Below are 123,438 nucleotides of genomic sequence, written 5' to 3' on the forward strand. Positions count from 1 at the left end.
TATTCACTTCGCCTTCTATTACCTATCATTAGTGCTCTCTGAAAGCTTTCACATCTCTGACAAAGGCCTTTCCGTGATATTTTCCATATGTTCAAGTACATCAGTTCCATTTCTTCTTCCGGGAGCCCCTCAGGAGTCCTCCTTCCTCCTGCATTTGAAGCTGGCTGGGCTCTGACCTAATGCTCCCCTATGGCCGGGACCTCTCTTCACACCTTCCTGTGTTGGGTACCTAGCCCCTGTTTTAGGGATCCCATTTCCTGCTCTCTTTCTGCCCCCCTTTTTAAATTTAATTTATTTTCTTTAAGATTTTATTCATTTATTTGACAGAAATCACAACTAGGCAGAGAGGCAGGCAGAGAGAGAGGAGGAAGCAGGCTCCCAGCTGAGCAGAGAGCCCGATGCGGGGCTCGATCCCAGGACCCTGAGATCATGACCTGAGCCGAAGACAGAGTCTTTAACCCACTGAGCCACCCAGGCACCCCTAATTTAATTTTTTTAAAGTCATCTTTACACCCAATGTGGTGCTCGAACTCATGACCCTGAGATCAAGGGTCACACACTCTAGCAACCACACCAGCCAGACACCCCTCCTCCTCCCTTTTTAATTTCACTCCCTCCTTTTGCTGGCGTGCATTCTCTAGTAGTATCCCAATAAAAATCACCTGGGGGTGTACTTGGGAAATCTGCTTCTGTGACAGACTCTGTATTGTTTAGAGCACATCCTTTGGAGTTACATGATTTTGATAGTATGGGCGCTCCGTGCCTTTCACTGCCTTTGAGCTATTTTACAACTCTGGAAATTGTAGATAACTGATGGTGCCCCCCAAATAATTCTTTTTTTTTTTTAAGTTTTTTTTTTTTTTTTTTTTGGACAGACAGAGATCACAAGTAGGCAGAGAGGCAGGCAGAGAGAGAGAGAGAAGGAAGCAGACTCCCTGCTGAGCAGAGAGCCCGATGTGGGGCTCGATCCCAGGACCCTGAGACCATGACCTGAGAGGAAGGCAGAGGCTTTAACCCACTGAGCCACCCAAGCGCCCCCCCCCAAATAATTCTTATCTATACATATCCAAAGAAATAATCCATGTCCCTCTCCCCACCCCATACAAAAGGGCAGTTTCATATCTGTTTGTAAATTCATTTGAAAATGCCTTTATTCCGGAAGAAAGAAAGAAGAAAAGAAAAGAAAGGAGGGAGGAAGGGAGGGAGAAAGGGAAGGAGGGAAAGAAGGAAAGAAGGAGGGAGAGGGAGGAAGGGAAGGAAGGAAGGAAGAAAGACAAAAAGAAATTCCTTTATTCCCTATAAATTTGTGCTTCTTTGGCGTCTTTCAACTGGTTATAACATCTTACTGGTTCCCTCAGTAATAAGGAGTTAGGTACGATATTTAAAACATGTTCACTTTATATTTGTGAGAGTCATGATTTTACCTTTAAAAAAAAAAATCAGGGACGCCTGGGTGGCTCAGTTGGTTAAGCGGCTGCCTTCGGCTCAGGTCATGATCCCAGCGTTCTGGGATCGAGTCCCACATCGGGCTCCTTGCTCAGCGGGGAGCCTGCTTCTCCCTCTGCCTCTGCCTGCCACTCTGTCTGCCTGTGCTCGCTCACTCTCTCTCTCTAACAAACAAATAAAAAAAAAAAAAAATCATCCTGAGGCGCCTGGGTGGCTCAGTGGGTTAAGCCTGTGCCTTTGGCTCAGGTCATGATCTCAGGGTCCTGGGATCAAGTCCCGCATTGGGTTCTCTGCTTAGCGGGGAGCCTGCTTCTTCCTCTCCCACTCCCCCTGCTTGTGTTCTCTCTCTCGCTGTGTCTCTGTCAAATAAATTAGTAAAATCTGTAAATGAATAAATAAATATCTAGTGCCATTTTGACTCCTGTTTCTTTTATTTAACTAGTTTCCAACATTTCCCCAACTTTGTTTATTTTTTCTTTACCTATGAGATTCAGAAATGTCATGATAATATAGTTTGGTGATGCTCTTCTGCATTCATTTTGCCATGCACTTCAGCAGACCTTCGTATCTAGAGACGGCTGCCCTTCAGGCCTGGACATATTTTTACATTATTTCTTTGGTGATTTGCTCCTCTTCTCTGCCTCTCTCTCTTGCTGGAATTCGTTTTATTGGGAATGCCTACTTTTGATCTACTTCTCTCCTCTTCCCCACTCCCATTCTCACTGTTGCATTAATTTTTTCCCTCTTTATTAATGAGGTTAAGTAACTTTCCATATTTAATTGGCCACTTAGCTTCTCAATATTCCTTTTCTATTAAACAGAATTTTGTTGTAAAACAACTGAATATAAACCAATGACTTACCACTATATCATTGCATTTAAAAGGATGCCAACTTAGAGCTAGATTTATATTACCTGGGTAAAAATGCTGCCTCACTTGTCTTGCTAGCCACAGAATTCCCAACATTTTACACATGCTCAGGCACATAATAGTTGCTAAATATACCTCTGTTGAATAAATCTTTAATTTCTAGATTACGCCTAAATCTTAATCTAGTTCTTCCTCCAGCGTTACATAGTAAATGATCTTCTTTAACTTTTTATCCTGAAAAAAAAAAAAATTTTACTGACTACTTCCACTTACTCTTTGTCCTGGTCTAAAAATAACCTCCTCAGGTGTGGCACTTAATTTCATCCTTACAACAACCCAGTGAGATAGGTACTATTCTTATCTGCATTTTGCAGGTCAGGAAACTTAATCTGAAAGTTTAAGTGACTGAACTGAGATTTGGCTCCAAAGACAACAGTTTTAACCACTGGACTAGGTGCCTCTGTAGTTGGCTCAGCTCACAGGCCAATTCTGATCTATTTATAGTAGCTGTCAGGCACAGACTGTTGAGAAGAATTCTGGGGCAGAATCTCTGTTCCGTGGGGGTGGGAATCTGCCGTGATTGATTAATGATGCCTGCTACGGGCCCAGGAGTGGACAGGAGGGGTTACTTTTTTTTAATACTCTGCTTAATAATTCCTTGGAGAAAAAGATTATCTTTGGGGTTATACATAGCTCTAGTGCCTTTGAAATTAGGGCATGTTGACATCCAAAATGTTTAAAGGCTGCTTTGTGTCTTTGCTGTAGCAAGAGAATTCTTTAACTGCCTGTTTATAATTTATCTGAGAAAAGCGCTGGTAATTAAGCCTCTGAGCACTCCTGATTCCCTCCCTTCTTCCTTTTCCTGTGGCAAAAACAGAAAGTCAGAAAAAATAATCACATTGCATCATGACACCAGTGGGCCTTATAAAGAGCCCCGTGATGTTATTTTTCCGATCACTGGTTTCCTCACAGCCAGCATTTAAGCCATTCCAAGTACCCTTCCCATCAGATCGTTAGAAATGACCGTACAATTGGTCTCTTTCCTAACCTTTCTACATCCCAAACAGTTTTACAACTTGGCTGCAGCCGCAGGGCAGCCCAGCTCTTCCCAGAATATCCATTAAACAGAACTTAGCAGAGCTTTAAGAGGGGTATAAAGTGATTTTCTCCCCTCTCTCCCCACTTTCCAAAGTGCACTTCTGTCGTACACTCCGAGCCAGCGTCCATCCGTTTAGGATGGTTCCATAAGGTACTCGATATTCGCTTTTGAATCCTTTAAAAACATTCTTTTCAGCTAAAATGATACACATTTATTGAGAATTCCTGGGATGGCTATTATCTCCTCTAACTACAAGGTTGGGAACCAAGCAGAGAGGAAAAATCACATAGTCCCGATACCACTGGTGGAGGAAATGGAGGAGGAAAGTTGCCCGGAAGGTGAGCTTCACAAAGTCAACGGGGTTTTGAAGGGATTGAAGGAAGCACGTGGAGAGGAAGCCCCATGACCCCAGGGGCGGGTGGGGCTGTGCTCACCTACCACTGGCCGCTGTGTCTGGCTCAGGGGGAGCTCCTTCCCGCCTCCAGGAGGCCCTCCTCCTAGAAGGCCCACGGGGGCAGCAACAGAGAGCCAGGTGTGCCCGGTGTTGTAATGAACATCTTGGAGATGGTGGGGCTACTCAGACCTTCGCTACTCCAAGGGACACAGGGCTCTCGCTTCGCGATTCCCCAAACATCGCCCGTCAGGGCATAGCAAGAAGGCCTCCGGCTGCACACCACACAGGTGCTGCAGGCTAGCCACGTCCCAACGGAGCTCTCTGAGGGACACGTGCACACCCCGCCCCACAGACGGCCCTTCCACTTCAGCGTCTGGTCTAGGGCCCTCCCCGTGAGGGGGCATGGCTTGCTGCACCCGAGAAGGAGGGCATCGTCTCCTCCCGTTGCCATTGCCCCTGCTGGGATGGGGTCTGGTCCATGATCACAAGAAGCTCTTGCTTGTAATACACAAACCTCCACAGCCCCTTGGCCATTATCTATGACATTCAAGTTCAACTACAGAATGTCCCCTCCCACACATGCCCCACAGACCTGCCTCTATCTTGGCATACGCAGCAAACCCACAGCCGAATGTGCCCAACCTGAATGCATCTTCAAAGCCCAGATACTCCTTAGATGTTCCTTTTGCTGTTTTTTTATTTTTTATTTTGTTATTGAAATCATATATGTATATATAACTTACATGTACAGTTTCAAAACAATAATAAAGAAACTCCCGTGTACCTTTAACCCAGGTCAAGAAATATAACATTAGTAAAGCTCTGGGGTTTGTATTGGTTTCCTGAGGCTGCTATAACAAATTATCACAAACTGGGTGATTTAAAGCAACAGAAAGTTATTCTCCCCCAGTTCCAGGGGCTAGAAGTCTGAAGTCATGGGGTCTGCAGGAGTGAACCAGGGGAAGGGGCTTCAGGACAGAGGCCCCGGGAGGATAAAGCCTTAAAGGGAGGTTAGGAGCATTAGCTCTTAGGGGGTGAGTGGAGCCATGGTGGGGGGAGCCCACCCGGGAACAGTGTACAAGCAGATATGGGCCAGAGACTGGGTGGGGAGGAAGGCGGTACGTGCGAGCAGAGCCCAGGCAGGAGCAGACCCCCCAGAAGAAGACAGAGAAGCGGCCACAGAAGTGACAGGGTGGTGTCTGCATTGGTGACCGTCATAAAGGTTTCCAGAGGTCTGGGCTTTCAAAAGCCGGAAACCAGCCCTGTGTGACTTCACTTAGAAGAGGTATTTAGAGTGGTCAGACTTATAGCAACGGACAGAATGATGTCTACCAGGAGCTGGAAGGGGGGGAAGTAGGAGCTGTTGATGACTGTAGGGTTCAGTGTTGCAAGGTGAAGACGTTATAGAGATTGGTCACACCACGATGTGGATATACTTAACACTACTGGACACTTAGAAGGAGTTAAGATGGCAAATTTTATGTTGTGCATTTTTCCCACAGGAAAAAAGAATTTTATTAACACAGAAACCAGAGCCTGTTTCTAGGCTTCAAATGTTCCTTGTTACCCTTTGGTGATTAGCTGGACTCAGGGGACCAGCATTCCCAAATAGAGACAAAGCTACAATGTCAGCTCATCACGACTGCAACGTCAGACACTTTGCCTCCCACCTCGCCCCCTCCTTATCCCTAAGCACCCCCAAACACCGCATGCTGGAGATAAGAAAAACTCAAGCCAGCTCTCTTAGCGACCTCCAACCGCACTGCCCACTTCATGCCTAGCACATCTTATAGAGAAAGCCTGTCACCCTCCCCAGCTAGTCAGCCAGGGCTGCCACGGTGTGGCCGCTGCTGAAGCCGGCCAACGGCGAAGCCTTCTGTTTTATCTCCAAAGGTGCCAATCCCTATTTTGAGTCCCCTGGTCCAGGCTCTGGAAATTCAAATGGACTCTCGCTAAACTCTATCACGAAATGAATATTGCACGCTTCTCGGCTCTCTGAGTAACTGATCCAGGCAGGGGGCGTAATGGGTGATCGGGACAGCAAGGACAGCTGGGAGGGGAAAATGACCTGAGAGGCCCAATGGATGCAGGACCTCGGGATTGGGTCCAGCTACAGGGCGTGGCTCTGGAGAGCAGCACGGAAAGGTCCAGAGCGTCACGCAAGGAGTCCCAGAGTCTGGGAGAGTAAAGTAACTAGAGTCGATGCTTAGCAGCTGCTGTGTCCCAGGCATCTTTCTAAACCCTTTACCTGTGGGATCTCAGGAAATACTCACGGCAAGCCTGTGGCATCAGTAGTGTAGACACCCCACTTTATAGATGCAGAGACAAAAGCATGGCAAAGGGGGTCTCTGCCGCATCTACCGTGGGCATAAAGACCTTCTCAGCACCCTGATTGCTGACATTCTAGAAAGTGTAGACTTCACTGCGAAGGGATGCACACGTGTTACAAAGGGCCCCAGAGGGACTTCAGTCGCATCAGCGCAGAACTGTCTCCTTGGAAAGAAAAAGAAGAGGCCCTGGGTGGACAAATGGTGTAGAAATAGTAAGGAACGGCCTACAGGTTGCACCGGCTGGTGGTGTGTATAGAACATGATGGAAGGTGTTATTCTGGCTTCTGTGACCAGACGAGGTCTGTGTGCTCACTTCTCATCCCCACTGTCCTTCTGGAGGATGGGGCTCTTGTTGAAATCTAGATTTCCCTGGTGAGAAATACATCAACAGTGTTTGAATGAAGACGGGCATGGCTCGTTCACAATTTCAAGCCCAGGAAGAGGAGTTAATGCTTAAAGGGAAAGACCCTGGACTTGCATAAAATCAGGTTGCTACATCGATTCTGCAAGCCACAGAAGTTAAAAACAAATATACCAGGATATTTTGGGATGGTGTCCAAGTCTCTGAAAAAAGGAACAGTTTAGCAGGCTGATGAAGAAGATCTAAGAGCTGTCCAGCTATGGAAATAACAAAATGACAGCTCATTCTTAAGACCTATTTATAATCTCTTAAAGAGGCAGTGAAAGCCCTCTATTGAAGAAGAAAAGCACGTGGAGATTAAACCACTTGTCCAAGGTAACACCATGAGTGTGTGGCAGAGTCAGAGCCAAACCCAGGCAGGCAGGCTTCCGAGTCGGTACCCTAACCATGCAACTAGTCTCCCTGCGGCCGGTCGTTAGATGCAACCAACCAACCAACCAACCAACCAGATGGCCCCACAGTGGGGAGGTTAGGAGAGTTTAGATTCAGGCTGGGGTTGTCATGGTTCCAGATAATCAAGGGTGTGAGGCAGGGCTCAGCCAGCTAGTGGGTTGGGTGGTGGGCTAAGAGTTCAGACCCCCAGAAGGGGCCTGGTCGGAAGTGGGCAAGGGATAGGACAGGGTAGGCTGAAGTCCCAGCCAAGGGGCACCTAAGCCCCCCTGGCTCTGAGCCATCATTTTATGTCTGGGCTGGGGTCCTGATCTGCTGACCTAAAAAGAGAAGTGCTGTGCCACCAGCACGATGACACAAGTACCCAGGGCTTGCTCTGGGACGCCCAACCCTAAGTCACACTGCAGCAAACACAGCAACGTGGGTGGCCTGACTGGCAGGCACCAGGCTTCCGGAGAGAGAACAGCGACTTCCTGACAAGGCCTCATGGGCTGGTGGAGACCGAGAAGCAAAGGGCACCAGGGGGCTCAGGGTGAGGGTGGGGCAGGAGAAGGCGGGCAGCATGGGGCAGGCTCGGACAGAGTCATCAACAAGGGCTCCCTGCCCACTGAAAATCCTTCAGGCGCCTGTGCACTGTTCCATCCTGGGGGTAAGACGCTGCACGTATCTCCCCCATGGAGTCTTCCAAGTGCGGATTCCATGGCTGCCTTCCTCACTATGCCACACATGTTCCTGCCTCGGGGCCTCTGTACCTGCCACGCTTGGCCTGGAACACTCTTCCCCAGATACCCACATGGCTCATTTCCTCACTCCCCTCAGGCCCGTGCTTAAAAGTCACCTTAGCAGAGAGGACTTCGCCACAAAGGACACCTCTCTCTCCTGCTTGCCCCCCACGTAACAAGACCCAGATGGCACCAACTGTGTTTTCCAAAAGTGTGCGGCAATCAGGCCCACCCCACGGGTTCTTTCACTAATCCCTTGAAAATGGGGGACCCTGCAGCGGCTGACTTAACCAACAGAATACGGTAGAAGTGACTGTGATTTTCACGGCCCAGCAGCCTCTGCTTCCTGCTGCTTGGAACACTTGCTCTTGGAGAGTTTCTTCCAGAACTGAGCCACTAAACTGAGATGCCCAGGCCACTTGGAGAGTCTACAAGTGGGCACTCTGGTCATCAGCGCAGGTGAGCCCCCAGCTGGCAGTCAGGGTTAATGAGTGCCAAGTGAGTGAGCCCTCAGCATCCCACCCAACCAGTCCTTCAGATGACCCATGACCTGCCAACAGGCGGCTGCACTCAACGTGAGATTCCAGCAAGAACCACCCTGATGGGCCCAGCCCACCAAAGGACCGTGAGCAATAACACTCAACTGTTGTTGGTCACTCGGCTTCCCGGTGGTCTGGTTCACGGCAATTGTTATCCGGAACGCTCACCCTGCTTAATTCACGCTCTGGAACATTCACCCTGCTTAAGTAATGTTCACAGCACCTATCACTACCTGACAGTACGTCGTCAGTGGTTTGTTTATTATCTCTTTCTCCCTCTTGGGTTCTGTTTACTTCGTACTCTTACCGCCGAGAGCCGCACCTGGTGTGTAGTAGGCTCTTGTAAATACTCTCCAAACGGTTGAATGCCTCCAGGAACATTTTCCCAAAAAATCATAGAGCAGTCATCAATGTGATTTCATTAGTTCTCAGCAGGCCTGACACTAGGTCATTCCTGAGCACGTGGGAGGCATTAGGTTTAGATTCATTCTGTTTATTGAGCTTCTACTATGTGCGAGGCCCTAGGGATAAATCAGCGAACCAAAGGAAGGATCCCTGCCCTTGTTTCATGTGGGGAGAGATAGGCAATACACAAAATGAATTTAACAATGATAGGATACATCAGGAGCGGATAGGTCTCAAAGAAGAAAATAAAGCAAGGACAAGGGACAGAGTGCTAGGGGCTGGTCGGGATGTTAAATAAGGTGACCGGGTGTATTGGTTTGCTCAGGAGGCCATCACAGAGTACCACAAAGTGGGTGGCTTGGGCAACAGAAATGTTTTGTTTCACATTTCTGGAGGCTAGAACCCAAATAAGAGAGACAGACTCTATACATGTGTTTTACATTTTAGAACAATGTAATATGGATTTAATTTAATAAAACAAAAACTTTGGGTGCCTGGAAAGCTTAGTTAAGCATCCAACTCTTGATCTCAGCTCAGGGCTTGGCCTCAGGGTCATGGGTTTAAGCCCTGTGTTGGACTTCACACTGAGAGTGGAACCTACTTAAAGAATAATAATAATAATAGTAATAATAAAACAAAAACTTAAAAATGAGATAATGAGAGAATGAATGAAAAAGGAGGCTGCAGAGCTCAGGAAATAAACTGAAAACCAAAATTCCATGATTACAGATATAATAAATAAATCAGAAAATAATAACATAATCATGGCTAAAAATCAAATTAACACCATCATGAAGGAGGGACAAATGAAGGAGGAGGTTGAGGGAAAAAGAGCCGGAAGCAGTTAGAATGTGACAAGTACAGAAGTCAGAACTGCTCTATCAGTTAGGGCCAATCAGTGTCCCTTCTGCACAGAGCTCAGCAAAAGGAACTCAAAATTACGCAGAGATATGATATAGGAAATTTCTCTGACCTGAATGAAAAGTTCAATCCAGAGACTGAAGAGATAGTGCCTAGGCCAGGAAAACGGTTTTAGTAAAACCAACACAGATATACCGGTTTAAGATTCTGAGCTTCAGAGGTTTAAAGAAAAAAAAAAAAAGAATCATTCAGATACAGAGGTGGAAGGAAAATAAGAACAGATCACTTTTTTCTTTAAGATTTATTTATTTATTTGAGAGAGAGGGTGCATGAGCAGGGGGAGAGGCCGAGGGAGAGGGAGAATCCCAAAGTGACTCCACGCCTAGTGCAGAGCCCAACGCGGGCTTGATCCCAAGACCCTGAGATCAGGACCTGAGCCAAAACCACGAGTCTGATGCTCAACTGACTGAGCCACCCAGACACCCCAACAGATCACTTTTAAATGAGGGCAGGGAATCAAGCTGGTCTCAGACTCCCCTTACACCAACGTTCAATGCCAGAAGACACAGAGTTCATCAAGAAAGGTCTAAGGAGGGGGAAACTGTGACCTAAGAATGTCACACCAGGTCAAGCCAACATTGAAGCAACAGACAGACAGACAGACACTCTCACACGTGAAATAATTCAGAAACTATGGTCACCATGAGCCCTTCCTTCAAAAAAAGAAAAAAATAGGTGATGAAATCTAGCCGCGCGACAAATCAAAATAAAGAACTCTAGGATGGACGGGCTGCAAAGGGGAATACATGGGAGGCTTTGCATCCGGTTAAACAGAGAGTTAGGACAACAGGAAACAGCGCCCGCAAAACTGGGAGTGGGGAGAGGGGAGAAGGAAGGCACAGAGCAGTAGCGGCCGTGCTCTGTGTCTTACAGTTTGGAGCAAATCAGCTCCGTCTACAACTGAAGTGTGATTTCAAAAACTGTAATGAATTCAACCTCTGATGCTTTTCATAATTCATAATCCTTTTATTTTAGACTTGGAGTATTTTAGGAACTAACATCTCTTGTGGTGGAGAAACATTTTTCTTAAGTTCAGCAATTTCTTCAGTTTTACTTTCTTCTGTTAGGTTCGGATAAAATTAAATAGGCTTTAGATTTAAATCCGCGCCTGTGGTAGGGGGCATTTGTTTTCCTAATTCTTCAACCTTCCCTGCACCCATGCCCTGTATCTTGTCACTACAGAATTCTTCTCATAAGAGGCAGAATATTTTCTTTTCCCCTATCCCCTACCCCCTTGATGTTGGGTTGGCCATTGCTATGTTCTGCCTTTCAGATCTCATATAAATTCCGCTTTGGGCAAGCTCTACGGAGAAGAGGATTCTGGGAAGTGTAGTTCTGACTCAGCCTATTTGACACAATACAACCCACCACGGTCCACCCCTTATCATCCATACGTACTTCTCTGAATCGCATTTAACTCCCACAAAAAACCAACCAAACAAAAACACAGCAAAACTATGCATTCACCTAACACGATACAATTACTCTTTATATAGCCAAAACACACGAACCCTCTTTCCAAAAGAGAATAGGAAGCCATGCAGTCTCTTTCCCCATCTTAGGGTAACGTTCATTCCTCTTTAGCTCATTCCCTCTTTCATATCCTGTAACTTGAATAATGAAATATCAAGCTAACTTATTAGCACATCTAATTTAGATGATATTTAGATGACAGAGGTTGAATCATTGACGCAGATCCATTAGGATGTGTGTGTGTGTGTGTGTGTTCGTTTGTAGAGATTTGACCTCAGTCATCATGGGAGCTGGTTAACAATCATGTGTGCATTTTGTCTTCACATACATGAGGTCAGATGCTGCAGCCTGAAGTCTGAGAGGCAGGCAGTTAGGAGGGAAATAAACGTAAAACAGAAGGCAGCGAGGACAGACAGGCTCTAACCCACAAGCACAAGCTGGAACCCACAAGAATGGACTGAAACCTGTGTCAGTTCTCACTGCCCCAACCTTGAGGGTCTGGGTGTCCTGCAGAAGGAGCCACTACCCTTTGCCAGGGAGCTAACTGTGCGTCTGGCCCAGGAGCTGGGGGAGCTGAAGGCGGACGGGGAAGGTGAGAAGTTGTAGGCCCGACTGCTGCCCTGGGCTCATGGGCGTGAGCCAGCAGGTAAATGAAAACAGGTAAGCTACGAAATGGCCCTAGCTGAAAACATTCAGGGAAGGGATTCTGGGAAATAGAGTTCAGCCCACCAGACTGACACGGCGCCCTCTTCTCCAGCTGGTGCCTCTTTAAACCGTATTTCAGCGACGGATAAAGACAATAATAAAATAATGACGCCCCCTCCCCGACCTGAGTCAGCTGTCCCACACGGCATCAAAAACACACTAGCCCTTCCCTAGAAGAGAAACTGAGCCCTTTTTTGTCTTTAGGTGGTATTCCCTCTGGTTCACACTCCTGCTTTGTGATCCTGCAACTAAAATACTGAACCATAACTTTAATATGTCTTATGTTAGACGTTAAGAGCATAGGAGAGGGGAAGAAAACAGAACGATCTGGTTAATTTATATGTAACTATAATGGTTCCAGCCTTCTTTCCACCACTGGTCATGTGGTCATAGTTGGCATATTTTTTTAAGATTTATTTACTTATTTGAGAGAGAGTGAGTGAGCACACGGGCAAGGGGAGGGGCGGAGGGAGAGGAAGTCAACAGACTCCCTGCTGAGCGTGGAGCCTGATGCGGGCTCCATCCCAGGAACCCTGACATCGTGACGTGAGCCAAAACCAAGAGTCACAACCAAGGCTCCACCGGCTGAGCCGTGCGGGAGCCCTACGCATAGCTAGCATTTTTCATTGCCTTCCACTATTTATTCCATATACCCCTCAGCAGGTAGTGGTTTCCTGTCCGGCAGGGCAACCCAAACCTTTATTCTGAAAGGGTCTGGACCAATGGCAGTCTTGCCCGAATTGGGTTGTTGTAGTTTTCCATCCACTTCCTTCACAGGACACAGGGCCCCGAGACATCCACAAGGGACCATCTCTACTCCAGGCACAGACACTTCTTACCCACATGGTGTAGTAGCAGCCCAGCTTCCTCTGATGGTCAGGATCGGTTACCTTAGGCGGGACCCTAACTCCCTCCCTGGGCCTGCTGATACACTGGCCTGAGGTAGTCCCTGCAACCAGGTTATTTGCCGATTCACAGTTCAATGGAATCACAGGTGTGTCCCTGGGGAAGCATTTCTTTCTTAGGAACTGAGACCTCTAAACTAGCATAGCCTTGTCGAGCACTAAGGGGGAGAGTGGACGGGACTAGTCCCTCTCCCACCCCCTCAGTCCTGGAGCAGTGAATCCTGGCTACAGGGGAAAGAGCGGCCTATATCAGATGCTGATTTAGAGCGCGGAGCACATCCTGGAGGACACTGCCTCAAACCAAAAACGTGTTGCCACCTAGCTTTTGGAAGTCATGGAAAGGCCATTCCACACCTCTATCAAATGAGCTCCTCTGGATAACAGGGAATATGCTAAGACCAATGAATTCCATGAGCACAGACCAACTGTCTCCCTTTGTTTGCAGTGAAGCGAGTTTCTCATCAGAAGTGATGCTTTGTGCAGTATCTTGATGGTGGATAAGGTGCTTAGGGAGTGCACAGATGACAGGTTGGGCAGAAGCATTGTGGGCAGGGAAGGCAAATCCACACTCAGAGCAAGTATGTGTTCCAGTAAGAACAAAACACTAGCCCTTGGTGGAAGTGCTCAGGGTAATCAGCCTGTCACCAGGTAGCTGGCTGAGCAGCCTGGGAAGTAATGCTCTATCAGGGCCTTGGCGTGGACCCCTGATGCCGGCAGAGTGGGCACTCTACAACGGCCATAGCCAGACTGGCCTCGGTGAGCGGAAGTCCATGGTTCTGAGCCCATGCATAACCTTTACCCCTGACATTGGCAATGGCTAGAGTGGCCGGGGAAGGAGGCTGACTGACGTCTGTTCAATGGTTCTATCTCCCTGACTAGTAAAACCCTCCGCCGCTGAGACCACCCCTTCATTTCCATTCACGGAAATCTACCCGCCCACCTGTCCCCGGACCATCAGTTCTGCGGTCACGGTCCTTCCAAGTCCCTGACCATGCAGCCAAACCATTAACCACAATCCACAAGTGAACCCATACCTCGAGCTGTCTCTCCTCGGCAAAACAAGCAACCAGGTGATCTGCTGAAGTTCTGCCCATGGGGAAGATTTTTCTCCAAACACTGTCCTTAATGCTCCGGCCCGAAGAGGGAGTCTAGTACTGCAGCCGTCCGCTCCCCGTGGATGGGGTTATCAGTCAGGGTGTTTTTGCCTGCAAGGAACAAAATACCCAATTACACGGGGCTTATACAGTAAGGGGCACATTCCAAGAATGACATCTGGAGGGCGCCTGGGTGGCTCAGTTGGTTGAGCAACGGCCTTTGACTCAGGTCATGATCCCGGAGTCCTGGGATTGAGTCCCACATCAGGCTCCCAGCTCTGTGGGGAGCTGGCTTCTCCCTCTGACCTTCTCCCCTCTCATGCTCTCTCTCACTCTCAAATAAATAAATAAAATCTTTTTAAAAAAATGACATCGGGAGGCAAAAAATGCACTATTGCAAAACTGTTTTTTAGAGCAAAAAGAATTTTTACTCTGTTTTCCCAAAGCAGAGCCCCTTCCCTGAGCACATACCAATGTCAGTGAAGCACTCACACAGGGCACAGCTAAAAGATCAATAAATGCCGGTTATCCTAATAGTTGTTCTATTACCTCTAAGTCCTCTTCCAATTCTCAGATCCTGTGAACACTGCTATTTGGTGGCGGAATACTTACAGCTTCAGTGTTGGGGAAAATAAAGTTCCAACACAGTGGCACTTGCTGATATCCTACTAAATGCAGCACAGAATGACTGTTTCCCCCACTCCATTTTTTTCAAGACCACGAGAAAGATTACCGAACGAATGCACAGTGTATCTGAGAATGTGAAAAGCTCTTGGAAAAAAATTTTAGAAGATTCTACCTATCCTTTTCATCATCTCCAGGCATTACTCTGCCACACAGAACCCCTTTTCCTTTTTTTCTTTTTTTTTTCCTGCAAATCCTTAGAGCTCAATACTAAGGCAACGTCTTCGTTTCCCACAGAAATGTCATCTACACCTGGCAGTTCCCAGTCTTTTGAATGTCACAGACTGGTTAACTTGCGGGGGGCCGGGGGGGAGAAAAGGTGGGGGTGGGGAATTGTTACTTAACCTGTAAAGGAGCTTTTTGTTTTTAAATCCCAGATATAATGTTGCTATCACCAACACTTCATTAAAATGCCATCAAAGGAAAGGGCAGTTTAACACCAAAAAAGTAAGGCGAGGGCAGAATCTCAAAATAACATGTCCTTTCAAAAAATCAGAGTTGCCAGCTTTCTCCAATATATTTTTTAAAATATTAAATCATAGAATATACTTTTAAAAATCACGCACAAAGGGGCATCCAGGTGGCTCAGTCAGTTAAGCTTCCGGAAACTCTTGGTTTCTGCTCAGGTTGTGATCTTAGGGTCATGAGATTGAGCCCCACAGGGAGCTCTGCATCGGGCGCTTAGTGAGGAGTCTGCTCCTCTCCCCCTCCCTCACCCCTTCCCCTGCTTGTGTGTGTGCTCTCTATATATAATAAATAAATAAATCTTTAAAAAAATAAAGCACAAAGAAATCCCAACATAAAATGTTGCCTTAAGATATTATATTATATTTTTGTCTTTAGACTATGAGCCCTGCATAAAAGTAAAGGAGTACATACAATGTGTTTATATATAGTTTAAGGAATAATGACAAAATACACAGCTGTGTACCTACCACCTAGCATAAAATACAGAGCATTCCTGATACTTCCCTGTGCCCCTTCCCGCTGCCCTCTCCTGCTCCCAGAGACCACCTCCTACAGTACGTAGTATCTGTTTCCTGTCTTGTCTCTGTCCCTGAACAAGGCATTGACTAATTTTGTCTGGTTTTACTACTTCCATGAAAGGAACCATATTGTATGTGACTTCCCTTTTTTCACTCAAAAAATAATGGTGTTTCTTGATACGGGATTGGTGTGCAGAAATCTATATCCTACTGAGGTTTATTACAAAGAGGAACCGGGTGGTCTACTTCCTTTATGCAGCAGTCATGGTGGAAAATCCAGGTTCGACCCATGCCCGTGGAGAAAGGGAGCAAGGCTCAGGATGCCCACATCATGCTTTTTGGAGTAATACCCTCTCGGCCTCCTGTGGCTTCTATGGGGCAGACAGGCCAGATGCCCTAATGTGGGCTACAAGGGCTGGTCACCAGCTGGTCACTTCACTGGGGCAGCACAGCTCTTGGCCCCGATTGCGACCCACCTGTGTGCGAAGGTGGCGTGAGCAGACGGATCTCCCAGACCCATCCCAAGTAACCCCACTGTTGGCCAACACCTTACTAGGTTCACATTCTGACATGTGTCTCCTTCACCATGTGTAGGAATGAGCCCAGAAAATTCTCATCGGACCCTGGATCTCTCCTGAAAAAGATCCTGGCTGGGGCTCCTGGGTGGCTCAGTTGGTTAAGTGTCTACCTCGGGCTCGAGTATGTATCCTTTTGTATCTGGCTTCTTTTGGTAGCATGTTTGCAAGACTACATCCCTCACTAGGAACCCCATCTTTCCACTGTTTACTTGCACACTGCATCCTGGTCTCCCTCTGGTTTCCTGCATCTCCCTTCCCCAAAAAACTACAATGATGTTAAATAAAGCCCCTTTATTCAAATAAGTAAGTACTCATGGAACACGTAGACTGTGCCAGGGACGGCCAGACCCCAAAGTGTGCTGCCAAATTGTGACTTCCCTTTCAGCGGGGCATCTTGCCTAAGGAAGGTTTCAGGGATGTGGAAGATTGACGTGGGTATGTGAATTCAAACCCTGAAAGGAATATATTACCTGCCCTCTAACACCCCCAAACCGCAGCTTAGCGCATGGCTACCAAGCAGCAGCAGGGTTCCCCACTTACGTCTCTTGAACACATCATAACATCCAGGGCCAGTAAGTTTCTGGCTTGATTATTTCTACTGCTCTTCAAACGTTCTTTGGTTAGATACTGAGTTGCTCCCAGCTACAGGTTCTAACTCTCTCCAAAAGCTCTGCCCGGGTGCTTCTCGGGGCCAGCAGGAATCCTACAGGCAGGGAGCCGCGCCCCTGGCTTCCCCGTGCACCCCCGTGGTACTTACATCCTCTGGTCTAACTTAGTCATCATGAGCATTGCTAAGCGACCAACGGTCAGTCAGCTTCTCTCAGGGCCTCAATTTTCTCATCTATAAAAAGAAATAAGTGTACTACATCAGAGGTCCTTAACCTGGCATCTGTGGGTTCGTTAGGAAACCCATTAATCCCTGGAAATTACATGCAACACAGTGAATGGGTGCGTTTTGGTGGAAGAGAATTCGGAGTATGATGATCCCCCCGAAAATGAAACACGGTTTGTTAAGTGACCCCCAGGAGCTCTTTCAGTACTTAGTATTCGACAATCAGATGGCTCCTTGTGTCACTGGGAAGGCTTGGTTTTTGCTTAGGGTCTCCCTGCTGTTGAATCTTTAAAAGAAAAGACAGCCTTGCCTTGTTCCTTCTGCAGATGTCTCTGCCCGAACAGAAAGGATGCTGGAACACCGCAGCATGACGCAGGAACGTTCCTCTCATCTCTGCAGGTAAAATAACATCAGGGGTCATTTCATTCCAAATAGCACAGCCCTGGAGAAAGTCCCCGAGTTATAACATGACCTCCCTCCGGGTCCTATTCTATTTCGCTGGCTTGTTTTGTAATCCTGTATCTATTGTAACCTTCAGAACAAACTGGCAGTTCTGGTTCTCATAACCAAACAGACGTGACCATACCGATATACTCTGAACAAGTCAACAATCCAGGTTTCTGTCCCCCAGACAAAGGGGCTCGGAAGCAGCCCCAGGTCGGGGAGAAACGCGCCTAGGTTTGCCTGACCACACCAGGGCGCTAGCTTGCTCCCTGAGCGAGGGAGAGAAACCAAAGCCCCGGGTCGGAGCTCATTATTTCACACACAATAATATTAGGTTACACACTCCCTGTGTGGGGCTGGTTCCCCTGGCAGCGCCCGGGCAACAATTGGAGCCAAAAGTTTTCATTACAAACCACCTTGGTCGGTATCAGGAACTATCTCGTATTCCTTCCATAGAATGAGACATGCCGGACTTGTAAACAGTGTTCTTAATAATTATATTGGTTTCACTGCAGATGAAAGAGGTGGTTTCAGAACTCCTCCTCTTCCTATAAATACCCTTCTCTGTTCCTGGTTATCTAAAGCAGAGCCCCACCTCCAACCCTTGCTACTCCCAGGGCGTGGGCCACTAACCGGCAGCCGCATCTGGGAGCTTGTTAGAAAGGTAAAAATCTCAGACCCACCCCAGACCTACAGGTCCAGGATCTGCATTTTAACCAGATCTCCAGGTGATTCCAATGAAAAATGGAGAAGCACTCCCGAGAGGTCACCCAAAGCCTCACTAGCAGCCAACGCCTCACTTAAGTCTGTGACCTTCCAGCAAATAATTACTGGTCAATAAATGTGAGCTTCCTTCCTTCTTCCTCTTAAAACCCAGAGGACCACCAGAGATGCCTTGAGGAAGGGAGGGGAGGAGGAAGAAGCCCAGAAGAGGGGCGTCTTGGAGACGGGAGAGAGGCAGTGATGAAGAAGGAAAATGAGGACCAGCAGAGCAGGGGTGAGGCAGGGAAGGCTGGCAGAGCGAGGGCCCAGGGTCTCCACACCCTCTCCAGCAGGGGCTCCCACCTGAGGCAGGTGGGTCCCACCTTCACAGGTCTCTCCATGGCTACCGGCTGTCTCCTCTCTTTACCTATTGCGTAGTTTTCAAAAGTTGACTCTTGGGTGGATGATTTTATCTTTTTTCTAATACATGTGAAAACAGAATCATGCTATGGTTAACACTTCGTTAAATGTTGTTTGCAAGCCGTCCCTGGTGGTGAAGGCCACACCCGGGACACCTGCCCAGGAGGAACGATGGTCCAAGCGGTGCCGCAGGTCCCTTACAGCTGGCCCAGAACATGTGCGGCCGGTTCTATTTCCTTGCGTCTTTAAACTGCATCGCAGGACACAAGGCAGGCTCTGATCGTTGTTATTCAGGCTAACGCAGTGGTTAATGGCAGATCAAACTCTTGGTAGGGCCACTCATCTAGAATCTGCTTAATTTTTAAGGGTACTGGCAAGGACTTGGGATAAAGATCATAAAGTAACAAGCCGAGGTTCACTCAGAATGCCAGGTTACTTGGGGATGTTATGTTTCCTGAACTTGCACACCGTGGGCTCAGAACGTGGACCTGAAATCAGCGAGAAGCACCCATCTGGATGCCCCTCGGCCTGAAGAAGGCTGGGGATTTCCGATGGCCTGCAGGTTAACACTACGACTTCCCTTGCCTCCGGCTCCACAGTCTTCAGCAATCTGCCGAACCATCACTTACTTCCCCTGTGTCTTTTAAGAAAAAGGAGATACGAACCAAGCTCAAGGCCTTAGAATGTGAACACACGGAGATGCAACTTTTAAAAAGAAACTCGGAGAAACCAAATACTCTAATAGAAAACAGAAAATAAATGGGAGGTCAGAAACACACACTGGGAGAGAAGGTGGCAATTATTTAAATGTGCCAGTTAGTGGCAGCTCTCGGGAATTTAACAGGTACAGATACACTGGAAGGTGACGGTGTCTTTCCCATCTCCGCTGAGAACATGACATAAAAGGAACAGGCTTGAATCATAGCAAGAGCGCGAAGGAACTTTGACTCGTCAGGGTTTTAGACTCTGATCCAAACTCACAAAGGAAATAATGGGCTCGCCTCAGAAGATCTTTTTTAATGGATAGCTTTAAAAAAAATCACCCTGGCTCTATTGTGGGTGAGGTACGGTTCTGACTGGATGTCAGGGGTGAGTCTGTGGATCTTTTCAGTGCAGTTATAAAAAGCTCCTAGGACCTCAGTCCCAGTCCTTTCTAGTAGTACAATTAATTCTATTGCATTAAATATTGCTCGAGATAAGTGAGCTATCAACGCACTCCAAGTCTTTCTGTTATTTGTGTTTCTGTGCTTTCAAGAAAAGGAATCTTCTAAGAGAGCCCTTTGTAAACAGACTTTCTACAAATTGTATACAGTACGTTAATTGCGCCATAGGAAGAGGGAGAAATGAGCTTTACTGTAAAACTGAGAGCCTTTTGTAAATCTGGATTTTGAAAAGCGACATGGAAGAGCCCACCCAAGGTAAAGAATGAATTACTCTCATACACAGGACAGAAATTGAGGGCAGTTGGCAGATACCCAATGCATGTAACACTGTTAGCACAGTGCCTAGCCCGTAGGATGCAGGCAGTACACGGAAGCTGTTAAAATATCACTAGCAGTCTTGTTTGGATATGGCGATGCACTGAACCTCCACTTGTACACAGGGATGGGGGAACCAAGGGTCAGTACCGCATCTTGTGCTCATCGATCTTTATCTCTGCCCGGGAACCACAGTGGTCCATATCCAAGCTCCCCAGACCAGCACTCAAGTTCACTCCGGCCCTCAACTCCCTGCACTTGGATCAGACCAGCCTCTCCTCCTCCTCCACAAAGCATCAGCTTCTTCCTGCTCAGGCCCTTCCCAGTCTCCTGGAAGAGGGGAGAGGAAATACATGGGTTGATAATCCCTCCCCCTGACTGGAACTAAAATACAGGTTAAGGATAGCTGTGGAGGGGCGCTTGGGTGGCTCGTTCAGTTAAGCATCCAACTCTTGATTTCAGCTCAGGTCATGATCTCAGATGTGTGGGATCAAGCCCCACATGGGACACTGCACTGTCCCGCTCCTGCTTGTCCTTCTTCTGCCCCTCGTCCTGCCTGTGCACTCTCTCTTTCTCTCTCTCAAATAAATAAATTAATACTAAAATCTTTTAAAAAAAAAATAAAGGTGGTTATGGAGGAAGGGCATGAGTCCCTTCTCCAGCATCTTCCAGAAAGTAACCAACAGTCTGCCGCCCACACAGGTCACCAAGTGTGGAGGAGTTCACACTTCCTCCATGAAACTCTTGAGATGACTATCTGAGAGGACACGGCCATTATCAGATATTGCATTTACTATAATAAAATTATATATATTTTAAGTACCAGTTAACATAGAGGTCCAATTCTATTGCTTTTGGTCAAAGGCCAGAGTAAGATTACAGAGCAAGAAACAGCACAATGTAATCCTTGGTTAAAGAGTCAGAGCGAGTAACGTTTCAGAGGAAGTTTCAAAAGAGGAATGATTTCTGGGTCAATTTAACTGTAAAGTCTAAAATAACTTCAGCAGCCAGCTCAAAAGATAAACTCTAAAAGTGATGTACATGTCTCTGTCAAAGAGTAAGGAACTGACCTTTCCTGAAACAGATCTTAAGTGAATCCTGGTTAGAATCATCCCCAAGAACATTCTGGTGAAAGGAGGTGACAGAATGCAAGAGTCTAGGGGATCACTCATCAGTCAAGGCTGCCAAATGGGAATTGGGTCCCAGAAAAGGCTTTTCTCGGTTTGGGAAAGATAAAGTTGGCCAGGGACTGAAGCGTTTTGGGTAACTGCAGCCATCGCGGGCACAGTGTCCGCCATCGCCCGCCTGCTAGAGAGCGGAGTCACGGCAGAAACATGCCCTGCTGAGCACCTGGCTGCCCTGCTGTCCACTCTGTCCTGTCCTTTCACGAGTTCAGGGATGTGCCTCCCCCCACAAACGATATGTTGAAGTCCTAACCTCCCCCTAACACCCCGACCTGTGACCGTGACCCTATTTGGAAACAGGGTCTTTGCAGACATCATCAAGTTATGATGAGGTCATCATACTCAATCAGGATGGGCCCTCACACAGGATGGGTGCTGTCCTGTTTGGCAGAGAAACCAGAGTCAGAGATAAGTCTCTCACAGAGGGAAGACGATGCAAAGAGACACAAGGGAAACCCCATATGACAATGGGGGCGGACTGGAGAGCGGCCTCTGGAAGCCAGGCACTCCCAGGACTGCCACCACCTCCAAAAGCTACAAGAGGCACGAAAGGATCCTCCCCAAAAGCCTAAGAGAGAGCCGGGACTCACCGACCCCTAAGCCGCTGGAACTGCGAGAAAAGAGATTTCTGTGGTTTTAAACCCCCTCTGCCCACCCAGTTTGTAGTACTTCGAACAACAGCCATAGAAAATGGGCACATCCCCCAAAGGGCTCTGGCCTGTCCTTCAGGAGTCCCCAGTCATGGCAAATGCTTTGGCTGTCCTTTTTTTTTTTTTTTTACCTTTATTATGAATAAATTTTTAACAATCACAAAAATGGAGCAGTAAAAGAAACTCTTATGTGCCTGCTCCAAAGCCCCAAAAATTACCAGCATTTTGCCCATTTTATCTGTTTTCCCCACCAAGTTTATTCTGCATGGAGGGGTGCCTGGGACAAGCCTTGAGTTTTAAAGCAAACTCAACACACCATTCCAAGTCATCTGTAAGTGCTTTAGTCCCAACCAATTCAGACATGTTTTCTTTTGTCATCCTTGAGTTCTGTGTATTTTAGTAGTTATGTAAAAGGAATGAAGAGCATTTGATGTCTGAGTCCTCTGTTTCTTTTCCTTTTTTTCTTTCTTTTTTACAGTTCAGTGTTTTGGGGTTTTTTGAAGATTTTATTTATTTGACAGAGAGAGAGATCACAAGTAGGCAGAGAGGCAGGCAGAGAGACAAGGGGAAACAGGCTCCCCGCTGAGCAGAGAGCCCGATTCAGGGCTCAATCCCAGGACCCTAAGATCATGACCTGAGCCAAAGGCAGAGGCTTAACCCACTAAGCCACCTAGGCGTCCCCAGTTTGGTGGTTTTTAATATATTCAGAATTGTGTAACTATCTCTCAGTCTAATTTCATTAACCCCCAAAGAAACCCTGTACCCATCAGCAGTTATGCTCCATTCCCTGCCCCTCTTTCCAGCCCTAAATGCTCATCCACTATCTATCTCTATAGACTGGCCCACTGTGAGCATTTCATATATGTGGAATCCTACAGTCTGCGGTCTCTTGTGTCTGACTTCTTTCACTTAGCACAATATTTATAAGATGCACTGATGTTAGGGCATGTAGCAAAATCTCATTCCTATTCACGGTTGAATAATATTCCATGACATGCATGTACCAGTTTCATTTATCCATTCATTAGTTGATGGAAATTCATGTGGTTTCCAATCTTGTGGCTATTCTGAATAATGCTGCAATGAATCCTTACGTGGACATACGTTTTCATCCTCTTGTGTCTACACCTAAGAGTGGGATTGCTGGGTTATCTGGTAACTCCATGTTTAACGTTTTTTCTCCATGATTAACATTTTGAGGAAACACCAGGCTACTCTTCAAAGCGGCTATCCCATTTACAATCCTACCAGCAATGTAGGAGGTTTCCAAGGTTTCCATAAATTCTGTACCACTTGTTATTGTGTTTTTTTTATTACAAACATCCTAATGGTTATAAAGCCGTATCTCATTGTGATTTTGATTTGCGTTTTCCTCATGACTAAGGATGTTGAGCTTTTTCCATGTGCTTATCGGCTCCTGGTATAACATCTTTGGAGAAATGGTTCTACAAATCCTTTGTCTAATTTTAAATTGGGTTATTTTTCTTTTTATTGTTGATTTGTAAGAGCTCCTTATATATTCTGGATATAAGTTCCTTATCAGAAGTATGATTTGCAAATATTTTTCCCATTCTGTGAGTTTTTACACTTTCTGGATTGTATCCTTTGAAAAACAAAAGTTTTCAATTTGATGAAGTCCAATTTATTTTTCTTTTGTTGCTTATACTTTTGGTGTGTATCTAAGAAACCACTGCCTGCATCAGCATCACAAAGATTTACTCCTCTGTTTCTTTTTAAGAGTTTATAGTTTTGGGGCACCTGGTTGGCTCATTCAGTTAAGCACCTGCCTTCAGCTCAGGTCATCATCCCCGGGTTCTGGGATCAAGCCCCACATCAGGTTCAGTTCCCTGCTCAGCGGGGAGTCTGCTTCTCCCTCTGCCTCTCCCCCACACCCAGCTTGTGTTCTCTCACTCATCCCCCACACAAATAAACAAATAAAATCTTTTTTTAAAAAATAAAGTTTTAGTTTTAGCAACTACATTTAGGTGGTGACCCATTCTGTGTTACTTTTTTATAGGACGTGAGGTAGTGATTTGGTTTTTCTTGCATGTCAATATAGACATGACATCTTAATTCTCTTTTGTATTAACTTGTTCTATGACAATGTATGTCAGTTTTCCATAAATTGTCTTTTAGATGATTTTCATCAGATACAGCCTACAGTGATTAAAAAAAAAAGAAAACCTTATGAAGAAATACTTTAAATGAGGAAGTGGTTAGCTCTTCCCTCATTGCCTGTCATCTGTAATTCATTTCCCCAATTTTAGACTTTTTCCCCTTTTCTTATAACATTCCACAGTGCAATACAGCACTTATTTGACTTGTTAGTCATAACTATATAAATTAGATCTTCTCTAAAACTCCGATATTCCACTTTAAAATGTAATATAACTAAGACTTTGGGTACCAACAGTGTGCCCATTGATCCTGACAAATCTGAGATAAAAACATAAAAGGGGCACCTGGGTGGCTCAGTGGGTTGAGCCTCTGCCTTCGGCTCAGGTCATGATCTCAGGGCCCTGGGATCGAGCCCCGCATCAGGCTCTCTGCTCAGAAGGGAGCCTGCTTCCCCCACTCTCTCTGCCTACCTCTCCGCCTACTTGTGATCTCTCTGTCAAATAAATAAATAAAATCTTAAAAAAAAAAAAAGACAGGTACTCTGCCTTAAAGATAAATACAGCCTAGAAAAGGAAAGGAACAGTATGTACTCAAAGGACATGGAGTGAATATGAACACAGAAAGGAAAAAGTGTTTGTATGGTAAGGCCTGGGAAGACATAATGAAGGGACGGAACCAGAACAAAGGCTTAGACTGGGCCCAGGCAGGGAATGCCCATGTCTGATGCTTCCCCAGGGAGGGCCTTGTTGAGCTGGAGACCAGATACCATATCTGCAGGGAGTGGTCCCACTTATCCTCAGCAGATTATATCCCTGCAGAGGTGGGCCTGGTAGACCCAGAAGGGCTAGACTTCTTTTTATCCTTTTCCCCAAGAGAAGTTGAAAAAAACAAAAAAATCTAATCTAATGTAATCCTTCATTCTTTAAAGTTGCTATGTACTTTAAATTTTAAATACTCTGGAGTGGATTCCTCAAAAAATTTAACATAGAGGGGCGCCTGGGTGGCTCAGTGGGTTAAAGCCGCTGCCTTCGGCTCAGATCATGATCCCAGTGTCCTGGGATCGAGCCCCGCATCGGGCTCTCTGCTCAGCAGGGAGCCTGCTTCCTCCTCTCTCTCTCTGCCTGCCTGTCTGCCTATTTGTGATCTGTCTGTCAAATAAATAAATAAAATCTTTAAAAAAAAAAAAATTTAACATAGAATTACCATCCGGCCTAGCAATTTCACCCCCAGGTATATACCCAAAAGAATTTAAAAATGGGGGACGCCTGGGTGGCTCAGTTGGTTAAGAATTTAAAAATGGGACTCAAACAGTAATTTGTTATGCTAGTGCTTATTGTAGCATTATTCACAAGAGCCAAAAGGTGGGAACAACCCAAATGTCCATCAAGAGATGAATGGATAAACAAAATGTGGTCTATCTACACCATAGAAGGGATATTATTCAGCCATAAAAGGGAATGAAGTATTGCTGCATGCTACATAATGGGTGAGCCCTGAAAACATTACGCTAGGGGTGCCTGGGTGGCTCAGTGGGTTGAAGCCTCTGCCTTTGACTCAGGTCATGATCCCAAGGTCCTGGGATAGAGCCCTGCATCGGGTTCTCTGCTCAGCAGGGAGCCTGCTTCCTCCTCTGTCTCTCTGCCTACTTGTGATCTCTGTCTGTCTAATGAATAAATAAATCTTAAAAAAAAAAAAAAAAACCATTACGCTAAGTAGAATAAACCCAACACAGAAGCATAGATATTGTACGATTCCACCATATGCAATATCTAGAAGAGGCAAATTCATAGAAAGTAGATAGGAGGTTAACAGGGGCTAGGGAATTCTTGCTTAAAGTTATAGAGTTTCTGTTTGGGGTGATGAAAATCTTGTAGAAACAGATGGTGGTGGTGGTTGCACAACACCAAGTGCAATTAATGCCACTGCACTGCGTACCTAAAGATGGCTAAAATGGCAAATTTTATATTTTACATAATTTACTACCACCAAACAAAACAAAACGAAACTCTACAGCACAAAACGCATCAGGGATTACTGTGTAAGCTGTGGGCCACTAGTTTGAGACCTTGGGCTCAGACTGGACATCTGGTGTGCGCTGAGCAAGCACTCAGCAATAATGTGAAGCTCTACACTAGACACTGGGCTGAGACGGTAGATAAAATTAAAAATATATAATCTTTATCCTCAAGGAGATCAATGGCCAGAAATGGACCAAATAGTAGTACTATGACAGCGCTTTCAGGAAGTTCCAAGAGATTCAGAGAAGAGATCACAACTGGTTGTGGGGAATCACTAAAAAATTTGTAGAGGTGAGGGAACTTGAGCCGAACGGTGAAGGACAGATAAGAAAGCGAGGCTGCTCCAGAAGAGAAGCATGAATCAAGGTCAAGAGGAGGAACAGAGGGTACATTTCAGTACAGAGTCCATTTTGGATGAAGGATCCAAGTAGAGACGTAGCTGCAAAGGTAAGGGAAGACCAGGACCAGGGTGCCATGATTGCCAAAGTGGGGATTTTCCACTTAATTTGGAGCGGCATGAAGTTCTCAAAGCTGTCCCTGAGACTGATTAGCTAGGCATCAATGCATGAAACAGATTGGAAAAAGTGGCAGAGGCTTCTGGACAGCTAGGTGAGAGGTAAGGAAGGTCTGGCCTGGAACAGTAGCCATGGGATGGGAATGAAGAGGAAGAGGGCGCCAGGGAGCAGCTCTTTGGAGGAGTAGGAGAAGCTGTCGGCTGTAAGGGGGAGAGGGAGTGTCAGAATGGGGTGGAGGGTGGTGGCTATATTATCTAGGATGTGGATGATTTTTAATTCATTTAACAATGAAGGTGAAGAGAAGGGTGGGGTTTGTTTGTTTGTTTGTTTTTGCATCATTTTAATTCATTTTACCTATTTTTAGGTTAGGAGAGACTGGAGTAGAAGAACCACTAGCACAGAGGAGACTAGAGACTAGAAAGAGAAAGAAGAGTGAACCGATGCAGCCGCAGAAGATGCCAGGGGTAGAGTGGAGAGACCTGGCGAAGGGTCCGGAAAATGCAGTCAGAAGTGAAGGAGGCAAGGTAGGAGGAAGTCAAGAGAGCACTTATTGATGAGCTCAATAAGATCAGAAGGGAGACTCCCTGATGGCTCAGTGATGGCCTTTCTGCTGCCAAATGTGACACAGGGAGCCAACAGAGGCAGAATTCCATGACTGTTGAGTGTCAAGCCATGCTATGGCCCGGCCATGAACGCTTGGCACTTGAAGTGGAGGAGAGAAGAAAAAGCTTAGGGGAGGAGCTGGCTTGTAAGTATGCTTAGGATGTGTGTAACAGAAGTCCAAGAGTGAGGCATTCTTGGGCCATCAAAGGCACATCTTTGAAGTGGTCAGCCATGGGATTTTCTGAGCTCCATGAAGCAGTAAGAGGAGGCAGTCCGGGGTGACTGGCAGAATGAGAGGTCTAGGGCTTGGAGGTCAGGATAAGTGTAGGTAGGAAGGACAGAAAGAGGTGGCGGTCTGAAAAGGTTTTGAAAATAGTTTTAACTCCTTAGGCCAAATACGGTAAGATGTAGTGGCACTAGTGTTTTCATTTTGAGGACCTTCGAATCTGTGTCCAGACTCAGTTTGACTAAGTGTTGTGGTCATTGATTAGTGATGTCTGGCAAGGGCAAGGAGAGGAAAGCCAGGATCATAGCCTGTCAATCCCGTGAAATGTGGTTAGAGAGATTTTGAACCGAAAAGTGTTCCCACTTGATTAGGAAGTCCAGTGAGCCTAACTGCCCCCATGCTGGCTGCAGTGTCCTGTAAATGCAGGTACTAAACTGAAGGTCTAGAAAACTAGAAGGGTGGGATGTGTGGATGGTTACAGATATTCAATTCCTTGGCAGCAATGGTAAGAAAGAGGGTGGGATGCTCAGTCCAGCACTGAACTCATTACAGGAAGAGGGAGGGCTTACTTGAAGTCGCTAGATGGACATGATGATGATAAGCAGTGTAACTAGAGAACCCAACACACAGCAGACGTTCAAAACGTACTTACAGAATGAAGGGAAGCCCAGAGAGCAAGTAGTGTCCCGTCCCCTTCCCCTGCCCCCACAGGCCAGGGAGCTGGTAAGATAAGGAGCCAATTAGATGGGAAGTAGCACGGTCAGGAGAAAGTCAAGTAGATGCTAGCGGGAGTGGGTCTGGGAAGGTGCAGACACAGACAGAGGAGTTGAGTCTTGAGGGCGTGTGGAAAGGGAGCCTGTTCTCAGGACTTGGTATAAACTCCAGATGCCATATGCACCACTGTTGGGAAAAGTGTGTGGATAATTCCAAGAAACACATTATGGCTTTAATAAAACCACTCAGAGCACAGGTCCTTCTGGGGATGGACTGGTCTCATCTGTGAAAGAAGTTTCCCAAAATTGGGGCGCCTGGGTGGCTCAGTGGGTTAAAGCCTCTGCCTTCGGCTCAGGTCATGATCCCAGGGTCCTGGGATCGAGCCCCACATCAGGCTCTCTGCTCAGCAGGGAGCCTGCTTCCCCCTCTCTCTCTGCCTGCCTCTCTGCCTACTTGTGATCTCTGTCTGTCAAATAAATAAATAAAATATTAAAAAAAAAAGAAGTTTCCCGAAAAAAGAACAGTGTGATAGAAATCAAACACAGATGAAAGGGTCTAATCTCAATTGTGCTATCCAAGTCTGTGTTCTTTAGAATAAACGCTGAATGGCCTCATTCGTTCATTCATTCATTCATTCATTCATTTCCCTTTGCCTCAGGGTCCTCACTTCACAGTGGGCCTAAATCTCTGTCCTATTTCTCTGCATTTCTCTGTAAATCTCTGTACCTATTTCATGGTAGTGCTCTAATGATAAAAATGAAAGCTACTTCAAAACACTTCACCCTGAAGCACCCCCAAATTATCCCATCACAGCGAATTTGAGATAACTATGCCTTGTACTTTAAAATATTGTGTAATGTATCTGGAGTATGTGGGTCATCCAGCAGCGCTTAGAATTAACTTTGGTCCTGAGACCAGGTCATATTTATGACAGGTGTTGAGACCCTGTGCAAAAGTGAAGTATTACACCCAACCTCCTCCTGTTTCCCATCTTCACTCGTGGTGGAATCGACACAGCCCCCCATGCTTTATCTCGTGTAGCTCTTTTTGGAAATAAATGCACTTGGATGTTTTGCTGGTAAAGCTGCCTCCTCCTCAGAGCATGGGGGCCACGCAGCCACCAGGAAGGGAAAACAGAAAACCTCTAAAGCAGTAAATCATCACTCTCATTCAGACGGCGCTCTGTCACTTTAGACAAGTCACCCAACCTAGCTGTGCCCGGATTTCTCTAATGCATCCTGAAACGATTCGGGTGACAGACACACACAGGGCTAGAAGGCAAGGAGCTCCCGCTATGAAGGAGGAACATGGACTCGTCACAGTTTGAACTTGAGTGTTTCCTGATTCAAGAAAATCAGTGCTGGGAAAGTGGCAAGAGAGGAAAAACAACGCCTTGCTACAAGCAGAAAGTGGGATGCACAGCAAGAGCTGCGCAGTGATGAGGGAATGGGAAGCTTGGCTAAAGGAGACCTGTGGTCTGTCTCGGGTTGACCAGATCAAGAAGGACCCATTTTTAAGCCAACTATGGCATCGGAATGATTTTTGAACCAGGGATTCTGCTGCAGGTCAAAGGGGACAAATGCGGTGAACTCCGGGTCTGGACCCACAGTAGGGGGGTTTAATGCTGAGAACACCAGGATTGGTGTTGAGATAATTTGGGTTTGGTAATACCCTCTGAGTTAGGGCTAGTGACGGGGGAGGACCAGCAAAGAGATGAGACATACCTGGTTGAAAAGCTATCCTGAAAAGGAAAAATCCAACAGCTGTGATTTCATACATAAATCCAATTCTTGCGAGCGAGGGGAGAGAGAAAAGAATTAAGAGAGAAGAATTAAGACAGAAGAGAATGCAGATCAGATTTAAGAGGGGCAAAATATAACACTGAGGGATATCACAGAGATCAATGTAGAAGCCTGTCCAGAGAATGGGGCTAAGCAGCCCCCTAATTGGGGCGCCTGCGTGGCTAGATCGGTTGGGCGATGGCCTTTCGGGGAGGTCGTGGTCCCAGGGTCCCAGGATGGAGCCCCGCATCAGGCTCCCTGCTCTGTTGGGAGTCTTCTCTCTCTTTCCCTCAAACAGATAAATAAAATCTTAACAAAAAAAAAAAAAATTAGGCCCCAAATTTAGATAGGTCTCTAAAAGACCACTACCTTCCAAATATCAGGATTCCTCTTCTCCTTATTTCCCTAGGGCTTAGTGCGGACAGGAGCAGGAAGCCCTTCAAACAGGAATGGATGGGAGCCGTACCTCTCCTGGCCGGCAGCGCCGCCTGCCTCATCGGCCTCCCCTCTGTTCCGCAGCCGAGCAAGCCCGGGAAGGGCACAGAATTTAAGGCAGGAAAGGAAGCTGCTGGAGGCCTGACTCACGCTGTCCTCAGCGGCTCAGATCATGGGTGGGCAGGCCTGCGCACGATGAATCACTGAGAGCTGTGAATGCTATTCTGAGCGCTGCCAAGGACTCGGATGCTCTATTGGCACCCTGGCACCCTTCACAGTTTCTCTCCCTCCTTGTCTGGCTGCCAGGAGGCTGTGCTGGAGGAACTGAGGACTGAGGTTTTTGAGCCCAAGACAGAAACTACCTAACTCTTTCTGTCCCTGCTTCCCTTCTTGGTTCCTGGAAATCACTCATCGGAAACTGGGACTGAGAGCTACCTCCTTCCAAATCTGGCAGAGGCAGCCTTAGGGAGAAGCCTCCAGGGAAGGGCAGGGGAAGGCGGGGCATACGGTCGAGTAATTTCCCAAATGAATCACTTGGCTATTTACTTTGACTGAAAGTACCTAAGAAGTACGTCAGTGTAAGTTCTAGATTCTACAAGGAAAAGCCAGACTGGTACGTACAGCTCCGCAGAATGGCACAGCACTTGGGTCCGTTTCCCAGTCTCTCGAACTCCCATATGGTCAATGATGACACGACCAAAGCAAGCCACATGAAGAATTAAATGTTACATGGACTATATCAAACCCACCAAACGCTGCTAGACTTCATTACTGAGAATTTAAGTAAGAATGTCTTTGTAATATCCTCATACTCCTCAGTATTAAATTCCAAGAAGATCCACAGGGGAAAGTCTGCTCCCCTTCATCTTCTTACTGCCTGTGTCACAGACCCTTGGGGACAGGCATTTGGAAAAGCAAAGCTCATGCTTCAGGAAGATGAGAATGTAGTACATTCTATAACAAATATCTACTGAATATGAGAAAGGCATTCTGGGGGTTATAGAGATGAAGGTGGCACCATGGAAGAGATTAAATCTAGTAGAAGAGATAAGACAAGTACATAAATCATTTTAAAGAAGCACAAAGTCCTACAGGGTAGGAGGAAGGAGAATTATCTGGTTTGATGAGAGTCAGGCAGGATCCATGAGCTGTGACTTGGAGAACAAGTACACGTTCCACAAGGGAAGAGACAGAGATGATACTTAAGATACAGAAGACTCTCTCATTTTTCTGCAAGGATGTGGGGATATAAAACTGGAGAAGCACACGGGGTTTGGACATGCAGTGCCTTAAGCAACAACCCAGTGGGTGTGGGGAACTCAATGAAGACATTCAACTGAACGTCATGATCAAGACAGTTCCTAGAAGCTCAGCCTGGCAGCTGCCTGCGGGGTGGACCAAAAGGGGGAGAAGCCAGGGGTAGAGAATGACTGTTTTAGTTCAGATGAGACTAATAATGGAAGCCTGAAGGAAGGCAGTACTATGGGGGTAGAAAAGGAAACGGGTGTATACAGTGTTATGGAGGGCATTAAACAGAGCCTGAATTTCACCGAATGTGAGGAGATGAGGGAAGAGAAAGACATCAAAATGACTCTGGAAAACTAGAAACCACAAGAGATAAATGTGTTTTTCAACCAGAAAAAATGATTTGAAGTTGGAATGACAGAAAATGATAGCAGCATTCATAGGCTTATGGACATAAGGAGGAAGAAGAGATCTGGGGGATGGTTCTCTTTGTGAAAATTAAGAGGCCATGCAGATGCCCAGAACACAGTTGAAAATACTTAGGAGAGAGTTGAAGGTGGAGAGAGAGATGTGGGAGTAACCCACACGTGGGTACCAGTGGGGACTATGGTATACAGCAAAGAAAAGCACTCTGAAGGCAGAACTAACCTAACAAAGGCCTACATTTAAAAAACAGAAGAAACAAAAACAATGGGGGGAGCAAAAAGAAAGAGCATTTCTTGAGTTTCAACCGTGTGCTTGTGTTGAGATTCCCATATACTGTTATCAGGGAAGTACTTTGCCCATTTTATAGATGAGAAAACTAAATTTCAGCTTAGTTCATCAAACAACCCAGAATCCCACATCAGAAACCCGAGAATCATTCTCTTCAAGTCCATTTTCTTCACCTCTCACAGTCAAGTGCAATATACCTTGCTACCTCCACCTCTGAATCTTCCTTGACTCTCTTCCCTTCTTCCATCTTTACTTTGGGCCCCTGATTATTCCCGGCTTAGAAACAACGTCCTATCTCCAGATCTTTCCATTCATGGCCTCACTCACCACCAATTCACCTCCTCCCCTACCACCATCCAGTTCTTACAAAGCCTTCAGAAGCTTGCAAGACCCCAATTAACTCTCTAGAATCACCTTAATTAAGCCCCTCACTTGCAAGCACCCCACACTCAAGCCTCACTGACCAACCTGTGGTTCAAAGATTCCAGCTACCATCCCATCTCTGCACATGTTTCCTCTCTTCCAAGACTATCTCCAACTGTTCAAGAGCAATTAGGCATCATATCTTCAAGTCAATCTTCCCCAGGGCCTGTTTTCTGTACTCCTCACAGCCCTGGCTATACCCCCATCACACCACTTAGCACACTGAAATGTTTTATCCATATGACAGTCTCTCACACTGTATTAAGAGTAGTTTAGGAGCAGGGATTTTCTTCTATACACTGGTGTCTAATACTCAACATCTCCTGGTAGAATTAATAAGACAAGCAATTCAAATCCAAATCTGATTTTGAGGTCCACATTCCTTCCACCATACCATAAATTCAGAGAGCAGACAGAAACAAGATAGTGTAGGATGACAAAAAGGTAAGAGGCCACCTATGAAAGGCCCACAGCTAACATCAAACTTCATGGTGAAAGACTGGATGTTTTCCTCCTAAGATTAGGAGCAGGACAAGGATGGCCACTGTTGCCACGTCTATTCAACACTACACTGGAAGTTCTAACCTGGGAAATTAGGTAAGAAAAAGAAGTAACAGTCATCTAAATTGGAAAGGAAAAAAGTAAAACTATTTCTATTCCCAGATGATGTGATCTTGCATACAAAAAAAGTCCTAAGAGGGATGCCTGGTGGCTCAGTGGGTTAAGTGTCTACCTTCAGCTCAGGTCATGATCCCAGGGTCCTTCTGCCTGCCACTCCCCTGTTCGTTCTCCCTCTCTCTTTAGAACATAAAACAAGTTCAACTAGGGGATAGGACACAGGATCAATATAAAAAAATCAGCTGTATCTCCACATACTAGCAGTGAACAATATGAAATGAAATTAAGCGAACAGGGCACCTGGGTGGCTCAGTCAGTTAAGCCTCTGCCTTTGACTCTGCTCATGATCCCAGGGTCCTGGGATCCAGTCCCACATCGGGATCCAGTCCAGCATCAGGCTCCCTGCTCAGGGAGGGGTTGGCTTCTCCCTCTGCCCCTCCCCACTGCTTGTGCTCTCTCTCAAATAAATAAATAAAATCTAAAAAATAGAAAAAAAGAAATTAAGCAAACAATCCCATTTACAATATCATCAAAAAGAAAAATTACTTAGGAATAAATGAAACAAAAGAAGTATAAGACTTGTACACTGAAAACTACAAAACATCATTGAATGAAATTAAAGAAGATCTAAATAAATGGAAAGATATCCCATATTCAAGGACTGGAAGATTTAATACTGTTAAGATGGCAATGCTCCCCCAAATTGATCTATAGGGTCAACACAATCCCTTTCCAAATTCCAGCTGCCTTTGTTTTTTTTTTTTTTTTTTGCATAAATTGACAAACTTTAAATTTCACATGGAAATATAAGGGCCCCAGAATCACCAAACCAATTCTGACAAAGAAGAACAAAGTAGGAAGACCCACTCTTCCTGCTCTCAAAACTTACTACAAAACTTCAATAATCAAGACTGGTGGTACTGACGTATGGACAGACAAAGAGATCATTTAGATGTGTAGGTCAATGGCACAGAATTGAGAATCCAGAAATAAACCCTTACATTAATGATCAATGGATCTTTTTTTAAAAAATATTTTTATTTATTTAGTTATTTGACAGAGAGAGAGAGATCACAAGTAGGCAGAGAGGCAGGCAGAGAGAGAGAGAGAGGAGGAAGTAGGCTCTCCGCTGAGCAGAGAGCCCGATGCGGGGTTCGATCCCAGGACCCTGGGATCATGACCTGAGCCAAAGGCAGAGGCCTCAACCCACTGAGCCACCCAGGCGCCCCTGATCAATGGATCTTTGACAAGCGTGCCAGAACAAGTCAATGAGGAAAGAACAGTCTTTTCAACAAATGTTGCTGGAACAACTGGATATCCACACGCAAAAGAATGAACCTGTCCTTATGCCATATACAAAAATTAACTCAATGTATATGGCCTTATACCATACATAAAAATTAACTCAAAATAGATCATACACCCAAAGGTAAGAGCTAAAACAATAAAACTCTTAGGAGAAAACTTAGGACTAAATCTCCATGGCCTTGGATTAGGCAAAGATATCTTACATATGACACCAAAATCAAAAGAGGGAAAAGAAAAAATACGTAAGCTGATTTTATCAAAAAAATTTTTTTAATTGCATTTCAAAAGACACCAGCAAGAAAATGAAAAGACAATCCACACTTTAAGAGAAAATACTTTCAAATCATATATGTAATAAGGGACTTGTATCCAGAATACATAAAGAACTCCTACAACTCAACAATAAGAAGACAAAATAACTTAATTTTAAAATGGGCAAAGGAGGGTGCCTGGGTGGCTCAGTGGGTTGAAGCCTCTGCCTTCCACTCAGGTCATGGTCTCAGGGTCCTGGGGTCGAGCCCGCATCCGGCTCTCTGCTCAGCGGGGAGTCTGCTTCCCCTCCTTTCTTTCTCTGCCTGCCTTTCTGCCTACTTGTGATCTCTGTCTGTCAAATAAATAAATAAAATCTTTAAAAAACAAAAGAAAATAAAATGGGCAAAGGAAACATTTTTCCAGGAAGACATACAAACAGCCAATAAACACATGAAAAGTTGCTTAACATCATTAGTTAATAGAGAACTGCAAATTAAAACCACAGTAAGACCACACTTCAAATCTATGAAGATGACCAAATTTAAAAAGTCACACAATAACAAGTAGAGATGAAGATGTGGAGAAATTGGAACTTCCACCAGTTGCTGGTGGGATTGTAGAGTGATGTAGCCCCCTTAGAAGATAGTTTGGCTGTTCTGTATGTTACATATAGTTACCATATGACTCAACAATTCCACACCTAGGAATACACCCAAGAGACCTGAAAACATATCCACACGAAACTGGTACACAAATCTCATGGCAGCATTTTGCACAATAGCCAGAAGTGGGTGTAACCCAAATGTCCATCAGCTGAAGAATGAAGAACGTGGTGTATGCATACAATCCGGTTAAAAAAAATGGAATTAAAAACTGACAGATGGAACATAAAGGAGCCTTTGCCTCAATTTTACCTGCTGAATTATACTTCATGGAGGTTATTGAGTGATGACACAGAGAGGTCGATGCCATTGGAAGAAGATCTTTATTACTCACAATTCCCAAGAGGAGGGCACACCGTGCCACATGGGGCCACAAGGGGAAACTCCAGTTTGGGTCCGGAGGCAGGAGGAGGAGGAGAAAACCGGAAGCAGAGCCTTTATTAGGTTTTCTGCAGGAAAAGCGAGGCAGGACAGGGTAAACAGTTTAGGACTGCCTTGTCTGAACAATTCCGACAGGCTTTGGGAAATAGGGGCTGTCCCTAGTTGTCTGGTACCTGGCCCTGGGGTGATTTCATGCAAAAAATATTAGTGTGGTGTGTGAGTGGTAGATAAAGTAGGTGGTTGGTTCAGGGTGTAGGCTCCGGCATTGGTTCGTTTGCATATGAAAACTGTGCTCCGGGGGAGTTCTTTGCTATCTCTAAGAATTGGCTAACCCTGGGAGGGGCAGGCAGTCGCTGCCCAGTCAGAGAGGCCACAAATATCAGAGCATCAAGAATATGGAACATAAGGGGCACCTGGATGGCTCAGTGAGTTTGAGCCTCTGCCTTCAGCTCAGGTCATGATCTCAGGGTCCTGGGATCGAGCCCCGCATCGGGCTCTCTGCTCGGCAGGGAGCCTGCCTCCCCCTCTCTCTCTCTGCCTGCCTCTCTGCCTACTTGTGATCTCTGTCAAATAAATAATAAAATATTAAAAAAAAAAAGAATACGGAACATAAGAAAGTACAGTTGATACAGTTGGCTCTCTGCTGAATGAATGCCAAGCAAATACAGAATCTAAAAAAACCCAGTTTGAACAGCCTGGAAAACATTATGCTAAGAAGGCAATCACAAAAGATTGCATATTATTATATGATCCCATTTATATGAAATGTCCAAAATAGACAAATAGATACAGAATGTAAATTAGAGGGCACCTGGGTGGCTCAGTCAGTTGAGGGTAGATTCTTGGCTTCGTCTCAGGGTTTTGAGATACAGCCCAGGTAGGCTGTGAGCTCAGCACGGAGTCTGCTGGAGATTATCTCCCTCTCCCTTTGTTCCTCCCCCTACTTGCCCTGGTGCTCTTTCTCTAAAATAAATAAATAAAATCTTAAAAAAAAAACACACACACACAAAATGTAAACCAGTAGTTGCCAGGAGCTGGGGAGAAAGGAGAAGGAGTGACTGCCAATGAATCGGAGGTTTCTTCCTGGGGTGATGAACACGTTCTAAAATTAACAGTAGCGATGGACATACAACTCTGTGAATGTGCCTAAAACCACTGTCCACTTTAAGTGGGTGACTTGTACAGTATGTGTAAATTATATCTCAGTAAAGTTGTTATTTAAAAAAAAAAAAAAAAAGAAGACAAGGGAAGAGAGGTGTTCAACCCTGTAACAAACAAGAGGCCAATGGAAGAGAAGTGTCCCCCATGCTTGCTCTAAGAGCTCCCGTCCCCCAGACTTTCTCTCTGGAGGTGAGGAGTCATACAAGATCTCAAAATTAATCCAGTGAAGGTAGACACTTTTGATTCCTGACCAGGAGAATAGCACCACAAAAACACTGCTAAAGACTATTCAAAGCTTGAGTGTGGGGCAGACTGGAGAAGGACAAGACAAAAATAAGTCAGGGAACACCAAAAATAAGGCTGCTGTGAATAATTCAGGTAGAGGAAGGTGGCTTAGAAATCAACACGAACAATGAATGAGAAAAGCAAGGAAGGGTCAGCAAACCTGGATACCGACCGCATGGAGAGAGGAAAAGCTGTGCCAAAAATGATCCTCAAGGCTGTGAACCTGGGGGCCTGCAGGATGGTATAGCCATTGACAGTTAAAGAGAAACCAGAAAGTATGAGGATCATGGCACAGTTGAGGACTCATGGTCTAGGAAAAGAGACTGCTACTTAATGACAAAGAATCAAGGTCATTCAAAAATTTCCAAGCAGCTTTTTTTTTTTTTAAGATTTTTTAAAATTTATTTGACAGACGGAGATCACAAGCAGGCAGAGAGACAGGCAGAGAGACAGGCAGAGAGAGAGGGGGAAGCACGCTCCCCACTGAGCAGAGAGCCTGACGTGGGGCTCGATCCCAGGACCCTGAGATCATGACCAGAGCCGAAGGCAGAGGCTTAAACCACTGAGCCACCCAGGCACCCTCCAAGTAATTTATTATACAAAGACCAATAGGAAGGTTATATGAGTAGTGGATTTGCAGAAACTGGGTGGAGAAAACGAGCTATCTTAAATCAGGCTGCCAACAGGACATCCTAGTGAGCTCAGGCAGTTTAAGATTAAAAAATGAGTAATAAATTGGGGCTAGAGATAAATACTCCGTAGTCATCTGTAGGTTTTAGAAAAATATGAAAAAGGAAGCTTTCTAAAGGAAAGAACCAGAAAAGAGAAAATTAAAAATTCACTAAGTTTTACCTTCCACTCACCAGGAGACTTTTCTAAATGATTAAAGGTGATCCTGTCTTTCCAGGGTTGCGTAGACTGATAAAGACAAGGCTGGGAACAGGGTGTGTGAACAAGAGCCTCTGGCGCACAGAAGACGAAACAATTGTGTCCAGAGAGTGTTCTCGAGACTGAAGATTAGGAGAGGGGAAATCAAATCAGCGAGAGAAGGGGAGCTCAAAGAAGACAGTTGAGGACTTCACAGGTAAAGAGCTGCACTGGTAGATTTGCTCAGAAATCAATAGCTGTGGAATAGTTTCTATACAAAATTTTTTTTTTAAGATTTTATTTATCCATTTGACAGGCAGAGATCACAAGTAGGCAGAGAGGCAGGCGGAGAGAGAGGAAGGGAAGCGGGCTCCCCGCTGAGCAGAGAGTCCGATGCAGGGCTCGATCCCAGGACCCCGGGATCATGACCCGAGCCGAAAGCAGAGGCTCCAACCCACTGAGCCACCCAGGCGCCCCTATACAAATGTTTTTTTTTAAGATTTTTATTTATTTATTTGACAGACAGAGATCACAGTAGGCAGAGAGGCAGACAGAGTGGGGGCAAAGCAGGCTCCCTGACGAGCAGAGAGCCCGATGCGGGGTTCGATCCCAGGACCCTGGGAACATGACCTGAGCCAAAGGCAGAGGCTTTAACCCACTGAGCCACCCAGGTGCCCAGTTTCTATACAAATTTAAGATGGGAAGCCCAAAAAGCTGAAAGAGAGAGGGAAGCTGTTCTCAAATATTCCAAGAGTATAAAAATACATCCATGTTGCTTTGGAAGAAGAAATCACAAGGAAAGGAGAACGAATTTTCTAACAATTCAAGCTACAGGACAATGGAATGGCCTCACGAGGGAGAGTGCGTTCGGTTACCCCAAGAGAATGTTCCCAAGTTGGGTACCAGATAGCTGTCAGCAGACGATGCGAAGGAGTTTACTCCTGGGAAGTAGGGGGTAGACTAACCTTTAGCTCTCACCTCAATAATTCAAAGCCGGTGTCCAGGTTAGAGAAGGAATGGTTGGGGCAGGGAGAGAAGAGAGCGGGAGAGAGAGCGAGCGAGGTTTGCAAGGGTAGCCCATCCGCTGGGATTTGAACTTGGACTCCCTCCTCATGGTAGAAGGGATGGCAGCAGCACGGTGTGGAGGGGATGGCTGAGGATCTCAACCGAGAGGCTCGCGGAGGTTAATGACTGGAAACGAATGGTGAAGGGAAGCTACTCGAAAGCCATGGGATTTACAGGGAAGCTAAGGCATCACTTCCTCTGGGAGACAGAACCGTCCAAGGAGAGAAACTGCAGAGAATCTCCATCTCTCTGTAGAACAGGCTGGGCGGCATCAGAGGTGGTAGGAGGCTGAGGGAGGGCCCGGCGGCGTGGAACGGGAACTCCACACGTGCAGTCATCGCGAAAGAAAGAGGATTTCAAAACACGTATACATCAATAATGAAATAAAGAACATGTGGCACCTTCCAGTGTTGGAAAGTGCAGCAGGCAGGGTCTCTGGGACTCTGTCTCCCCCTGCTGAGTCAAGAAATAGGTGGCCTGAGCCGGGGAAGGAACTCGACTGTGAAAAGATCGGCTCCTTTTGGGGAGGGTAGAGAGAGGAAAATGTGACTGTGGGTAGGAAAGCTCCTTCCAGATGAGAACCACTACAGTCCCGCAGCCCGACATACACTCTGGCGGAAAGCAGCCGTGCTCAGCCTCAGCCCAACAGGAGGGGGTGCGGGAAGGGGGACTGCTCTGGGTCATTTCTACATGCCACCCCTGAGAGGCTTTTCTCCAGAAGAGTCTTGTCTTAACTAACCCATCCCTTTATCCAGAGGCTGTTTCCATAGCCTAAGTGATTGCAGAGACCAGGGGTGGGGCGTTGGGGGTAGGGAGGCTTTGGTGTTATTTTAATTAGGAACCTTTCCTCTAATGGTGACACAGGCTCTTTTCTCAAAAGCGCTGCTAAAAGGGGGCGCCTGGGTGGCTCACTGGCTTAAAGCCTCTGCCTTCAGCTCAGGTCATGGTCTCAGGGTCCTGGGATGGAGCCCCGCATCGGGCTCTCTGCTCTGTGGGGAGCCTCCTTCCCTCTCTCTCTCTCTCTGCCTGCCTCTCTGCCTACTTGGGATCTCTATCAAATAAATAAATAAAATCCTTAAAAAAAAAAAAAAGTGCTGCTAAAAGGACCAATCTGGGTGATAATGCAGCACCTACATTCCCCACAAGAGCTCATTCATAGGATCATCTTCCCCATGAACCCAACTAGTAGGGCCAACAATGGTGAAACCTGTTCCACGGCTCTGGGGACATAGGGGCACAGTCTCGGTGGGCGGACTAGACTCTACCCACAGCTGCTTCCCCTCCCAGCCGCACCCAACTGCCTCCAGTCCTTTCATAAGCCTACTAACATTTTCATCCCACAAAACAAAGGCACCTCATGTATGCTACTCTTTAGGTTGTCATTTTCATGGAAACCAGCTGTGTTACTGTTAGATTTCCGAAACTTGTCTATGGTGAGGCTAAGAAAACAAACAAAACGCTAAATAAAGAAGCAACTGCACACACACACACAGAGAATCAGAGAGAGTCTAGGACTGTGGCATCTTGATGTCCCTCTTTAGGGTGTGATAGTAACTATTAAGCAAGGTGGAGGCCTTTGAAGTCCTCAGATGAAGGGTTTCATCTAAATACAATCATCCCATTAAAATCCCCAACATTCTGGTCAAACAGGGCAGCACTTTTACCAACATTCCACCGTGATAAAGGGGATTCGAAACAGTCCCAAATGATTTTGCTACTTCTTGAATTCCTGGAAGGCGAAAAGAAAAAAACAGTTATTCCTTCAATAGGAGGGCAATAGCAGGCCTGAAAAAGCAGGCTCCCGGCATCTCCAGAGCAAGTCCCTCATTCACAGGTAACGAAGCCTTCATTAGAAACAAGGGTACGGGGCAGGGACCGCGATCAAGAGCAAAGAGGCAGACCTGGCAAAAGTGAGCATGTGACATCATCACACCTGCGGCAACTATCCAGGGCCCCGGAAGGGGGGAGGAAACGACAATGCGAGAGTCTGTCAGGTGGCAGAATCCCCGAGCCTCAGGGAGAAGGACCGAGAAAAAGAGGCAAGAGGTGCTTGCCTTTACAAAGGCAAACCTGGGGTGGGAGGCAGCTGCAGAGGGAAGGAGTGGGCTGGCACAAGGGCAGCAGCTCTGAGGGGCCTGACAGGGCAGGGGGGGGGGCACCCCGCCAAGCAGCAGGTGCAGGACTCGAGGTCTGCTCAGGCCCCGGGACTATGGGCCTCGGAAAAGATGAGAGCAGTTGCACAACGTGTATACCCCGCAAGTAAGGCTAGGATAAGATTAAATGAGAAGAGGCCACAGTGGGTAATGGCAAAGATGCTGGGGTTAAGGCAAAAGGCCTGGGGTTTTATTCAGTTCTGCTTCTGTCCTTTACTAGCTCTGTGACCACCGGATGTCTCTGAGCCTCAGCTCTCCCATCTGAGGAACAGAACCACGCGACCTGCCTACCGTAGTCACAATGATGTGGTGGGCGTGAGAGAGAGTAGTGAGGGGTGGGCACTTTTGAAAGGCGTGTATGCATGTGAACTATTACGTGAGGATGATAGAAAGACCATACCACTGGGTACTCAGGTACATAATTTCTTTCAAGTATTAGACTTTACACATATGTATATATGTATGCTATGTATGTGTGTATATGCAACATATGTATTTACATAAAACATATATACTGTTACCTATGCTGTAACACATGCATATAACATTTCAGTGATCCATATTGTCTTATCTATGTTCACATACATAAATATCATTATCTCCTCTCTAATTTTATTCCGATAGATGCTGAGACAAACTTGGCCACCAGAAACAATCAGGGCATGGAAGGAAAAAGCAAAAGGAAGAGGACCCTGAATCTAAAAGTACAAGAGGCCACGTGGGAAGGTGAACCAGCTATCTTGATTCAATGGCAGGTACACCCTTGGACATGGAGCTGACTCTTTGAGGCTCACAATTTAATTGAGGAAATGACAACCAGAAACAACCAGAGCAAAACAGAGCAGTAAAATCCATCAGACTGTGTGATCTAGGAATAACAGCTATAGAAGTTTAAAGACGAGAGAGAGCATGAGGAACAGCGTCCTCAGGAAAGCTCCTCGGAGGCAGGACGCCAAGGGCTGAGACGGATGAACAGCATTGGGACAGCAGTGGAAGGAGGACGGTTCAGGTAAAATCACGCAGCGGCTTGAACAGCATGGGATCTGCCTTGGAACAAAAAAGCTCACTGTTGGGGGGCATGGGTGGCTCAGTGGGTTGGACGGCTGCCTTCGGCTCAGGTTGTGATCTCAGGGTCCAGGAATCGAGTCCCGCATCAGGCTCCCCACTCAGCAGGGAATCTGCTTCTCCCCCCTCTGCCTGCTGCTCCCCTTGCTTGTGCTCTGTCAAATAAATAAAATCTTAAAAAAAAAAAAAAAGGTGGGGGGGGCGCCTGGGTGGCTCAGTGGGTTAAGCCTCTGCCTTCAGCTCAGGTCATGATCTCAGGGTCCTGAGATCGAGTCCCACATTGGGCTCTCTGCTCAGCAGGGAGCCTGCTTCCCCCTCTCTTTCTGCCTGCCTCTCTGCCTGCCTCTCTGCCTGCTTGTGATCTCTGTCTGTCAAATAAATAAATAAAATCTTGAAGAGAGGGGAAAAAAAAAGAAAAGCTCACTGTTCACCATTGCTTAGCCTCTGGGAGAGCTAATGGGTCTCCCAAAGAGCCTGAGGAGAGGGTAATGCACCCTAGGCCAGCCAGCCTCCTAACCCCGCCGCCACTGCAGGAGGTGGTACTGCATATAAAGCAAGGGGAAGGGCCATTGGCAGGATCAGGGCCCCGCACCCCGCTTTGCCTACCCTCCACTCTCTCCTTTTCCTTCCACCTTTTCCAACATGATCAACATTTACTCAGCACCAACCAGGCAGGAAATTGGAGAAAAGGAGCAACAATCTCCTTGGGGAGTTAGCTGTGAAAAATAGCTAAGACAGAAAGAGCTAAGCACCAAGCAAGTCATATTGCTATTCGTAGCCAAGGAAGGAGAGACAGTGAGTGCTAGTCAGGCTGGTCGGGAAAGGTTTCTTGGACTCACTGGTGCTGGCCAAGCCTTGGAAGAAAGTTGAGATTCAGAAGGCTGAGAGTTAAAAAGGGGTATTACAGATGAGAAGGTATACATGACAATGGGAATACTCCTAACACTACTGAACTATATGGTTTAAATGGTTAAAGTGGTAAATGTTACCTGTATTTTAATTAGTTTCAAAAAAACTTTAAAAAAATTTAAATACAGGTGCTTACTTAAAAAAGATAAAAAGATAGGAGAACACAACTGCCATTTGTAGCACGTGAGAAGCCAGCCTGACTGGTTTTGTAGACGGTTCATGTAGCGTGGCTACATCAGTAAAGAACCCAGTCAGCTCGAAACCAGACTGTGGAAAACCTCACGCCAGGTGGCACTTGGTTCTCTGCACCAGGGTTTCTAACTTTGTGGTCCAAGGATAGGCTTTAAGTTTTGGCCCATGAACACCCTGTAACACATTTGAATGTTCACTCCTATGTGTGTTTTGATCTAGGGAGAGGGTAAATATCTTTCAGATTCTCAAGAGGGCCTATGACTCAGAAACCTTGGAAACCGTTCATGTAGGCAACTGGCAGACTGGTCTGTGTAGGGTTGGGGCAAAGGGGTTGACTGGTCTTTGTAGGGACGGGGCAAAGGGGTTGAGGTTATAGGACTTGAGTCCATTTCCCTTGAGACTTTCTCTTCACTATACACCAGAGACAGTATTTAATGAACGGACGCCAGACCTCTCTTCGGTGGTTTCTTACTCACTAGTATTTACCAGAGCTACTGGTAGATGAGAAGAACTGCTCATCAGAGAAAGGTGCTGACACTTACTGTAGAAAAGAAACTACCAGGGACACCTGGATGCTTCAATTGGTTGGGTGTCTGCCTTCCAATTGGGTCATGATCTCGGGGTCCTGGGACCACGTCCCACATCGGGCTCCTTGCTCGGCAGGGAGCCTGCTTCCCCCCTTGCCTGCCGCTCCCCCTGCTTGTGCGCTCATTCCCTCTCAGATAAATAAATAAAATCCTTAAAAAAAAAAAAAAAGAAAAGAAAAGAAAAGAAAACTACCAGAGGGTGAACAGAGGAGAGAACCCAGTATAGGGGATAGGAGGTTAGGAGAAAGAAGCCAAGAGGGGAAAGTCCTGGGGAGGATGGAGAGGTTACCAGTGTCCAATACAAGGGAATAAGAAGGATAAGGAATGAAAGAAAAAGATTTCCAAATTCAGTGGTCTTCAGATGTGTGGCTTCTGTAGGGTGAGGAAAGAAGAGATCAGAGGGTAAGGATATGGTATCCAAAGCCGGGCGCGTGTAGAGAAGGGAGGTGTTACTGATAACTCTGTCAGAACAACAGGAATCAAAGCCAGGGCTGTCCCGGGCAAGCAGATACACAGTTGGTGACCTCACTGAGAGAGGAAGTTAGTAGGCCACCCGGAAAGGCAGCAGAGGCCATCCATGAACCAAAGGATTTGGCTGTGCAAAGAAAAACAGGATAGGAGTCAGCAGAACTAGTAGGGCTAAGAAAAGGCCTTATCAGTTACTTATGGGGGAGGCAGAGAAGGTTCTGGAGGTTTTAAAGAGGGCAGGGAGGAAACACACGAGAGCACTGTGCATTCTCCAACGACTTCACGATGCATTCTTGTGTGAATGTTGACTACGGGACTTCGGTCTTCTAGGAAGCAGGAAGGAAATGAACACGCAGGAGCGGGGAGAGGCCTTTCTTCCTTTGAAACTACACAGAAGGAGAGAAGAAAACACAGCATGACCAGAAAGGGCAGGCCAGAGTGACTTTCTTCAACCTAGTGAACATCTGAGACGTAGCTGCCAGAGAAGCCGTCATCTCCAAATTAGCTTCCCCTTTGGCCTTTTCTTCAAGGGCCAAGAAATTAATACAAAAGTGAAGTTAGGAGTTCTTTAAAGCTGATTCCTACGTAGCCCGCCAGAACGAGAACAATTAGGAAATATATCCATCATGCAAAATACCCTTTCATTCAGGGCAGAGCATTTATCTATTTAAAATTTCATTTTAGATACTGCTTGGGGGCTACAGAGAGGTCAGGGGAACACTCACCCAGCTAAGTGTAAACAGGGTGAAAAATAAAAATAAAAAAATAAACAGGATAAGAAAACAATGTTGGTGTCAGGATACAAAGATGCTACCATACTGATGATGTGGGCAGAGAGGAAACTGTCAGCCAAATGTCAGAGGGAGGTTAAATAATAAAAAATAGCATTCAAGCATTCATCTATAGGCAATTCTTAAATTACAACCAGGCAAGTCATCCAAACTTAGCACACTCTCACACAAAGAGGAAGGGATGGTGTTCACAGAACAGAATAGAGATGGGGCCATCAGGAAGAAACTAGCTGTACTATGTGGCAGTACCACAGGGTCAGTAAATGACCAACCGCAGGAAATTAGAAGGCATGAATCATACCCTAGAATGAGAAAGTCAGAGTATGTATTTAAATAATCAGATGGACAGGTTATTTACTATAAAAGTCAGTTTATTTTCCCTTCCTGTGTTCCGTATTTTCCCTTTTTTGTCAGTAACGAGGCATTAACTGATTGGAAATCTCCTTGATTAAATAACATTACCAAGTTCATAAATTCACACACCACATTTTTGAGTATAAAGCAAGAAGTTGAAAAATATTCCCTAACCCAACACCAATTAGGCAGCCCTCAAAATTGCACATTTTCCCCCTAGTTCGTGTCCATAAATTTAAAATACATATACAGAATGACCTAAAAATATTGATAATTAGTAGAGAATTTACAGCCTTGAAGACATATACACTACAAACTTCTAAAGAATAGATACCTAGTCCCCAGGCCCTAGTAACCCGTTGATGTGATTCAAGGTCACATACTTAACGCTTACTAGGACAAAAGGTCTTTCCTTTGTCTCTAATTCTAGTCTTCTGCTGAGGTAATTCAAGGAACCCGGTAGTGAGAAAGCTCAATTCTCTGAAAACAGGCCTAAGCCGATTAGTGTCCTAGTGGATCCTAACGTTCCCAGAGAGCACATCTGGGGTTGAGGACTTCAGTTGTGAGCTATACCTTGGAATGTTCATGACAACAGATGATGTACCTTATGGTCCTTGAAAGGAAGACTGAGTACTTCCAGGAGTCAAAGTGACTTGTGAATGAAGACAGAAGAAAACAAGATGACAATAATTTGAAGGTATTTCTGCTTCTGGAGCTGACTAACTTTAGATCAGATACAGAGGGACTGAGCCCGTCACCACGTAGTGTGATTTTCCCACCACTGTTAACAAAGGGGTTCTTTGTCCAAGGCAGGCTTGTGCTTGATGCAGCTTGCGCACTCTACCAGGACTGGAGGCTTCAAAGCTGAACCGTTCTCTGCAGGCTCATTATCAAAGCAGAATCCAGCGATCCTCCCCTACTCATGGAGCCCATCATTGATGCAAACCACGTGCAACTGTCTCGTGGCCACTGAACTTTCCAGGCTGGAGAATTAGGGTCCGAGTCCAAGACAGTAATTCGGGTTACAAGGATAATCTCAACAGGCCAAATAAAGAGGCTGGCAGCTTCACAGGCCATTCAGTACGTTTGCAAAGCGACAATGAAAATCACCCACAGTAACTCATGTAGTGCAGAAAAACAGCCCAGCCTTCCCCACTGGTCAGCAGCTCAAGTGGCTGACACTGCTGAAAAAGGCTTGACTATCTGAGGTCTTGCTGGAGCTCCTAAGACAACCCCCAATAGCGTGAATTAAAAGAAATAATAGTCGCGATGCTTCTCCCATTGTTCTTCTCTTCCGTGGGCAACACTCACTCACTCAGTACATGAGCTTGTCGTCTTTGCATGAGATAGCTGATTTCCCTCACTATTAATGGCGAGATAAATAAAATTGTACAACTTGTCTGTGAAGAGAAAAAAGCATTAAATATGCAGTGACAATTTAATTAACCCTGTTAGAGCACCATGAACGTAATAATGAATGTGGACAATTGCATTAATTTCGACTCTGTACAAAGATAACTCAATCTTTTCTAATGAATTAGAAAAAAATTTTGAAAATCGAGGTTAATATGTTTTTAAAAACTTCATGTTACATACTCTCCAGGAAAAGAACTAAGGCACAGAAAATTAAATAATGTGCCACAGGCAGAGCAAAAAATTGGTACTGGATCTCGCTTTATTTTTTTATTTTTTATTTATTTAAGTAACCTCTGCACCCAGTGTGGGGCTCAAACTCCTGACCCCAGGATCAAGAGTTGCACGCTGTGCAGACTGAGCCAGCCAGGCGCCCCTGGAGCTCACTTTAAGAACAGTGCTTCTCATAAGAGATCCAGTTTTCTTTCTAGTACAATTTCTTGTATGATCACACAGCAGGTTCATCAGGAGACATTTCCCTCTTTAGCACAGATGTCAGAAGTAGAACACAGAGACATATGGCCCAGTCTTTAGAAGGCGGAAGGCAGTTAGGCGGAAGAAGCATCCTCTGTGACAGCAGAGTACATAGCCTTAAGGCAGCTCCAGGGAACTTGGAAGCTGAACTACCCCTGGACTCCTTGAACAATGCTAGAGGACCATGGCTGGACGTGGGCCCCTTGAGGCTGTCTCCAATTAGGATGCACTAGATTCAGGGCTGGGATACAAACACATCCCCTCGTGGATGAAGCGATCGCCGAAGCCTCTCAGGGAGATCTGTCTCGAGCACTACCTCACCAATAAAGCAGGAGGGTAGGTCACATACTCACTCAACAAGAGAGCAACATTTTAAAAGTATAAGGCCTTGTTCTGAATTGGCTATTTCCCAGAAAGTACACAATTCCAGCCAAGAATGTTTAAGGTACGACAAATATTTTCTCAAGAGACTCTCTTCATTTTAGAACCTACATACCACAGTGTTAATTATAGTAACGCTTTTTTTTTTTTTTTTGAGCCCCGTGTTGCTTGGTGTATCCTGTAATTTCCTTCAGAATTCCCAAACTACTCTATCTAGCAGATAGAGAGTACCCCAGAAGAGTACACCGATTAATACTTTCAGTAAATCTCTCACCACTTATTCTGGAAGTATAAACGACAATATTCATTAGGCTCAGGACAAGGGCAAATGAGAAGACCTAGCCCCACCCTGAAAAAAGACTTTGTCGTTTAGATTCATGAAATGTTACTCTTCACAAGAGGCTCACCAAGAGCAATCAGCAATTGTGCTCATTTAAGAAGCGATCAGAGTACATGCTTTGAACTAAATTTGTAAAAAAACCACGAGTTAAAAAAGGCACACACTCACTTACCATGAGAATGAAAAAGTAGAACACCCACATCCATCCCAGGTTGTCCTGGATCAAAGACACTAAATACTACAAGGGAGAAAAAGAAATTACAATATAATCCTTTGTAAATTAATCAAACGAGTAGCTGAAAGGGTAGGTTAAACACAGCTCTTCCAGAAAATACGAAGGGAGTTAGGATTTGCAGAATGGTTTCCGGTTCGCAAAGCTTTCCCGTGCACGTTCCTACTTAAAGACACCTGGCCTTCACCTTGTAAGCCGGCAGAGTCTAGCACAAACACAGCAGAAGAGACAACACGACTATAAAGTTTATTTTTGTTCACTTTGCCAATAAGAGGAAGATGAACATCCTCAAGCCACTTCTGTTTAATTGTTCTTTCTCCCAATGAGAGGCACTTTAATTGATGCTTTTAAAAATAGTTTGACTTTTAAACATGTTGCCCATTTTTCCACGGTGTTATTTAGACTCAGGGGATTTCTATACGGCTTTAACATTCTACAGCAAATTCTTTTACTTTATTACAATCACTGAAAAGAATCTAATAGGATTTGGCCCATTTTCTTTTTCTATTATGACAAAATATATATGATAAAAGTGGCCATTTTAACCATTTTTAAGTGTACAATTCAGAGGCGTTATGTACATTCACAGCGTTGTACCACCATCCCCACTAACTATTCCCCAAATTTTTCATCACCCTAAACACCAAGTCTGCACCTATTAAGCAGTAATTCCCCACCAGCCCCTCTTCCCTGGTAACCTCTGAGAATTTGCCTGTTCTAGAGATTTCATGTTCGGCGGAGTCACACGGTGTTTGTCCTTCCAGGTCTGGCTTATCTCAGCGTACTGTCTCCAAGGCTGCGGCACATGTTGGAAGAGCGTCCCTTTTTATGGCTGGATAATAGTCCACACTGCGGACATGCCCCCTTTCGTCTGTCCTGTCATCAGCTGATGAACGTTCGGTTTGTTTCCACCTTGCGGTTATTATGAATAACGCTGCCATGAACACGGGTACACAGGTCTGAGTCCTGTTTTCAGTTCTTTAATTCCCAGGAGTGGAACTGCTAGGTCACACAGTAATTCCACGGTTAACTTTGTGAGGCACCCACCGAGGCATTTTGCACAGCAGCTGCACCATTTTACATTCCCGCCAGCAACGTAAGAGATCCAGTTCCTCCACATCCTCGGAACTACTTGTTCTCTTCTATCGTTGTTCTTAAAATGACAGCCATCCTAACAGGTGTGCAGTGGTATCTCACTGAGGTGTTTGTTTTGTTTTCTTTTGCTCACTGAGGTTCTGATTCGCATTTCCCTAAAAACTAAGGATGCTGAGAACCTTTACAGGTGCTTAATTGCCCATTTGTACATAATTGTCATGAAGATTTGTCCCTACAATTTCTTCTAGGAGGTTTTATAGTTTTCGTTCTTAAGGTTAGGTACTGATCTGTTTTGTGTCAGTTTTTGTCCCCGCTGTAAGGCAAGGGCTCCCCACCTTCAACCTGCATGTGTGTATCCAGCTTCCCCAGCACCATTTGGTGAGGAAACCATTCTTTCCCCATAGAATGGTCTTGGCACCCTTGTCAAAAATCAACTGACCAGGGTGCCTGGGTGGCTCAGTTGGTTAACCGTCTGCCTTTGGCTGAGGTCGTGATCCCAGAGTCCTGGGACTGAGCCCTGTGTTGGGCTCTCTGCTCAGCGGGGAGCCTGCTTCTCCCTCTTCCTCTGCCTGCCACTCCCCCTGCTGTGCTCTCTCTCCCTCTGTCAAGCAAATAAATAAAATCTTAAAAAAACAAAAAATCAACTGACCACAGGTGTTGAGTTTTACCCATGTTCTTCCATCACACACTACCAGTGAAATTTATGAAGCAGGAAAAATCGAAAGCAAAACAAGCGAGTGATGTAGCCTAGATTACATAACGGAAAGCAAAAAAGCAGAGGTCTAGTCGCCTGTTAAAGGGCTCACAGCAGCGCTCCCAAGTCTTTCTGCCACTTTATCTTTCTTTTAAACATCTTCATTGACATATTCACCCATTTAAAGTATACAACTCAATGGTTTTTGGTATATTTACAGAATTGTGCAACTATTACCATAATCTAATTTTAGGTCATGTCTATCACCAGTCCCCCCAAAAAATGCTGTGCCCATCAACAGTCACTCCACAGAACCACCTGACCCCAGGCAACCACTAATTTAATTTCTTTCCCTATAGACGGGCCCATTTCGGATAGCTCATATGAATGAAATCATTCAAGTACACGGTCTTTTGTAACTGGCTTCTTTCACCGAGCCTACTATTTCTCGGGTGCATCTATGTAACATCTCTCCATTTCCACTCTTAAGGGCCAGATACCGTCTTCAACTGCCAAATACTACTCCATCGTATGAACACACACATGCTGCTTCTCCATTCCTCAGATGATGGACATTGGGTTTCCTACTTCTTAGCTATGAGGAGTAACCCAGCTACGAACACACATGTGTTCAGGTGTTTATGGGACATCTGTTGTCATGTTTTCTTGGACAGATGCCACGATTTAATCTTACTGAGCCCCTATGTGTTAAAAACATACGAAGTCACCGGGATCACAACAATGAAGGAAACAGTTCCTGTTCTCAAGGACATGCAGAGGCTGGCACGGATAAACCAGTAAACGTGATCCACCGTGACAAGCCCTCTCCTCTGGTAGAATTAGGCACCAACCTCTATGGAAACCAAGAGACAAACTCATTCTTGTGAAGTTAAGGGAAGGTGGGGATAAAGCTGTTCAGGGTAAATTAGGAGAGCTGGGACAAAGCTCATCAAGTTTCTTTTCTTTTCTTTTTTTTTTAAAGATTTTATGTATTTGTTTGACAGACAGAGATCACAAGTAGGCAGAGAGACAGGCAGAGAGGAGAAAGCAGGCTCCCCATGGAGAAGAGAGCCCGATGTGGGGCTTGATCCCAGGACCCTGGGATCATGACTTGAGCCAAAGGCAGAGGCTTTAACCCACTGAGCCACCCAGGCGCCCCGCTCATCAAGTTTCTAATATTAAGTCATAGAGTCTGGAATCTCATGCCCCACGCAATGGGAAATTATTCAAAAATCAATATGGAGGAGGAATGAATAAAGCCTAACTACCAATGATTTACTCCGGATCTTATTTTCCCAACCACCAAAGTGAGCCTAAGGTTGACCCAAGTTCATAGTTAGGGATCCGAATACTGGCAGGTGAGACATTCTTAATACAAATAAACTCCTAGAGGAGCGCCTGGGTGGCTCAGTCGGTTAAACAACTGCCTTCAACTCAGGTCATGATCCCCTAGTCTCAGGATTGAGTCCCGCATCACGCTCGCTGCTCAGCGAGAAGTCTGCTTCTCCCTCTGACCCTACCCCCTTCTCGTGCTCTCTCTCTCTCTCTTAAAGAAATAAAAATCTTAAAAAAAAAAACAACTCCTTGAAATTCTCATTATACAACCCGCCTGTTTGAATAATGAAGAAAACATCAGGGAGAAAGGATAACCGAAAATACAAAAATATCAGAAAAGGATATCCAGTACAATCACCCCTTACCTTTATATAAAGACCTCTGAACTGGAAGCCAGTATCATTTTTGGTTCCTACTCCAGCACACAATAAAGTAAGCACATTTCTCCTACTTTTGCTAGGTTTTTTTTCTCTCCCTTCAGTCTCATATCAAGTACACTAAGCACATCAATCCTATCAATCATTCATTCTATAGTCATTCAACAGATGTGGACACTTCTACTGTGTGCCAGACACCCCCGCTAGGTACTGGGGATACCGTGCAACACAGTAACAAAGAAATTCGTAACATATGGCTGGGTAGTGATGAGCATTAGGATGGCTTATTTTCCTCAATACTTGCTCTCTCATTAACCACCAGCAATCAGACGTTGCTGCTCTATCCTCACAGAGCAAGCAAAACAGCAATATTCAAGGCCGGTAATGACCTGAGTGTCAAAACTAAGAGACTTCTTCCTCCCATTCTCCTTCTCTGGCCCCTTTACACCTCTGATCTCACTGACTAACACCTCCCCTTGCCTAACGGCACTGCTGACTTCCTATGTCTTTGACCACTGGGCAACCCCTGAAGTTTTGCCTGTATTTTCTTTGCCCATTAGACATCTCATTAACTTCCAAAGTTTCATCTATTTTATCTAATGCAGATGATTCTCTGACGCTTATTTTTGCAAAATCCGCCCTCAATGTCCTGGAAAGGTATACCCTAGGAGAGGCATGAGTCACGACTGTCCTGAGGAAGACAAGGCTGAATTTAAGCCTTTGAGTAGTTCTGACCACTTACTGTAGGCCAGTCAGCCTAGACAATCAATTCAAGTCTAGCATGCATGAGAATCACCAGGAAGGCTTGCCGAAACACCGATCTCCAGGTTCTAATTCAGCAAGCCTGTAGTAAGCTGTGTTCCGTACTTTAAATAAATAACCCAGATGATTCTGACACAAGACATTTATGAACCTCCCTTTGAGGCACAGTCATTGGAAGCAGAGAAAGTGACTGAGAGCAGCTGCCGAGTCCATGGCAATTTCTAGTAGGGATCCATGGGAGTACATGTGTGTCTGGTACAGGAAAGGAAGTAGAGTGTGCATGCCACGTGGGGGATAACAAGAAGCACTTGTCTCGTGGCCCCTCGGAGGGCCAAGTTCAGGCTGGAAAGAAGGGAGTAGCAAACTGGGACTGAGGTTCTGTCTTATGAGGTGTCAGCTTATTTCCAGACAGGAAGAATCTGGAAATAAAAGTGAAAAGAAGAAACTGAAAAATGAAACGGGACCTTCCACATTACATCCCGTCAGCTGACCCCAGAGAAGATTAGGAACCTAAGGCGGACAGAAAAGCATACCGTGCGGCACAAGAGTGCCACCTGCTGTGGCGCAGCGCGCAGGTGTAAATTCTTCCACCGAGGAGAGACGACTCACCACTCAATTTCAAGCCCTCGCTTGTTCCCTCACCTGGCCCACAGCAGCTCCGATGCTTCCAGTTCCGTCAACAATTCCTGTGACGGTCGCCAAAGCCTCACTGCTCCCTTGGATCAGCTCCTGGCGACCCAGGTCCGCAGAAATAGCAGAACTAATCATGTTAGAAGGTCCGCCAATAAAAAATCCTGAGGTCATAAACAAAACAGGTTCTCATTAAAACACTATTCATCGCACCGCTAGAAATCCACTGGACAAGACAACTCTTATCCCAACAGTTTAATCAGTACATCGGACAGAAACAGTAAAAGGGGGAAGAGGAAAAAAGTACAAATGAAAATTCTTCCAGATCAAGTCATCTTCAAACTAGTTAGCATCCACTTTCCTGAAAGCCTTACTTGAATTATACGATACTCTGGTATCTTTTATAAAAACAAAAGATGAAGGAAATACAGTAAATATACAGCCTTTCTAATCCTGTCAAGGCTGCATTCAGTAATAACTAATTACACTCGCTTGCCAGCTTCTACTACGCTAGAGTTGTTCTCAACTGAGTATCTGACTACCCAAATTCAACCACACATACTGGAAAAAAAAAAAAGAAAAAAGGCTCTGTAAGCAGTGCAGATGGTTCTAGCAGCCACTGTTCTCCAAGAGGCTGTCCAAGGACTGGGCAGGAGTCAGCCCACGTGACTCGGTCCACATGGTAGGAATGAGTTCCATGCGCCTCACGTACCATGAGCCGCCCTCACTATCCTGAGTAGGAGCTAAAGTTTGAAAATCGTCTTTATATACCATGGTCCCTAATTACACTCAACTGCTTCATCTGGTGCTTACATGGAGAAATACTGACCAATTCCAACACAGGAGGAAAAACTTCTGGAAAGCTGGGGAATTGGTTTCCAATGCGGCGTCTTCCTAAACTACCTCCCGAAGTACTATGGGAAGCGGGGGCAGCCATCAAACATTTCAGAACATCTCTGTCAAAGGGGACTGCTCCTGTAGCAACAGGACTGGGGAGGTCACATAACAGGAGAGAAACAATCTGAATCTGAAGTAGGAAGCTCTCCTTTATGAGGAAGGCTTCAGTATTACTCAAACTGAGGGAGCACACGGTTTCCCTTTCTTCCTTTTTATTTACAGAGGAGCAGGAACAGTATAGTGAAACAGAGCCACACCACATACCTGTAACTGCCATCAGAAGTGCATTAATGGACTTATCGTTTGGAGAACCTACGAGAAAAGACGCAGAAACAGCATGCTGACTTTAAAAGCAGATTACACAGGCCCCCACTGAACAGCACAGAAAGATCTGGATCTCAGTGACCTCACGGATCACTCCCAGAGACAACAAAGGGACACGACTCTTTCACGGCCTACTCCAACTTTTATTTGTAATGTCTGCCTCTTGCTGGTGCTCGAGCTAATGAGACTTCTAAAAGCTAAAGAAAAACTCTACTCCCAACTCGGCAGCATCTTCAGGGACATATACCAAACCTACTAATTACCATCTTTCCTCTTTTGAAACCCTTTCCCTTTTATTGTTTTATTGGCTCCAATGCTGGCCCTCTGGAGCCTACCCTCAAACAAAGCATATACACTCCCAAGCAAGCTTTTAAACAAACCAACAAAGCAGAAGAGATGCCAGTTTCCTCCCCAACACAAATAAAACTACGTGATGATACTTTTACCAGGCATTTACAGGACAATACAAAGGTCTCCTATCAGCCTTTGTAGCTGGTCTCAAGCATCTCCCCAGGGTTGATAGCTGACTCATGGCAAATGCCTTAGTCCTGAGAGATCAGAAAAATAATTTAATTGCAAGGGAATACTCACGGCTATATCCAACGAGGGACCCAACGGCCAGAAGCAAGCTGAGAGCTAAAACCGGTGCTCTCTTCTGTAATATGTCAGAGATGAAACCTTGCAAAGTCCCACCTGCAAGTACCAAGAGCGCATCACAACCAAAATCGTTTATGATTTAGCTCCGTCATCCGAAGCTTGTTCCCCATGTACCCTCTCCCTGCTCTCAGGATCCTGACACTGGTCTATCCAAAAAGATGGCTCACTCTCCCAAAATAGCTGCCTCCACAGCTTCCTTTAAGGAAGATTACCTGGCCGTTAACTGCCTTGATGGCTGACAGGGACAGGACACCATGAATCAGACAGGAAAATAAGGAAAAAAGAAAGAGTCATCAAAACCCCCCACTGTTCCTTGCTGTTCTCCCTTCTCAAATCAGCTATGAAAGCTTTTCCTGATCTTTCTGCTTTTTATTTTAATTTTTTTCTTTTCTTTTCTTTTTTAAGAGAGAAAGCGCCCATGCATGTGTGGGAGCAGACAGAGGGAATTTTTTTTTAAAGATTTTATTTATTTGAAAGACAGAGAGAGTACAAGCAGGGGAGCAGCAGAGGGAGAGGGAGAAGCAGGCTCCCCGCCAAGCAGGGAGCCCAATGCGAGGACTCGACCCCAGGACCTTGAGATCACAACCGGAGGAGAAGGCAGACTTTCAAATGACTGAGCCACCCACGCACCCCCGAGGGGCAGAATCTTCAGCAGACTCCATTTTCTGCGCAGGGCCCAATACAGAGCTCGGTCTCACCCCCCGAAGATCATGAGCTGAGCCAAAATCAAGAGATGAACACCTAACCGACTAAACCGCCCAGGCGCCCCTCTGCTTTTTATTTTACTTTATTTTATGATTGTTTGTTTATTAAACATTTAATTTATTTAGTTGACAGCGAAAGAGAGATCACAAGTAGGCAGGCGGGGGGGTGGGGGGAGCAGGCTCTCTGCTGAGTGGAGAACTCGACGCGGGGCTCCATCCCAGGACCCTGGGCTCATGACCTAAGCTGAAGGCTGACACTCAACAACTGAGCCACCCAGGTGCCCACTGCTTTTTATTTTACAACATGACTCATTAGGGGCACCTGGGTGGCTCAGTGGGTTAAGCCTCTCTGGGTCCTCTAATCTCAGGGTCCTGGGATTGAGCCCCACATCGGGTTCACTGCTCAACAGGGAGCCTGCTTCCCCCTCTCTCTCTGCCTGCCTCTCTGCCTACTTGTGATCTCTGTCTGTGTCAAATAAATTTTAAAAATCTTAAAAAAAAAAATGACTCATTAAAGACCATGCCTCATGGGCTATTAGTAGCAGCCAATGAATATCCACTAAAACTAAATGCAGTGACTATGACTTGGTGATAATGAATAAGTCAGGATCTTTAGAAAGAGGTAATGTGAATCCTCTAAGCAACAAGGTCACATTTAGCTATAGCCCCATTTAGAGCAATAGGGGCTATGGGACATCTGGTACATCCTCAATGGACAGCAAGACCCAGAACTAAGTTCAGGTCTAAAGTTAGCAGCCTCACCTTTAGCTCTGTAACTAAGAATAAGTGCAAACAAGTTCAAGTACAGTAACAGTGTATCACCTGAGGACTCCCTGCTGTCATGTGCTTAGGGCAGCTTAGCCTTACCACAATTCTAAATCCAAACATGACAGAAAAATGTTACGATTTTGCCATAGCCATACAAGCAACACCCACTAAAATTCATTCTGTACAACTGTCTTAAAGTTTAAGTACCTGTTTATGCTTCCAGCCATAGCAAAAAGTTACTATTAAAATCTGCTGTGTGCAATGGAGCAGTTGCAAAATACTCACAGAAATCCATCCCCACTATTATTCCCACCTCTATGATCTGACAAAATCTACACACTAAGCTAATATTTTCCCTTCTTTAGCTATGGGTGGTGGGAAAGGTGGGAAGTAGATAACATGAGCACATTCACATTTTAACTTGGATCTCTAGTATACAATCAGCTTTAGACCTAAGATATCACTGAAAGTGTGCGAAAGGGTTACATTTAAAGAGATCACAGAGGGAAACATCCCTGTGCTTCCCAACACAAAAGAACTGATCCATAAACAAAGAACCGAGAAAAAAAGAGCCCTATAAATCACAGGGCTGCCGTGGGCTGGCTCTTCTTTTCTATGGATTCTTTTTTTTTTTAAGAGTTTAGCTATTTACTGGTAGGACGGTTTAGGAAAAAATGGTTGTGGATTAAGTAATAAAACTTAAGATGATGTCAGATTTCATAACCCAGTAAAATATTACTAGAAAAAAAAATATTACTAGTGACTAACTCTCATTACAGAAAAAGATGCATCTGGCATTACCTATAATTCCTCCAACATCGTACCAAATGGACAACTTGTCAGCTTCAGCCTCCTTCCATCCAAAGTTGTTACTCAGATAAAAGGGCAACCAGAAGAAGAAGGAGTAATTTACTAACTTCAGGCAGGCATAGGCCAGTGAGTACTACAAGAAAAACATTCGACTTTCGATAAGGAACAAACGACAGCACAGCAGGACACAATTCTTAATTAAAAAGCAAAACCATACACAGAAGTTTGGGAAAAAGAGTACGTGATTTTAAAATTACACACATCTATAAATTCCCATTTGCCTGGCTTTACCTAGTTTCCCTCTTCTCTTTATCCACATTAGCTTCCAGAAAGGCATGTGCGGCAGGCCTCTGGAATAAAAATACATATGACTATTTCTTAATTGTCTCCAGTTTCTTCTCCTTTCAGTCCCCCAGTAGAAGCAAACCAGTGTTTTGAACCTCAAAGGCAGAGCACACACTCATATTTCTTTACTTAGACAAAGAGAAAAGGTATTCGTACCTATAACTATGATTAACCATAAACAAAGAAAGCCAGTAAACGTCACAGCTTTTATTCCAAGCAGCCCCACTTTTTCGGTTCTTCTACTTCCTGCAAAGTTAACATTATGAACAGTGGAGAGCAATGTGACAAAACTGTAGTTTCGAGGTCTAAGAAAAGATCCGACATTATAACTACTTTCACATTATGGTTTCCAAAAGCCTGGTATTCCAACATCCAGTGAAAAAGCAAGAAGCGTCTTTGGTGAGTCAGAAATGAAAGAACACGACCGTCCCGTGCCTTGCGACTCTACTTTGAGGAATGAAAGTTGCAGCTGTCTTAGGAAGGCAGCAGCGCTAAGACTCCTATATTCAACACATTATTAGCAGGAAATCCTGACATTCAGCATCAAAGGAAAAAGGGGGAGGAACAGAGAGGCTGACTTCAAAGGGTGTCTGGCTAGTATATTCTCTTCCCTGGAGCGGCCTATACTCCCCAGGTATCACTTGTTTTAAAACAGCTTCCCCTAGAGAGCCAAATCCCAATCATGAGGGCGTTTTGTCCAGACAGCCTGCTACAAAGACAAAGGAATTAAGTGAACTCGATTTCCTCTGCGTCCCTGCCCGTGTCAGGGAACAATTGCTTGAGAAATACAAAGTACTGTAGCAAGAGTTTCATATTTAGTCACAACAGATGTAAGCTCTGTCCCAGAAAGTAAACTATTACCAGCAGAAAATTTTAACAACTACTTAAAAACTACTAATCTTTAGCATAAGAACAGGCCTCGAGAAACTTGGCATTTCGCTTGTATAATACATTGTCCTTCGGTTACAGAACTGTGGAAACTTACATTCTAACTCACACTTCACTACTGTTTGCAAACGTCAGTCCTGGAAGCCTGGGGGCACAGGCAGAGGGAACTAATAAGTATGAAGGACAACAACCTGCAGACTCTGAATCTAGCCGAGGGGTGATATTTGTAAAGCACCACTAGACAATAACATAAACAAAACCAGGTGCTTATTCACAATACAGTGACCCAATGTTATAGACCCCGGGGTAGACCGGTTTACTTTCTGCTCCGTGGGAAGGGGAACTGAAGACACAAGGGTGGGCTGAGTGACTTACCCCAGGCCTCACAGAGAGTTAGTGGGTAAGCTGGAAATATAACCTAGGCCTCTTAACTTCCACTCTCGTGCCTGCGCGCCCGAAACATCAAGACAGAAAAACTGCAGCAGAAGGGATTTAGTTCAGATGTTAGACAGTTTTCCTGACTGTAAAGGTTTTAGAAACACTGGAATGCATTACCAAGAAATACTGTGGAGTACTGTGTTCTGCACCTTTGAATAAAAGGGTAATTTTCTTTTCTAGAATGAAAGGAATACAGGCAAATAAGGCAGACTGAAATGAACCATTCAAAACCCCTCTTGGTCGCATGTAATTTATAATATTTCAACAGGTCAGAAAGAGCATATTTAAAAACATTAATTCTGCCTTCTTACTTGAATGCAGGGTCAGGGTCAGCCAACTAGAGCTCACAGGCCAAACCTGTCCACACCCACTTGTTCCATACCATCCAGGGTTTCCTGTGTTCTACAGATGTGAGCAGCTGTGCAAACCGTCTCCCTCCCTCCCCACCCCCCCCCAGCCCCAGAAAGCTGAACACATTTACTATCTGGCTCTTCACAGAAAAGGAACACCCAACCCTGCATTAGAATGCAGATAAAATTTCAAGTTGTGCCACCCTAGATACAAGCTGAGGGGCACTATACAATATTCCTCTGAACACATATTCCTAAATAAAGTATCAAAGAGAAGCTAAATACTTCAAGATGCTTTATGGCAGGTAGAGGTAATATCCAGGATTTAATATCTCAGGACTTGTGGTAAGGAGATCTGAATAGTCCTTACCGGGATAACTCCAGGAAGACAACAGGCCTGGTAAAAGCTTACTGCCTTGACCTGGGTAACAGTACTGCCTTCTTGGATGGAATAATTGGGCTCATATTCATCTTCATTTTCAGCACCATTAATTAATGGCCTGTGTGAATCTTCTTCAAAATTTTCTTCTGCCTCGATACCTGGGAGACCTAAAACAATAACAGCTTCAATTTATAGCGTGCCTTCTAGATGCCTGGCCCGATGCAAGGTGCTCTGCTTGTATCAATTACTCATAGGGTCGAAACTACTTTTATCTCCACTTTAAAGAAGCAGCAACTAAGGCTGAAGGCCAAGGTCAACCAAGGTCGATTAAGATTACACAGCTAATAAGCAGATTCTACTTTACTTGGCTTCAAAGCAATGCTTTTTCAATGGCATTACACTATCTCTATTGCATTTAAGAAAATGTAAATTACACACTATTAAACTGACATGTCTCTTCAATTACACGCAAAAGACAGAATTGTACATCTATTTGCTTCTGCGGTTTTGCTTGTATGTAACCACAGGTAAGTATCAAACTAAATTACTTTAAGAAGGGAAACAAATCTGTCTGAAGACGTGAAATGAGAAACAGATCATGCTAATTTCCAGTCAGTGTCTCAATCACAAAACTCATTTGCAAATGGAGAGTTTTCCCTGAATCTAGGAAGGTGAGCCTTGCTCCCCTCAAATGTCTGCAGCTGTGCTCGGTCAGTCAACCGGTGTCTACGGGACACAAACAACAAATACCACTCCTTCAACCCCCTGAAAGGAGCTCACAGTTCTCCTAGGGGAAAAGAGACTGGCTGTGCCGGCCTCAGATTTCTCTTCGCCGTTAACAGCAAGACGTGCTGAATGGGAAGGACAGCTTCTCCTCACCAATTTCTTCTGGTGACACCAGGAGTCCAAAGAAGATGACGATCCCACCAGCAAACTGCACAGCCGCGGTCACCAGAAAGGCATACTGGAAAAGAGAGGAGAAAGGTGTTGCTTACACATCTGGGACATTGGTTAGACCACGTTCACTAGAAGCACACGTGGGGAAGGCAAGGGATGGGGGGGCAGGGGGACTAGGGATCGGGAAGGAAATGAACACTGAGTGCTCAGGCCATGCCAGGCACGGAGCTGTTTCACTTGTGTTTTCCACGCATTGTCCCCTGGAGGCTCAGAGAGGCCAGTTAAGGTCCCAGCGACACTGAGTGGTACCACCACAATTGTGAAATCGGGACTGGCTCCAAAACCTCACTCTCTGTCCCACAGAGCCACCCACCAGAGACAGTATCTGCCCTCGAAAATATTCTCTCCAGTTGAGGGGATTAAACAATACACCAAACAATAGTACAAGGCTTCAAGTAGGCGAATAAAGGAGAAGGCCCAGTTCTAATAAGAAACACAGACCGAAGGAAACAGCTAATGATGCTGGCGCAGCAACACACTGGCTATAGGAAGAGCTGAGAAGGCAACTGACGGCCTGTCCCAGCACGCCTGAAGCAACGGGACAGGGTGCAAATGACAGAGAAGCCTCCTGCGTGGTCAAAGCAGGGGCTTCTGATGCGGGACAGCTGAGAAAACCGCAAGGAAAACATGCAATCAAGATTAAAGAACCTCAGGGGCGCCTGAGTGGCTCAGTGGGTTAAAGCCTCTGCCTTTGGCTCAGGTCATGATCCCAGGGTCCTGGGATCGAGCCCCACCATTGGGCTCTCTGCTCAGCAGGGAGCCTGCCTCTTACCCCCCGCCCCGCCTGCCTCTCTGCCTACTTGTGATCTCTCTCTGTCAAATAAATAAGTAAAAATCTTTAAAAAAAAAAAATTAAAGAACCTCTAAAACCAGGCTGCATAGAGGAATTTTTATTTAATAGGGAATGGAGCCTGATGTGAACAGACGGTCTAAATTTCTGGAAAAGACAGTGACAAAATTAGTGTTTCCAGAAATCAAACCTGGGAGCTGCACCTGGGGTGAACCAAAATTCCCATCTGAGCCAATGAGTACAATCCAGATGCAAAGCCAAGAAGCCTGGAATAAAGGTGAGTGGGAATACAGGAAGGACTTCTCATCGAGCCATTCTTCTGAGACCAAACACTTGATCAACTAGTTCAAGATTTATCTACTTTTTAAATGAGCAACTTACTTACTTTTAATTACTTGGGTTTTTGAATACATCACACTTTCACGCGATCCAAGCAACAAAAAATAGATGCACAGTAAACAACCTCCCCCTTTACCTCTTCTCCCGTCCACTTAATTCCCATTTTCCTAACATATAACCATTGTTGCTATTTGATTTCTACTTTCCAGAGACTGTTTTAGAAACATACAGGCCGATACCAATACATACTCTGATTCTTCCTCTATTTTATAAAAATGGCATCATTCAGCCCACATTGTTCTGCACCCTGGCTTTCCTCACTTAACAAACCACAGAGAACTTTCCCTACCAAGACCCAGAGCTCGGGGTGCCTGGGTCGCTCAGTGGGTTAAAGCCTCTGCCTTCGACTCAGGTCATGATCTCAGGGTCCTGGGATTGAGCCCCGCAGCAGGCTCTCTGCTCAGCAGGGAGCCTCTTTCCCTTCCTCTCTCTGCCTGCCTCTCTGCCTACTTGTGATCTCTGTCAAATAAATCATAAATAAAATCTTAAAAAACAAAAAAAAACCCTACACATTCAAATCTTTTACCTTTTTTTCTGTGTATTGTTGGTCTTCTGATCAATTTGCAGGCATGCTTTACTTATTAGGGAGATTAGCTCTTGATCTGTAACATGAGTTGCAAATACTTTTTCCCAACTGATTATACTGTCTTCAGACTTGGGTATTTTTCCCGTGAATAATTTCTGTGTTTGAAATTCTCAAAAGTTTGTCCATTTTCAATGTAAGCCTTGCCCACCCAAACACAGCTCTACACAGTTCTAAATGGCCACAGTATTATTTCTTACAAAACAAAACATATTATATGTACTCAAGAAAAAGCTAGAAGCAAATACCTACCTCATAACCGTACTGCAGAACAGAAGAAGCTAGGCACGCTCCCAAAATATTGCCCACTGAAGCACAGGCACTCCAGAGACCAAACACAACTCCTCGGCTAAGACAGAGAACAGGGACACAAAGAAGACAATAGAATCAGAAGGAATTCTGGTGCAGTTCAAATACAAAATGGCCAAAACACTGAAAGTTCACATTCCAAAGAATCAACATTCTATCTTAAGATTTTTTTAAAGAACAGCCAAACGACAAAACATTCAGGTCACTTAAAGATAGTATTAAACTAGGGGCACGTGGGTGGCTCAGCTGGTTAAGCATCTGCCTTCAGCTCAGGTCATGATCCCAGGGTCCCAGGGAGTCTGCTTCTCCCTCTCCCCCTGCCCTGGGGCGCTCTCTCTCTCTCTCTCATGTGCATACTCTCGCCCTAATAAATAAAAACTTAAAATAAAAAGATAGCTATTACACTAAAGTTTAATTTTGGGTGCATCACAAGCCACTGCTAAGAGAAATTTGAAAGTAAGCCACAGAGTAGAGGAAATATTTGCATATTGCTTATCTAATAAAAGACCCCCTTCTAGAATATAAAGAACTCTCAAAAATCAGTAATACAAAAACAAACAATCCGGGACACTGGCTGGCTCAGTAGGTGAAGCATGCAACTCTTGATCTTGGGGTTATAAGTTCAAGACCCACACTGGGTGTAGAGATTACTTTTTAAAAAAAAAATTAAATCGGGGCACCTGGGTGGCTCAGTCGTTAAGCCGCTACCTTCAGCTCAGGCCATGATCCCAGGGTCCTGGGATCGAGCCCCACGTCAGGCTCCCTGCTCTGCGGGAAGCCTGCTTCTCCCTCCTTCACTCTCCCTGCTTGTGTTCCCTCTCTGATGCTCTCTGTCAAATACATAAAATCTTTTAAAAAATTAAAAATTTTAAAATTTTAAAAATTAAATCTTAAAAAAAATCCAATAAAATGTTAAAGAGTACGAATGTACAATCATCTCAAGATAAAAATGTTTTTGAAAAGAGGCTTCATGGGGTGCCTGGGTGGCTCAGTGGGTTGGGGCCTCTGCCTTCAGCTCGGGTCATGATCCCAGGGTTCTGGGATCGAGCCCCATGTCGGGCTCTCTGCTCGGCGGGGAGCCTGCTTCCCTCTCTTTCTCTGTCTGCCTCTCTGCCTACTTGTGATCTCTGTCTGTCAAATAAATAAATAAAATCTTAAAAAAAAAAAAAAAAAAAAAAAGAAAAGAGGCTTCATGCAGACAAAAACATGACACCAATAAGCACCTAAAAAGATGTTCAACATTGTCAGACATTAGGAAAATATAAATTAAAACCATGATGATGTACTACATACCTACTAGGATAGCTACAAGTGAAAAGACCACACATGTGTTTGCAAGAATACACAGCAGCTAGAGCCCTTACACTCTGCTAATGGGAATTTAAAATGGTAAAACCACTTTAGATGAGACCACCAGTTTGTTTTTTTTCGAAGACCTTTATGAATTTATGTGTCAGAGAGAGAGCGCACAAGCAGGGGAGTGACAGGCAAAGGGAGAAGTAGGCTCCCCACCAAGCAAGGAGCCCTATGATGTGTGACTTGATCCCACGACCCTGGGATCATGACATGAGCCTAAGGCAGACACATTTAATGGACTGAGCCATGCAGGCGTCCCGACCACCAGTTTCTTAAAAAGATAAACATTCGGGACGCCTGGGTGGCTCAGTTGGTTAAGCGACTGCCTTCTGCCTGGGTCATGATCCCAGCGTCCTGGGATCGAGTCCCACATCGGGCTCCTTGCTCAGCAGGGAACCTGCTTCTCCCTATGCCTCTGCCTGCCATTCAGTCTGCCTGTGCCCTCTCTCCCTCTCTCTCTCTCTGACAAATAAATAAATAAAATCTTTAAAAAAAAAAAAAAGATAAACATTCACCTGCCACATGACCCAGCCATTCTACTTTGACATATTCATCCAAGGAAAATGAAAGCATATGTTCATACAAGAATTTGTACACAGACATTCACAGGAGCTTTATTTGTAATAGCCCAAAAGTGACAACAACCCAAATGTTCATCAACAGGTGCAAAGATAAACTGTGATACAACAGATCACTGCTCAGCTATAAAAAGTAATGAACTATCGAGGAACATGACATGACTGGATCTCAGAATAATTACACTGAACTAAGCAGATAAGAAATAGTATATACTGTATGGCTCTACTTATATGAAATGTGAGAAAATTCAAATTAATCTAAAGTGACAGGGGCACCTGAGTAGCTCAGTCAGTTAAGCATCTGCCTTTAGCTCAGGTCATGATCTCAGGATCCTGGGATCCAGCCCTGCGTCGGGGGGGACAGGGCTGGGGAGGGAGGTCCCCGCTCAGCAGGGAATCTGCCTCTCCTTCTCCCTCTGCCTGTCCCCTTGTTTCTGCGTGCGCTCTCTCTCAAATACATAAATAAAATCTTTAAAAAATAAATAAATAAGTAATAATCTACAGTGACAGAAAACAGATCAATAGTTGCCTGGAGGGGCGCCTGGGTGGCTCAGTGGGTTAAAGCCTCTGCCTTCGGCTCAGGTCATGATCCCAGGGTCCTGGGATTGAGCCCCGCATCGGGCTCTCTGCTCACTGGGGAGCCTGCTTCCTCCCTCTCTCTCTCTCTCTCTGCCTGCCTCTCTGCCTACTTGTGATCTCTGTCTGTCAAAAAAATAAAAATAAAATCTTAAAAAAAAAAATAGTTGCCTGGAGATGGCAATGGGAGGGAGGGAGAAGGTAGCAGGAGGTGGGGGAGAGGAACTACCAAAGGGCATGAGGAAACTTTGGGGTGATGGGTATGTCATTGCCCCAAGGTGGTTTTAGGAAGTTATGCAGGCTGAAACTCATCAAATGGTACATCTTAAATATGTGCAGCTTATTACAAACCTTAATAAAACCATTAAAAAAAAAAAGGATGGGTAGACAGAGAATCTAGTGGAAGGAAAACTAGCTATTACAACAGTCCCGGAGAAAAATTATTAGCTCTGAGCATAGGTAACGGCAGTAGAGCTAATAAAAGAAAGAGGAGTCTGGGGCGCCTGGGTGGCTCAGTGGGTTAAGCCTCTGCCTTCGGCGCAGGTCATGATCTCAGGGTCCTGGGATCAAGCCCCACATCGGGCTCTCTGCTCTACGGGGAGCCTGCTTCCTCCTCTCTCTCTCTGCCTGCCTCTCTGCCTACTTGTGATCTCTATCTGTCAAATAAATAAATAAAAGTCTTAAAAAAAAAAAAGATTTTATTTTAGTAATCTCTATACCCTATGTGGGGCTCAAACTCACAACCCTGAGATCAACAGTCACATGCTTTTCTGACTGAGCAAGCCAGGTGCCCCATATTAATTTTTTTAACATCAAAACTTGTATTTTATTCTATTTGATACATATATTTAAATGTGTTTATTGATTTATAAGGAATTTCTACATCCCACATGGGGCTCAAACTCACAACACTGAGATCAAGAGTGGCTTACTTTTCTGACAGAGCCAGCCAGGCGCCCCTCTATTAATAACATACTATCTTAGGTCTAGATTTTTTAGCTCCTTAAACGTTTTTATAACCTACTAAAACAGAAGAGGTCCTAGAAACAAACAGGAAGACAACACAGCAGAGTGAAAAATTCAGCCTTGGTTCAGAAGTCCTGGCTCTGTGGCTTCCAGCTGCATGATCTCAAGCGTGGTGCTACCCCCAGTGTACATGTTAGTGTGATCTAGCCCAAATCCACTCAAACACTGTGACCCTGGGGGCGCCTGGCTGACTCAAGTAGCAGAGCATGAACTCTCAGGGGTGTGAGTCTGAGCCCCACAACGGGTGTAGAGATTGTGTATGAATAAAACATTTTTACAAAATAAAAACTATGACCCTGATAAAGGAGCATGATTCATCCAAGGTTAACAGCTTTAATTTAAGGAAATGTCTTCAACAGATCACTTAGATTCCTGGGGCCCCAAATTTTTCTACCTGGAAAACAAATAATTTGAACTAGATAATCTCTATGTTCTCCCCAATACTCAAACACCCCGCTTCCTATAAAATATATAAAACCTAGCAAGAGGGTCCTGGAGAAAAGAGTCAGGTCAGGCTCTGAATAACACTGGCTGACCAAACATGATTTTAGAAGAAACTAGTTCAGGGGCACCTGAGTGGCTCAGTCAGCTGAGCAGCTGACTCTTGATTTTAGCTCAGGTCGTGATCGTGGGGTCCAGGGATCAACCCCCATGTTGGGCTCCATGCTCAGCAGGGAATCTGCTTCTCCCTCTCCTTTTGCCTCTCCCCTGGCTCATGCTATCTCTCATATAAATTTAAAAAAAAAAAAGTAAGGGGCGCCTGGGTGGCTCAATCAGTTAAGTGTCTGCCTTCGGCTCAGGTCATGATCCCAGGGTCCTGTGGTCGAGTCCTACATCGTGCTCCCTGCTCAGTCGATAGCCTGCTTCTCCCTCTCCCTCTGCCTTTGCCCCCTCCCCAGCTCAAGCTCTCTCTCTCAATCTCAAATAAGTAAAATCTGTATTTTTAAAAATAAATTAATAAAAAATTAAAAATTTAATTTAATTTTAATTTATTTAATAAGTAAATTTATAAATTATTTTAAATTAAATTTAAAATAAAATTTACAAATTTAAAATTTTTTAAATAAAGAAAAATATGTGTCCGAGTGATTATCTTTGAGTGACAGGATTTCAAGTGGTTTGACCTTCATTTCTCTTTGTTCATTTATATTATCTGGTTTATCCACAATAAACGAGAAGCCTTTGTCTAATTTTTTAAAAACACGAATGGAAAAACTACTCTGAAAATCTTGATAAAAAATAAACAGCACGTGAACAGATAGCATCACCTACTCCAAAAGAAAACTGAAGTATCACATGGGAACAAGAACCTCTTAAAATTAATTCTATTAAACCAGTAATGCCAGAGTTAGAATTCAACAGAAATCACGAGCACAGTGAAGTAGAGTCAGCATACACTCATTAAGTGGTTCTAATTCTACCCACAAGACATTTCATAGGTGAACTTTCATGACATTACAGAACATTAGGTAGGCATCATGACTCCCATCGTGAAACTGGGGAGACTAGAAACCCGAGGGGAGCCAGGCAGAGCAAGCACCGATCACTTGGTGGGTGGATAATGTCTGTTGTATACACTGGCCTACAGTAAAAGAGTAAAGAAATAAAACAGATTGAGCCATAGGTGAAATAAATGTGTATCTCACAATATATAAATATTTTTCCAGGAAAAATGAAAGAAATCCAAATTAATAATATTCCTGAGATCAGAGTGTCACCAAAAAGGCAAACAGCAAAGCCAAGTCTTTGGGTATCTCAACTTCTTTTCTACCCTATAAATGACGTATGGCTCTTCCTCCTGGTGGCCCGGATACAGTAGCAGAGGCCCACCCTCAGGCTGTGGCCTGCATCACACATAAACTCCCATACTGTCTGACAACTACTTGAAGTTTTAGTGTAAAAATGTCCAATTTGGGCTCTTAAGTCCCAAAGTTTGGCATTCTTCATCCACATCTTTTTTTTTTTTAATTTATTTATTTGACAGACAGATCACAAGTAGGCAGAGAGGCAGGCAGAGAGAGAGAAGGGAGGAAGCAGGCTCCCCGCTGAGCAGAGAGCCCAACACGGGGCTCGATCCCAGGACACTAGGATCACGACCTGAGCTGAAGGCAGCGGCCTTAACCCACTGAGCCACCCAGGTGCCCCCTTCATCCACATCTTTAATTAGAGTCTTCATTATGTGATCTTGGTTAAGTCCTATAGATGATTTTTGGCCTCAGTTTCTTCACCTCTACTGTAAGAAGGTAAAACTAGACCACTGAGTATCAAAAAAGGCAAAGGAAGGCAAAACCCACAAAACACACATGATGGGATGGCATGTGAGGTTTATTTTATGTTACATTACTTATGTTCTGTAAAGGGAAGATTTTTATTAAAAATTGAGATGTAATGCCTTAGCCACACTCAAAATCTGACCATGGCCAGTGAAGTATTAAGAAGGTGCCTCACTGGGACACCAGGGTGGCTCAGGCGATTAAGCGGCTGTCTTCTGCTCAGGTCATGATCCCAGGGTCTTGGGATCGAGCCCCACATTGGGCTCCCTATTTGGCGAGAAGCCTGCCTCTCCCTCTCCCACTCTCCCTGCTTGTGTTCCTGCTCTTGCTGTCTCTCTACCAAATAAATAAGTAAATAGGGGCGCCTGGGTGGCTCAATGGGTTAAAGCCTCTGCCTTCAGCTCAGGTAATGATCCCAGGGTCCTGGGATCGAGACCCGCATCGGGCTCTCTGCTCAGCGGGGAGCCTGCATCCCTCTCTGCCTCTCTGCCTGCCTCTCTGCCTACTTGTGATCTCTGTCTGTCAAATAAATAAATAAAATCTTAAAAAAAAAAAAAACCATAAATAAATAAATAAATAAAATCTTTTAAAAAATAAAAAATAAAGAATAAGAAAAAGAATGTGCCTCACTGGGCTGGCCATTCCCCAAGTCCACACCATTCCTGTAATACACTCAGACATGAAAGCTTTTCTCCCTCAACTAGTCTAACTTTCTAAAATAGAGAAAAGATGTGGGTAGTGACAAAAAGATCGATATGATGACAAGTCTGAGTAACCTGATATTAAAACCACTTAAAAGGAGAAATTAAGGGGCGCCTGGGTGGCTCAGTGGGTTAAAGCCTCTGCCTTCAGCTCGGGTCATGATCCCAGGGTGCTGGGATCAAGCCCCGCATCGGGCTCTCTGCCCGGCAAGGAGCCTGCTTCCTGCTCTCTCTCTGCCTGCCTCTCTGCCTCCTTGTGATCTCTCTGTCAAACAAATAAATAAAATCTTAAAAAAAAAAAGGAGAAATTAAGCAGGAAGGCAATGGCATACCCAGCTTTCCCAAACCAGTTGCCCATGACAGCCACGACACAGGGCCAACCAGTGGACTGCAGCAGGCCGTTTACAATCCACAGGCAGCAGTAGAGCGCCTTGTTGTAGAAATGCAGCCATTCTGTGACTGTGCCAAAGACGAACACCTAAGAGACAAAGGGAAGAAAAGGGGACATGTGACATCCACACAGATGCTTTCAGGGACACCAAACTGCCTACCACACACAAGTTTGTGCGTGAAGAGACACATTCCAAGGTCTAGGGCCTAAGAGATCTGGGCTGACTCTTCAGATGCTTCCACTCAGAGCAGCACCGAGTAAGACACCCACCAAACCACCACCACCGACCAGCGACGTCAAACACAACGCTCATTAATGATTACCCCCGCCTGACTCATATTTTAGCCTCTAAGAAGTTAAGTCCTCATTGTTGGCCAGGGGGGAGGGGAGTGGTGGTGACAGAACTAGACTCATTTGGCAAAACTCAGACTCTACACCAGGAAGGGCAAGTTGATGCACATACTTCAGTTTTTCAAAAAATGTGAAAAAAAAAAAACAAAAATGTACCCAGGCTTTAAAACAATATGTATATATGTGTGGGTGAGCAGGCCGTGAATAGGTTTAGTGCATCAACCTCTCAAAGAGGAGATACTGGAAAACAATAATAAAATTGGGTCTAACTGAACTCCATGCTTTCATTCAACCAACAAAAATTCCTCACTAGGAGCTAGGAAACAAAAAAAGATGCATCCAATGTGGATCTTGGGCTCTCCCACACCTCACTAGCCCAGCGCTGTCCACATGCCTCGCACGTAGAAGCCCATATAAACGTCCCTACCAGCCCCGGCGGGAGGTTTTCAAACAAGGAGGCTGGAGCACACAGCAACCACACCTAGGAAATGGCAGACAAGGGACAGACACCCCAGGAGTCCAAGTCTTGGTAAATCTGTGACCTCAACCACTGTGCCACAGACTCCTAGGGAAAGCAAGAATGACACAGAAATAAGTGGCCTAAGTCGTCCATGACCTTAGTGCCTTCAAAGAAATACAGGTGGGGGAGCACAGAAGAGGAACCGATTCCCTTCAAGAATGAAGGAGGTGAGTAAAGAAGATACCATGAAGGAAGTGCCATTTGACCCATAACTCGCTGGCGACACTGAGTGAGACTATGGAGAGCTGAAAACAGAGCCACTCAAGGCAGGAAGATGGGCAAGAGGAAACACAGCGAGGAGGGAAGGCATGGGACATGGCAGGACCATGGGAAATAGTCTGGCCACAGCCAGGTGGTGAAGTACAGCGAAAGACATGACTATCAAGGCGGGCCAAGACCCAGTTCTCGAGAGCACTGAATGCCGTGCTATTTATGCTTGGCTCTTGTGCCCACTTCAGCAGCACATGTATTATTGATGGGTGGCTCTGGTGCTGAGTCACAGAAAAGAGCAAAATCCAAAACTCACTTTAAAAAGACTTGCCCAGGGCACCTGGGTGGCTCAGTGGGTTAAGCCCTTTGCCTTCGGCTCAGGTCATGATCTCAGGGTCCTGGGATCGAGCCCTGCATGGGGCTCTCTGCTCCGCGGGGGGCCTGCTTCCTCCTCTCTCTGCCTGCCTCTCTGCCTAGTTGTGATTTCTGTCAAATAAATAAAATATTAAAAAAAAAAATACTTGCCCAGGGGCACCTGGGTGTCTCAGTGGGTTAAAGCCTCTGCCTTCGCCTCGGGTCATGATCCCAGGGTCCTGGGATCGAACCCCGTGTCGGGCTCTCTGCTCGGTGGGGAACCTCTGCCTGCCTCTCTGCCTACTTGTGATCTCTGTCTGTCAAATGAATAAATAAAATCTTTTTTAAAAAATTTAAAAAATTAAAATAAATAAAATAAAAAGACTTGCCCAGGGGTGCCTGGGTGGCTCAGTGGGTTAAAGCCTCTGCCTTCAGCTCAGGTCATGATCCCACTGGGATCGAGCCCCACGTCAGGCTCTCTGCTCAGCGGGGAGCCTGCTTCCTCCTCTCTCTCTCTCTGCCTGCCTCTCTGCCTACTTGTGATCTCTGTCAAATAAATAAATAAAAATCTTTAAAAAAAAAAAAAAAAAAGACTTGCCCAACTGAAAAGGCACACACAGTATTAAAAAATGGAAGATTAATTTTACTTTTCTATTCTACATACAGCAATGGGGATCGGTGCTTGGATTCTAATATACCCCACCAAGGTGAGGATATTGATGATGATAATACCTTTTCAACTTACCACTAGCGCAGAAGAGCACATGCCAAAAGATAGAACCCATCGTAAATTAAGCCGATCTCCAACAATTCCACTGATGAAAAGGCCCTAAAAATAAAGCATTTTGTTTTACAGCTCTGAATAACACAGCCTGAAAAAAGGAATATGGGTTGCAAAGCAAGACGGAATTCAAACACCAACACGATTCAAAACTACACTTCATTCTTACATCAGACTAGCTGTCTCCATGTTTCACACACGGTTCATGAAATGACAGTGCGCTTCTGTACGTTATACTGTAAACAAACTCGTGCACCAGAATTCTGTAATCCAGTATAAACTTGGATTCTACCAAAAGTAGATTCCCCTCACTGCCTAAGAAGAGACTAGAAAAACAAAAATAAAAACAAAATGAGAAAACAAAACAAAACAAAACCAGGAATACTAATAAAACAAGCACACAAATATATTTCATTTTCTAGAACAGATCCACAGATCAGTCATCTGCATTCCCAGAGGGGCTGCTCTTAGCCATCTGCATCCCAACTCAAGATGTATTACATTGTGTCCTGCACGAAAGAAGCTTCTGGGGCACTTTAAGAAGCGGGCATTGCCTGCTTAATCTGACCCTTGGGTTTCATGACTTCATGAGGCAGGGAGAGTAGGGACACAAAGACAGTAAACAGTTGAAGATAAGTACAAATGTTCTGCCTTCTGCTCTCCTCCCACTGAGTGGCAGGAAATGAAAACCTGGGTCATGGTAGCAAGGCAGACTAAAGAGCCCAGGGCAATACATTAGGTTTCCTCCATAAATATATAAAATGAATAAACACCCTGACTGAAAACCTAAATCCAGATACAAGTGTTTCTGATCAACTGACATCTGCATTAGAGAAAATTTAGTACATGTGCTGCTGAAGCGAGCACTGCATTAGAGAAAATTTAGATGATGTGTCTCACTATGGTGAACCTGTCACTACCTCAAAAGAGGCACCTGTAAGCTTTCGATGGTGTGTTCCACAGCTGCCACTCCCAAGCCTCATGCTATATATAGCAAAGGGGGTGAAGAAACTCTCCCAGTGTTTCAGATTAGGCAATCAATCCATTCCGTGTTGTTTAAATGCCTGCATGACGCCTGGAAGCTACAGAAGGCCGTGCAGCTCGATATAAAGAAGTAGTATGATCACTGATGTTTCATGGCACCTTTTATCTCCTAAACCTATTTAATCCCAGGGATAGGTATTATCACAACTCTACAGAAGAGGAACCTAAAGATCAAAAAAAGGTCAAATTCCATTTCAAAGCCAAGTTTCACACAGCTAGTTGATGGTGGTAGAGCTGGTCTTTGCACTAGACTACCCCGCTTCTTAAAATACTCCATAAAAGGCTCAAAGAGAGGCACCCCCGGGAGTGCTCCAGCCAAAGCCGGATGACCGTACACTGGCATTTCATACAGAAAACGCCCAGGGTGAAGAGCATGGCTACAGGAGCCAGGGTCTGCTCCAATTGTTTCTACAAGTTTCCTCTTTGAAGAAGATAATCCAGTAACTGCCCAAACAAACATGTAGAGAGTACTCTGGAACTTTCTCCCGGTATTTCACATCACCTGGACATTCGTAATCAAAAAGCTTTTTTATGGGGCGCCTGGGTGGCTCTGTCTGTTAAGTGTCTGACTTTCGATTTTGGCTCAGATCATGGTTTTGGGGCTGTGGGACTGAGCCCATCTGTGTAGCCAGGCAGCAAGTCTGCCTGCGAGTCTCTCTCTCCCTCTGCTCCCTCTGCTTGTGTGTGCGCATGCGCACTCTGACTTCTCAGAGAAATGAACCTGTAGAAGACAAAGGCTTCTACATAACCGTACACATTTTCAAGAGAGGCAGTCAGACACTGGAGACACTGGGAGGAAAGGGAGGCCCACTGATGGCGCGTGCGTCCAGTGGCTACCACCACTTCCCACGGCCTTAATCCAGCAGCCACACCTGCTCCCTACAACCTCACAGAGATCCCCGCTGTCCCCTCCAAGACTACCTCAGACAGAGAACTAGCCCCTGCCCTGCTGGTATGGCTCTTCACCACCACCATCCCACAGTTCTCCTCCTTCACTGTTCTACCTGGCCTTGCTCACCCATTCCTCACATCCCCTGCCTCTAAGGGAAGCCCTATGGCTCAGTTGTCACTCCTCTTCTCTATCCTCACCCAGTCCCTTGATGATTTCATCCAGTCTTGTAACTCTGAAAATTATCTATATGCCAAGGATTCTAGAATTTGTACCACCAGCCTGAACCTCTACTTGAACTCCAGACTCCCCTAACCAAGGGTCTACTCTTCATCCTTTGGACAATAATAGGTAACTCACAGGTAACATGTCCAAAAGACACTTCCCCCACAGCCTCCCCGCCCCGTCGTCTTCCACCCAGTTGTGACACTTCCTCCCTAAAGTTGTTCTCAACACCTCTTTCTCTTATGTTCCACATTCAACAGGAAAAAGAATTATTGGTTCTACCTTCAAAACACAGTTAAAACCTCCTCTTCCCACCTCTGTTACTCCCACCTTGGCTCTAAACCATCATCACGCTTCGCCTCAAAACTGGAAAAGCCTCCCTGTGTTTGTCTCTGCCCTTCAGTCTGGTCTCCTGGGGCAGCAAGTGCGCCTGTCCCAACACAGGGCAGATCTTGGTACTCCCTGTGCAAAACCTTCCAGGGCTCCCATCTCACTCAAGGTTAAAGCCAAAGCCCCAAACAAAGGGACCAAATTCTTAAAGGCCTGAGCCCCATACCTTCTCTGGCCTCACTTCCTGTCACTCTGTTCTAGTCACCCTGACCTCACTTACCCACTCCAGGTCTTTGCTCAAATAGCCCCTCCTACCTGAGGTCTTCCCCAGCCATCCTACTTAAATTACAACTCCCACCCAGGGCTATCTAGTCCCCTTTTCCTGCTTTTTTTCTCCACAGCACCTACCCCCTTCAACCATACTCTCTATCTGCTTATGTGCAGCACTATTACTGTTTGTCTTCCTTAGATCCCATTTCAAGAACGTAAGTTTTATAAACTAGGGATTTTTCCTGTGTTGCTCATTGATGAACTCCCACAGATCTGGCATGTGCTAGGTGCTCAGTAAGTATCTGTCAAATGGATAGCTGGATGAATAAATGGATGGATGGATGGATGGGAGAGACACAGAACGTAAACTTCGGCAAATTCTAGAATCCCTTACAAACTTCATAGGGTTGGAGTCATTTCCATTCACATCTTTCCACCACCTAAAACCCCCCAATTCGAAACTTACCACAGCATAAGAGAAGAGGAAAATAGTGTCCAGGGTCCCGAGGAAAAGAGTGGCTTCCTCTGCGCTGGGAAACAAATGGTTGCGGCTCCAGATCTACAGCAACACAACAAGAACCCCGTCAGGCCCCGCTGGTACATCCTCCTCAGAGCGCCCGCACCGACAGCCTCTGCCCACCCTCACAGAACCCTGCAGAGGCTGAAGAGAGGAAACCGGCACTCCGCAGGTAAGGAAACACACGTGCTAAAAGGTCTGCAAGGTCAAAGCTATTTGCACAATACTAAAATGTTATCTGCTTTTGCCCTTTAACTTCTCCATTGCTGGTGCAAACGCAGGGGTGGGGCGTAAAACGCCTGTGGCTCAGCAGGAGTCAAGGCAGTTACACTCCATCGTACCATTCACTGCTATAAAAATAGTAATAGTAATCGCTATATTTATTGCCATGGTCACAGTTTATTTTTTGTTTTAAAGATTTTGTTTATTTATTTGACAGAGAGAGATCACAAGTAGGCAGAGAGGCAAGCAGAGAGAGAGAGAGAGGAGGAAGCAGGCTCCCTGCAGAGCAGAGAGCCCCATGCAGGACTGGATCCCAGGGCCCTGAGATCATGACCTGAGCCGAAGGCAGAGGCTTTAACCCACTGAGTCACCCAGGCGCCCCATCATGGTCACAGTCTGAAAAAAAAAAAAGCCAGGGATGCCTGGGTGGCTCAGTCATTAGGCGTTTGCCTTCAGCCATGAGAATCGAGTCCCCCCTCGGGTTCCCTGCTCAGCGGGAAGCCTGCTTCTCCCTCTCCCTCTTCCCCTGCTTGTGTTCCCTCTCACTCAGCCTCTGTCTGTCAAATAAATAAATAAAATCTTTAAAAAAAAAAAAAAAGCCAATTTCACTTGAAAACATCCTTGCTACATGCTAGATGCTCAATAAATATTTGTTGAGTAGGGGGGCACCTGGGTGGCTGGACCCGTTGAGCGTTGGACTCTTGATGTCAGCTCAGGTCATGATCTTGGGGTCATGAGATTGAGCGCCGTGGGCTCCACGCTCATCACAGACTCTGCTTGTCCCTCTCCCCCTGGTCCACCCTGCCTCACACACACGCTAATATATAAAAATCTTTAAAAAAAAATTTCTTGAGCAGTAAGAAGTATTAATTTTATTAAATGTGGCCCCTGAGTGTACTTCTTTTTAATAATGAACTCTGCGTGCTGGAGTGGAGAGTGGGCACCAGCACTCAGCACACCAAACTCCCAGGGCAGTCCTGAGGGAAACCACCTGGGCAGCTGTGCAGGGGCGAGCAAGGAGGCTGTTTCCTACTTGAAAGAAGGACTGACAGACAAGCTCTAGTTATTCAGATCTGGGTATCTGGCAGATACTTCCTCGGAAAAGAACGAAATAAGCTTATCACTTCAGAATCCAATGGAAGTAAAAACAGACAAATGGATCTTAATGTAAGGGTATAAAAAGTTAATTGATACAATTTCAGATTCCACATGGCAACTAACCCTTAAGAAATTGCCACTTGTCAAATTCTGGTGTAGTATCAAAGATGAATGCCCACAATTAACTGAAAAAGCTATTAAAATACTTCTCCCCTTCCCACTATGTATCTGTCAAAGGCCAAATTCTCTTCCTATAGTTCAAACGATCATGTTGCAAGACACCGAATTCAGAGGCAGACATGAAAATCTACCTTCTATTAAGCCAGACATGAGATCTGCAAAAATGCAAATCAATGCCACTCTCCTCACGAAGTGCTTTTGTTACAAAAAATCATTTTTCATAAAATATTATTTATGTTAACACATTATGGGTTTATTTCACTCACTTATAAATAACTAAAAAACCAAGGTATTTTTTAAGATTTTATTTTAGAGGTGGGGGAGAGGAAGAGGAAGATAGAAAGAATCTCAAGCAGATTCTGTGCTGAGTGTGGAACCTGATGCAGGGCTCCACGCCATGCCCCTGAGGTCATGACCTGAGCTTAAATCAAGAGGTGAACGCTTCACCAACAGAGCCACTCAGACATTTATTGCAGAAAACTGATGTATTTTTTTTTCAATTTCTCAGTTTTAATTTCTAAAACAGTAAGTATCTAAAAACATGAACCCACATAACCGAAAGCTCTTTGGGATCTTCACAGTAAAAATTCAGAGAACTACTGGAACAAATGATTTCTGAGATTGGTTGTTACAGAAAGGAAATTCTGACTTTAGAGTATTAAGAAGAAAAATCACAATCAGCAATAAGAAAAAATCTTTAAAAGAAAGTAAAATGATAAAAGAATATATAAAGTGTGATTCTAAAGGACTGGGACTCATTTCTGTGTGGCTTATGGCACCGGTCTTGCTCCTTTAACACCACCTCACATACTGCTGTCGTCATGGAGAAGAGCCTACAAAGCTAAGATCCATCAGTATTTCGGTGCACTAAGTAGGGCCCTAAAGTTCTCCAATTAGAGTTATTTTGCCACATTTTTCCTCAGACCACAATCTCTGACCCTGATACTCATCAGGACCCAGGGCCAAGCCCTGCTGGGCACACACCAGTGTGAGCTAGAGACAGGAGACTCAAGCAGCTGCTCGAAGTTTCTGGAGTTTTCTTTATTCTCTCAAGATGTCACCAAAACTCCCTGCACATGTGGCTTTCACAAGAACTCACAGATTTTAAACAGCTTTCTTCTGCTTCACTGCCAGAATCCAGCTGAAATATACTTTTGATGGCTTACTTAACAAGCAGAAAACAAAAACCAGGGGTGCCTGGGTGGCTGAGTCAGTTAAGTGTCTGCCTTTGGCTCTGGTCATGATCCCAGGGTCCTGGGATCAAGCCCCACATCTGGCTCCCTGCTCATCGAGGAGTCTGCTTCCCCCTCTCCCTCTGCCCCCACCCCCAGCTTGTGTGAGCATGCTCTCTCTCTGTCAAGTGAATCAACAAAATCTTTAAAAAACAAACAAAACCAAAAACTAAAAAAAAAAACCTAGGACTAACACAAAGACACAGAAAATAGAATAATAGAAAAATCTAGAAAAGAAAATTTACTTCAATCATAGAAGTCAGATCAAGATGAGTATACTAAGTGAGAAACAGTCCATGTTAAACACAGTGAATCATCCAATGTTTCCTGAAAGTCAATGACAAAATGACTTTACCTTGCTGAAACCCCACACACTTCAGTGGTTTAAGCTGGCCTGCGTATATGTACAATTATCATGTGAACCCACCAACCTGTATAAATGTGGGGTTTTCCTGTGTCTGGTGGGGAGGGTTTGCACGAACCTACGAGAACAGCTGCGTGCTGAGGCACTTCCTGGAAACACGAAATTGCCTGCTTATACCAACAGTGACAGTGTGGGTTTCCTAAGCGAGAATGTTCATCACCGAGTGAGGGCGAGGCATGACGTGGGGACGCAGAGCTTCCAGCAGTGGTAAGCAGAGGATGAGCTCATGCTGACCTGCATTTAGGGGTCTGTTCTCTGTCCACGTGAGTGGTATCGGTTGACAAGAGGTTCTTCAGGGGAAGAGGGGCTGTGGATGAGCTTGAGACAGAAAGCTGAGGACACCCTGAATTCCGCTTCCCTCTCCTGGACAGTGGAGGTTCCCCACACTACTCTCATGGAAGGACTGTACTGTCTGGAGAGGCAAGGCTTTTTAACTCAGTGAACAAAATTCTGTCCACAATTTTCAGTCAAGTTGTCCGACCTGTCAAATTTAACCATTACCTCCTTATTATCTTTAAACATAGATTTTATGTTGTGTTCACTGGCTGTTTGCAATGTTCATCCGAATCAGCAGGATCCATTATAAATTCTCAAGGTAAAGAGACTGTAGGTGCTCAATTCTTTTTGTAAAGCATCTAAGACAGCTATGCATAAAAATGAAGGTTATCATAAGTAATTTCTGACAATGCTGTTCAGGACACTTAAATATTTTTCAGAATAATTCCACATAAACTGCCGGTTCTAAGAATGCTTTCCACTTTGGACAGGAAAGCAAAGTTTCCAAGTGAGGCCAAGGTTGACAGTTATAGACCCAGAAGCACAGGAGGAGTGAAAGGCACAGACAGCAGCCCCACTCCCAGCAGTGGGCTTCAGGAAGGAAAAAACCCAGACCTTAAGGTCTGAAGGAACGGAAGGTCAGCACTGCTGTCCATGATGACAGAGATGGAAGTACAAAGATCTCCAGGATCAGTCTGAACTTGACTTCTATAAAACCAATCCATCCAAACTACTTAATTCATAGTTCTGAATAAAACAAAATGGTGAAACCTGTTTTAGCAGCAATTCGAGTAACAAGTAAACAGCGAAGCAGAAAAGTTAATTCGAGTCTCATTAAGAGCGAATAATGTGACATAGGTTATCGGCAGGAAAGAGTTAACACAGCAGGCCTGAGACTGCTCTCCTCCAAAGGGCCTACTTGTGAGGCGAGGCCCTGGCTGGCATCTCGGAACTGGGATTTTGGGAGGGTTCCCATCTTTCCCTGCTAAGAGTGGTTCACTGTACCTAAACTGTTTTTACAAACAATGTGGTTTATGCCGAACCTGCTTTCTTTCTGAGAGCCTGCAATTTTGTATGTGCCGGGCACAAGGTGCCTACATGACCAATCCCAGTAAAAACCCTGGGCGCTGAGTCTCTAATAACCTTCCCTGGCAGACAAGATTCCACCAATGTTGTTACAACGTGTTGCGGGAAGAATTACACCCATCCTGTGTGACTCCACCGAAAAAGCGCTCCTGGAAACTTGCACTTGACTTCCTCCAGACCTCAGCCCATGCGCGCTTTTTCCCCTTTGCAGACTTTGCTCTCTATCCTTTTACTGGAATACACCGTAGCTATGAGTGGGACTATAAGCTGAGTCCCTCGAGTCCTCTTAGTGAATCAAACCTGGGGGTGGTCCTGGGAACCCCCAACTCAGTTACCTAAAAAGTAAAGGCAGCCTTGGGCAGCATAACCAGAAACCCAGTGCCTCAACCAAATCCGGTCATTCTTTATACGAGTCAGACTATCTCTCCTCTGGCCTCAACGAGAGAAACCTAGGGAGACAGGTTTTCTTTGAATACTCAGCAGGCCATCATGCAGAGGAATCGATTACTGTGCCCAGCTCAGAAAACCAAAGCTCGAAATTAAACAGCAGAATACTTTTCCCTCCATTTAAGAACTTCCTTGAAGCATTAAAGCAGAAGGCCAGTGAGCATCTTTCAATAATGACAAAGAAAGATTCCACTGTGGCTGAGGTTAGAGCACACGACCCCTCTAAGGCCACTCCGTCTTAAAGGTTTGTAACAAGTCACTTGATCATTTCGACACACGCACTGTGCACACAGCACTAGTCAACTGTCAGTGTGAAATCTAGCCCTCTATTCCTAACATCTTTCTTTTTCTTTTTTTAAAAGATTTTTATTTATTTATTTGACAGAGAGATCACAAGTAGGCAGAGAGGCAGGCAGAGGGAGGGGGAAGCAGGCTCCCCGCCGAGCAGAGAGCCCGATGCGGGGCTCGATCCCAGGACCCTGAGATCATGATGTGAGCCGAAGGCAGCGCTTAACCCACTGAGCCACCCAGGCGCCCCTCCTAACATCTTTCTTTTTAAAAGTTCCTGATAACTTAAATTCAAGAAAAATCATTCAAGAGGGCTGCCTGGCTGGCTCAGTCAGAAGAGCATGCAACTCTCAATGTCGGGGTTGTAAGTTCAAGCCCCACGTTGGGTGTAGAGATTACGAAAAAAAATAAACTTTGTTTTTTTTAAGATTACTTATTTACTTATTTTTGCAAGGGAGAGAGAGAGAGCATGCGAGAGACAGCATGAGCAGAGGGAGGGGCAGAGGGAGAAGCAGACTCCCCGCTGAGCAGAGAGCCCACTGCAGGGCTCAATCCCAGCACCCCACGATCATCATCTGGGCCGAGGGCAGACACTTAACCCACTGAGCCACCCAGGTGCCCAAAAATAAAATTTAAATAAAGCGGGGGTGGGGAAGAAAAACTGTACAAGAGCATCTTCAACACATGAGCTCTGTGAGGATAGGCTTTTTTTTTTTTTTCTTTTAATCCTCTCTCTAGGCTTTTTTTGCTCACTGCCTAGAACAATGTTTATGCAAGACAGACCCTCAAGAAGCAACTGACTGAGTAACCTAATCACATTTTAAGGGGATAGTCCTATAACGTTCAGATATCTATCAACTTTTAATTGATCTAAATAGGGGGAAAATATTCTAAGAAATAAGACATGTTGGGGCAACTGGGTGGCTCAGTTGGTTAGGTGACTGCCTTTGGCTCTGGCTCTGGCCAGGGTCCTAGGATCGAGCCCTGCCTCAGGCTCCCTGCTTGGTGGGGGTCTGCTTCTCCCTCTCCCTCTGCCATTCCCACTGCTTATACTCTCCTGCTCTCTCTCTCTCTCTGTCAAATAAATAAATTAAATCTTTAAAAACAAAAAAAGAAAAGAAATAAGACATGTTGGGGCTCCTGGGTGGCTCAGTCAGTTAAGCATCCGACTTTGTCTCAGGTCATGATCTCAGGGGTCCTGGGATCCAGCCCCATGTTGGGCTCCCCACCTCCCTCTGCCCCATCCCACCCCCAACTTATCCTCTCTCTCTCAAACGAATAAATAAAATCTTAAAAAAAAAAAAGACATGCCAAGAATATTAATATGTATGTATAATCCCACATAAGCAGAACTCAAGCAATGTGGTAAAGAATGAGTGGAGAGGACTTTTGTACTGACTAAAGATAAAAACAATAGCATCTCCATTCCAAACTGTCATCAAAGAATTCACCTGATCCATAATGAATTCAAGGAAGTGGATACATATTCCCTGACTTCTAGATTCTTAAACAAGATACAAACAAATGAAACAATTAAAAAGTATGTAAATACTGAAACATTAAACTATGTAATACATGGTGTACACCTTTCAGAAGGGGAAAAAAATCAGTTGAAGGTGGGAAAAAACTTGATAGGAAAAGTAACATTTTAGGGACGCCCTGGCTGGCTCAGTCAGTAGAGCATGAGCCTCTTGGTCGCAGGATTGTGAGTTCAAGCCCCACGTTGGCTGTAGGGATTACTTTTTAAAAAAGGCAGGGGGGCACCTGGGTGGCTCAGTGGGTTAAGCCTCTGCCTTCAGCATAGGTCATGATCTCAGGGTCCTGGGATCGAGTCCCACATTGGGCTCTCTGCTCAGCAGGGAGCCTGCTCCCCCGCTCCCCTTGCCTGCCTCTCTGCCTACTTGTGATCTCTCTCTGTCCAAAAAAAAAAAAAAAAGTGGGAGCACCTGGTTGGCTCAGCTGTTAAGCATCTGCCTTCAGCTTGGGTCATGATCCCAGGGTCCTGGGATCGAGCTCCACATCAGGCTCCCTGCTCTGCTGGAAGCCTGCTTCTTCCTCCCCCACTCCCCCTGTTTGTGTTCCCTCTCTCGCTGTGTCTCTCTCTGTTAAACAAATAAATAAAATCTTAAAAAAAATTTTAAAATCTTTTTTTTTTTTTTAAGATTTTACTTTATTTATTTGACAGACGGAGACCACAAGTAGGCGGAGAGGCAGGCAGAGAGAAAGAGGGGGAAGCAGGCTCCCTGCTGAGCAGAGAGCCCGATGTGGGGCTCGATCCCAGGACCCCGGGATCATGATCTGAGCCAAAGGCAGAGGCTTTAACCCACTGAGCCACCCAGGTGCCCCTTAAAAAAAAAATTTTTTTAAAAAGCGGCATTTCATCTTGCCACAAAGGGAAAAGTAAGACTTAAATGGGTGGGAAGAAAGTGCAAGAGCATACAAAAGAACATGAGCAAATTCTCAGAGGCAGAAGTGAGTACTTGTGAAACTCGATTGAAAAAACCACCTCATTGGGCACCTGGGTGGCTCAGTGGGTTAAGCCGCTGCCTTCAGCTCAGGTCATGATCTCAGGGTCCTGGGATCGAGTCCCGCATCGGGCTCTCTGCTCGGCGGGGAGCCTGCTTCCCCCTCTCTCTCTCTCTCTGCCTGCCTCTCTGTCTACTTGTGATCTCTGTCAAATAAATAAATAAAATCTTTAAAAAAAAATTTTTTTTTAAAAAGAAAAAACCACCTCACTAGAAATGGGTCACTTCAAAACAGTGAGAAGGAAACTGCACAGAAGGGGAGAACAGGCCTGAGTCACAGCAAGCTAAGAAACTGGGCAGAACAGTTTGGGTTTTATGCCATAGGAAACAGCCATTTCAGAGTCCTAAGCAGATGAATGAAACAAAGTAGAACTTGAGAAGAACACAGGGGGTGGGCACAGCTCCCTTCCTGAACCCAACCCTGCATTTGCTCTGCTTACCTCTACAGGCAGTCTAACCGACTTGTTAAAAGTAGTTGGGGTCCACTGCTTAGAGATACTGACTTTGACGTTGCTAAAAGTTTTTCTTGATGCGTGGAGCAACGAATAACTGCAAAAGAGAAAAGACACACAGCTGGATGAATAGTGAAGAAAGCGGCATTCAGTAAAATCCTGGATATAATCCCATTTGTTTTATTCAATTTTAGAATTCTTCTCTTAAAAAAAAAAAAGGGAAAGTACTGCTTTATGAGAACTATCAACTGAACAGTCTCTCCCAAGCAAAAGAAAAAATTAACTAGTCGTCTTCAATATGAACCCGTGTTTACTCCTAACTTATCCCTCCACCTAGAAGACAGATGCGTGACTGACCCCAAACCACTCTAAATCATGGCGGCAGTTCTGTAAAGAACTTTAAGTCTTTAACAACCGCTGGCCCCTTGATGCACTAGCCAGTAAGCAGCCTTCTCCTGAGTCCCGTCTTTTCCTCCTACTGATGCCTCCTCTCACCCCTCACAAATGGCTATCCCTCAAGAAAGCATCCAAGAGTACCTATCAACTCTTACACAGAGAACCATCTCTTAGTTTCTGCCTTAAAAGAAGTAAATCACGTCATTTGTGGTGACTTCAGTAAAGATTAATAATAAAATCGACCCAGAAGAAATCATCAAAATAACTGAGTCACAGGGTTATAAATAACACGGCTCCTAAAACCACACAACCTGGTTCATGGCGTCTATGAACCACCAAAGAGAGCCACTGAGGGCCACAGAATCATAAACACAGATGATCCTTTAGTCGTGCTAACGCTCGGAAACTCACAGGAGTTCCTAGAGCGCCTCCCAATTGTCTCGGCCCATCTTTACTGCTCAAAGACGCACAGGGCAATCCCTGAATACGTGCACCCTTTGTTCTGAAGCTCCTGGTTTCAACAAATAAAAAACTGTATATTAAAACTGGGATTCTCAACCATGGCACTGGTGATATTTTGGGACCCCCAAATTCTCTATCGTGCAAAGCTAGCCTGTGCACTGCAGGACCTATGGCAGCATCCCTGGTCTCTGCCCGCTGCAAGTGGCACCCCTGCCCCCAGGGTGACAACCAAAAAATGTCTCCAGACATGGAGGAAACATGGGCAAAATGGTCCTTGGAAACTACTTAGAGGTACCAAAAAGCACAACAGTAGGAATAACTAGGCTATTTCATGAGCCCATACCAATCACTGCACTTGCCATGCCAACAACTAGCTCCCTCAGACAAATAAGCCCGAAAAACAAGAGTGCACAGTCTGAGCAACGAACCTACCTGAAGAAGGTGAGCAGGAACACAACAACATGATGATGGCTGAACCGGGAGAACGCAGTCCCTCTTCGAAAAATATTCGGCCAGGCCATAGTCTTCCTGACCTTCCTTCCCACCTCTGACCTTGAAGTTTGGATAGTGAATTATCTACATCATTTCTTCTTTCTGAAAAGACAAAATGCATTATCATCATTACTTAAAATAGGCAGTCTCTCCAAAAACTGAATTATTCAGACTTATAGCCAGCCAGTCAGTATATTATCAGGCCTTGAAAAAAATCACAAGGGCTAGCTGACTCCAGAAAACTAGATTGATAATTATGTTTATAACAAGCCCTTGAAAAGAAAAATCCTTGACAAAAGATTAGATCCTAATGAAAGAACTCTCATACAAACTGATAAGAAAGTCACTAATTCAGGGGTGCCTGGCTGGCTCCATCAGAAGAACATATGACTCTTGATCTTGGGGTTGTGAGCTCAAGCCCCAAGTTGGGTGTAGAGACTACTTAAAAATAAAATCTTTTAGGGCGCCTGAGTGGCTCAGTCGTTAAGCATCTGCCTTCGGCTCAGGTCATGATCTCAGGGTCCTAGGATTGAGCCCTACATCGGGCTCTCTGCTCAGCGGGGAGTCTGCTTCTCCCTGTCCCACTCGGCCTGCTTGTGTTCCCTCACTCACTGTTAAATAAATATATTTTTTAAGATTTTATTTACTTATCTGAAATAGAATGAGCAAGAAAGAGAGCATGAGCGGGGTGGGGGACAGAGGGAGAAAGATAAGCAGATTCCCCACTGGGCAGGGAGACTAACACAGGGCTTGACCCCGGGACCCTGGGATCACAACCTGAGCTGAAGGCAGACACTTAACCAAGTGAGCCCCCAAGGTGCACCATAAAAATAAAATCTTAAAAGAATAAGAAAAGGAGGGCACCCGGGTGGCTCAGTCAGTTAAGGATCTCCCTTCGCCTCAGGTCACAATCCCAGAGTCCTGGGATGGAGTTCCGCCTTGGGCTCCCTTCTCCCTCAACCTGCCACTGCCCCTGCTTTCTCTCTCTGTGTCAAATAAATAAATAAAATCTTAAAAAAAAAAAGAGAGAGAGAGAGAGAGAGAATATCACTAATTCTGACAGAAAAATGAGGAAAGGAAATGAATAGGCAATTCAGAAGAAATGAAATGGCTGAAAGCTCCAATCTTACCAGTAACACAAGAAAGCATACTTGCTTGGTTAAGGCAAGAAAACGTTTGCAAAGTTAAAAAAGATTGTGCCCAATGTAGTTCAAGGTCTAATGACTCCTGAACTCTCGTAGGCTGCTAAGGGAGGTGAAACGTATTACAGGAAGATAATCGAGCATGTTCATCAAGAGCCTTTGACACAAAAATCCAATTTCCAGGGATCTACTCCTAAAGAAATACAAGGTGCATTCAGGTCTATAAACAAAGGTAGTTTTCACAGCTTGTCAAAGGAGCTTTCTTATATTAAAGAAATAAACTTTGTGTCAGTCATAAGGAAATGGGGAAAGAGGCAGGGCCACTCCCAGCCCGTCTGTCTCCATGACTTCCTGTCAGCGCTCCTGGTCCTCTCTGAAAGCAGCACTGCCCTGACAAACTAAGCATCTAAACTTCATGCCTCCAGTTATTAGTCTGCACAACCTAAAGATGCAATTAAAAGGGGAATGCGTAAATAAATTATGGTATAGCCACACAGCTGAATAGTTTATAATCATTTGACATGACGAATTAAGGCTTTTTAATGACATGAGAAAATGTCACATAAAAAATGGGGCGCCTAGCCGGCTCAGTCAGTAAAGCATGGGACTCTTGATCTCAGGGTAATGAGATCAAGACCCACACTGGGTATAGATTACTTACATAAAAAGGTAAGATACAACTTATAAATATAATCAACGCAACCCTATGCTTATATAATATTTACAAATAAATAGGGAATATACTAGTTCTCTCTGGGTAGCAGCATTATGGGTAATTTTAATTTTCTATACCCTTCCCTAAAAAGTCTACAATAAAGGCAGATATTACTTTTACAGATCAGAAGGGAAAACATCAACATCATTGGAAAAGTCCTATAATCTACCTGCATATTAGGAAAAAAACTAATTAATGAAATGACCTGTATGCTATGTGTACTACAATAGTCAAGGCAGAAGATAAACTCAAGAACTCCCAGTACTGAGGGGCATCTGGGTGGCTAAGTGGGTTAAGCTTCTGCCTTCAGCTCAGGTCATGATCTCAGGGTCCTGGGATAGAGCCCCGCATCAGGCTCTTTGCTCGGCGGAGAGACTGTTTCCCCCTCTCTCTCTTTGCCTACTTGTGATCTCTCTCTCTTTGTCAAATAAATAAATAAAATCTTAAAAAAAAAAAAAAGGTACAAAGTTGAGGTGGTTATAATTATATCGACATTACAGCTGTTTCACTTACTGGCCATAAGCCCTTGGACAAGCCAATCTTTATGAATCACAGATGGTCATCTATAAAATGGCATATCTCTTCTGAGAGTTATGAGATTAAAATAAACAATGTATGTAAGTTAATTATATATGTAAGATAATTATTTTAGCCACTGACCTGCCCAGGATTAATCAGTCCCATATCAGTAGAATGTAGCTAATTTCACTTACTCTTTCTGCCTGAAAATGTTCACAATATAATAAGCCAAGTAGGATATTAAAATTCCACTTACAAGACGTAACAAATAAACTCTCTGTCTGTAATTCCAGAAAGTTACAAACCCGAGAGCTATTAGTGTCACTGCTAAATTTACCTCCAGCCCCTAAATTAAACATGAAACCCCAGTGGAACAACTCAAAGCTTTATGGAAATTGTACCTCTATGAATTGAACACATTCACACCTCAAAACAGTGTACTGAGTACTTCAGGAAAGGATATGATTTATGAAGTTCAGTAATTTATCAGGTAAAATAATAATTCCAAAAATGTACACTCTACTGAATTGGGATTGCACTGCTCTGGCAATAATGGTTGTGTATTTCAAGGTTGTGTAGTTACATTAATAACTTTACACAACTACCAAGCTGTTTGAGACCATCTGGATTTCATTTCTAAATAAACCACTTTTTCCTCAGCTAAAGTGACAGGAGAGAAAGGACTTAATAAGTACACCGGGAAAATAGTTTTAAGTATTCACCTGCTATTGGCAGAATGCCACTTAAAATTAATACTATTATAGCATCTGGTCCTAAGTAATTACGGTAATTAATAACAATAATACCTTGCACTTATATTCCCTGCATCACAGAAGTAATCTCTATTCATCTGTGAGCTCTGCGACCCTGGGGAAGTGTCGAGAGTTTCTGCCAAGTCTGAATCCACCAAGCACATCCTACTTTCTGAAGACCATTTTCATTCCTGCTCTAAATACAGACAGAACAAACGTCTAACATTTTTCAAGTGTAAGTAAATGTTGTTATAATTTAAAAAAAAACAAAATCTATTTAAGTTTTTCTAAATTAATAGTAGCTTACCATTTCGTATTTTCTTAGTTAATGGATACTGAATATACAACTATCATATGGGAATAAGAACTAGCTTTTAAAAACAAAACTTATTAAAGGGGAACCTGGGTGGCTCAGTGGGTTAAAGCCTCTGCCTTTGGCTCAGGTCACGATCTCAGGGTCCTGGGATCGAGCCCCGAATCTGGCTCTCTGCTCATCAGGGAGCTTGCTTCCCTTCCTCTCTGTCTGCCTGCCTCTCTGCCTACTTGTGATCTCTGTCTGTCAAATAAATAAATAAAACCTTAAAAAAAAACTTATTAAAAATAAGATCCTTACCATCAAGAAGGATCTGGAACCATTGAGCCATGTTCCACTTTTCAAAACAAGCTGCTAATCATTAACTCATCTGATTCATATTGAAGATTTTTGAGTCCTAGAAGATCACTCATACAAGATATTTTCCAGGATGAACACTCCACATTGCGTAATCAATGTTACATAAAAGATGGCTTCACATGTAACATGTCCAGACAGAAGGCAATCTCCCCTTACCAAACAACACCTTGGGATATAAAGCATTCCAAAACTGTCATTTTCTATAGATATTCGGAGACCATTCCAACCCCACATCAGTAAGACTTCAGGCTGTCATGTATTAGGAACACTGTGGGAGACACAGCTAGAAAGATGGGGGGAAGGCTGACAGGAAAGGAGATGGCATGTGCAAAGCATCTCGTTCCCCCATGCCCATGTGACCTGACCCAATCTTCACCCCACCCCAACTTCTTATCGTGCTCTCTAGAAATCTAGATATGAGGCAAATGAACTTCTCCACATGGTCACCCTCCTCTGAGTGATCTTTGCCTCAGACTCCTGACCACCCCCAGATGACCCTGCCTCCTCCGAGGTCTCTCAAGGAGAAGTCGTCTTTCTTCTCAGGGTCACTCTTCCTCCTCACAAGACCCCAGCTTCTCTGAACTCAGGCTGGCAGGGAAGGGAGATTTGGGGGGAGAGGGCCCCCTACTGGCTGCTGCCTTGTCACCTCCTGACCTTCCAGCACTCTACTCTCACTGCACAGACCCTTGCCTCGCTTTCCTTCTACCACCGCGTCGGTCTCAGCCCAAGAGCTAGGTGGCTCAACTCTGCCTCCCTTGTCCTCTCCACCACCAATCTTTGCCTCTGCCCCACACTGAAAACCCCTTCGTGGTCAAAACCCAGCCAGCATCTACATCACCTCCCCAAACTAGACTGCAAATGCCCTTCATTCTTTCCCTCTCCCACTTCCCACTCAAGAGCCATTTTACCTCAGCAAGGCTCCCAGTTCGGTCACCTCACCATTTTCCCCATATCCATTATCCTCCTCTTGTCCTCATCTCAGTCTTCACTAACTTAGAATCTAACCAACTCCCTTGCGGGCTGTGTGTGCGTGTGTGTGCGAGAGCACGCACACGCACCTACTTGCTTGCCTCTGTCCTCCTTCCCTGCACCCAAGTAGCTGAGTTTTGCCAGAGAAAAATCACACAAGCAGGCCGATTTCACTTTTTAGATTCAAAACCACAAACCTCAAAGATCATGCAACACTGCCCAGCATGTCTACACTTCCCCAATTATTTTGCTTACTCAACCTCTAAGACGACAATTTCACACTTCGCTCTTTAAAGTTCCAGCATCCCTCTCTCTCCTTCACCTCGTAGGATGGCTTTCTGCCAATGACCCCCCCAGAACCAGGGCTCTAACATGGACCCCACAGTACAGCCAACCTGATATGCCTCCATGGATCTGAAGCAAGATTCTTCATCTCCTCCCCCAGTATTTCCCAACTTAAATGATACCACCATTCCTCCAAGTTGCCCAAGGTAACCAGGACTTTTCCTTCATTTTTCCTTCTCTCTCTCAGCTTCCACATCCACCCCATTTCTAATTACCTCTTAAAATACATCCCAGATCTGTCCTCCTCTCTCTATCCCCACTGCCACCACCAAGATTAACCACCCCTACGGCCCACCAAGCCTACTGCAACAGCCTCCTGCAGGCCTTCACGATTTCTACATCTACCCTGCCCCCAACTCATTCTCCACACATCAACCAGAAATAGATCTTTTTTTTTTAAGATTTCATTTATTTGAGAGAGAGAGCAGGAGCGGGGCGGGGGAGGGGGGACAGGAGCAGAGGGAGAGGGAGAAGCAGATTCCCCACTGAGCAGGGAGCCTAATGTGGGGCTCTATCCCAGGACCCTGGAATCATGACCTGAGCCCAAGGCAGACGCTTAACCGACTGAGCCACCCAGGTGCCTCCAGAAATAGATCTTAAAACATAAATCAGCTCTCATTCCTCTGCTCAAAACAGATGGCTTCCCAAGACTCAGATAAAAATACAAAACTCTTTGCCATGGCCTTCAAAGCCTGAATACCCCCCGTCCTCCATAGTAAAATAAGAAGGTTAAGGTGGGGGGAGAGCAGTGGAGTTGACAGTTGTGGCTGGCAAAAGGAGGCTAGAGATGAAGGAGGAGACTGCCTGAGGCAATACTTTTTGAGATTTTTTTTATTGTTTTATTGATTTTCAATAGGTTATATATATATATATAAGGCAGAAAAATCAAAAGACATCAAAGGGTATATACAGTGATGTCTCCCTCTCTGGTCTCATCACCCTGTGCTCCTATATCCTCACAGAATCTACCCCGTGCACACACTCCAGGCAGAGCCCCTCATACCCACACATCCACAAAAGAGCATATTACGTGCGCTATTCTGCATTTTTTTCTTTTCTTCACTTACCAGAGGTTAGAGATCTCTCCTTATCCATACCTACAGAGTTAGCACATTCCAATCTCCTACCAGATATCTGGGTGGTTCCCAATCCTTTGCTAGGATGGAACGAGCCATACTTGGACACAGTGAGGATCTAACCCACTTCCTTCCTCCTCTTTGCCCACCTTCCTCCCCACCCCTGCCAGTACCACTCCTCCTCACTCATGGCAACCTCCCCACACCTAATTCTTTTCCTGTCCCTGAGCCGTTTCTTGCTTTGGGCCTTTGCATTTGCTGTTCCACTGCCTGAAATGCTTTTCCCCTGGTTCCTTGCAAATGGCTCATTCTTTCCTTTTCTTGGCTCATCCTCAAGTCATCTCCCTCACTGTGTGCCCTGCTGGTCCTCTCTCTACAACGCTTGGGGCAGTTTCTCAGTGACCTCTCTCATCTCTGTCTCTGTTTCTTCCCTTCACAGCATTGCTCCTAATCGAATTATTCCCATTTAACTGTTTACATGTGTACTGTTCATCTGTAAGCTCCCCAAAAGCAGTGAGCTCATCCATCTTAAATCCACAGCTGTATCTACAGCACCCTGTAGATACACTGATGCTTTTAGAAGCATCAATAAAGATTTCGTGAATGAATGAATCCTTTGACCATAACCAACAATGAACAGTTTCAAAGTGCCAGGCACTGTGCTAGGTACTTGCCCTGAACTAGTACATATAGTTCTCACATCTCGGAGATTTTATAAGATTTTATAAAGTAGTATCTCTTAATAGACGAAGCTAGCATTCAAACCCAGACCTGACCCTAGTCTTTATGCTATACTGTATAGAAAAAAAAGGTTAAAATATCCCAAGTTGGGTAAAACATAGTAATCAGAAATAGCTCACCTTAAGCTCAGAGGTATAAATTCAGAATGAAAACAAAAAACCCAAAAAAAAAAAAAGAAAACAAAAAACCAAAACCCACACTTTATCAGTAATAGTGTAACCACTATTACTCAAGGAGTAGCACACTAGATGGGCAATGACTTACTTCTCAAGACTTCAGTTTTTGTATTTGCAAGGGAAAAAGATTATGTGTACTGGAATATAGAAAGGCAGCTGGAAGAGTATTAAACATATAGTTGAGTTTTGCTATTTTGACAGTACTGTGTATGTTGTAATTCAGCACCTCAGTGCTTGACACTTATGCAAATATCCTTTTCATCCCACATTATCTCATTTGATGCCATTTACTTGTACTACCTGAACCCTTTTACTCAAAACTGAAGTCTTCTGTAATTTTTCTCTCTTCTTAAATTGTTGCATTACCATATATGTAAAGTAATTAACCCTTACCTGTAAAATTTTCTTGTCTTATTCTAGGGTTCCTAAAACTACATTCTTCCTACATTTTAAACATATTCCCATATTCCAAAGACGAGGAGTTTCTAAGATACAAATCTTTCCCTCTTGGAGCACCTGGCTGGTTCAATAGGTGCAACATGCAACCCTTGATCTTGGGGTCTGGGTCTGAGACCCACACAGGGGGATAGGTTGTACTTTAAAAAAAAAAAAAAAAAAATCTGGGTGCCTGAGTGGCTCAGTTGGCTAAGCATCTGCCTTTAGCTCAGATCATAATCCCAGGGTCCTGGGATCAAGTCCCACCTCAGGCTCCCTGCTCAGTATGGACCTTGCTTCTGCCTCTCCCTCTCCCCCACGCCCCAACTGTGCTCTCTCTCTCTCTCTCTCTCTCAAATAAAGAAATAAAATCTTAAAAAAAAAAAAAAAAATCCTGCCCTCTCCTAGCCAAAGACGTATACTCCAGTTAATGGTCAGTGCTGTGACATTTCATTTTGTCTGTGATGAAGAGGAACAAAACACAACCTTTGATGATACACTTGACCCTGAAAGCTAGAGGGAAATAAGACACTGCACTTTAATTTTTTTTAAGATTTTATTTATTTACTTATTTGAGAGAGAGAGAGCGCGCGCGCGCACCAGCAGTTTGAGTGGCAGAAGGAAAAGCAGACTGCCCGCTGAGCAGGGAGCCCGCCAGTGGGCTTGAGCCTGGGACTCCGGATCATGACCTGAGCCGAAGGCAGACGCTTAACCGACTGAGCCACCCAGGCATCCCTCACTTTAATTTTATAAAAGTACTGTTTCGGGTCATTTTCTGATGGAAATCAAAGATTAACAAGAGAAGGGGCGCCTGGGTGGCTCAGTCAGTTAAACATCTACCTTCGGCTCAGGTCATGATCCCAGGGTCCTGGGATGGAGGCCTGCATCTGGCCCCTGCTCAGCGTTGAGTCTGCTTCTCCCCATCCCTCTGCCCCTCCTCCTGCTCATGCTCTCACACTCATTCTCAAGTAAATAAAAAATCTTAAAAAAAGAAATATACTGGCTAACTGAACATACTGAAAAAAAAAAAAAGATTAATGGAAGAATGATGCTAGGTGAAGCCACGTGTAGCCCACAAAAAGGCATTAAAATTCAAGTTAGAACCATAGACCCTCCCATGGGCCTCAACTCCCTCATTTAAGAATTACATAAGAGAAGTTTAGATAGTCCCTAGTATAGAGCCTGGCTGGCGCACAGCTAACATCCACCAAATGGCAAAGAAATATCCAGCACCAAGACACTGAAGAAAGGGAGCAATTAAGATTCAGATTTCTGTCACCCCAGGAACATACTCTTCTCCCTATAAACATTCAGTAATGTTACTATGAGATCACCTACCATCTTAAATTTCAGGAAACACCAAAAACCCTGTGGACGCGTTCCCATTATCCCCTGCCAAAAGTGAGAATAAACAGACCACATTCTGCAAATCAGAATACTGGGAGAATGACGAATAAGTAATGTGACCAAATTCCTTGACTGAGGCCACAGCAGTTGCCAGAACACGAAACTCGGTTATTCCATTAAGACCCTTCTAAGCCCTCTGGCCTCCGCGCGTCTTTCCCAAAAGCCTCCCTTCCCACCCTACCTGAAAAGCGCCCCTTCCCCGGGTCGGAACGACAGCCCTGCTCCTGCACAAGAGCCCTCGTGGCGCGGCCCGTTCCCGACTCTTCCCGAGGGCCCTCCGCGTTCCTCCCGCTCTCCTCCCGCTCCCCTCCCGCTGCGGTCCTCGCCCGCCCCGCCCGGCCCCGCACACCCCGCACCGAGGAGCCGACCCCGGGCGGCGGGGAGCGGCGGCCTTGCCCGCCCAGCCCACGGCGCCACACCCACCGGCCGCTCCCCGCCGCATCTCCGCGTCGTCGCTCTCCCGTCCATGGAAGCCCCCCGGACCGCCCTTGCGGGCGGCGCCCCCACACCTCACCCCAAGCCGGGCTCCGGCCCCTCCTCGGTCGGACCCCGCGCGCCCCGGCTAGCGCACCCGAGAGCCGCTGCAGTCGTCGTGCTGCGGCCACGGGCCCGCTCGCTCCGCTGCCCGTAGCCCCTCGCCAGCGTCGCCACCTCACCCGCCGCTCGGCGGCCAGGGTTTCCGGACGCTCACGTGACCCGCCCGTCCCCGAGGCATGCTGGGAGCTGTAGTCCGACCGCGGACTCACCTGCGGGCCGCCGGGGAAGCAGAGGGAGGCGGAGGAAGAGGGAGCCCTGAAGCCTCGGTGAATCTGCCGCCTGGGCTGGGGAAGGGGACGGCCAAGAGTCTAAACCGGAAAATGGCAGTGAGAGAGAGATAAGATATGATCTGGAGAGAAATGCTATCTAGGTCATCTTTTTTCAGGAAAGCTTTACTCTGCTCTTTCTTTTTATAATATGTAACATGCTGCTGGGGCGCCGGCGTGGCTCGGTGTGTTGAGCCTCTCTGCCTTCTGCTCAGGTCATGATCTCAAGGTCCTGGGATGGAGCCCCGCATTGGGCTCTCTGCTCAGCAGGGAGCCTGCTTCCCTCTCTCTCTCTGCCTGCCTACTTGTGATCTCTCTGTCAAACAAATAAATAAAATCTTTTTTAAAAGGGCGCCTGGGTGGCTCAGTGGGTTAAGCCTCTGCCTTCGGCTTGGGCCCTGGTCTCAGGGTTCTGGGATCCAGGTTGGCATGAGGCTCTCTGCTCCACAGGGAGCCTGCTTCCTTCTCTCTCTCTCTCTCTCTCTGTCAAATAAATAAAATCTTAAAAAAATAAAAAATAAAAAAGGAACATTCTGCTAAGTTTGCTACTGACCAGCCAGCCATAAGGGCATAACCTTTAGATCTTTGTTTAAATTAATTAAATTCAGTGGCCCCTGTAATCTGCCACTATTGTTCGCCATTCTGCACTCCACCCCACCAACCGAGACAGATGGATGTGAAGATCCTGATAGCCTCTCGAAAAATTTAAAGGCCTTAGAACACAGGACTTGCAAGTGGAGTCTACCGCCCTCCTGGGCTCTCTTTTAACCGTCCGGGAAGTACAACTTTAAAAAAAAAAATCTCCCAACCCAGAAAACCTCTCCACAAAGAGAGCAAAGAAAGAAAATGGATTTACTACTGGATAAGCATTAAACCAGAAATGTGACGCTCATGATGAACAATGAAGGAACAGATTGCAAAAAGACAAAGGAATCTCCCGCATATACAGTCAAGCAGATATTCCCTTACATGTGTGTTCTCAGGATAAACAATCACCAGTCCTCAAACAAGAAGACTTGACAGGACATTTTGTCACATATAGTCGGTCCTAACTTTATCGTGGTAACTGGGGAGACTGCTTAAGTTGGCTTATCCAAAGGAAAAACAAAGTTCTCGTATCTTTTTTTTTTTTTTTAAGATTTTATTTATTTATTTGACAGACAGAGATCACAAGTAGGCAGAGAGGAAGGCAGAGAGAGAGGAGGAAGCAGGCTCCCCGCGGAGCAGAGAGCCCCATGCGGGGCTCGATCCCAGGACACTGGGATCATGACCTGAGCCGAAGGCAGAGGCTTTAACCCACTGAGCCACTCAGGCACCCCAAAGTTCTCGTATCTTTAGGACAAGAGATAGCGTTGCAAATTAGAGGAAGGTGCCCAGGGAAGTTAGGCTTTTAGCCATCCTGGGAACTGGGAGACTGGAGCACTCCCGGGACGTTTATTTCAAAATATGGCTCCCGGGTCCTGGAAAGGCTCCTGATAGGAGACGGGCAAGAGATTATTTAGCCATTATGAAGCTATTCGTCTACTTGAAAGGGATCAAGAAAGAAATTATTAAAGAAAAAGAAAAAAAAGTCAGGGTGGAGGTGGGAGTTCTTCCTTAGTTTTTCTCTTCCCTTCATTCTAAGGGAAAATCAAACCTCTTGTTTTCACTTTGTTTGCCTTTACACAATGCAATTGTAGTTCTGTTTCTAGTCGTTGGAGAGTGTGACTGGGAAAATGTGACGTCAGGATGAGCAAAACCAAAATAGCCAGTTCACTTTTTTTTTTTATATTTTATTTATTTATTTGACAGACAGAGATCACAAGTAGGCAGAGAGGCAGACAGAAAGAGAGGAAGGGAAGCAGGCTCCGTGCTGAGCAGAGAGCCCCATGCGGAGCTCGATCCCAGGACCCTGGTTTCATAACCTGAGTCAAAGGCAGAGGCTTTAACCCACTGAGCGCCCCAGGCGCCCCAGCCAGTTCACTTTTATTTTAAAAAATACAATGTGGAGGAGTCCCTGGCTGGCTCAGTTGGTGAAGTGTGCAACTCTTGATCTTGGGGTGGTGAGTTCCAGCCCCATATTGGGTGTAGAGATTACTTAACAAAATCCACATATATGTGTTGGAATATTATTCAGCCTTTAAAAGAAATGAAATTCTGACACACGCTACACCATAGATGAACTTGAAAACATTATGCTAAATGGAATAAACCAGTCACAAAAGGGCAAATATTGTATGATTCCATTTACATGAAGTACCTAGAGTAATCAAATTCATAGGGAGAGAAAGTCGGATCATGGTTACAAGAGGCTGAGGGGGAAGAGAAATGGGAGTTATTGTCTAATGAGTAGAGTTTCATGATGACATAAGAGTTCGGGAGCTAGGTAGCAATGATGGTTGCACAAAGCTGTGAATATATTTAATGCCGTTGAACAGAACACTTAAAAATGGCTAAAATGGGGGCACCTGGGTGGGCTCAGTCGGTTAAGCATCAGACTCTTGATTCCGGCTCAGCTGGTGATCTCAGGGTCGTGAGATTGAGCCCAGTGTCCATCACTCAGCACAGAGTCTGCTTAATGATTCTCTCCCTCTGGTATTATGCTTAGTGAAATAAGTCAATCGGAGAAAGACAACTATCATATGATCTCCCTGATATGAGGAAGTTGAGATGCAACGTGGGGATTTTGGGGGGTAGGAAAAGAATAAATGAAACAAGATGGGATCGGGAGAGAGACAAACCATAAGAGACTCTTAATCTCACAAAACAAAGGTTTGCCGGGAGGGGGTGGGGGGGTGGGGAGAGGGTGGTGGGGTTATAGGCATTAAGGAAGGTATGTGCTATGGTGAGTACTGTGAAATGTGTAAACCTGGTGATTCACAGACCTGTACCCCTGGTGCTAATAATACATTATATGTTAATAAAAAGAATTTTTTTAATTTGTTAAAAAAAAAAAATTCTCTCCCTCTCTCTCTGCCCCTTCCCACCCCAGCTCGAACTCTCTCAAAAAAAAAAAAAATGGCTAAAATGGTAACATGTACATGTTGTGAAACATCTCTTTGCATATACATATGTGTATGTATGTGTGTGCAGAGAGGGTGTGAATAAAATAAGTATAGGGCTCTGGGGTAGCTCAGTTGGTTAAGCGTCTGCCTTCAGCCCAGATCATGATCCCAGGGTCTTGGGGGACACGTTACTCAGTGGGGAATCTGCTCCTCCCTCTCTCTCTGTCTCTTCCCCGGCTCATGCTCTCCCTCTCTCTCTCTCACTCTCTCTCAAATAAATAAATAATATCTTTTTAAAAAATAAAATAAAAGAAGTATACAACTTATGTCACTACCACGCAGGTCAGGAAGCCCACACCATGCTCTCTGCACTCAGTGTCATGTTGGCGGGGAGGGTGTGGTGGAGGAGGTCAGAATGGGGGAGGCAGAATCTCCCTCTCAATTTCCATAACCAGATAGACATTTTACTGTTTTATTTTTTTAAGATTTTATTTATTGATTGATTTGTGAGAAAGAGAGAGAGAACATGGCGGGGGGGGGCGGGGAGAGCAGGGAGCCTGCAGAGCTCGATCCCAGGCCCCTGAGATCATGACCTGAGCCAAAGGCAGAGGCTTCATGGACTGAACAACCCAGGTGCCCTAGACATTTTACTATTTGATTTCTACTTCTAGATGATCTCCAAGTACTGGGGCCGAGTCAGCTGACTTTTATTTTTCCTTCTCCAGTAACCATTACCAGAAGAAGAAACCATTTTGACACCCGGCCTCGCTGACGTGAGCATCCAATGGGTTTTATTTCCCGCCTCCTGCCCATACAGGGCGGTGGGTCTTGACCTGTCCATCTTTTTCAGCTGGTGGACCTCTGCCTGTGGCTCTCCATGTGACGACAGGCAGCGACGACCTTGGCAGTGCCTCTGTTTTCGTGCTGTACCTGCCAGCACTGGGTTTATGACTCCAGAGAGAGGTTCCTGAAAAGTGATGTGTAAACAGAATATGAGGTAAGAAAAATTATAACTTAGAGGTTTTCTGAAGGAATCATAGGAAGAAATGCTCTTGGAAAGTGAACAAGTCCTCCTCTATTTCGGTGCTTCTCGATGTTTTTAGACCTCAACCCACAGTAAGAGATACATTTTACATCACGTGGGACATCCATGCGTGGACACGCCTGACCCAAACAGTGTATAAAACAGCACTTCGGGGGCGCCTGGGTGGCTCAGTGGGTTAAAGCCTCTGCCTTCGGCTCAGGTCATGATCCCGGGGTCCTGGAATCGAGCCCCGCATCGGGCTCTCTGCTCAGCGGGGAGCCTGCTTGCCTTCCTCTCTCTCTGCCTGCCTCTCTGCCTACTTGTGATCTCTGTCTGTCAAATAAATAAATAAAATCTTAAAAAAAAAAAAAAAAACAGCACTTCGCCCCGCTGCTGGAGATACCTTCTGAAATTTTGTCCTAGTTTCCTCTGCAAAAATGCTGGCTGCGGGCCACCTGGCTGGCTCAGTGGGCAGAGAATACTGACTTTCAGGCTCAGGGTCATGAGTTAAAGGCCCACACTGGGCATGGAGCCTTTAAATATATATTTTTTTAATTTTAAAAGACTTTATTTATTTGAGAGAGAGAGTGAGAGAGCATGAGAGGGAAGAAGGTCAGAGAGAGAAGCAGACTCCCCAAGGAGCTGGGAATCCGATGCAGGACTCCATCCCGGCACTCCGGGATCATGACCTGACCCAAAGGCAGTCGCCCAACCAACTGAGCCACCCAGGCGCCCCGGCATGGAGCCTTTAAAAAAAAAAATGCTGGTTGCCACCCACAAAAATGGATTTCATGACTCATTAACAGGTCTCAGCCCACAGTTTGAAAACACAATACCAGTTTAAATATTTTATCAATCTGATGTTTCCGTTTTGCACAGGGTAGCTGAACTGCCCACACCTCACATTCCACACCACAGAGAAAATCCGGTCCCTAAGATATGACAAGCGGTCACTCTTCCAGATTCTGTGGAGGAAAAACTTAAGGAAAACTCGCCTCAGCTGGAGGTTTCTATGGCCAGCAGACGGATAAACTCCAGGTTTTCTCAGACCTCGAAATTAACTTTCCATCTGCTGTAGATTTTTTGAGGAAGGAAAACAAAATGGTTTTCCGCTCTTTCTTCCCATGTAAGTGCAGAGTTTTGTTTTGTTCCCTTTTTTTAATCTTCTCTTTGGGTCGCCTCCTTTCTCTCCGTGGCTCCCCAGAAAGAGTCAAGTCCACAAAGGAGTCAAATGACTCAAGACCTAGAGCTGTCAGGCGCCTGGGTGGCTCCGTGGGTTAAGCATCTGCCTCCCGCAGGGGTCATGATCCTGGTGGTCCTGGGATCGAACTCCGTGCTCAGCAGGGAGCCTGCTTCTTCCTCTCCCTCTGCCTGCCACCCGCCCCCTGCTTGTGCTCTCTCTCTGTCAAATGAATAAATAAAATATTTTTATTTCTTTTATTTATTTATTTATTTATTTTTTGACACAGAGAGAGATCACAAGTAGGCAGAGAGGCAGGCAGAGGGAGAGAGGGGGGGGAAGCAGGCTCCCTGCTGAGCAGAGAGCCGGATGCGGGGCTCGATCCCAGGACCCTGAGATCATGACCTTAACCCACGGAGCCACCCAGGCGCCCTAAATAAAATATATTTTTTTAGAAAAGACCTAGAGCTGTATTCTCCTTGACTTTGCCCCCCTCAACTAGCCGCCCCACCGCCACCCCAGCCAATCGAGGGACTCCAGGAAAAAGCGGGGGCAAGGGTTGCAAAAGAGGAGGTGAGTAGAAGGAAGGAACGGGGCGGCTGCATAGTTAAGGGGCCCGTCCTTTTCGTCCGGCTTTGCGAGGAGACGGCGGCTGGGGCCGGGGCGGGGGGGGGCCGGCAAGCTGCGTGCGCGGGGCGCGCCGGCCACAGCCCCTCACCTGGCGCTTGGACCCGACGGCAGCTCGGCGCCCGGCTCAGGGGCGGTGGGAGGACTCGCGCTTTCCTTTCACTTTCTCAGGTCGCCAAACCCGACCCCTGGGGACTGAACCAGAGCTCCCAGCACGCCGGCCCGGCAGGAGGAAGCAAGGCGCGCAGGGCCGGGAAGGAAAAACGAGAATAAAGTCACCATTCCCTGCCGGCGGAGGTGAGCGAGCGAGCCAGGTACGCGACAGGTGAGCCGGGAAGGTGGAGGCTGCAGACTGCGGGCCGGAGGGCATCGGGTGCGTGCGCCCTGCGCGTTTAAGCTTGCCGCGAGCGCCGGCTGAGGTGAAGGCAAAGCCCCCAAACCCTGGAGGACTTGCTGGGGGAAGGGGGAAGTAAGGTCCCCGCTCAAGTTACAGTGATATGACACCGGAAGTGGCATGGCCTTCTTTATTTGAAAAGCCAGAAGGGAAAAAGGGGGTTTCATTGTGTCTTTATCTGCCGGGTCGTTTGCCATAGGTGGTTTCAGAGGCGTCCAAGAGAGGTGCTGGGAGCCTTCCTAGTCCCTTTGTAAAGCGCAGGGTTTTCACTACAGATTGTGGGTCTGTGTGCTTTTTAATGTGTGTGATGATGCCGACGTGTCGTCTTCAGAGAAAACCGAAAAATAAAACTGGAAGAAATGGAGAAAGGGGTGGTTAGGCAGGAGCAACAGGAAGCATGTCAATTTTATTTTATTTTATTTTATTTTTTTTGGGAAACATGTCAAATTTAATCCGGGAGAAGTTTTTTGTTTTTTTTTTTTTTAAAGATCTTATTTATTTATTTGACAGAGATCACAAGTAGGCAGAGAGGCAGGCAGAGAGAAAGAGAGAGAGAGGGAAGCAGGCTCCCCGCTGAGCAGAGAGCCCGATGCAGGACTCGATCCCAGGACCCCGGGATCATGACCTGAGCCGAAGGCAGAGGCTTTAACCCACTGAGCCACCCAGGCGCCCCCGGGAGAAGTTTTCTTGTATTTTTATGAAACATTGGCTGAGGAGACCCAGCACGCCAGCATGAAGGACAGTGGAAAGGCCTGGGGATATTTGCCGTGAGGGCGTGTGTGCGCTGCGTCAGATTTCTGGTGGGCTGTCATGTGAGACGGGAATCTGCCCAATCCTGGCACAGCCTGAGGGGATACAGATGGGAAACCCCAGGGAGATGGAGTTCAACCCCATGTAAGCCAGAGCTGGACATGCCAAATGGATCTTTGCAGGAGGTAGTGAGTTCCCTGTCATCAAACATTCCAAAGTGTAGGTAGATAGGGAAGCAGGAATGCGGAGGGGGGGGGGGATGAAGTTTCAGGTGAGTGACTGTGGTGATCAGTGCTCCCCAAACTGGGATGGTCACTGGAATCACCCGGGGAGTGTATGCCTGCGTTTGTGTGTCGGGGGGCTGGGGGTGTCTTTAAATGTGTTTGGCAGATCTCAGATGGGCTCTAGCGATAGATCTAGTTATCTCCTCCAGACCGTTGTGACATAATCAGTTAGTTTGGAAAACACTGTCATCAGAAACTTGAAAGTTCTCTCCCAGTCTATAGTAAAATATGCCATAAACACTTGAAAACCATAGTTTTCATTTTGAGGGTTTTTTTTTAAGTTTATTTATTTTTAAGTAATTTCTCTATTCAATGTGGGGCTTGAACTCATGACCCTGAGATCAAGAGTCACGTGCTCTACCGACTGAGCCTGCCAGATCCTTTCCTGGTCAAGAAAACCAGAAGAAAAAGGCCATGTCACTATTCCCCAAACTGACTTCTGTCACATCTTGCTGGTCCTTGCTGCTGGTTGCCTGGACGGTCTGTCTTCCCTAGCTGGGAGTTTTCCTCCCTGCCAGAAGGATGCTAGGATGACAGCGAGACATGTCCACCAGCTGATGAACAGCAGCTAGAACCCTCCCGTAGGCATCTCCTCTGCCTTCCGCTGAGCTCAGGGCGCTTGACAGAGCATGGGGCACTTCCTTGCCTCAGTGACGAGGATTTCAGTCAGTGCTGTCCCCTGATAGCGTCGCTTGTGTGTTAGGCCCAAAAGAGAATGGCAGTTAAATCTCTTCAGATTTTTTTATTTTTAAAAGATTTCATTTGTTTGAGGGAGAGAGAGAGAGAGAGAGGGAGTGGGGTGAGGGGCAGAGCGGGAAGCAGATGCCCTGCTGAGCAGGGAGCCCAATGTGGGACTCGATCACAGGACTCTGCGATAGTGACCTGAGCTAAAGGCAGTCACTTAATCGATTGAGCCACACAGGTACCCCAAACCTCTTCATTTTAAAGTAATGCCAACCCACGTAAGCCAGGTGGGGGCGTGTGGGGACAGCTCCCCTGTACCTGACCAGGAATTAATATCCCTCTCCCACAAGAATGTGAGTACTGGGGCACCTGGATGGTTCGGTGCGTTGGACCTCTGCCTTCGGCTCAGGTCATGATCTCAGGGTCCTGGGATTGAGTCCCACATCGGTCTCTCTGCTCAGCCGGAAGCCTGCTTTCCTCTCTCTGTCAAATAAATAAATAAATCTTTTTTTAAAAATGTGAGTGCTATGAATGAATAACCTCCCTTTCTCTCGTCCTGTCTTACATCCCGAGTGTCTAGAACACTGCTTAGCTCACTAGAGAGATGCTGGATTCCTTCTTTTCTTCTGGGTGCATTCCAGGTGGCAGGAGCCATGCAGTTCTCCAGTTCCCCCAGGGAAGCAGATGAGAATTTTGACTATTTGTTCAAGATCATCCTCATTGGGGATTCCAATGTGGGGAAGACCTGTGTGGTGCAGCATTTCAAATCTGGGGTCTACACAGAGACACAGCAGAACACGATTGGGGTGGACTTCACTGTGCGCTCCCTTGAGATCGATGGCAAGAAAGTGAAGGTGAGAAAGGCATGGGGTTGGCTCCTCTTCTCTTAGCTAGAGTTCTTTTTTTTTAGGATTGTATTTGTTTATTTGAGAGGGAGACAGCATGAGCGGGGCGGGGAGGGACAAGGGAGAAGCAGTCTCCTTGCTGAGCAAGGAGTCGATATGGGGCTCAATCCCAGGACCCAGGATCTTGACCTGAGCCGAAGGGAAATGCCCAACCAACTGAGCCACCAAGGCACCCCTTAGCCAGAGTTCTTAACACCAAAACACGTGCCTGAGGAATAAAAGATTTAAATATAAAACATGAAATCCTAAGAACACCAGAAAAAAAGATCATTGAAATATTTATCATTGTAGAGTGGGGGAATCAGCCTTTTTTTTTTTTTTAAGATTTTATTTATTTATATGAGGGAGAGAGACAGATTGAGAGAACGAGTGGGAAGAGGGGCAGTGGGAGAAGCAGACTTCCCGTGGAGCAGGGAACCCAGGACGGGACTCGATCCCAGAACCCTGAGATCATGACCTGAGCCAAAGGCAGACGCTTAACCGACTGAGCCACCCACGAGCTCAGCAGCCTTTTTTTTTTTTTCCCTAAGATTTTTATTTTTAAAGGCTTTTAAGTATTTATTTGAAAGAGAAAGGGAACACAAGCAGGGACAGTAGGAAAGGGACAAGCAGACTCCCCGCTGAGCACGGGGGCCATCGCAGGGCTGATCCCAAGACCCTGAGATCAGGACCCAAGCCAACATCAGAAGCTTAACTGACTGAGCCACGCAGGTGCCCTGGGAAATCAGGCTTTTAAGAACAGAACCCAGAAGCCATAAAGGAAAAGATTGCTCAGTCATAACTACCTAAAGGCCAAATTTATACATCTCTATATAATGATATAAAGGTCAAATTCTACATCCACAAAAATATCATAAACAAAGTCAAAGGATGAATGACGAACTGGAAAGAAGTATTTGCAAATATGGAACTGACAAAAGGCTGATTTCTTTAACTAACAACCAAATACAAAAAGTAGCAATCCATTGACTGGACACAATTGTTATTTCATAAATTTGGTAAGAGCCAGCTCAGAAATGTATGTCTAGATAAAAAGGTACCCAGCCTCACTCATAATTTGAAAAGTGCAAATTTGAATAACAGAGACTATCTTTTACCCATTTGATTAGGAAAGATCAGAAAGTGTTTGTGAAAGTGTAAAGCACGGTCATGCTTGGAATCTTGATTAAATAAAAACAACAGTAAAAAGACATTTTGGAGACAAGAAAATTTTATTAGATGATACCAAGGAATATTAAATAATACCAAGGAATTCTTGGAAAGCTGATTAGCTGTGATTATGGCATTGTGTTTATATAAGAAAATGCCCACTTTTGACATAAATGAAATGACATGAAGCCTGGGATTCGCTTTAAAATAACAACTCAAAGAAATCAACGGAAAGCGCTGGATAAAGCAAGAGTGTGAAATCTTGTCTGGATAATGTCTATATGATGGTTGTTTGTTTTATTCTCTCTAGTTTGGGGTATGTTTGCATCTTTCTTTAAAAAATTCATTTTTTGGAAGCATCTGGCTGGCTCAGTCGGTAGAGCGTGCGAGTCTTGATCGCAGGGTCATGAGTACAAGCCCCACATTGGGTGCCAAGCTTACTTAATGAAATTAATTCATTAATTAATGAGTACCCTTTATAAATAGTGTGAGAGAGTGAATAAACAGGTACCTTCAGACGTGGTGGGAGGCTGTGCTGTGCTGGTGGGTGTCCCCGCGTGGGATGGTCGTTGAGAAGGTATTCTGAGGACACTCCTAAGCAGACACAACTGAGCGGTCCTTTAAAATCAGAACGGGTCAGCCAGTGCTCTCACCTTGAGTGGAATCAATGAGCAGGTTCAAAAGGTAAACAAAATCTTGGGGCGCCTGGGTGGCTCAGTGGGTTAAGCCTCTGCCTTTGGCTCGGGTCATCATCTCAGGGTCCTGGGATGGAGCCCCACATCGGGCTCTCTGCTCGGCGGGGAGCCTGCTTCCCCCTCTCTCTCTGCCTGCCTCTCTGCCTACTTGTGATCTCTGTCTGTCAAATCAATAAATAAAATCTTAAAAAAAAAAAAAAAAGGTAAGCAAAAGGTCAAGAACACCAGACCCAAGACATTGGCTCCACCTCTCCGACTAAAGTGTCCCTTGGGTGGTGGGCCCCAAACCTGAAAGTACATCCCAGATCACCCTGAGAAGCAAAAGGAAACACGGATCCCTGCGCCCCACTCCTGACCTGCTGAGTATCTATCTCCAAGTGTGACTCAGGAAGCTGCCTTTTGTAGACAACTCAGGTGAGCAAGCTGCCATCAGGCACAGGAACTCCTGATGTGGACCCCCCTCTCCTGCCCCTCCCAGATGCAGGTGTGGGACACGGCGGGCCAGGAGCGTTTCCGGACCATCACTCAGAGCTACTACCGCAGTGCCCACGCCGCCATCATCGCCTATGACCTCACCCGACAGTCCACCTTCGAGTCAGTGCCTCACTGGATCCACGAGATCGAAAAATACGGAGCAGCGAACTTGGTGGTGATGCTGATTGGTATGGCATTTTCCAAGCATTTTGCTCTCCTTTCCTGGCCCCCTCTGCAGATGCTCAGCTTTCTGGGTGTTTCTGATGGCAAGGGAACGTGGGATCATAAAAGCGCTAGTGGTGGACGGGCCTCAGAAAGTGGTTGGCCCCCAAACTCCCATCAGATTCGCTTGAGAATGTGCGTGGTGGGGTGTAAACTTGTTAATAATACAGACTCCCACCTAAGGCCCTGCCCTAGAATGTCTGGTCCTGGAGGCCCAGGATGGGGCCCGGGCTTCTCGATGAAGGCATCACACCCCAACTGATTTGATGCAAATGCGTGTAGACCACACAGGAAACACCCTGTAGGCTGAGGTTCACGGTATCAGATGACTCCAAATCCCCAATGGGGCCGCTCGGAGGCACGGGCCCGTACCCAGGAATGACTCCTCACACCTGCTAGGATCCTAAGCAAATTTTGAGGACCAACCACCCTCAAAATGGACAGCAACTTGAACTGCGCAAAGGAAACGGTCGGCTTCACGAGAGCGGTCCTACTGTATGTTCAGAAGGCGGTAACATTTCCATCCCTTTTCTGTAGTTTCAGTTTTGCGAACAGAGCTGCCTTTTCCTTCCTATGAACACAACTGCTCACCAGTGGCTGCTTCATTTTAGCAAGACGGTTTGGGCCCCTGCTACCTCCTCAAAGTGTGGTCCGTGGGCCAGCAGTGATCAGCCGCAGTTTGTGAAAAATGCAGTTATCTCGGGCCACATCCCAGACCTCCTGAATCAGAACCCTCATTTTAAGAGGATCCTAAGGAGATTCGTAGGCAAATGGAAGTTTGCACAGCACAAGTCTAGCTAGCTGTGAGATTGAGAAAGAGCTAAACACACCATGGTTTAGTGGCTGATTCATCCTCTGACAAGCATGTCCTAGCTCTGTGGCCAGTCTCTGAGCCTCAGTTCCTGGTCTGTAAAATGTGACTAATACTCAACGGGTTGTGGTAAAAATTTAATGAGATACTGTATATAAATTGCTTAGCAATGCCTGGCACCAAGTGTTTAATATAAACTGTAGGATGTGTTCTAGGAGTTTGAGGAACTATCTCATCTATGTTCCAAATAATTCAGGGCTTATGGTGAGGGTGCAAGTTCCTAGGCCCTAGGAAAAGCCAGCATCGAGCCCCGGTCAGAGCAGGAGACACAGTGGAACCAGCCTCCTTCTCCCACCACCTCCAGCCCACCCTGCCACCCCCTCCCCCGCCCCGACACGCAGGACCTGTGCATCCCCCTCTCAGGGCTGGGCTCTGGGAACCAGCCTCCTTGTTCTGTACTGTGCACCTGTTTCCTCTCCCTCAGAGCTGCTTTTCACGCCTTACTCTTGGAGTCTCTCAAAGCATCACCCCCACCTGCTCCTGCCACAAGCCCCCTTATTCTCTCTCTACTCGCTCACGAGGAAATCCCATTGTCCCATTCCTTCTTCTCATGGCAAAAGATGACCCAGGCTGCTGGCCACCCCAAGGGTGGGCGAGCCTGGGGCAAGGTGCCTACCTGAGACTAAGAGCTGGGCGCTGATGGCGAGGTCACAGGATGCAAAGGCTGGGCACGGGTGGGAGGTCACTGGCACGTGTTCTGAGCACATCGGGTCCATTATTACTGCCATGATTCCAGAAAGGGGTTTTGATTCGTAGTTCAGCCCGTCATATGCAGACTTGAAGGGAACGCTGCTTTAGGTTCACGCCACTCCTAACTTGAGAAAGAGTCATTCCAGAGCCTAGAGCACGCTCCCTCCTTCCTGCTACCTCAGATCAAAAGCCCCAGATTCCACAGTCTGCTGCCAAAGTGGATGCCCTTCCCCTTCTGTCCCCTCCCGTTCTCAGAGGGGGGTTCCCACATGGCAGAAACCAGGCAGGAGAGACTAGTGAGGCCTCCCGGAGGAGGGCACCTTGTCTCTTTGGGAGGATCGAGATCCCTCTCTCTCTCCTGTAGCTTCTCACCCAAAGGCCCCCTTTGGGACCAGAAACTTTTGTAATTTGACTCTGGATATAAACACTTCTACAAGCAGAGTCCAGAATTTGAGGAGTAAGCACTGACCCCAAAAGAGCCATATTTCTTCCCCAATAACCACTTCTGGGAAGCACGGAGGAGAATGCTTGTGGAGGTGTCCCGCATCCTTCAGGACCGCAGCTCCCTGACGGGTGGGGCCCCACCAGGGACCAGGGGTGGTGCTAGGGAGCTGCTGGTGACAGGGGACTCTAACTGCTAACCCGACTCTGGGTACAATTCTGAGCCCTCTGAGTCGCTGCATTTATCTGGATTTCAGAGTCAGGCCGATTGGGGTTCAATCCCCACCTCTGCCCTTCCCCTCTGAACTTGGGCTCATTACTCTAATTTCCTCATCTATGAAACTGATGCCTGCTTCAGGTGCATTGTTGGGTTGAATGGATATACAGGAAGCACTTGGCACAGTGCTAACACCAGTAAGGGGAAGCTATTATTTCCAGAGCGAAGAGGCGGGTCTGCTGTGCCAGACAGAGCGGCTAAGAGGCCCCGTGGCTGGAAAGCAGAACCGACGGGGAAGGCCACCCATGACCTCAGGGACGGAAAGAAACTCTACCAGAGGTAGCTCCCCGAGAAGGGACACTCAAGGGTGGAAAATGTGCAACTCACTAAAGGGAACGAAGCTGTTCCTTTTTTTTTTTTTTTTTAAGATTTTATTTATTTGACAGACAGAGATCACAAGTAGGCAGAGAGGCAGGCAGAGAGAGAGAAGCAGGCTCCCTGCCGAGGAGAGAGCCCAACTCGGGGCTCGATCCCAGGACCCTGGGATCATGACCGGAGCTGAAGGCAGAGGCTTTAACCCACTGAGCCACCCAGGCACCCCGGATGAAGCCGTTCTAATCACACTCGAAGTTACCCCAGGAAGGTGAACTGAATCTCTTTTCCCCTAAATGCCTGTACTTCCCACAATGAAGCAGTTCTTCCTCGGGGCCTGGAAGTTGGGCAAGGCAAAGCTGCATGCCCCAAGGCCCCTTCCCTTCTGAGCTGTCTTCGGAAGACAGCTCCGTTTTCCAGCATCCGGGGCCTCCCTTGCAGGCTTTCCCCCCAGCACCCTCCTCAACTCATTTCTTCTGCAGACACAGTTGGGACAGAGGAGGGGGTAACAGATGCTAGGATGGGGGCACCTGGGTGGCTCAGCGGGTTAAGCCTCTGCCTTCAGCTCAGGTCACGATCCCAGGGTCCTGGGATCGAGCCCCGCATCCGGCTCCCTGCTCAGCAGGGAGTCTGCTTCTCCCTCTCCCTCTGCCCCTCCCTCTTGTGCTTGCTCACTCCTTCTCTTGCTCTGCCTCAAAATCTTTTTAAAAATGCTAAGATGTTGCAGGATTTCCAGGAATCTCACAGCTGTCGTGGTATTTATACCCCAGTCTGTCATTCCTCACAACCATCTCTGCCTCAATTTACAACCGGTTCTAGAAATGCCCCCAAAGACGGCCAGGATGTGTCAGTTTATGACGCGTCCAGTCCCCAGGGCTGACACAACGGGTCTTCCTGTTTTTGTCTCTGTGGCCTCCGTGCCTTAATCTAGAAAAGTCAACTTGCTGTTCCCTCACAGAAGTGTTCTCGCCCCCGCTGTCTTCCTGTTTCCACATTTCTTCACACAGGTGTCTCTCTTTCACAAGTTTACCGCAGCCTCTCAGAGACGTTCCTACAAAGGTCAGAGATGGTTGTGCACCCATTTGTACGGCTCCTCCTCTCCGGCCATTTACCGGAAGACCAGCCCCTCGGTAGTGTCCTGTGTTTAAAATCCTTGGGGCCCCCCCGCTTCCCCCCTGGAGAAGGCTGGCTCTTACCTTCTCCTCATCCCATGCTGTTTGTGACCTCCCAGCTCTTGGTACCCCCATCAGAGGGAGAACTCAGAAGCCAACTTCCTTGACAGGTTACAGCACCTGCTGTAACCCTCAGCACCTGCTTTGTCCCCTTAGGATTTCAGGCAAACGTCCCACTTCAACTGCTGTTCTATTTCCAGGTCCACAATCTCTCAGAGAAAAACTCTTCATGCCTAAGATTTCAGCCTTCAGATCTGTCAGATCTTAGAAGACTGCATTCTGTGTTATGTGACACCCTCAGTAGGTCTGGGCCAACACCCCAAGGTCAAATGCATCCTTATTTATTCAGTGCAGTGGAATGTGCAACCTAGTCATACAAAGCACATTGAATAAAAACTTCAAATGCCAGTTTGGGGCAGATTTTACCATTGGAGGAATGACCAAATACACTTAGGGGTTTCCCAGGGTTTTGGATCTGGGAAATGTGGACAAGGGATTATACACCTGTGCTATGAACAACTGTTACCGTTCACCTGGTCCTCGGCCTGTATTTTTTCGTGGCTTGTGTCAGATCAGAAAGTTCTTGTAGTTGACTCAACTGTCCGTGTGTCCGTCTGGTCTCCCTGACAAGATGAGAACTCCTTCCTTCTGGGCAGGAACATCTCTCTGGGTGCTCAACACACAGCCCTTAGCAAGCAAGGGCTCAGACCCCAAGTGGCGAACACACGGTTTCTTTCCGTGTCCAGGTGTCCCGGCTCATCTTGAGGTGTGCCGCCCCCAGCGGCAGAGAGGCCGGGCACTGGACAGACGGGGCTGCTGACCTGCCGTGGCGATGGGGCAGGTTGGGGGGGGGGCAGGTCCTAAAAAGCAGAACCAATGCAACCGAGCCCAGCACCCAGAGCTCCGAGTGAGGGATGCAAGGAGCAGACCACACTCCCAGCTCAGGGACGCCCACTCCTCTGGCATCCCTCCCCCCACCTGCCTTCCGGAGGCAGCGCTGTGCCCTGAGCTTCGGTCTCATGGGCTAGAGATGCGCGTGCAGCCGTCTTGAAGATACGTACCTGAGGCAGTTTCCAGTGGCTGCTGGGACACAGAACCATACACCGAGCAGCTTAAAATCGTGGGAAGGTGTCCTCTCTCAATTCCAGAGGCCAGAAATCTAAACCCGGTATCACTGGGCCAAAACCAAGGCATCTGCAGGGCCACACTGCTCCGGGAGCTCCGGGGGCTCATCTGTTCTTTGCCTCTTTCAGCTTCTGGCGGCTGCCACGGTTCTCTGCTGTGGCCACAACACCCAGTGTGTATGTCCCTCTCCACCTCTCCACCTCTCCTCCTGTGCGTGTGAAGTCCTCCCCCAGCCCATGCAGCAGGTCACATGAGGCTGTACTAGGGCCCATGCAGCTAATCCAGGACCCTCTTCCCCACCTCCAGATTCTTAATAACATCTGCAAAGACCTTTCTTCCAAATAAAGTAATATTTAGTCTCCAGGGATTAGAACCTGGTTATCTCTGGGACTCAGTGTTCAGCCCAGCCCCGCTGGGAGGTGGTGTCTCAGACTGAACACTTGTAAGAAAGGTTCCCTCGGCCCGGAGCCGACGCCGCCTGGCAGAGGAATGGAGGCCTGCAGCCCGCAGCCCCGGTCTACATGAGCGGGTCCCACTTCAGCCTACTTCAAAAAAAAAACCACAAACAAAAAAAAATTAAGTAATCTCTATACCCAACAGGCAGCTCAGATTTACGATCCTGAGGTATGAGTCCCACACTCTACCAACTGAGCCAGCCATGCGCCCCTGAGTAGATATTCTTTTAAATGATTTTATTTAGGGGCGCCTGGGTGGCTCAGTGGGTTAAAGCCTCTGCCTTTGGCTCAGGTCATGATCCCAGGGTGCTGGGATCGAGCCCCGTATCGGGCTCTCTGCTCAGCGGGGAGCCTGCTTCCCCTCCTCTCTCTGCCTGCCTCTCTGCCTACTTGTGATCTGTCAAATACATATAATCTTTAAAAAAAAAAAAAATCTTATTTATTTGAGAGAGCGCATGAGTGGAGGGAGGAGCAGAGGGACAAGCAGACTCCACGCCGACCATGGAGCCCAACATGGGGCTTGATCCCACACCCTGAGCTGAGACCAAGAGTTGGCCACTTAACCAACTGAGCCACCCAGGCATCCCTTAAACAGACTTTTTAAATTTCAGTGTATGTCAGTCCATCAATCTTTCCCCAGCGATATAGTGCACACCTCTGCATACCGTTCATGGTGTTCTAGATGGCTCCCTGACCTGAAGGTCCTCCTTCAACAACTCGTGAGTCTTTAATTGTTCCTTTTTTTTTTTTTTTTAAGATTTTTATTTATTACAGAGATAGCGAGAGAGGGAACACAAGCAGGGGGAGCTGGAGAGGGAAAAGCAGGCTCCCTCCCCGCTGAGCAGGGAGCCTGATGCAGGGCTTGATTCCAGGACCCAGGGATCACGACCTGAGCCCAAGGCAGACACTTAATGGCTGAGCCACCCAGGCACCCCCTAGAATTGTTTCAAAATGAAAAATTTTTAGGTTTTCATGGTGGGGACGGTTAATTATGGGGGAAAAGGGTCTAAGAAAGCTCCTTTGTAGGAAAAAACACCAGTTGAGAAACACCAGTCTGGCCCATCTCAGTTACCGTAGATTTGTAATAAATCCTGATGTCCGGTAGAACAAATCCTGTGGAAAACAATTTTACCTCTGGATTCCTGCCTCAGAGAAATCCAAGTCCAATGATCGGAGGCATGTAGGGGTAAGTGGAGAAGTAAAGAGGTGGCTCACTCTTCCTTCTATAACCATGTTCACAAAACCCGTCACTGAACGTTCTGGGGTAATAGGGAATGTTCTTTATCCTGAGAGGAATGATGGTTACATAGCGCGTCCGTTTGGCAGCATTCATGAACTGCACACTTCAAGTCCGCATCCGGCCGTATTTAAGTCACAGCTAAATCCTGCATTCATCCCACACCTTCAACCCAGCAAATCCTAATCACAATCTCCTCAGCTAGCCCAGGCCCCATCCCACAGTATCCAACCCTTTGTGGTTTGGCAAAGAGAGCAGAAAGAGAAACAAGATTCGAAGGAAGCAGCAAGAAGCCTGAGACATCCCCTCTGGCACCGTTTTTACCTTGTTAGACTTAGAAGGAAGGAATGACTGTCGCTCCCTAGAACGGAGGGGCTCCATGGGTCCCTCCCGATAAAACACACCCCTCCGGCCCATTTCTCCAAGCTCCTCAAGATCTCATTTAACAGTGAATTAAGACACTGGCTCTGTTTCCATCATCAGGGGTTTCATTTTCAGTAAATCTGCCCACAATGGTTGTTCAGGGATGAAATCATGCGTGTGTATCACTGAACTAAAATGTTTCTATTAAAGGTTCATTAAAAAAAAAAAGAACAACTGAGATTCGGTTCACCCACGGAACATCTGCCTCTCTCTCGCTCCCAGGGAACAAATGTGACCTGTGGGAGAAACGGCACGTCCTGTTTGAGGACGCCTGCACCCTGGCTGAGAAGTACGGCCTTCTTGCTGTTTTAGAAACATCTGCCAAAGAGTCTAAGAACATAGACGAGGTCTTCGTGCTGATGGCCAGGGAGCTGATCGCCCGCAACAGCCTGCACTTATTTGGGGAGAGCCCCGTGAACAGCCTGGCCCTGGATTCTAGGCCGATCCTTGTGGCCCAGGGTCCAAGGGAAAAGACCCACTGCTCGTGCTGAGATGTGCACGAGGCCAGCCACAGCCAGGAGATGCCGCGTCGGACGCAGAAGGTAGCCGGATACCCTGTCGTCGGCCACGTGGCGTCTCAGACCAAAGCACACTTGCCTGCTGGTCCTTAACCCTTCCCGCCCGGATGGGGGCCGCTGTGCCTGGGTTCGCACCCGAGGCCAGACCTGCTGCCTCTGAGCAAAAAGCCACACCACCGTTTCTCTTGGCTCTGCTTTGGACTTGAAGGCAGGGGTAGGGAGACAAGGTCTGCTCTTCCTTATACTTCCATTTTGTCTCCCCAACCCTTCCAACCATGTCCTACTGAGTTCTGCTTCTTGCTTGAAGAAGGTAGTGAAGAAAGAATAAAGGAGGGATATCAAGGGAGGGGAGAGGATGTTTAGAACATTCCAGAGCGGTTTAAAATAGTTGGGGTGCAGGGGAGGGTGTGTGTGTGGGGGGGAGCCTGCAGTGAAAAACCAGAATGCTGTTCGACTTTTGCTTCCTGAGGTTCACACCTCAGGTCTTTAGTTTGAGGAGCAAAGCCTTTGACATCAAGACCCTCAATATTGTCTTGCCAAATGGTCAGGAGCCATGAGATGGAGACGGAACTGATCTCACTCTATCGTAGTGGGGCTGATGTGACCACCCTCCTCGAATGTGGGCGATGCTGACAATTTCCTTCTACAGTACCTGCTGGATGAAAACTCACCTCCGAATTGAAATTCAGTTGAGCCCTAGATGAATGTCAAGCCAATACTGGCCTCACTGAGTGGCGCCCCCCCCCCGACCGCGGGCTATGTACAGAACCTGTAAATAAACAATATTGTTTTTTCAAAGTTCCCTGATGGTTGCTGCTGGGGCCCATCTTGTAATTGTAGAAAGAACCACAGGGCTGGAGCAGCTGCAACCATGGCCCTGAACCAGGAAAGGTCCGTGGTGTGGGGACTCACCCCTCAGCACCACCCAGACGTTGGGACCAGCACAAACAGCCACTAACCATGGGCAGCTCCCGAGTACTTGAAATGTGGTTCATTCGAATTTGAGCTGAGCTCTAAGTGTAAAATACACACCAGAATTTGAACACTTAGCACACACACACACGGGAAGAACAAAGTATCTTACAATCATTTTATATTGATTGTATGTTGAAATGGTATTTTAGATATACCAGGTTAAATGAACATAGTAATGTTTCACCTGTTTTTTTTTTTTCACTTTTTAAAATGTGGCTACTAGAACTTCAATCACATATGTGGTTCACACCATGTATCTATCAGGCAGTACAATGAAGCAATGCTCCTCAAGTGTAGCTCACCAACCGGACGTGTGAGACCGGCCAGGGGATGCTCGGTGCCGATTCTTGAGCTCCGTGATTGGACAGAATCAGGATCTTTTCAGAAATCCACATGCACCCAAGCTTGTCAGGCAAGTCTTCCCCACACTAAAATGTTCACATTGTTACTGTGTAGAAATGGGGAGGGGAGCATGGTTAAGAGGAGGATCATAGAGAATTAATCACATTTTATTTTTTTTCTTAAGATTTTGAGAGAGAGAGATAGTGAGAGAGAGCATGAGTGAGGCGGTGGTCAGAGAGAGAAGCAGACTCCCCATGGAGCTGGGAGCCCGATGCGGGACTCGATCCCAGGACTCTGGGATCACGACCTGAGTCGGCCAACCAACAGAGCCACCCTGGTGCCCCAATTAATCACATTTTAATTCATTTCACTCTATTTCACTCCGTATTTGTTGGACTCACCTTTAGGAAGCATGAGGGAAATCTAGCTCCAGGCCAGAGAGAACACATGCATCAGAGATCAACCGCTTTCATCTTCCTGTTACTGTTCTAGTGGAAGGGTGAGGCACAGCAGACTCTCACGGGCAGATCAGGAATATATCCGTACGGAGCCTCTGCAGGATATTCTGAGGAGGCAAGAAGCAGATAGTCGTTACGAAACGTAAGGAAAACTGGGCAGGTCGAGGGAGAGAGGGAGCAAAGCAGCAGCTGAGAATGATGGGAGAGTAACTCCGTTTCCGTGCCCATCAATCCCAATGCTCTGAAGACCTCATCACCAGCTTCCTGGGTTACACCCTCTGGGGATCAGCCGGAATTAAAATATTCCTCCTGGCAGGGTACACACGGCCCCCTGAACACCAGCATGCTGTCATTCACCAACCCGGGCTTCTGCCGAAATTATGGTGCTTCCACAGAAACCCTCGAGTCCCCTGCAAAGGGACTTGAAAAGGTATCCAGCATGGAACAATGGTGTCACTGAGCCCAGAGGCTGAACTCCTGGGGCTCAGGGCAGCCACGTAACCCTGTGAAGCCAGCTCAGCAGGCTCCACTTTAGAGGGCCTGGCACCCAGGAAGGCTGTGCGTTGCCGAATTCTGGTTATTTTTTTCACATCTCCGAAACTGTGTAGTTGGTAACGAGTTATGTGAAATTAAATTCTAGAAGGGACACTTCGGAAGGGATGGTAGGATGGCAAAGGCCTCAATATTTTGTCTGCCTATGTCAAGTACGTTTCCATGTGTGAGGCAATCTTTCAGTTAATATTTCATCATTCAGAGACAAGTCCTGAATCTCTTTCCCCTTCTGTTACTGGAAAGGTCCATTTGTAGTAATGGGAATAGGACTACAATGGTATTAATAATGGCAAACACACAGAGCAATTACTGTGTGCCCGGTGCCATACCAAACACTTTATACTCACTCAGTAAATCCTGGCTACTATCTGTTGAAGTGGGTACTATTCATAATTCCTATTTTAAAATGACGATATCAAATACTGAAGGATTAAGGTCACACAGCTGTTAAGTGGCAGAACCAGGATTCCAAACAATCTGGTTCCAGGGCCCACTCTCAGCAACAAGGCTCTTACTCCGCCAGCAGATAATGACCGGTATCAGATCTGGGTTCCGTCCTATTAACCCTTCATCATTAATACACAAGCACAGAGAAATAATCCTAAAATACACTCTCAAACATACGTTTCAATATCCTTCAAAGTCATGCAGCTCTCTCTAGAAGCAGCTGGAGGGAGGTAAGGAGGTAGTGTGGGAGAGGCCAGGGGCCAAGCGGCCGGTTGGGTGGATGAGGCTTGTCCCATCTAACCACAGCACAGTTATGGAGGAGCCGTGCCTGAGTGATGCCTGGCCCAGCCGGAGTCCACTTCCTCTTGAACAAGGATGATGTGGAAACTCCACTTTGCTCATGTGCGAGGCTATCTGGGGGACCCAAGGCAAAGTAGGTGGAGTTCTACCCCAGCACAAGGGTTAGATGGGGAGGATGGAGAGGCAAGCACCTTATCAGTGCTCCCTGCAGGTCGCTTACAAACCTCCAGGTAATGAGGGGCCCCTGGGTGGCTCAGTGGGTTAAAGCCTCTGCCTTCAGCTCAGGTCATGATCCCAGGGTCCTGGGATCGAGCCCCACATCGGGCTCTCTGCTCCGCGGGGAGCCTGCTTCCCCCTTTCTCTCTGCCTGCCTCTCTGCCTACTTGTGATTTCTGTCTGTCAAATAAATAAAATCTTTGGGGAAAAAAAAAAGAAAGAAAAAGAAAACCTCCAGGTAATGAAGAGGTTCTGGGGATTCACATGGAAGACAGTTAGTTAATAGTGCCTGCTTCAACTTTCCATTTTCAAAAATACCAGTGTTGGGACACCTGAGTGTCTCAGTGTGGTTAAGCCTCTGCCTTCAGCTCAGGTCATGATCTCAGGGTCCTGGGATCGAGCCCTGCATCGGGCTCTCTCTACTCAGCAGGAAGCCTGCTTCCCCCACTCTCTCTCTCTCTGCCTGGCTCTCTGCCTACTTGTGATCTGTGTTAGATAAATAAATAAAATTTTTTTAAAAAAAATACCAGTGTCTGCTCAAGAGCCTGTGATCAATTATTGAGCAAACATGCAGACGTCCCAAGATTCACTTAGTTGGGCTACGGTGCCATCAGAATCCTGATAGATGTTAAGGTAGTTTTGACAACATACAGTTTCTTCTGTGTTCATTCTTAAACACACTGCTCCATCTATACCCAGAAACAATTGCCGAAGACTGGAGGCATCAGGAATTGGAGGTCAAGTACAAGTTAATAAGGAGCACAAAGTAGTAAGGTGATAATCCTGCTGCATGTAAGTTGCATTTACTTAGCATTATTACTTAATTCTACTTATTTTTTTTTAAAGGTACTGATTGATTGTAGGTTCTGCACCCAGTGAGGAGCCCAATTCAGGGCTCAAACACATGACCCCGGAGACCAAGAGTCACACACTCCACCAACTGAGCCAGCCAGGTGCCCCTGAATTTACGTACTCTTACATGGGGTAGCAGGATGTCCCTAGAATTTAACAGACCCTAAAACAACAACAACAACAAAATGATGATTATATCCAACTAGTGTTTTCATTTACTGGGAATAAAATTATCCACACATGGTGTCAATTTTCAGAAATGCTTGCAAACAGCCACCTGAAACCTTCTCATCTAATTAGAAGCAAAATTCCAATTACAAAAATAAAATTTGTAAGATCAGTAAAACACAAAACCATTTTTTATTTCATTACTTGGGAGAGGGAGGGAGGCAGAGTACCAGCAGGCCAGAGGAAGGGAAGAGATAGGCTCTAAGGCAGAGGGAGCAGCAGACTCCCATTGAGTAAGGAGCCCTATACAAGGCTTGATCCCTGGACCCTGGGATCATGACCTGAGCAGAAGGCAGATGCATAATCAGCTGAGGCACCCAGCATATGCCACTTTGGAAAAGTTTGTTGGTTCCTCGAGATGTTCAAACACAGAATTATCAAAACCCAGCAATTTTGCTTTGAGGTATATATACCCCAAAAATGAGAACACACAACTTGCGCGTGCTGAGTGTTCCCGGCAGCATTCACAGCCACGAAGGGGAACCCAAGTATCTAGGCATTGACAACCCATAAACAAAATGGTCCAGCCACACACTGGAACTCCTCTGCCCTAAAGAGGAGTGGAATTACGGATATACGCTGTTAATAAACCTCGAAAACATTACAGAAGTCAAAGAGGCCAGTCACAAAAGGCCACATACCATGATTCCATTTGTGTGGAGTGGTCAGTAGGCCAGAGACAGCAAGCCCCTCTCAGGTGCGAATGCCACAGGCCCGTGGTTGCGGGGGATTATGGCAAGGGAGGGATGGAAGAGACTAATGGGAATCAGGTTTCTTTTGGGAAAGATGAAAATGGTCTGGAACTAGATTATGTTGAGGACTGCACAATGTTGTATTGTAAAAAACACTAACCTGCACTTTAACCTGTTCTTTAAAAAAAAAAGGAAATAATGGCATGAGAAATGGATCAAGATAAAGGATTTTCTCAAAGGCAGTCTATAGGTGTGATGGGTGGCCATAAACAGCACTACCAGGGTAGTGGCAGGGGTGGGGTGGGGAATGGGATGTCAGAGGAGCACAGGCATGGATGGCCCCCAGCAGCCTGTACAGGTGCCCAAGACGATAAAGGGCTGCCATGGAGAGCAAAGAGGAAGCAGTCCTAGAAATGGTGAGTCTACAAGATGTGGCAACTCACCTAGCAAGATGAGCCAGAGGAATAACCAGTTATGGGTATGTCAGAATAGCCTAGGGGCGCTCAGTTGGTTACAGGATCCTACTGTATCTCAGCTCACACCCTGATCTCAAGGACAGGAGTAAGCTCCCACTGAAAAAAAAAGTATCAGTTAAATGTATATCTTAGGAAGGAGACATCTACTATCTGTTCTTTTTTTTTATAGATTTTATTTATTTATTTGACAGAGAGAAATCACAGTAGACAGAGAGGCAGGCAGAGAGAGAGGGAGAGAGGGAAACAGGCTCCCTGCTGAGCAGAGAGCCCGATGCGGGACTCTGAGATCATGACCTGAGCCGAAGGCAGTGGCTTAACCCACTGAGCCACCCAGGTGCCCCCCTATCTGTTCTTTCTTATACACCAAGTCACTAAGAGAAGTTGGAGGCTCAAAATTTCATTAAATTAAGATTAGAAGTACAGTGTATTTAACTGGACTTGGGACCTTCCTGCTGAAAGACTATTGGAACAGCGGGAGAAAGAGATGTGTTGCCAGGATATACCCTGGTAATTGTAGTGGGGTTGCAGAGCAAAAGTATGGGGTGTCATGTCTATAGTATCCTCAAATGGATCCGCAGGGTCAGACACATGCAGAATGAAAACAACGATAAACGGTGAATCTGAAGTTCAATACACTATCACTGCGGTTTTTCTGTGAGGCTGAAGGTTGAAATGACACAAGGCCATATACTTACAGCTTACTGCACCGTCCCCTCCAATCCAACAGTGATCAGAACAGCAGTGTGCTCAGCTTGAATATTAGAATACTCGAAGATCGAAACTAGACTTAACAAAGGATTGGGCCTTTCAAGTTGCACGCAGGAGGGTTTACTGGTCACTGACTTGCTAGACTGCTGGTTATCAAACACTAGAACAAGGTAAAAATGCTTTCCCTCTGGCTCTCAATGCGTTGCTCCGTTAGTTCAATCTGCAGCTCCATATGCTTTCAGTTGGAAATTTTGAATTTAAATCAATACTCCACATTCCCATGGCCACTTAGTTTTTCCCTAGCACATGCCTGAACATGTAAAGTCACACAAACGAAAATCCCAACCAGTAAAAACACACAAGCCCCATAGACTGCTTTCCCAAGGCCAGGAGGGGCCCAACAGCCTTGCTGCCCATTGAATCTCACACACACACACACACACACACACACACACACACACACACACCTGTGTCAACTTCTCAGGCTCCCACAGCCGTCCCAGCACTAGCAGGAAGGGACCCCCGCTCAGGAACTACCGAGTTACAGGCTCTAGCTCACCAAGGTCCCCACCTCCCCCGGCCCTTGGTGAACATCCTACTGTCTGAGCTCTGCTGGCTGGTTCCAACAGCAGGGTCAGGATGTCACTATTTACTACAATACCGAACTTGACCAATGCAGCCTTTACTGGGTTACTGACACTTGGGGGGCCACCAGATGCCAAGAACGGACCTAAGAACTACTGTCTGCTCTGCCTGTGACTGCCTCGGGGCTTCCACACAGCTCTTCCTTCTGAAGGATGCCCTTTCTCCACCCCACCCCCCGCCCCGATCTCTGCTGTCAGAGCTTTCTCTGGCCAAAGATGAGCCATGCCTCTTATTAAAACCTCTCATTTTAGGGGCACCTGGGTAGCCCAGTCTGTTAAGCTTAATTTCAGCTCAGGTCATGATCTCAAGGTCTCCAGCAGGCTCTGCTCAGTGGGAGGCCTGCTTGACATACTCCCTCTTCTGCTCACACATTATCTTTCAAAAGTTCATTTTCATCTACACCTTTATAATACTCAAATTATCACGAATACCCACTAAAACACGGAATTTACGCAAAAAATTGAGACCTGCAGTAAGAAAATCACATGAATATGCTAAGTTCGTGAAGAAACAAGTGTTAGAGGATATTTCCTGCCAGGATACATTGGAAAAATGAACACCAAACCCCAGCCTCAAAATCTCCCACATCTCAATGTATCATTTGGGATGGAGAGACTCTCCCTTCTCCTGTGACTTAGGGATCCAGGGTAACATCTCCCTGACAGCAAGAGGGACCGGACTGGAGGCCTGGAGCAGGTGCCTGGGGGGACTTACATGGCACCAGATGAACTGGAAAGGAGTCTGGGATCTGGAGGGATCACGAGGACCATTTTGCGGAGCACGGTTTCTGCTGTGTGCTCACACCTCCAGGAAAGGCCCAGTAGCTGGCAGGTGCTCTGGCTGTAGAATGTTATCCAGTAGCAAGCAAGTGCCATGGGAGAGTGTGTGAGGCTGTATCTCCGCTAAGTAAAAGCCAGCCCTCTATAAGCATGCCAACTGGAAGGAGTCTTCACATTTTTTTTTCAAATCCAGTTTTACATTATAGATTATGTTCACTGTTGGCCAAGACAGGACTGCATAAGCATTTTGGAAGTCTCTACATTTGAGGGGGAAGCAGCTTTTGATTAAAAGGAAATTAACACATCAACTGGACCCAAAAACTGACCGGCTTATTATTAGGTACTCCATGGTGAATTTTTGTCTATGCGCAGCTGAGGTGGTCTAATGGAGACCTGGTTAGTTTTGGGGAGGATCTTCGGTATTTTGTATTTAATATCAGCAATGGGAGTTTTTTTTCCTTTTAAATTTTGGAGAAGTGAGAGCAGCAAAGGGGAGGTTCAGAGTAGCCTACAGTGGGACTCCGTGATCATAACCTAAGGCAAAGGCACCGAAAGAGCCACCTAAGCACCCCTCCTCCTGTCATTTAATACAAAGCAGCAAGCACTGCCTTGCTCAAGTTACTTCGGAGGCCCACTTATATACAAAGGAAGCCTGCTTGGGGTGGCTGGGATGGAGCCCCATGTTCAGCGGGGAGTTGGCTGCTTCTCTGCCCCCCCCAACTCATGTGCACTCTAAAATTCCAGAATTCCTTTGCTGCTCATGCCTACAGAAACGGCTTCCGGTGTTTGAAGTTTTAGAACTTACCTTCCGTCTCTACCTATTTACAACAATTTTCTCTTAAACTGATCTCTAAGCACAATGTGGGGCTTGAACACTTGAACCCAGGACCCTGAAGACCTACACATGCATGCTCTACTGATTGAGCCAGCACCAATTTAAATAAATGCTTGACATTTTTTTCTAAAGACTGATTTGTCAGAGCAGCAGGCAGAGAGACGTGGGGAAACAAGTTTCCCACCGAGACCCTGACGGCAGGCAGGACCCCAGAACCCAAGACCTGAAGAGAAAGCAGAGGCTTAAACACACTGAGCCACCCAGGTGCCCCAATGCTTGCCCTTTTGAAAACTACTGGTCTCCTGGGGCACCTGGGTGGCCTGAGTCAGCTAAGCGGCTGCCTTTAGCTCAGGTCATGCCAGGGTCCTCCTGCATCTAGCTCCTTGCTCAGGCGGGGAGCCTGCTTCTGCTGTCCCTCTGGTAAATTTTTTTTTTTTTATTTGACAGAAAAAGCAAGCACAAGCAGGCAGAAGGAGAAGCAAGCAGGCTCTCAGCAGAGCAGGAACCATGACACAGGGCCCAATCCCAGAACTCATGACCTGAACCCATGAGGCAGCTGCTTAGCCAACTGAGCCACCAGATGCCCTGACAAAATCCTTAAAAATCTTACCAGTCAACCTTCTAAAAAATGCATTATTAACATCAGTAACGCTATCAATGGGTAAGGCAAGAAACCAAGTACAGTTCGTGTATTTTCCCTACTTGCATCTACCTAACATTTTTCATACCTATTTTTTTAAAGGCTTACTTGCCAGAGAGAGCGAGCGAGCACAAGTAGGCAGAGCAACAGGCAGAGGGACGCAGCAGCCTCCCCACTGAGCCGGGAGCCCAATGCGGGGCTCAATCCCAAAACTCTGGGACCACGACCTGAGCCAAAGGCAGACACTCAATGACTGAGCCACCCAGATGCCCCTTTCATACCAATTTTAAACCACCAAGTTTGTGTTGGTTCAGTGAGACAATTTAGTCCATCTCAACATCGTACCTTGAGTACGATGCCTCAAATTACTAACCTAACCGAGTACTTTTAACAGTTCGTTTTCCTTGTATGATGGGTTTCCGCCCGTGTGCTGGGACCGCAAAGACCTTTGCCCACACCCTGCACCTCCTCCATCTCAACTCTTAGCTAGTTGCTTCTCCTTTCCCCCAGACTCTTTTTAAAGAATGAACCTGTGCATGTTCATACGAGCTAGGGACAGAAACATCACTTGTGTGTGGCGGCAGGACAGAGGTTGGGCAAAGGAGCCCAGGGTTTTTGGTTCAACAAGCAGTGAGAATGCACTTGCTACAGCCAGAACAGGCACAGGGCAGCCACACACATTAGGACTGGCAGATAGATACAAAAACTTCCATTGCCTTTTCCAAGAGGCAAAGGGAGCTGCTCCCAACACAAAACCT

The 123,438-nt window shown here is 46.0% G+C and overlaps 2 protein-coding genes across 6 annotated transcripts; one reads left to right on the top strand and one right to left on the bottom strand.

Moving 5' to 3' along the window:
* Positions 1–45,585: 45,585 nt before the first annotated feature.
* Positions 45,586–94,532, bottom strand: SLC37A3 (solute carrier family 37 member 3). 3 transcript variants are annotated; one of them, XM_080818444.1, is made up of 15 exons: positions 94,411–94,532; positions 84,830–84,991; positions 83,528–83,636; positions 75,259–75,351; positions 71,999–72,082; positions 69,760–69,905; positions 62,861–62,957; positions 60,759–60,843; positions 59,868–60,046; positions 57,468–57,609; positions 55,129–55,230; positions 54,478–54,525; positions 53,329–53,480; positions 48,364–48,429; positions 45,586–46,983 (listed from the first exon to the last, which is right to left on the bottom strand). In XM_080818444.1, exons 2-15 carry the CDS (start codon positions 84,916–84,918, stop codon positions 46,891–46,893), a joined length of 1,485 nt encoding a protein of 494 aa, XP_080674570.1. In that variant the 5' UTR covers positions 84,919–84,991; positions 94,411–94,532; the 3' UTR covers positions 45,586–46,890. The 3 variants fall into 3 exon arrangements, with proteins under 3 accessions (XP_080674570.1, XP_080674571.1, XP_080674572.1); XM_080818445.1 differs by having other exon boundaries at positions 94,354–94,504; XM_080818446.1 differs by lacking the exon at positions 94,411–94,532 and adding an exon at positions 93,771–93,825.
* Positions 94,533–100,399: 5,867 nt separating this feature from the next.
* RAB19 (RAB19, member RAS oncogene family) lies at positions 100,400–114,331 on the top strand. 3 transcript variants are annotated; one of them, XM_080818046.1, is made up of 4 exons: positions 100,400–100,771; positions 103,211–103,423; positions 105,797–105,980; positions 113,168–114,331. In XM_080818046.1, the coding sequence occupies exons 2-4, from the start codon at positions 103,223–103,225 to the stop codon at positions 113,506–113,508; spliced, it is 726 nt and encodes a 241-aa protein (XP_080674172.1). In that variant the 5' UTR covers positions 100,400–100,771; positions 103,211–103,222; the 3' UTR covers positions 113,509–114,331. The 3 variants fall into 3 exon arrangements, with proteins under 3 accessions (XP_080674172.1, XP_080674174.1, XP_080674173.1); XM_080818048.1 differs by having other exon boundaries at positions 100,400–100,782; positions 113,240–114,330; XM_080818047.1 differs by having other exon boundaries at positions 113,240–114,330.
* The last annotated feature ends 9,107 nt before the right edge of the window (positions 114,332–123,438 follow it).

This window comes from Martes martes (genome assembly GCF_963455335.1).
Source record: "Martes martes genome assembly, chromosome: 11".
In the NCBI taxonomy this organism is placed as follows: domain Eukaryota; kingdom Metazoa; phylum Chordata; class Mammalia; order Carnivora; family Mustelidae; genus Martes; species Martes martes.

Coding starts and splice junctions, on each gene's coding strand:
- SLC37A3 (XM_080818444.1), bottom strand. CDS start 84,918: ATGGCCTGGCCGAATATTTTTCGAAGAGGGACTGCGTTCTCCCGGTTC. Junction 62,958..69,759: donor AACTGGTTTGGGAAAGCTGG/GTATGCCATTGC, acceptor TCTCTGTCTTAG/CCGAGGAGTTGTGTTTGGTC. Junction 57,610..59,867: donor GTCTTCCTGGAGTTATCCCG/GTAAGGACTATT, acceptor TTTTTCTTGTAG/TACTCACTGGCCTATGCCTG.
- RAB19 (XM_080818046.1), top strand. CDS start 103,223: ATGCAGTTCTCCAGTTCCCCCAGGGAAGCAGATGAGAATTTTGACTAT. Junction 103,424..105,796: donor TCGATGGCAAGAAAGTGAAG/GTGAGAAAGGCA, acceptor TGCCCCTCCCAG/ATGCAGGTGTGGGACACGGC. Junction 105,981..113,167: donor CTTGGTGGTGATGCTGATTG/GTATGGCATTTT, acceptor TTTCTATTAAAG/GTTCATTAAAAAAAAAAAGA.